The sequence below is a fragment of the Prunus mume genome, linkage group LG4 (assembly GCF_029339155.1).
Source record: "Prunus mume cultivar Tortuosa linkage group LG4, ASM2933915v1, whole genome shotgun sequence".
Classification (NCBI taxonomy): Eukaryota; Viridiplantae; Streptophyta; class Magnoliopsida; order Rosales; family Rosaceae; genus Prunus; species Prunus mume.
The window spans coordinates 7,532,352-7,676,530 of NC_142701.1; the positions used below are offsets into that span (position 1 = coordinate 7,532,352).

General features: G+C 39.0%; 6 protein-coding genes, 2 long non-coding RNA genes and 4 pseudogenes across 9 annotated transcripts in view; 5 read left to right on the forward strand and 7 right to left on the reverse strand.

The window, feature by feature from the left end:
* Positions 1–1,238, forward strand: part of LOC148917821 (F-box/kelch-repeat protein At3g06240-like) — a 1,528-nt gene extending 290 nt beyond the window's left edge. Inside the window, 1 exon segment of the mRNA XM_089050409.1 lies at positions 1–1,238. This exon segment is cut by the window's left edge and continues 290 nt beyond it. Within this exon segment, the coding sequence (XP_088906535.1) occupies positions 1–1,238 (1,238 nt within the window).
* A 13,895-nt stretch (positions 1,239–15,133) lies between these two features.
* LOC103328262 (uncharacterized) lies at positions 15,134–16,337 on the forward strand. Its single transcript, XR_016126399.1, has 2 exons — positions 15,134–15,410; positions 16,047–16,337. It is a non-coding gene; the product is annotated as an uncharacterized LOC103328262 (long non-coding RNA).
* A 986-nt stretch (positions 16,338–17,323) lies between these two features.
* Positions 17,324–18,706, reverse strand: LOC103328263 (F-box/kelch-repeat protein At3g23880-like). The gene has a single exon (XM_008230662.3). It carries the CDS (start codon positions 18,625–18,627, stop codon positions 17,488–17,490), a length of 1,140 nt encoding a protein of 379 aa, XP_008228884.2. The 5' UTR covers positions 18,628–18,706; the 3' UTR covers positions 17,324–17,487.
* A 14,676-nt stretch (positions 18,707–33,382) lies between these two features.
* On the reverse strand, positions 33,383–33,886 carry LOC148917822 (uncharacterized). The gene has a single exon (XM_089050410.1). The coding sequence runs from the start codon at positions 33,884–33,886 to the stop codon at positions 33,383–33,385; it is 504 nt and encodes a 167-aa protein (XP_088906536.1).
* Positions 33,887–52,859: 18,973 nt separating this feature from the next.
* LOC103328302 (antimicrobial ginkbilobin-2-like protein pseudogene) lies at positions 52,860–56,171 on the reverse strand (annotated as a pseudogene).
* An 8,585-nt stretch (positions 56,172–64,756) lies between these two features.
* Positions 64,757–65,128, reverse strand: LOC148917823 (uncharacterized). The gene has a single exon (XM_089050411.1). It carries the CDS (start codon positions 65,126–65,128, stop codon positions 64,757–64,759), a length of 372 nt encoding a protein of 123 aa, XP_088906537.1.
* A 10,582-nt stretch (positions 65,129–75,710) lies between these two features.
* Positions 75,711–76,627, reverse strand: LOC103328260 (antimicrobial ginkbilobin-2-like protein pseudogene; annotated as a pseudogene).
* Positions 76,628–90,381: 13,754 nt separating this feature from the next.
* Positions 90,382–91,393, reverse strand: LOC148917824 (antimicrobial ginkbilobin-2-like protein). Its single transcript, XM_089051306.1, has one exon. The coding sequence runs from the start codon at positions 91,365–91,367 to the stop codon at positions 90,642–90,644; it is 726 nt and encodes a 241-aa protein (XP_088907432.1). The 5' UTR covers positions 91,368–91,393; the 3' UTR covers positions 90,382–90,641.
* Positions 91,394–102,270: 10,877 nt separating this feature from the next.
* LOC103328300 (F-box/kelch-repeat protein At3g06240-like) lies at positions 102,271–104,137 on the forward strand (annotated as a pseudogene). The gene is made up of 2 exons (XR_016126439.1): positions 102,271–103,777; positions 104,001–104,137. The product of XR_016126439.1 is annotated as an F-box/kelch-repeat protein At3g06240-like (transcript).
* Positions 104,138–104,143: 6 nt separating this feature from the next.
* Positions 104,144–105,439, forward strand: LOC148917825 (uncharacterized). Its single transcript, XR_016126440.1, has 2 exons — positions 104,144–104,789; positions 104,931–105,439. It is a non-coding gene; the product is annotated as an uncharacterized LOC148917825 (long non-coding RNA).
* A 1,074-nt stretch (positions 105,440–106,513) lies between these two features.
* On the forward strand, positions 106,514–108,148 carry LOC103328374 (mitogen-activated protein kinase kinase kinase 20-like). The gene has a single exon (XM_089049598.1). It carries the CDS (start codon positions 106,814–106,816, stop codon positions 107,993–107,995), a length of 1,182 nt encoding a protein of 393 aa, XP_088905724.1. The 5' UTR covers positions 106,514–106,813; the 3' UTR covers positions 107,996–108,148.
* A 15,678-nt stretch (positions 108,149–123,826) lies between these two features.
* LOC103328298 (antimicrobial ginkbilobin-2-like protein pseudogene) lies at positions 123,827–124,727 on the reverse strand (annotated as a pseudogene).
* Positions 124,728–144,179: the final 19,452 nt, after the last annotated feature.

The window sequence follows — 144,179 nt, forward strand, 5'->3', positions numbered from 1 at the left end:
AAGAGGAACGGATTCAAGTAATGGGTTCTTGTATATTTGATCTTCCAAAGTCTATTCTTTACATTGTTCTACTAAAGGTACCAACTAGGAGCATTCTCATTTGCAAATGTTTATGCAAAACTTGGCAAGATCTAATTTTGGACCATGAATTTGCTAAGCTGCACTTTGCACAAGCAGAGTCCTACCCTTTGGTCTGGCCCTCTAATCCAACTCGTGTGTCAAGAACCCTTTATCTGGTCACCTGAATATAGCTCGATTTTGATTTCGAGCACAGCAACTGTACGTGTTATTATGCCTCTGACTTTCTTTTTAATGAGTGCAATGGGCATCAGTTCCACATGAATCTTGCCAAATATAAAATCCCATTGCGCAATGCTGAGGAAGTACTCAATACCCACAATGATGCCAATAGGAAATCTGGAACTAAAAAGAAGCTTTGCATCAAGGTATGTCCAGCTGGTCACAAGTATGAGGTGGTGAATTCGTGTAACGGATTGCTTTGCTTTTCTAAACCATTCATCAATGACCCTGTTGTTGTGTGCAACCCAATAACCAGTGAGTTTATACACCTTCCTGAAGTTTTTAAGCTCGAGTATGTAAAGGGATCTATTGATTGTGGATTTGGTTTCAGTCCAAAGACTAACCAGTACAATGTGATAAGAATCTCTGAGCAAGGAACACTGGATCCCTTTAAGGCAGCTGAGGTATACACACTTGGGACAGGCTCATGGGAATGTTTAGGTTTTGCTCCCTTCTTAAAAAATAAAGTAGAATTCACCACCTATCTGAAAGGAGCGCTTTATTGGTTTTGCCATTGGCTTTCATCGCCCTATATAGATTCTTCTGACTTGGACACTGGGAGTTTTCGGTCGGTGCAGCCACCTCCTTTTGAACTGCAAAGAGAGCATCGGGTTAGTATGGGAGTTTTAGGTGACTGCCTTTGTGTACGTGAAGTGGCTTTTATGTATCCTGTGTATGTGCGGGTAATGAAAGATTGTGGTGAAGAAAAATCTTGGACGAAAATATTTTCTATTGATCCAGGTTGTCATGAGGAGTGGCCTTATGGCTTATATCAACCGATGAAAAGCTTTGAAAATGGGGGATTTCTGATGTTTCATTCTAGTAGTAATGCCTTCATTTATAGGATACATGTTAATATTTTGGTAGTTTTTTTCATGTTAATATTTTTTATAGGATACATGATCCTTTTCATGTTAATGATATTTATGCAGCAGTGAAGCAATTGATAGTGCTTTTCTTTTGCGGTTTAAGAATGAAGTATGGCAGAGTTCTGGGTTGGATAGTCATTGTTGATATTTTCCATTTCAAGTGGTGATTATGGAAGGTGTAATTCTTTGGGAGGGATTACTTCTCTGCATCTTTCGATGCAGAAACAATTTAGATAATTTTTCAACTGCCATCATAAGCCGTCGTGCTTATGTACACTACTACGTTTCACCATTTGCGCGACGAAAGATTGCGCGACGAAGACTAATTCGTCGCGCAAAGCGATACTTGTGCGACGAAAGAAACTATTCGTCGCGCAATCCACTGAAAATTTGCGCCACCAAAACTTTTCGTCCCACAAAATGTATATGCGCGACAAAACAGTTTTTCGTCGCGCAAGCGAGTAAAAAAAGCGGGGAATTTTTTTGCGCGAAACATTTCGCGACGAAAACATCGTCGCTAAAGCCAACATTGCGCGACGGAAAATTTCTTCGTCGCGCAAAAATAACGATACCAGTGGGTCCACTTATTTAAGCGCGACGGGAAGATGTTTCGTCGCGTAAGAGAAGGAGGGATATTTTATTTTTGGCGCCAAAATGACCCGGTTGGGATATTTTTTTTTGCGCGACGTAAGTACTCTTCGTCGCGTAAAGTTCCACGTTTGCGTGACGGAATTTTGTTTTTGCGCGACAATTGTTGTGCGACGAAAGGTTGCGCGACGGAAAGTATAAGCGTCGCGCAAAAGTTAGATGTCGGCAGGTGTTTGCGCGACGAAAAAACGGTTTGCGCGACGGACGATTTGGTTTTTTGCGACGGAAGTTTGCGCGACGAATGTATGTGTTCGTCGCGCAAAGTCCTTCTTCTTCATATTAGAATTCTGCCATTGCAGAGGCAGAATGCAAAAACAAAGCATTCTGCCTCTGCCTCTCTCTCAACTTCTCTGCCGCTGCTGGGATTTCAATACATTGATTGGGTAAGTATTTTTCGTCATTAGTTTAGAAGTATTAATTAAAGTTCGTACTAAGGTTTTTTAATTTGTTTTCGTTAGGGATATTTGTAATTAGCGATTGGTGGAGAACGATTGAGAAGGTATTTTATTCGTTTTATATATTAGTAATGTTAATTTGTTATGTTTAAAATGTTCTTGTGAAGTTATATTTATATTATGTTGTTATATTGTGTGTAACGTAGTACAATTTGTTGTGATGTACGAAGTTAATTGAAATTAACTTCGTGCTTTTATTTTTATGTTTAGTAACACTTAGTTTCCCGTTCGAGATTAGTTGGATTTCGTGCATGGATGCGTAATGCATGACTGCGGTCCAATTAATTCTTGAATTGTCCCATTATTTGGACAGTTTGGTAATGCATAGTGTTGTCACGTAATCTATGGCTACATGATTAGGTTTCGAACTTTGGATATTTCGTTGTCATCTCGGTACGTTCTTCGGGTGGTACGTAGGTATTTATACCTATGGCCACCTCAAGCTAACTGGCGAGATCTTGTGGCGAAATCATCCACGTCGAAATCTAATCTCATGTAGTCGTAGGTTACGTGGCTGAAGTATCATTCGAATGGGATAGGACCCTTACCGGAGGCATAAGGTGACATTATAACCGTATGAAGTTGTTGTGATTGTTGTGTTGTGATTCTGGTTTCAGGGAATTATGGGCGAAGGTGGATCTGAGAACCCGAGCAGATGCGACGAATACTTGGATGGAATCGAGGATTTTATTGAATTTGCACGTAGACACAACCCGGGTGCAACTAGAATCCGTTGTCCTTGTAGGAGGTGCAACAACACGTTATGGGAGACAATTGAAAATGTTGGATTTCATTTAGTAAGGAATGGAATGATTGAGACATATCGCATTTGGAACCTTCACGGGGAACAATTAGAGCATGCTTCGTCTTCAAATGCCACAAGAGTGGACAATGTTCAACCTATTGTGGATGCTAATGATCAAGTCATGGATATTATACAGGATGTTTTTCCATTTGCATCGACCAACATGAATCAAGAAGAGCAAGATGATGTGCCTACACCAATAGACAGTGCGGAGTTTGAATAATATGAGAAATTGTTAAAAAATGCCAACCAAGAGTTATACCCGGGGTGCGAGAGCTTTTCCGTTCTCACGGCCATTGTGGAGCTAATGCACGGAAAAATAAAGTATCGTATGTCGAACCTGTGTTTCGATTACTTTTTGGGGGTTTTCAAGAGAATGCTTCCGATGGACAATTGTTTGCCGAAAGACCATAAACAGGCGCAGAAGGTGTTGAATGGTCTTGGATTGGGTTATGAAAAAATCCATGCTTGCAAAAACAATTGCATGTTATTCTACAAAGAGCATGAATCGTTGGATACATGTCCTATATGCAATGAGTCGAGGTTCAAGATGACATCTCAGAATAGGACGACTAAGATCCCACAAAAAGTCATGCGTTATTTGCCCCTGAAACCTAGGTTGCAGCGATTGTATATGTCGACGCATACTGCCACAGACATGAGATGGCATAAGGAAAAACGGGTAGACGATGATGTGATGCGGCATCCTGCAGATGGGGAGGCATGGAAAGAGTTCGATCGAACGTTCCCGAGTTTGCTGCTGATCCCGAAATGTTAGATTGGGACTTGCCACTGACGGATTCAATCCGTATGGGGTTTAAACCAACACCACAGCACTTGGCCGATTTTCGTATTCCCATATAATTTGCCGCCTTGGAAATGCATGAAAAAAGAATACATGATGATGACTGTTTTGATAACGAGGATCCTGGGAGGTCAATCGATGTTTACTTAAGGCCGGGTTAATGACTGAAGGATTTATGGACAAACGGTGTTCACGTCACGATAAATCAAGCTGGGAAGATGTTCACTTTGCGGGCAGCGATTATGTGGACTGTGAATGATTTCCCAGCATATGCAATGGTTTCTGGGTGGAGCACAAAAGGTTATATGGCATGTCCTGTATGCAAGGAAGATGTAACTTCTGGTTGGCATGCTGGAAAAGTTTGTTACCTTGGTCATCGGAGATGGTTGCCATGGGACCATGAGTGGAGGGAAAAAGATAAAGAGTTCGACGGGAACACAGAGCGTCGCCTTAGACCCAGAGAATGGTCCGGTGATGAGATTTTGGACCCGCTTAACGGTTGGATTTTGCTCCCTTCGGGAAAACAGTTAGTCGTATCAGACCTTCTACACATATGAACTGGACGCACAAGCCTATGTTTTTTGAGCTCCCATATTGGTCGAAACTAAAATTGAGGCACAATCTAGATGTGATGCATGTTGAGAAAAATGTATTCGACACATTGGTGGGCACGATTCTAGATATCGAGGGGAAGACAAAGGACACGATCAAAGCTCGTCTTGATTTGGAAAGAATGGGCATACGAAGGGGTTTATGGATGAATAGGGACAATGATAAAGCTAGAAGGGATCTTGCATTCTTTTCTATGAAACCGAATGACAAGAAAGAGTTTCTAAAGTTTGTATCGTCAGTAAAGTTTCCCGATGGGTATGCTTCTAATATCGCACGTTGTGTGAATGTTGTGGGTAAATTTACTGGACTTAAGAGCCATGACTGCCATGTGTTTATGCAACGCCTACTTCTGTTGGTATTCGACACCTATTGCGGAAGATGTAGTGAAGCCAATCATTTTATTGTCCAGATTTTTTTCCCAACTGACGGCAAAAACTTTACAAAAACCAGACATTTTTCAGTTGCGCCATGACATTGTCCAAGTCCTATGCAAGTTTGAGATGATATTTCCTCCAGCTTTCTTCACAAGTATGATGCACGTGATGGTTCACTTGCCAGAAGAGGCATTACTTGCTGGTCCTGTCAACTATCGCTGGATGTATCCAATAGAAAGGTATATAATCCTTATCGTTTGTGTATGCATCATTATCACATGCTTGCTAATTTCAATCATATCGTTTTATTTTGGCAAGCTTCTCGGAGAGCTGAAAAAGTGTATGCATAAGCCCGAAGGATCAATCGTAGAGGCTTGGGTTCAATATGAGTCGCTTACTTTCTGCGGAATGTATTTAAAAGATGTGGAGACGGTTTTCAATCGTCCTCAGCGCAATCATGATGGAGGTATGAGAAATGAAAAACTTTCTGTTTTTGCCCAAAGCGCACGACCCTTTGGAGATCCTGGACACGGAGAGTCGTTTTCTAGAAATGACATGGAGGTAGCGCATTGGTTCGTACTGAACAATTGTGATGAGATCATGGGATACTTATATGAGCATGAAGAGATGATGAAGCGAGAACATCCATCACATTTGGTTGCCCAGAAACACCGTGAATTGTTTCCACAATGGTTTTTGGATTCTGTAAGTTATCAGTGTTTGTTATTTGAGAAATATAAATTGTAGTTTTTAATTTTGTCAGACTAACATATGAATGGTTTTGTATAATATTAGGTGAATAAGTTGAAATCATCGAATTCCCCAACTTACAGTGATGAGTTATATAACTTGGCGTTCGGCCCGATTCGCGCTGAATTGTTCTCGGGTTATAATGTCAACGGCATCAAATTTTTGGCCGAAGCACGAGATGACAAGTTGTGTACGCAAAACAGCGGTGTCCATGTCCCAGGTGGTGGCGAAAGTACTGACATTGATTTCTATGGCAAACTCACAACTGTCGTGCAATTGCTTTACAAAGATCGATACCAAGTGATCATGTTTAAGTGTCGATGGTTTGATACCAACCCAAATAGGCCGGGAAGTGTTAAAATCGATCATGGCTTACTATCTGTGAACATGAACATAACTTGGTATGATGACGACCCTTATATTTTGGCAAACATGGCAACACAAATTGTGTATCTAGATGACCCTAAAGCCGGAAGCGGTTGGAGCGTTGTTCAAAAGATGGATCACAGGAACGTGTATGCTATACCAGAACTAGATCCAACTGACAACGACGTCAACAATGTGGCTGACCAACGTTTGGAATCTTCAATGGAAAATGATGCGAAAACACTTCGAGATACTAATGTTATACAAGAGCCATTTCAAATACAAGGAGTGTTTTCAATCGAAATACCGATTCAGTCAATTACAATTGACCTCGGTGATCTTCCGCGATATGATGTTGCAGTTGGCCCGAGCAACGACGATGATGTAGTTATAGAGGACGCGGAGGAGGAGGAGGAGGAAGAGGATTGGGAGACCGAAAGTGATGATAGCGATAACGAAAGTTATTATAGTTCGGATGATGAATGATTAATTTTTTTTGTAATTTTATTATGTTAGTGGACATATTTTGTGTAATGCAAATGTTTTCATATATGTACTTGTTATATCCAAACATTATATATGTGCAGAAATGAAACATTATTAAAATAAATATAGTTATAAACCATTGGTAAATAAATATATCCAAGTAATTTGTATCATAAAGTTTAAATTTATTTTGACAAAAAACTTTTAACAAATGAAAACCATATAACCGAAAAAATGAATACAAAGAAAATAAGATTATCAACAATCCTTCCATTCTCAAATCAAAAGAAAATAAAATAAATCATACTTTCATACAATTAATTATATGTAATGATGAATAATTCAGATTAATAATATGTGAATGAAAATAACCTTGCGCGACGAATGTGTAATTGTCGCGCAGATTTTGCGTGACGGAAAACGCGTACGTCGCGCATACTCTATTATTCTTGCGACAAATATTTTCGTCGCGCAAGTGCCTTTTGCGACGACCAAGACACCCCGTCGCGCAAACAGATACACATATATATATTTATGATATATACATTGACGATTGAAGTAGTTCACTATATTCACATAGGGTTAAACAGTATAGCTGTAAAAAATCATCAAAATCAGAGTCAAAATAACCGTTAAATCATGACTTTTCGTTTATAACCGTCGAAACGTTTTGTCCCGTTACTTGATCTCTGAATGTTTTTTTTTCTTCTCATTTTCGACGTATACGATCTCGAAGTATAAACAAACATATTTGTGGCTAGATTACTGAAACTGGTTTTCTAGAATGCGTATTCCATAAAAACACAATATTAAAAAAAAATGAATAATTTCTTTATACATTCATTCAGTCTAACATAAGATTATGTGATGTCCTGTACTGTAAATATCTGAAACTGAAGATCGAATTTCATTTCTGTATTCATATAGGGTAAAGAACCGCAGCGGTAAAAAATTTCAAGATCGGAGTTAAAATCACCGTTGAATCGGGAAAATTTATTTAGAACCGTCGAAAAGTTTTGTCCCGTTACTCAATCTCTGAATGTTCATTCATTATGATTTTTGACGTATACGATCTTGAACTATGAAAAAAGAAGATTGCCGGTTGGATCATTGAAACTAGTTCAGGAGTTCGGGTTTAGGGCTTAGGGTACAGGTTTTAGGGTTTAGGGTACAAGGGTATGGTTTTGCGCGACGAAATAACAACTCATTCGTCGCGCAAAAGATCCGCGACGAAACATAAACTTATTCGTCGCGCAAAACCCTGAACAAAATTGGCTCCAACACTTAGTGAAATTTGTTTGGCAAAAGCAGATTGTGCGACGAACATGATTCCCTTCGTCGCGCAAAATCATTTACAAAATTCGCTGCTCTTCTCGGCTCCAACACTTAGTGAAATTTGTTTGGCAAAAGCCAGATTGCGCGACGAACATGAGTCCCTTCGTCGCGCAAAATCATTTACAAAATTCGCTGCTCTTCTCCGCTCCAACATTTGGTGAAATTTGTTTGGCAAAAGCCAGATTGCGCGACGAACATGAGGTCCTTAAATCGTCGCGCAAAATCGTTACAAAATTCGCTGCTCTTCTCGCTCCAACACTTAGTGAAATTTGTTTGGCAAAAGCCAGAGTTGCGCAACGAAGATAAGTCCCTTCGTCGCGCAAACTTAACAATTGCAGCCCTTTTCTATCAACACTTGGCGAAATTTTGTTTGGCAAGCGCTAGAATCGTGACGAAGTAACTCATGTTCGTCGCGCAATATCGGAATTTATCTTCCCCGCCTAAATCAAATCCCAAAATTTGGTGAACAACTTGCGCGACACTATATTTTCGTCGCGCAAAGTTTTATTTTAGAACTTTGCGCGACGAAATCATTTTCCAGTCGCGCAAAGGTCATATTTTTATAATAATGCGCGACAAAATTGCATTTTTCCGTCGCGCAAAAGTTATTTTAATGAATTTTGCACGACGGTTTATATCTTCGTCGCGCAAAGTCGAATAACTTTTAAAATCGCGATCTTCTCCTTCTTCCCCAGTTTGTCAAACGGAACCCTAAACCTCCATTTCGCTCCGCCGTGACCTCAGCCCCTACTCCGCCCCAATTCAGACCACCGCCACCACCGTCGAACCACTGGAGCTTCTCGCCGTCGCCTTCCATCCTGCCGCCGTGATTTCCTCCGTTTAGGCTGAAGCTTCGCCGCTTTTTCTCTCTCCTCCGTGCACCAAATCCAGCAATTGAGGTATGCTTTCTGGGCTATTTTTATGCTCTAGCTGATGGTTGTGTAGGATTTGATTGATTGTGTGCATAGGGTATTGAATTTGAAACCCTAGGTTTCGGCCGGTTTTGAAATTGAAATTCCGGCCACTTGTCCGTTTTTGGGTAGGTCGAGAACAAAAGTGTCTCCAATTGATGTTTTCAACCTAGGGTAGGAACCTTGGCCCTTAATTTTTAGGATTTCCACGTGATTGTTATTGCTTAGGGCACCCACGCGCTGCTGTGGTGGCGCGTGAAATCTTGTGGCATAGGGCATTTGTCCCAATGCAAACATTTCGTTGTCACGCGCGTAGGTGTGCTCGGATTGGAATTTGGTTGTCGTTTGAGTCTCGAACGGTTCGAACCTATTGTGCGATTTTAGGGTTTGATATGTTCGGACCGTTGGATCGAGCTGAAACTCACGTATGTGGTACCATGTATTTATAGGATCGTTTAGGATTCGACGGATCATGGATCGGAGTCCCGGATACTCCGAAATCGCAAACCCTAGGTCAACCTATGATTTTAATTAGTTAGTTCAATTTTTTAATGACATTGTATGTGCTACATTGGATTAATGAAATTGTGCAGATGTCGACTTGATTAGAGGTCGTAGGCGGTGGCGGCTACAGAGTTGAGCCGGCTCGGCCGATCGGTGCCGCTCCGGCGATGGAGCGGGACCACGTGCTAGCTGGTCTGGGGATCCTGCATCATCATCTTCTTCGGTGGTGCAGCCTCTTAGCGCTAGGTGGCGACACCGGCCGCTACCACCACCGACACCACATCGATCTTGGTGCCTCGGGGCACCTACTGAGTAATACCCTTTGCAGCCAAGAGGAACACCCTTTAATTGAGAATTTTATGGTTCAATTTAATTGTATATGTAACAATATTGTCATATCCCTTTGCAGCCAAGAGGAACACCCGAGGGCCGTGTCGGCTTGAAGACGGCGAAGGTCACCGGGTGACGATCGTATCGGATCGGATATAACAGCGCCATCGGGCTGCACCGACGGCGGACTTGCATAGCTCCTTGGCCCACGACATTGGCCACGTCGTTCGGACCCATTGCCCGATGCAATGGAAGTCTTGGAAGGTCATCCCTGACGAGATCAAGATGCAAGTTCGCGGCCAGTTGTCGGTATGTTTCCTATCTTTTGATTATTTTTCTTTCAAACTTTATATATTTCTATTACTTAATGTATGTAATCAATTTATTGCAGACGAACTACGACTTAGAGGACATCGAGGAGACCTTGGCGTCGTCAACACTCTTCGGTGAGAGGTACAAGCGATGGAAGAAGCGGCACCACCATTTTCAGGCGTTTGATGATCCGCAAGTCGCTCTTGGGAGGGTTGCCGAAGGAGCTTGAGGCGGGAGGATAGTTGGGCGTGGCTCTTCTCTCATTTTCAGGCGCCCGATTATGTGGTATTTTTTTTAATAATATTTGTTTAATGTTTATTTTATTTTTTATATCTCATTATTATTTTATTTATTTATAGTTCAATTATTACGTTTTATTTTTTGTATAACAGAATAAAGCCCAAGTGAATAAGGGCAATAGGAAGAAGAAGACTCTTCTTCACCATTCAGGCTCCAGGCCCTTCTCATATAGGATGGATGCACGGCGTCGGGTAAGAATAATATAATTTATATTTAATTTTTAATAGGTCATTATTATTAATTTCTTTTGTTCATACTAATATTTTCCTTCTCTTGTTTAATTAAGGGGGGGTCGAAATTCCCAGAGATCGACGTCTTTGGTGAGCGTTTATGTTCGACCTGGGAATGAGTTGGCCGAGTCCCTTCATGTAAGTATTATGTATTTTTAATTCTTATGTTACACTTTCAATTTATATGCATTTTTGAATTTATATTTTATGTAATGTTAAACAGACGACGATGGTGGAGAGGAGGCGGTTGGTTCTTCAAGTCCGCCTCCCAACTTCCTCCAGAGACTCGATCAGTCATGGATCCTCCGCGTGATCTTGTATTTCAGATTTTGGCGAGCGTTGGATCAGACTCTCGGGAGGAGGCGGGAGCGTATTGTAGGGGATGGGAATGCCCGAGAGGAACCTCGACCGCGGTCATCGTCGCAAACAAGCGAGTTAGGTGGCTGTTTTGACATCGCGTGTTGCGAGCTTGAGGTCGGATGTCCGGTGATTCTGCGATCCCTCGCGCGATCCGGATTCCAATCCGAATTTTGGTGCGTCGACCTCGAGCCCGTCTACCCGAGCATCCCAAGACACCACGGCCCCTGAGGCGCCCATACCTCCGAGCCGCATACCTCCGAGCCGCATGCGGCGATGACCAAGTAGATTTTGGAACATTATTTGATTAGTTTTTTATTTTTATAATTACTTTTACAATTTGTATACATTTCTTTTATTTTATATAATAGATGTTTTCTTTACGATTAATCTTTTTATTGTAATTTCATTTTAATTTAAAAAAACAAACCAAATTAATTTTTTTACAAAATTAAAAATCAAATAATAATACATTTTTTTAAATAATATATATTGCTTTTGCGCGACGAAACGTAAATTGTCGCGCAAAAAATTGAAATAAAACGGCGACAAATATATTTTAATCATGCGCGACGAATAATTTCGTTGCACAAAATGGGTATGCGCGACGAATATGATTCCGCCGCGCAAAGTTCATACTCGCGCGACGGAGTAATCCGTCGCGCGGTTTCTTCTGCAACGACCACTGTTTCGTCGCGCAAATATTTGTGCGACGGACAATGAGTCGTCGAAATGTTTTTAAGCGAAGTTGTTATCGTAAGCGCAAACCGCGCGACGAATTGTCTTTATTCGTCGCGTAAATCCTTTCTTCACGAACTTTGCGCGACGGACTATGCGCGACGAAACCATCGCGCATAATTATGTGCGACTAAAATCATTTTTGCAGCGAAGTCTCCTTCGTCGCGCAAAGACTAAAATGTAGTAGTGGTAAAACCTTTCTGTTGGGGAAATTTTATTAAAATCTTTAATATGTAAATGATAATTGAAATATTTTATTTTGATATTTTATTCAGTTAATGATGTATATTGTATGATACATTCTGAATGAACAGGCACTAAGAGCATCCACAATGGGCTCCCTAAACCACATCCTTAGACAAATTTTAGGGAGGAATGATAAAATGCAACTCCAACTACACTCCCTATCCACCTCCTAAAATAGGGAGTCATCTAGGAGCTCCTAAATCTGAGGAGAGAGAAAGGACTTCTAGTGGCTCCCTATAATTTAATGTTGCTTTATTTAATGAGTATTTCAAACCTTTATTTAATGCTAACCATTTTTTATTTTAGTTTTTTAATAGAGATGGACAAATCAAAAAAGAGTTATAGCATTTATGACTCTCCAAATTAGGGAGTATGGTTGGAGTTGAATTTTTTAGAAAGCTCCTAAAATAGCTTTCTTATATTCTTAACCAAATTTTAGCTAAGAAATAGAGAGCGTCATTGTGGATGCTCTAACTTGTTAATGCACTAAATAGAACTAAACATGGTTACTATTTGTTGATGCTCTTTTTCGGAGAGGGTCAACTTAGAGAAAAAGGGATTTGCCTTTAGCAGGGAAAGGGTCTGGGCCTTCAATAAGGGCTAGCCTGCAGAAGACAAAAATAGGGGAAGCAGTCGTCAAGCTCCGGGCACCGGTGTGGTGCCGGCCGAAGGCTCTCCGATGCTTAAGTCAGCTAAGAAGGGTAACTTTTGCAGAGTAATAGTAAAAGGCAGAAAAGTAGTTACCCCTCTTACTAGGGTACTGTTCCCTTTTTATAGGGAAGTGAAAGTTGGAGGATGGTGTAGATTTCCGATGTGGGACTCTGTGCAAGTCGCCGCGGTGGTGACACGTGTCATGAGAATTAGGTTTAACGGTTTATGAGCTTTGGCAGTCGGGAGTTTCGGCAGGTGCTTGGCACCTCGGAAGAGTGTCTTCCTTCGGCAGGAGAAAAGGCGTGTCTGCCTTGGTGCTAGTTGTTTTGAGACTGGATATGCTCGGTTGATTATGGTGTAAACAGTAGTCCCCCAAGTTCGCGGTCAAGAAGTGACTTCTGGGTTGGGAACTTGTAAGCTTTTGCGTGATCATGACCGAGCATTCCAGGTTCAGTGGGAGCCGTAGGGCAGTCCCTAGTCCCCCAAGTTGTCAAGCTAGAAGTTGCGTTAACACTTGGAAGGTATAATAAAAGCTGTGTTAGCCTCGGTGATTGTTGGTAGCTGGGTACCTTGAAAAGAAAAGTAGACTTGGGTTGTCGAAGCTGCAGTGATTGTTGACTCAGGTCTTGCCGTTGGGTAACCAAGTGATGGTTTTGAGTAGCAAAGGCCTGGGTCCCAAAAGATTGGGCTGAAGCTTGAAGGAGAAAAGAATATGGGCTTCCATTTTTCCATTTTCCTAGCCCCCTAGCCATTCCGGGCCCTTTTTTTTTTTTTTTGTGAATGGCCAAGTGGTATGGGCTTTGGAGGAATTTATGAGCCCCGTACATATGGTGTCCTGGGCCAATCAGTATGCAAGAGCTGGGCCTTGGATTGGCTTTGGCAAGGCCTCATGGGTCTGGGCCCGATGAGTTTTGGCAAGGGCGTTTAAAGGAGGAAAAAGAAAAATATGGCATGGGGCCCGGTTCTATTCGCAGACATTAGAGCAACTCCACCCATTTGCCCTTAGCCAAGGCAAGGGGGAGCTAGAGAACTAGTGTGGCTGGGTGTTAGAGCTGGGCTAGGCCGTAAGTTTAGCTTAAAAATGAGTGGGGCTTCGGCAAGTCTTTCTTGACCAAGTAAGTTGCTAGGGTACTGAGGGGAGTATAAAAACAATCCCACAATGCTTGCCGTTCGGCAAGGTGAAATCAAAAGGGACCAGGTACTTGGCATGAGCTAGGTCTTCGGCAGGGTTTAGTTGAGCCATAGCTGGGCCTGAGGTTTGGCTAGGAAGCTGCGTAAGTGGCTGAGTCACAAAGCTAGGCCATTGAGGCTAAGTCCTTGTGTTGTTGTAGCTAGGACTTTTACTCCTTCGGTAAAGAGTCCAAGGATTGGATATAAAGGCTAGGGTTTTGAGAAAGAGGGGTGTGTCTCAGTTTTTGTTTTTACGGAACCTGCCGTTCGGCAAGTCCCATTTGAACTTTTGCACAAACTAGATTCGGCAAGGCTGGGTCAATAGAAGCTGGGTATCTGAGCTTTGGAGAAAGGTAACCTTGAGCTGGTCCTTCGGCAAGCAGGCATATATATATATATATATATATATATTTGTTTTGGGCATCGTTCCATTCCGCTCAACCCTTGTGCCCTTGCCGAACGGCAAGGGTGGTTTGAAGGATTTTTGGAGCTTCCAAAGTTGGGTGGTCTGAATCTCGTGAGTTGGCCGTGACTTGGAGCTGGGTTCTCCTTGCCATTGGGGCGGTTTGGCTAGGAGTTGGAGCTGGTCCAGAACCGGGTGCCGGAGTTCGGCAAGGTTTGGCTGTCTCAAACCATTTGGCGTAAGCTGTTGATGCTCTTTTCGGAGAGGTCAACTTAGAGAAAAGGATTGCCTTTAGCAGGGAAAGTGCAGGCCTTCAATAAGGGTTAGCTGCGAGAAGACAAAAATAGGGAAAGCGATCGTCAAGCTCAGGGCACCGTGTGGTGCCGGCGAAGGCTCTCCGATGCTTAAGTCATAAGAAGGGTAACTTTGCAGAGTAATAGTAAAAGGCAGAAAAGTAGTTACCCCTCTTACTAGGGTACTGTTCCCTTTTTATAGGGAAGTGAAAGTTGGAGGTTGGTGTAGATTTCCGATGTGGGACTCTGTGCAAGTCGCCGCGGTGGTGACACGTGTCATGAGATTAGGTTTAACGGTTTGTGAGCTTTGGCAGTCGGGAGTTTCGGCAGGTGCTTGGCACCTCGGAAGAGTGTCTTCCTTCGGCAGAGAAGGCGTGTCTGCCTTGGTGCTAGTTGTTTTGAGACTGGATATGCTCGGTTGATTATGGTGTAAACACTATTCAACTAGAAGTTACTTATGTTGCATTAGTGCCTAAAATAAAAAAGAACACTCTTCTTTGAATTCAAATACTAAACCTTTTCTTTTTTTTCATGTTTTGGGTCTGCGTTTGATGTTTCACATTGTCAAATGCTAACAAATTCAATTTAACTGACATGATGAATATGATGGTAGAAAATTTCAGAATAATGAAGCATATTGTTTTGAGACTTTCTGAATAGAAGTTACTGTTTTATTGGTGCCTAAAGTAACAAGAAATACTCTGCTCTGAAATAAAATGTAAACTATTTCTGTTTTTTTGTCTTTTTGGATTTTATCTCTGAATTCGAAAAAAAAAAAGGGTGCCATGACAAAAGACTAAACTGTCTTTAGTCATATGGCACCTTTTTTTTTTTTTTTTTTTTCCTGAAAGCATATTGCATTTGTTGTTTCTGTGACTGTAAGCTCATCATCAGAATTTTTTGTTAAATAATTTAAATTGTGTGGAACAACTGATATATGTTGCCTTTACTTTAAACATCACAATTGTTAATACAGATGTGCAGAATACAAGCTGCTGGGAGAGACTAGAGCTCTGTCTTTGGAGGAAGAACAAATTCTCAGTTGCTTTCCGAAGGAAGTGAAGAAGGAAATAACCTCAGAGGTGGTGTCGATGTCTTATAGAAGGCAATGTGAACTCGAAGAGGTCTGTAGAGTCAAAAAACCATTTTGTTAATGGCTTGTAAGTACCCTTTCCTACTTCCTTCTCCTCTCCAACTGTCACTCATCATCAAATAGCTTGGTGAGAAAGTGTTCGGAAGTGAATAAATAACCTTTCTGGAAATTTGTTCTACCATTTCCCATCTATGGTGATTTAGATTGCTTGCCCTTGTTTTTAGTCTTTACGTATGTCATTGAGGGCTGTATAGACAATATGATCTTACCACTGTATTTTCAAAAAAAATTCACATGTAAGAGATTAAATAAGAAACAAAAGAGGAGGTCATATCTATGAAGGCAATTAAAAGGCCATATCATCTAACCACTCTAATTTTTAGTTAGGCTCCGTATAGAACGTGACACAGTACTTATCATAGAGATAAAGACCACTAAGTGAGATGCTGCAATGACAGAATGTGTTGCACTTTTCTGCCCTGAATTTATGAAACTATATTGCATGCATCACTGTTTGTTTATTTGCTGGTTTGTTCGACTCTGTCGAATCTCAACAAAAGAATTTCTCATTGTGGCGCTTACATCAATTCTCTGAAGAAGTATATGATGGTAAATAGGAAAACAAAAATTGCAGGGAACGTCTGATTTTTTCATGAATTAGGATTATACTTGAAACGTAGTAACTGCATGAATGTCGATACAGGTGACAAGATTGCAAGCTGCTGGGAGAGACAGGAGCTCTTTTCTTTTTTGGTGGCAGGAAATAGGATCTGGTATCAACATCAGATAGGTCCTCAATGCAGTGTCAATTGTCAATCTACAGGTACAGGGATGAGATGTAGGTGATCACTCCCCTTCCCCTAATTAATCGTAATTATGAATTACGCATTAATTAAATGTAAAAGTTAAACCAGTTGCTCCCACAAATTCATGAGAACATGAATATACTCAGTAACTTACTACAATAATAACGAAAACAGAAATAGAAATAATACCCATGACTAATGATCAATCGATCAGTACTAGATCGTGTTAATTATATTGGTATTCATATTCCAATTGGAAAGCTTTACAGTTTCATGTACAGAAGCCAAACAATTAATGCCTGATCACACTTTTTGTTAGACATTTACAAACTCATACATAAAAATATTACATTTAAGAAGATCGTCGGGGCATGTGTTATCTACCTACGTGGCACTCGCATGTGTTTGCCGATGATGTGGACAAAACAATTAGAGGCCTCTTGTTGGCCCGCGCGACTATTCAACCAAGAGTCATTTTATAGTGAGGGCCTTATATATAGCCTTCAGGTGAGATTCTATCTCTTAACTGTTGAATCAGGCTAACCAATTTGATCAAACAGTTAAGAGATTGGGCCTCACCTAAGGGCCATATATAAGACCCTCACTATAGAATTCTTGATTTAACCATAATACCTTGTTTACAAATTTGAGAATAGAAATGGACGCACCTAGGGTTCGATGTGGAAATAAATGTTTTTTTGATGACATCGTGGACTGAAGATAACTTTGGGAGAATTGCATTAGCATATCAGCATTTTTGTAAGTTTGCACATTCTTGACTGGTATCATCCGAAGATATATGAACCCTCCAAGAGTTTGGTACTTGGACTTTTGAAAAGATTGAGGTTAGAGCTTCTTCGAAAGGAAAGTGGAGTTCCCGAGCTTGTCTAGTGATTCATTGGATGGTTGTTATTGTGTTGTTGGGGATGTTGCCCGTGGAAGGAAGGGCAAAGGCTGGATTGAGCAAGAATGTCAAATTAGCACTTGAGTTTTAGGGGTTATGGTGGTGATTTGAGTTATTTTTGTCTCCTATCATTCCAAATTCATTTTATTTATTAGGAAACCCGAGTTAAATGTATTAACAAAGTCGTATTCTTGCTGACCTGACACATATCTCATAAACCGGAAACTTTTGAGTCCAAGATCATCATCTAACATCCAAACTATAACCAAATCCAACAGAAAAAGGAACTTCTTCTATTTTGTTTGTAGAACGCTCTCATCATCAAGAGACAAACACACATAATCCAATAAGCAAGCATGACAGTATTATATCAAGATATAATGAACATGAAAACAAAGCTGCTACATTTTTTGGTTCCTCCTCTTCTTCCTCCTTCATGAAATCTGCACGGATCTGCTCATCTTATCGAGCAAAACTAGGCTTTCCGTGTAATATACAATACATGAATACCCTGGATCTGTGTGAATTCCAAGAAACTCATTTGTGTTCTTCTTGGGATCATGAGAGACTAACTCTGCATTCTTTCTTCCATGGTCATACCTTTCTAACAGAAACTCACCATTATTCTTCCTACACCCCAAAACCTGCAGTACTCTGAAATTGGGAGTGACATGTACATCAACAGAGACTTGCTTTTCCCAAGATTCCACGACCCCATACTCTCTCATAACCCACATGGTATGTCTATTTTGATCAAAGTGCTTTACACAAATGGACTTGCCGGCAGCCGAAATGGCCATGTACTTAGTTGGCAACTCACAAGCTAAGTCTTCTGGCAGCTCAATCTCTTGGAAAGTCTCATTACTCATATCAAGGGACAAAACCACATTGCGAAAATAATTTCCTTTCTTACAAGACGCAACCCAATGGACAGCCCCATTGACAAAAACTTGAGCCCAAAAGTTTTGAGCAATCTGATAACCGGGAGCAGCTGATGTAATGCTTTTCCAAGACCCTGAGTTTAGCGAATAAAGCTCGATTTCCGGGCAAGCTTGGCCTTCATTTTGGCGGAGATACACCAGTCTTACTACCTTGTAATCATTTTTCTTAGAATCAAAGCCAAAGCCATGAACAGAATGATGGGGAGATTTTGGGACATGAGGCTTGGCAAGCGTGATGAACTTTCTAATGGAGGGGTTCCATAGAACAAACATGTTGTAATCTGTGAGGTAATCATCCGAGAGGAGAATCAATCCATTGCACGAACCCACGATTCGGAAACACTCATTGAGGCTCTGAACTGGAAGCTCAGGCTTTGAGTGTTCTTGGAATGAACCATTGTCTAAGTGTAGAGAATAGAGCTCTCTAGTGGGGTCCTTGGGGCAGTGCCTGAGAAGGAGCAAAGGGGAATTGCTTGTTTTGTCTAAATTGAGGTTAAGGTGGTTGTTGATGAATCTAGTGTGTTTAATTAGGGAGTTCCAAGATTTGCAGATAGAGGTGCACTGAAGAAGAGATTTGATGGGTAGCCTCAGAAGAATTTGGGTTATGATTTCTGGAGGAAGGTACTCTGACATCTTTATTCTATCTTTGTGCTTGAGAATCTGAGGTGCCTAAAAATCCTAGAGAAGTAGTATTAAACTGTTCAAAGTCAAGCTTGTGAGAGAAATTAATTCATATAATTGTGAAGAGGTAAGAGGATTGGTAGGGCATCATTTTCGTGCCGGCCAAGATTTGTGGACCAAAATGGTAGCCAGTTCAAACGTGGCTTGCTCATGTTCAAAGTCAAGCTTTTGATGATAGACACAAAGACCAAGATTGTTTAATGACCAATTGGTGCAACTATACGTGAGTAAAAAAGGTTGTCTACTCTGAAGTTGGAAATTTCCTTTGTCCAAACTCATAGCAACCATGATAGAATTAGGGATCTATCGATAGAATTATGGATGGTAACTTGGGATCGAGCCTCAGCATTTAGGGAGTTTTTATAAAAAATAGTCAAAATTTAAACACTTGATTAATTAAGTTTTTCCTTTTGACTTTGGTCAAAATCTGGTTGCATGGGCATAAGGTGCCTGGTAAGCTAACATGATCCTTGACTTGCAGACAAAAGGTCTCAGGTTCAAATCCTCACAACATCATAGTTTTGTGAGTATGTGAGAAATCCCCTTATAGTTTAAACTATTACTTGTACCAGAAAAAGGTACCTAATAAGTGCAAATCAAGTTTTGTTAATAACATAGTCAAATTAGCATGGTGTTCAGACATTGTGCATTGGAGATTTTTTTTTCTCTATTTTCTGTACTCACCTTACCCCATACTAATATGATGTCCATGATATTATGTGCATTATATGAAATCTTGAGGTAATTATAAGTATATATATATATATATATACACACACGATGAATACCCATAAACATATTTGTATTTGAGTTGCAGTATTTAGTTTTCTACTATAGATAATTGTTACATTATTAATGGACCATAAATAGTCAGTTCGCTTAGTCCGGGGAATATAAAGCTCTCATGCAGGTTTATCAAGTATATTATATTGTTTCACATGTGTTCTGAAAATTTGGATATATTTACTCTGTTAATTAAAGGAAAACCTTCATGCACTATCATCAATCAAACCCTTACCGAAAATGTCCATTTGTGAAAAAATATATCTATATGTGCTAATGTTGTTTCATATTTTTTAATTTTATTACATGAGCCCTAGAGAGTCTTTTGCTTTTTATGTTTATATGGGTTTTAGTATTGAGGACATTTGAGTCTATTTAGTATTCATTTTGCATTGCTTATTTGGGGTGATAAGTGATTTTTTAAAAGTTTTAGGAAGTCCAACCTGTTTAGTAACCCATGAGAAAATCACTTATTGTTAAAAATTGCCGTGAGAGAAAGCAATAAAGAGAAGCAATTAATGAGCTGCTTTCAATTTCTGATTATGCTGTAATCATATTTGAGGAGGCGCTGAGTTTAATGAAAATTACAAAATTTCAAAAATACGCAAATATGATTTCACGCTCTCCTCTTGTTGTGCTTCTTCTCCTTCCCACGTCACAGAGCACTCTTCTCCTTCCCATGCCACATAGCACTCTTCTCACTCTTCCATTCTTCATCCATTTTTGTTCTTGTTGGATCAATTGAAGAGCACTCCTAAGAAGCCAAGTAAGAGGCATATTGTGTTTATTTCTTCTCAATTTCATTCTTCCTTTTTTCTCTTTAATTTTTAGGGTTTTAACTATCAATTGTTTTTGTTGTTGTTGGTTTTCTATAGTATGATAGTTGTGTTCTTAGTGATGTGTACGAAAAAAGAAATATAAGCATATTCAAAAAGTATGCTGGTGAGGTTAGGGATATGGTGGGATAAAGTTCGATTATGGAACATGGGATTCAAATTTTTTTAAGTTTTGGGGTGTGCCATGGTTCTTTATATATGCGATTGGAAGATATTCTTCCAGAAATATAAGATCTAAAAGAAGTAATATGTCCAAATTTTCAACTTTATACCTATGCATAAGACTTTAGAAACTAGGGATGGGATAATGAAGAACACCCAAATTTTGGACATTAAAGCTATGAATATGAGTTTTGAAGCTAGAGACTTTCACTAAATACTATGGTTATAGTTTAGATCCAGACACATTGGTTAGTATGATCTGGACACTGTTAGAATACTCAGTATGATCATGGGTTGGCACTGACAGTGAAGTGTTTGGGGCAGCAGAGGTAGGAGTTGGCTCTAGTTGGTTTAGATTCCTAATGAATAAGTTTCTAATTTTCTCTAAATGATGTGACGTTTGTAAAATATTCCCATGTTTTCAGCTCAGAATCCTTACAAATACACCTAATACAGACAACACGAGTAGATGTAGATACCCACAAATGAGAGGCTACTTAGGACCATATAAATGTGAAAAATATCATCTTCCTAATTTTCGTAGGGGTGTTCAACCGATGGGTCATGAAGAGGTATTCAATCATGCACACTCTTCCTTTAAAAGTGTTATTGAACGCACTTTGGAGTATGGAAAAAGAGATGGAGTATTTTACGAGACATACATAGTTATCCTTTTCCAAAACAAGTAAAAATAGTTATTGCAACCATGACACTTCATAACTATATAAGAAGACATGCCATCAATTTGGGGAAGCAAATATTTCCAGATCTTAGGTCAAACAATGAATCCCATCAATTTGGGGGTTATTTGATTAAATTAGGAAAAAATAATTCCTTTCCTTGTGAGGAATTATTCTTTTGAAACCCTAGCTACCAAGGCTCTTATAAATACATAGCCAAGCACAAGGAATGAGGTACGTTTGAAACCCTACAAAAATTCCATCTCACAACCTTGTTGCCACCTAGTTCTCCCTGTGAGAAAAAGACCTCCTACCTTTCAATTATTTCCACATTCTTATCAGAATCATTTAATTGACTTAGGCATCGGAGGGCCTTTGACCAACACCTCTCGAGTGTGGTCTTTTTCACTCCGTGTTATTTTGCAAGGAGAAAGAGGAACGAAGAGGACGAAGGGATCACAAGAAGAATATTCTCTAGGGAAGAAAATCACTCCCACAAATTGATGCTTTTATTGAGAGCACAAGTTATACTTAACGCATGCTCACGAATCAAGGAATCCGTTTCCTCTTATTTTTCCAATCAACCAAAGCCTTCCAAACAACCATGGTTGGAAGCAAACGTACAAGGAGCAAGGCCACTGGAATGACGGATCCGTGCCTTCCCCTTCATGACTGCCTAGCTAAGAGTTAAGTGGCTCACGCAGCTGCACCTCAACATGGCTTCACGGCTAAAACCTCCTCACAGCCGCCAAACCTTGCGACTGGAACCACACAGTTGCCTCTGCCGTACAACATGGCCCTATGGCCTCCACAGCCTTACAGATTGCAAGCACTAGCTGCTGGAGTAGACTTAGTGAGCCATCTCGCCATTGGAACATAGTAGCAGCCATACCAAATGGCTGCTTGAATCAATGCACAGCCCCACGCCCGATGACCTTCACCACTTTGCAGCCACAAGCCCTCGTGGCTTGAGCTACCCTCTACAGCAACGCAATAGTGACTGAGGTTGACATCCACGATGACACCACCACCCCGGTCTTAGAGCAAGTCCATTCACTCCCTCCTTTTCCGTCACATTTTCCATATGTTCCCGTGTAGACCTCCAATGAAACCCTAGCCCATGTGCATTTGGGCTTCACATCATTCTCTCCTCTCGATCCACATCGTCAAGTGGACCTTAACCTGCTAGTTGATCAACTTACGCTGAAGGTAGACGACCAATACAATTTGGTTGGTTAGCTTCTCAAGCAGATACACTTGGTTCGAGGCCTTGACCTTGAATTCCAAGATGAAGAGAGAAGGACAGACGAGCATACCGGCGCAAAGATAGAGAGGTCTCAAGCTAGTTGAACAGGGACAAATGGGCAAGGGAAGAACGAGCGTCTTTGTTGACCTGGGCGAAATGCAGACATCTGCAAGCCATACTTGGAGTCGATCAACGGTTTGTTCGAGGTTATGTCCAATGACAAATGTGGATGAAAGGTTGGGCCCATAATCTGATGTCCACACTCGCTTGGGCCTACAAAGAAGTATCCACTCTAGGCTAGCCCGCAAGGACCTCGAGTTCGTGAATATCTGCATGACTATAGCAACGATCGACGCTCACCAATTCTCTCGAGAAAAACCAACTTAGAGCTACAAGCCGCAGAGGGACCCTCACAAGCTTAATCCACCAACCAGCCTTACGAGCAAGATAGCCAAGGAAATCGACCTTTGGGAGTTGAGGAGGAAGTTAACTAGTGGTTCTCGAATCACGGAAGGTGCCGACGCAAGCCATAAGCCTGCGAGCAGAATATGTCGAGAGGCTTGAGAATGACCGACTTGAATCTCTAGCAAGGGAAGTCAGAGGAAGCCTTGGGTAGGGAAGTTGATCAAGTAAACTTCTGCCCTTCACCGATGAGGTGGAAGCAGGCCAATCCTCCAAAATGATTAACAGCATCCATCCCTGCTTCAAGGGACTTTGACCCTGAGAGACATTTGAAGCACTTCAAAGTGCTATGATCTGTACAAGGCTGATGGCATACGATGTGCAAGGTGTTCTTGATGTCCTTGCGGGCGCCTAGGATTGGTTCCACACTCTGCGGTCCGCATCAATCGACAGCTTTAGGGAGTTTATCCTCATTTTCACAAAGGAGTACACCTCCTATCGGACGGTTAAAACATAGGCTGACCACTTGTTTAATCTGCACAAAAAGCATGACAAGTCTCTCCAAGACTATATTAAGAGATTCAAAGTTGAAAAAGCGAACATCATAGGATGCAATGATCAAATCACATCTTTGGCTTTCAAAAAGGGCTTGCCGATCAAGCACGAGCTGTACCTTGAGCCGATTATCTCCCGAGGCAAAACACAGGCGAATTTTTGTATTGCGAATGCTACCCACTCTGGGATGATGACCAGACTCAAGGACTATCACTGCAAAAAAAGCAAGTAGGCAAGTCAATCAACCGGCTAGGCAAGCAAGCCAAATAATGGCAAGTTCGTCAACTAGAATGGGGTCAAGCGTAAATCGCAAACCTAAGAAAGAGCCCTGGCTGAAAAGATCGCCGTTTTAGAAGAAGGACCCAATAGAGTGATACCAATAAATACTGCGCCTTCCACGATGGGCACGGTCATTAAACTAACGACTTAGCCTTCCGCATCAAATACCAAACACTCAAGATGCTCTGCAAAATACGACGGTGAATCGGGAACCACGCTGGGGTAGATCGCTTGCTAGAAGGCTTTGGCTCGGACTACCTCTCGCCTACCTACGCCAAGACTCCATGGAGTATGTTCAAAGATGTAATTGATGCCAACGCTATAAATCAATACGGCTTACCAACTGAGGTGTACCATCTGTATAATAGCCGATGACCATTAATGCAGTGGGCCATTTACTTGGTAGGACCTATGCCACCTGCACTTGCCAATGAAGACATGATGATCGTTGCCACTGACTACTTCACTGAGTGGATTTAGGTCGAGGCTTTATCTGCCGATTCGGCTGCCCGCAGTTGATAGTCATCGACAATAGCACTTGTCAACTCCAAGATATCCGCAATGCAATGGCCAAGCAGAGGCATCCAACAAGATTGTGTTGGACTACCTGAAGTTTAGACTAGAAGATGCAAGGAAAATGGGCCAACGAACTGCCAGAAGTCCTATGGGCTTATTGCATAACCAAAATAAGATCAATTGGTGAAGCCCCATTTTCCTTAGTCTACGGGACCGAGGCGATCATCCCCCCACACATCACAGTTTCGTCCATGAGCAAGTAGATGAAAGTGAACCTTGATCTGCTTGAAAAAGAACGAGAGAAGGCCATTGTTTGAGTTGCAGCTTACCAGCAGTAGTTGGCATCTTACTACAACAAGAAGGCCAAGATTAGAAAATTTCAACTTGGAGACCTTATGCTTAGAAAATGAAGCCCAATTGGGAAGGCCTCTATATGATCAGCCGGTTTGGGGGCAGAGGGAGTTATACTCTCAACACCTTGGAAGGGAAGGAAGTTTCGAGACAATGGAATGCCCACCACCTTCGGAGGTACTATCCATGAAGCCCATCACTTACCAGCTTGGTTCCAAGCAAGTGATCGAGCCTCCTTCACCTCCGTTGAAGACAAGTTACTTTCGACGTTATGCATGTTGTCAATCTCTTTTATTCAATAAAGTGTTGTAATCACACAAACATCAATATAAGTTTAAGCTTTTTCTTTCAATAGAGTACCCACGAGAGCAATCGACATGTCTCCCTCGAGGCATTCTCATCAAAATGTCTTCCTCGAGACATAGGCCAAATGGGGCACCTACGAGAATGTCTCCCTCGAGACATAGTTCAAATGGGCCACCCACAAGAGCAATCGACATGTCTCCCTTAAGACATAGGCCAAACAGGCTACTCTCATTCACATGTCTTCCTTGAGACATGGGACAAATGGGCCACTCTCATGACATGTCTCCCTCGAGACATAGGCCAAATGGGCCTTTATCCCGAAGACACTCAAGCAATTCACAAGATGTAATGCGAACTGGACTTGAAAAACAACTGACAATTCCATAGCAAAGTGGCTAGTCGGCCAAGTTCAACAACAAAAATGGTGGTTAACTAAATACCACTTATTGAAGCAAAAAAATAATAAAGAAGTCTACGTCTACTAAGGGACTCCAACAGGTGACCCTTAGCCAACTATCTCCTCAGTTGCCTCATGATCAGCTACTTTGACCACGGCCTAGCTCTGCTCAACCACTGCGATTTGCTTAGTAGTTTGCTCCTCCGCATCTGCCTCAACCTCATGAGCAGCCCTACCATCCTTGGAGTCGTTTTCCTCTACTACAGCCTCATCGGTTGTTTGCTCTTCAACTGCTTCTCGTCCACAGGTGTTGATCCTCTTAATTTGAGCAGACGACACATCATAGTGAGCTACTTGGCATCTTCATCTTCGATAAGGCAATAGGGAGAGGTGCCGTTCATGCAGTCCAAGTATCCCAGCTTGTATGCATTGGCGGTAATCTCATGCTTGGACGCCTCCAAGGCTTTGACGCGGAAGTCGAACTTGGCCAATAGCTTGTCATGGCTTTGGGCCAAAACGACATACTTGTGTTCAAGGAGAAAGTAGGCTTCCTTGCGTTTGAGCAGGGTAGCAACAATGGACTTGATCTCACCATCTCTTTGGCCAAGGGAACTTTTCAGCTCAAACCGACTCTCATTCATCTCGGACATCCTGGCATCATGGCGAATTTGCTTGTTCGAGAGCTTGTCGGTCATATCAGCATTCTTTTTTGTTAGCTCATCAAGCTTTGGCAGAAGAGGACAACAGACGAGTTCCATGTGCCCCTAACAACAAAAACTACTCTGTTTTGAAGGTGATACATGGCAAGGTTGCTTATCCAGGGGAAGAATCGAGAATGTGCCAAGGTCGCTAGTTTGATGTATGTGGTCAACCAGCTCAACACAAACAGATGGGCTTGACAGGAAGTTTGTTTTGAGCAGATCATCCCCGGCGATCTATCGCCAACTCTTGGACCAGAGTTCGCTGGCTGAAGGACTATTCGCTCGAGTAAGCGACTCTCGAGCTCTCTTGGTCACAACCTGCGATATTGAATCAGCTCCACGCTTGATTGTTCGTGGCTTGGCAGACAAGTTGTGATTGTTGGACAAGGTTATAGTCATCTCAGTTTGATCCCAGACTGGTGGGGATGACTCAAACTCTGCTTTCGCAATCAGCCTTTCGGGAGCCAACCTCCTTACAACGCAGATCATGGGTTTTGAGCTGCCTAACATGGTGCTTGACCCTGGTAGATGAACAATGAACAATTCTCATGGGGACCTTCTTGGCAATGAGACCTCTCTTGAGGAATACTTGATCGTGGCTAAAGGAGGTCTCAGTTTTTTTCTCTGTGGAGTTGCATCCCTTGACTGTGAGGTTGCGGCTTCATCTTTAATGGACCTAGTACTGGCCTTCCTATTCTTGGGGAGCCCGGTAAAGGACTCTTTCCCTTTAGCTGGCAGATCATCTAGGTTTGAGCTATGCAGCTTCTATCTTTCAACATCTTCTGCAAGGGGCAGATCGCTAGCCTCTTTCTGATGTTTGCTTAGCAACTAGCGTCATTCACGATTGGCAGGGATGTTTAGAGCTTGACAAACTTTGGTCATGTCTAGGCCAAGGTCAAGCTTCTTGCGGATGTCGTTTTCTGCAAGCGAAGGCGAAGTCGATTAGATACGCATTAGAGAATTCAAAAAAAACAATAACGGATCTATGGGGTACGACTTACTGTCATAGTAGGTGAGAGCAATGAGTGGACCATTCCCAACCTCCCATTCTCATCTGTTGCTCACCTCCAGCACGACAGTATGCTACACATAGTCGTCTTGACTCAAATTGTCAAGCAGCTTGGCGTTGGACACGCGAACCTGGGCATACTTCTTGTAGCGCCTCACTTCAAAAAAGTCAAAGAACTCTCGCACCGTCGGATCCGGCGAAGAAATGTCGGCGGTTGATCGCCGGTAGGCGTTCGGTACATTGATTAGGGCACATTCCATGGCGCGAGCACCTCCACGAAAAACTTTGTGCGGGAATGTCAAGCCTAGTGAGAAGTAGTAGGGGTGAAGCATGATAATTCTAGCGTCCCGATTGTGGTTTAGGGGCTCCGCCAACTTGACATGCATGTCCTTCGAAATGGCGAGTCGAAAGTGGCACGCCATGTTCAAAATTAGGCCTCGTGGTGACACGATGCAGAGAAACTTGCGAGCTCGGTGATCGGCGTTTGCCATCGAAAGACATGGTCATTGAGCAGCTGCAAATCCAAGGGGAAAAGTGCAGGTTAATTCCCTTGGTAAAAAAACAAAACAACAAAAGAAAAAAAAAAGGCCAGCCCAAGCCTCAAAAGGCTAGCCCAAGCCAGGAAGTCACCATTAGTGCTACCCTATCGGCCTACGGCTGTCCTAGCCCGGCCATCCGTGCATCTCGGTAGCTCCAACTCACACGGCTGGCCCGCATGTCTTTAATAGTAGGCCCACACCTCCAGCCCTTGCTACTGCTCTAGTCATAGCTGTTCACTCATTTGATTTTAATCCTGTGATGGCAGGGGTAAAGTTCCCCATTGGCTTGACAGCCACTGGTGGTCAACAACTCAACTTTCTTTTGTGTATGAGCGTGCCACGGATAGCAATAAAAAAACCTAGCAGACTTTTTAAAAATAGATAACTTGCTCCCCAAGTTATTGATTTCTAAACAAGCGATTGTGAATTTGGGTGAGGAATATCTCACAAGTAAGTTCTTTTCTTTGTCTCAGACTGGTGATGACTTCATAATTTTTCACAGTACAAAATGGTAGTTCTGGCCAAAATAGACAAAAGAAGACAAATTATTTTATGCAAAATTGCCTATTACAAGACTCGAAAATGAAATGACGACTCCGAAGGCTTGCTGAGCAGGTAGAATTGAGGTGAATGTGTCTATGCTAGGTGGCTCGTCAACACCTTCAGTGATGAGTTTCAGCTAGAAATCAATAACAGCGTTTGAGTCTGTGAGCTTTACTTTATTTCAGGCCATGGAAGGCTTGTTGAGGTGAGGCATCTTGGTCAAAGAGGGCAAAAATGGTGGGTGATGATTCTTGGTGGAGTTGCGTTATGGTGCACATTACCTTGACTAAGGCTTTACTGTAAATTTCTTTGAGGTTTTCATATTTGTGAAAACCTTGGACTCTGCTTGACTTGGCTTTGTGCTAAACCAAATTTGTGAGGAGAAAAGTTTAACCTTAAAACTATTTCCCTGAACTGAACTGGAATAAAAACTTGAATTCTAGCTGACTTGTTTCTTGTGGCTTAATGAGCTTTGGTTGCTTCAGTGTTTGAAGGCTTTTGAGATCAATGGATCTTCTTGAGTTTGTCAATTGGGACTTTGAGAGTTTTTGTCTTGATTTATTTTTTGGCTGTCGTTTGATCTGTTCACCCTCATCTCATATTTATAGAAAAATGTTGGGGTGGGATTTCTAATCTTTTAATAATAGGCAGTAGATTTTCCAAAAGGAAGATCTTTTTATTTTATATGTCAAGAAAAGGGGAATTTATCTATTCTAGCAGAAAAAACTATCAACAGTCAGTTCTTATGGTGATTACTTCCATGCCTTTCTTGAAAGAAAACCTAATCCCTTTGTACTCTTTTAACTGCCTTTTGTAAGAATGCAATCTGCCATGATGGTTAGTTTGCTTTTCCCTGATGAACAACTCCTTGCTCCCTACTTATCTCTTTAGAAAATGTAGTATGCTCATCCCTTGGAAATGACACCTGCAGAATTTCTCTGAATATAGAAAGGGATTTTGATCTTTTGGCTGAAAAAGATTCAGAGAAGTCTTCCTTTTATACCTGCCTTCATTAACTCTCTGTCAACTCCTCTGTGATAGTTGAGATTTTTGACTTTTTTCAAAGTTTAGGAATTCATACGGGGCTTCCTAAAAAAGATCTGCTATTGTTGCTTTTTGGGGTAGAGACCAAGTGATGAGATCTTTTTCAGATGCTGGGTTTTTTATCCAAAACTGTGTGTATCATTTCTTTAGTTACGAATAATAGGATTTTACTTTTCTTAGATCATGGCTGTACTTGTAAAAAGGGTATGGGCTTTTCAGTGTCTTGGTTTTCCCTTCTTGATCCCTGTAGATAAAAGCCCAAATGTTTTGGTTCATGGGTTTTATAAATTACAGGGCCGGGCTTGCAGAATTTGAGAAATTAGTCTGGCCTCTCTATTTTGGGCTGCTCTTGATTTCTTTTAAATATCACGCTTGGCTGTGCCCATGTTTTGTGGGCTGCATAAATGGGTAGGTTTGCGAATTGAAGCCCAAACAATGCCCCTATAAGTCGAATCGTTTTAAAAGCGGTTCGGACTTAATGATTAACCAATCAATGATCGCCCCATTTCTGCCATTGCACTAATGCACGTCTGCTGTTTAATTACGCTTCGTGGGAAATGGGTTCTAACGACTAATTAAATATGAGCGAAAACTCCTTTCTTCCCACTCTTCCCACGATCTTCTTCTTTAGTTTATAAGAAGTTTTGGACTCTATTCTGTTCATTCGCAAACTAATTACCCTCGATTTTCATTTCTTCTTGGCTATCATCCTTTGGCTCATTCTTCAATTCTTCCTGTTTTCTTCTTTGGAATTGAAGACTTCTTCCCAAAAACTCGTGCCAAGGATTCTTCTTCCTCTCGGTCTCCTGCTTATCTTCTGGAGATGGTGTTGACCAACATGCGATTGAGGTTCATAGCAAGCTCCACCCTTTTACCAAGAAGAATTTGGATGAAAGCGTTCTTCACCTTTTTGACAACACACTCGTTCTGGGTCCTCACTGGTTTGTACAGTGCGAAGAAATGGTGAATCTATTCAAGGAGGATCTTGAGGCTCCCTTTTGCCTCAAAGCTCTTTTTCACACTGGCTTCTCATTCACAGGTTCGTTAGAACTTGAGCTGCTCCTATCCCTCCAGTGAAGTGAGGAATAATGTAGTGAAGTGGTCAGACTGGATTGATAGACTCCTCCCGAGGTATGGAGATCATGGGAAAAGGGATGGTCTCTACAACTCCATCCTTATGTCCAAGCAATCTGTGAATAGGGATAAGAACTTACTGCTGCAGCTCTGCCTACGGAATTTTGCGATGTAATGCGTTCGATTTTCGTGTGGGCCCTATGCTCCAACCTTGCTAGATATGGCTCAGATTTTTGGGTTCAGACCTCATAGAAGGCCTATGGATGCAGTTGGTGATTACCACAGGAGGAAGAACCAAGAAAAATTGGCAAAGCCCTTCACTATCTCTCCAACCATGATCAACCATAATTGCTCCTTCTCTAATTTCTTAAAGAAATTCAACATAGAGAAGGACAAGGATCAATAACATATGTTGTTTCTTTTGTACTGGTTGAACAGGTTCGTTTTCCCCAATCGTTCCTCAGCAGTTCTACTCGAATACAAACACTTAGCGCGAAGCCTTTGTACAACCACTGCGGCGTGGGGCTTGGTCCAACAATCCTGGCCTATTTATACAAGAATCTTCACAGCGCTACCTTTGAGAATCCAACATTTCTAGTTCTGGCACATTCTGGAAGATCCAAATCTGGCTGTAGGTCTATTTCCCAGAATGAGGTTCCCAAACATCGTAATGGCTTGAAGACCAAGTCATGGCACTCTCCCTAATGTCTGCGGAAGTGCCCAAGTGCTCTATTAAAGAGTACATGATGTTTTTTAGGCATTGTATTAAGAGGTCTACTGCTCAGTGGCGGTGGTACTTAGAAGAGCGTATCCTTGGTTCGGCTGGATCTGATTGTTTGAAGGAACACGAGTGTAATCTTTGCTCCGGAACTTTGCCTTTTGGAGGTGGTAAGCCCTAAGCATCATCTAGGCGAGAGGTCTATCACCCCAACCATGTGCGGCGGCTTGGTGTCCCGACTTATTCTATTGAAGTCCTATAGAAGCTGCAATCGAGGCACCTTATGGGAGAGGTAGATGATGCAGGCTGCACAAGGATTGCGGCGTGTAATAAATAAGATAAACAATAGTCAGGATGCTTTCTATCCATCACCGGGAGCCCAATTCTGCATTCTTTATCAGTATAATGCACGGTGGAAGGCTAGGTTCACTGATCGCTAGATTCAGATTACATGCCACGAAGGTGCTCTTTGATGGCTGGGACTCCTAGGCTGTCCATACAAGGGCGAGGCGAAGAAATATATGGTGCATACGATCAAAGACATCAACGCCTAAGTAATTGAAGGTAAACTTTCAATTCTGCCCATGTTTTTCCATTTTGTCAATGATTATTGCATTCTATTACAGTCTGATGTTTTAATCTGTTCTATCTGTTTGTATCAAATCCTTCTATGACAAGGAACCTTGGGGACAAGTTGTTCGAGGCTAGAGAAGTTTTGGTAAGTTTAATTCTTTCATTCGCATTTTCCTGCTTTGGATTGTCTTCTAATTCTTCCTTCTTACGTAGTTACTTACATCATTGCTCTTTGGAGACTTAGAGCTCCCTTTTAGGGACGAAGAAGATCGCGAAACTACTGGCAATAGCCATTGTTGCCGAGGCAACTCCTTTGCGGAAGGAACAAGAGAGAGGAGATCGCGCCAGTGCTGGGCAGTCTTTATCCCGACTGAAATTTTAGGTAATATTTAACAATGAGACCTTCCTTAGCTCTGTTCTTTTCAGCCCATTTGTTCTAATCTTTTATCTTTGTTCTTTGTAGCCGAAAGTCCCCCTACCCCTCTTACTAGGTCAAAAAGACTTAGGAAAAAAGCCGTGGCATAATCGAGGAGATAAAAGAACACCTGCAGCAGTTCTGCTGAAACCTCGGAACTATATTGCGGGAGAAGGAAGTAGATGTCTCAACAGGAGATGAGAAAAAAGGCAAAGAAGTTGAAGAAGAGGTAAGATCCTGTCTTCAATTCCCGGACATGATCCATTTTGTTTATGTTTTCTGACTTGTCTATTTATAGGAAGATTCTGCTGAAAGTAATAGCAGAGTCTTATCTTTGGCGAACAATGAAGCTCAAAGGATAGAACCTACTAGCTCAGGCCCCTATTTGATGATGTGGCGGAGAACATTACATTCTTGTTCCAAAGCTTGAAGCGGAGCGAACATTCCGTTGTTGTCCTTGTTCCTGAGGTAACTTCTGTCCTTTCTTCACTTTGTTTAGTTTTTGCAATGCTGTCTATTTTATCCTTCTAATTGGTGTTCTTGTTTTTTCTAGGTAGAAGAAGACAGAACTGTTGGGACCTTGTTGTAGTGACCAGCGCTTTCAAGCCCCTATTGTGGCCATAAGTATCTTGGTGCCTTCAGACCCTTCTCTTATTCTAATTCAGCATAGAACTAATTGAAATTATTTCTTTGTAGATGCCTATCCATTCTATCCCTGGCTCCTCAACCACAGCCTCCTTTGTTGATCCAGAATTGGTATAGTTTGAAGCTATGGATCTGGATCTTTGGCCCGGACAAGCCGAGAAACTTCGGTTCCCACTCGACAATGCTAAGTCCAAAGCAGTAGAGAGGCGGTGGACAAAGTGAAAATCTGGCAGTCAACCAAGATGGACTTGGATGAGGACAACGAAGCCGTTGATTAGTTGATGAAAGACCTAGACACTGCTGCATAGGGAGAACATGGCTCCCAGGCCTATTCTTGAGATCGGTTTGGGTGCCGCAAAAGATGCGCTCAACTTCCATAACCACTATGAAGATCTCAAGCCCTCCTTTAATGCCTCAATTCTGCAAGGCTACCCATGAAGCCAACTTGGTTGATTATAAAAAACAGAAGGCATAATTGGATGTTTTGGTGTTGACTACAAGGGGACCAAATCCACTGTTGATAAGCTAGAAAAACATATTGAGGAACTCCAGAAGCAACTAGCTTGGGCTAAGGGAATGGCGAGGAAGAAGCTTGGGGTGGGCACCAAGACTAAGGCAACCTTCCTTGTGCAGAACATGGTTTGACTTCTAGGCGACATTGGAGATTGCAGAAGCTTCCATTCACCTGTGCTTTTGTAGAAGGAGATCTCCACTAAAAAGACCGGATTGCAAAAGACCCTTAGAAAGTTAGGACTTTGAAATTAAAAAATGTAATAAAACTTTAGTCATAGCTAATGACTATATTTAAACAAAGATCCTAATTATTTTTGCAGAACTTTGCATTTCCATTTTCTTCTATCTTTGATGAAACAAAAAAGGGCAGAAATGAAATATATACTAAAGGTAAAATTTTGTACAAATCTGAATGGAAAATCAAACAACAATTCTATCCTTCTCTCCCTTAATTCCAGGATCAGTTTGTACTGCCTGTGAATGCCACATAGTTGGATAGAACTTTTTCAAACATTTGCCATTGATTGGCGAAGCATGGATGTCTCCATCTTGATCCTGTAATCTGTATGCCCCCAATCCAAGGACTTGCTTAATTATGAAAGGCCCTTCCCATGTAGGTGACCACTTTCCATAACCAGTTACGTGTGTTTCAAGGGGTAGAACTTCTTTCCAGACTATTTCTCCTTCTTCAAAACTCTTGTTTTTAACTCTTTTGTTATAGGACCTTACTACAGCCTGTTTCCCTGCTAAGAGTTTGTTGAGGGTATCAATTCTGCTTGTGTCTAAACCCTCTTGTTCTAGCAGCATTGTTTGAGAGTAGTCTTCTCCAACCAAATTGTGTTGCTGAGCAATTCTAAGAGATTGGACCGCTATTTCCATAGGCAGAATTGCATCATGGCCATAGGTTAGAGCATATAGGGTCATGCCAGTTGCATCTCTCTTTGAAGTTCTATAGGCCCAGAGAGTTTCTGATAATTTCTCAAGTCATTGCTTTGGATTTTTCTCAAGCATTTTCCTGATAATGTTGATGATCACCTTGTTACTTGATTCTGCCTGTCCATTAGCTTGAGCACAATAAGGAGTGGATTGAAGTAGTTTGAACTTGAATGCTTCTGCCATATCTAGCATTTCTCCAGACATGAAAGAAGATCCCCTGTCAATTGTGATTGACTCTGGAATGCCAAACCTTTGCACAATCTGTTCTTCTACGAAGATAATGATCTCTTGAAATATGGTGGATTTGACTAGCTTGGCTTCCACTCATTTGGTGAAATAATCAGTAGCCATTATGATAAAACAGTGTTGCTTGCTATCGGCTGGATAGATTTTGCCAATGAGGTCTATTGCCCATCCTCTGAATGGCCATGGCTTGATGAGTGGATTCTTGGGAACTGAAGGAGCCTGCTGGATTAGACCATGCCTCTGACAAGCTTCACATCCCTTGGAATATTCTATGCAGTCTTTCATCATGGTAGGCCAGAAGTAACCATACCTTCTGATCAACCAACACATTTTCTCCCACCTTGATGTGCTCCACAGATTCCTTCATGGACTTCTCCCATGACTTTCATGTATTCTTCTTTTCCTAAGCATCTCAAAAGTAGCTTATCTTTGCTTTTTTGGACCAACTCTTCATTCCACATGAGATAATTTAAAGCCATGATTCTTAATCTTTTCTTGGCTGGGAGGGCTGGATATTGCAGATAATTAATCAGGGGTAGTCTCCAGTCCTCCTCACTTATCATGGCAGAATTTATATCTATCTCCATCTCTCTGGTCAAAACTGATGGCAGACTTTTCTTTCCTACCTTGATGATTCTCTGTACACAGTCTTCAGGCATCTGTACTCTTGTTGCTATTTGAGCCATCTCATTGGTTGCAAGGTTTTCCTCTCTTGGAACATGTTCCTAAGTGGCGTCCCTGAGATTCTGCCAGGAGATTTCTGGCTGGCACCAAATAGATAGCCAAAAAGGGACTCAAACACTTGTATTCTCCAGCAATTTGTTTTAATACGAGCATGGAATCTCCCAGAATTTCCACAGATTGAACTCCTAGTTCTACTAGCATTTCAAGGCCTATGATCAAGGCCTCATATTCTGCTTTGTTGTTGGTGCACTGGAAGTCTAGCTGGAATGAATAACAGTGTTAGATTCCTAGTGGATCTTCTAAAACAATCCCTTGAGAGCTAAGTGTTTTAGATCCATCAAAGTATAGTTTCGGGGGTGAGATGGGTGAGTAAATGGGATTATTGAGACAGGTGTGAGCTCTGGTTAGCAAGTCTGCATTGGCTATATTCATGGAATCCATATTCTCAATTTCTTCTTTTGGATGATCTGCCAAGAAATCTACAACAGCCGCCCTCTGATGGATTTCTGAGGAACATATCTGAAGGCAAATTCTGACAGGGCTAGAGTCCATTTGCCAATTCTCCCCCTCAACATTGGTCTTGTTAGCATGTATTTTATTAAATCTGTTTTGGCAATGATGTAGGTAGTGAAAGGTAGCATGTAATGTCTGAGTTTTATACCAGTAAAGTACAAAGCCAAACAAAGTCGTTCAATTGCAGAATATTTCATTTCTATTCTGTCAGTTTTGCTCAGGTAATAGACTGCTTGTTTCTTCCCTTCCGTGTTATATTGAACTAACGACTTCCAATGGATACTTCTGATCTGAAACATATAACTTGAGTGGTGCCTCTCTTTGATGGGGACAGAATTGGTGGATTTGAGAGGTAATGTTTGATTTCCTCAAAAGCCTGCTGGTGTTGTTCTTCCCATTTGAATGTCTGTTTCTGGTTTAATCTTAACAAGGAGGAGAATGGCTGGATTTTTCCTGCAGAATTGGATATGAATCTTCTTAGAAAGTTAATCTTTCCTAGGAGACTCTGCAATTCTTTCTGGCTCAGCCACCTCCTTTTGAACTACAAAGAGAGCATCGGGTTAGTATGAGAGTATTAGGTAACTGCCTTTGTGTATGTGAAGTTGCTTTTATGTATCGTGTGTATATGTGGGTAATGAAAGATTGTGGTGAAGAAAAATGTTGGACGAAAATATTTTCTATTGATCTAGGTTGACGAGGTCCTTTTTGAAGATGTGCTCTTCGGATCTCATCTCGATAATTAGGACTATAATCCGTCATTTGAGTTCTTAGTCCAGGGTCTGCCTAAAGATTAGCCAATATTTCATCTAATTCAATAGGTCTTGCTCTTGGACTTGAACTACCCGGATTAGACTCACCATCTAGGTACTTTTCTCTTAAAGTATCGTTCCATGATAATTTTTTTCTATACATAAATTAATTCAATCAATCAATTATAAAGACTACCCTAATCTAATCCAAGTAATAATATCAATCAATATAAACTCTAATACAATTATCCAAATAACAAAATAATTTAATATCAAAATACAAAAAATTCTAATTCATAAAGAAAATCAATCTATTAATATAAATTCTAATCCAAATAAGAAAATCAATCAATTTCACCATACCAATAAATTATAATTTCATGAAAGATATATCAATTTCATTAAAATTATCCAAAGCCCAAAAGAATATATGTAAAATTATCACTTACTTGACTTTATGAGAAGTGATGGTAGCGGAGGCAAGAGGTCGTCGGTGATGGCGGCGGCTTGTATTGGTTGGTGGTGGTGTGGTGGAGGTTGGGGATTAGTTAGGGTTTTGAGAGGAGATGGAATTTTGAAAAAAAAAATTGGGTCTTTAAGGGCTGCTGGAATCGGGAGGGAAAGATAAGTTTTTGGCCAAACACAGCTTCAAAATGGCGTCGTTGAAGCGAGTTTTAAACAAAATTAACACGCTGGACCAAGGAGTCGTTTTGTGCGGTTTAAAAAAAAAAAAAGTAAATCGCGGCTTTGCCTGGCGCACATGTTTTTTTCACTAATATCCTTCTTTGAAACCTAATTAAAAATGCCCTCTATAAAACCTCCCTAATGCTTGTGTATTGCCCTTGTATCACTTTTTTTTGTGGTTCTGAGCTCAGAGCTCTCACTCTCACTCACTCACTCACTCACCTCTTCTCTCGTATGTTTTCTCTCTCCCTTTCATCCACATCGGCGACGGCAACTGTCACCTCCTCAGAACCCACATCGGCGACGACGACCTCACTCTCTCTCTCTTTATGCCATTGTTCTCCACCTCCATCTCTCACTCTCTGTCACCTATTTCAACCGCCATTCTTCCCCTCCGGTTCAACAAATTTCTCAATTTACTTCAGCATTCCTGAAATCCATTTAGGTTTTCTTCTGCTTGTTTCAATTTCATATAGTGGTCTAGAAAGTTGCTCAAAATCCAAATTCTTGGTACATCGTTTTATTTATCATGCTTATTTGCTTGTTCTGAATATATGGTTCTATTTGCCTGGTTAGGCTGAGTTGATGAGTGCATGAGAAAATGGCCTGTAGGTGTTCGATGAATCACCTTAATCAGGCGCACTACGGTTTTCTTTGAGATACAAACCAATTGGGACAATTCTCATGGTATATACTTAAAGGTGAACTTCTAGGAGGACCCAATGAACCCATCTAAATGGATGGAAAAACATGTGAGTTTTATTATAATTTGTTTACGAAGATGTCTTTACAGTGCATAATGGTTTTGTTAGATCGCCATTGACATTAGTTTAATTACCTTTTAACAATGCATGAGAAATGTCCCTGTTTTCATAAGAAGACTTACACAAGTGCCATATTATGTCAGTTTATAGCGAATGGATACTTGGTTGTGTCATTTGATATTTGGAATTCTATTAGATTTATTTACTTATTTTTCAACTTTTGTGTCATGCCTTGAGTTTCTTTCGTTTCAACATCTCCATTTAACTTGCACTGTGAACAAGTTAATACGTTTTGTGTCATTTGAAATTGAGAAATAAAGTTCATGTTATTATTTTGCAGGAATTCTAAAGGCTATGATATGGCAAAAAAGTATGTGAACAAACAAAAGAAACATAGAAAGGGTCTGATGCTGATGCTTCCATGGCCAGGTTTTGCTGCTACTTCGTCTTCCTCATTTACCTAAAAGAAAGGGTCTATATCTCTAGCATTTGCATCCAAATGTCCCTTGCCATGCCCTGCCCTACCTTGCCCTGCAGTACTAGCTAGCACTACAGCCCCTGTTGTACGTGGTCCCCTGATTTGGTTTCTTTGAGCCATGTGATGCTTTCAGCTTCCTAGATCCAACTCCAATGACTATTTTTTATTAAGTCATAATTTACTGCCTATAATTAGGACCTGCGGTTTGAAGTTTTTAATTTGGAACAATTCATGTACTGTTAAAACATAAATGGTGCAAAGCCAATGCCGAGAATATAAAAAATAAGCAATATGATCTTACGGGGGTTAACGCCCATGTAGATATGCACTGATCAAGCTTGAGCAGTAAGGCCTTTCGTCTTGTGCTTGGTAGGTTTGCTTTTCCTCGTCCATTAGATGTTTTCCAATTCTGAGGTGATATGATACTCTTCCTCTTGGCATTATTCTCATGGCTGTGAAATTTCAGTTTGCAATGAATGACTATATCAATCTAAAAGATTATTTTTGTGTAGAAATTGAATGAAAGTAAATTGTACTGCATACCTCTGTGGTGTCTATGTTCTGGAGTTAATGTTGTTGATCAATGATTAGCCTCTTTCATAATTCTTTCATTGATTAATATTGTTGTTCTCTTATTGTTCCGGAGTTAACTTGATTGAGTTTTGATGCATTGCTTGAAATTTTCGATACCATGTGAGTTATAAGTTACGAATGAAGCACAGACGAAAAGCAATGAACTCTATTTTTATAAGAAACTTAGTCTGCTTTGAGTCTTTTCTTGATACGTATGTAGGAGATTCTAAATTGGGCTTGTTTGTGCTTTTGCGCATCTGCATATATAGCAATAAAAGGAAAGTGATGGTTCCAATAGAGCATATCAAAGATCTACCTCATTAGTACCAATTTGTCTTTTGTATTACTTAGTATATACATATTTATATATGTACATATTGATATTGCTTTATTTTTTTTTCTGTTGTAGAGGAAGATGATGGATGAATTTGAGAAGGTGAAGCAACAATTGGTAGAGTACGAGATCATGTCACGGCCCATATCCCACAAGCTTGGTCTGTAGTTGAGATAATTGACAATTTTTTTTCATAACAGTTGGACCAAGATTATTGTTGGCTTCTAGAAGATTGTTGTCATTGAGAACCTTCATCAATTTGGGGTGGGACAACATTCCATTCAGTTGCAAGAAGTGTACTGTAGTTATTAGGAAAAAAAACATGTAATTAAGGAACTATTTGTGTGTCAGACATACCGTGTAATTATTTAGTCCTCATGGAATGAAATTGAGTTCAATTTACTTGAGAAATTTCAGTCTTGAATATGTTGTTTTTACATATTTGCAAGGGTATGCAATGGGAAAATTCTTTTATTTATATTATACATTAAAGAGAGCACATTATATACATTATGTGTATATATAGCTCATTCTTCTTGCCTTTGTATTGGGATGGCAATGGGTCAAATCGGAGGTGGGTATGCCATTCCCATCCCCATCCCCGTGAAGCTTTTTTCCCCCATCCTCACATTCATACCCACAATATAGACTTCAAAAAAAAAAGGATATACGAGGGCAATACAATAGCAATACACAAGCAATAAAGGGCTATACAATGACAATACACAAGCAATAAAGGGCTATACAATGACAATACACAAACTCCATACCCCCTATAAATTTATTCCAACACAGACTTGAAAAAAATATATATACGGGGGCAATACACAAACTCCATACTCCCCCTATAAATTTATTCCAACACAGACTTGAAAAAAATATATATACGGGGGCAATACAGTAGCAATACACAAGCAATAAAACTCTATACAATGGCAATACACAAACTTCATACTCCCCCTATAAATTTATTCCAAGACTTTAAAAAAAAGATATACGGGGGCAATGCACAAGCAATAAAAGGCTGTACAATGGCAATACAGTAGCAATAACAAGCAATAAAAGGCTATACAATGGCAATACACAAACTTCATACTCCCCCTATAAATTTATTTCAACATACTTTAAAAAAAAGATATACGGGGCAATACACAAGCAACAAATGGCTATACATGTGCAATACATATCAGTCATGGCATTTGCCAATTAAATCATTGATTTGGTTACATTTGTATTTTTTTCTTCTTTGTAAGGGGAACAATAAAACCATGGAAACTAGAGATTGACAAATTTCCTTCTAACTTGACTTTCATAAATTGATGAACTAACAATGTTATCTCATTACATCTTAAGATATACATAAGAAAGTGGCAAAAAAACAAAAAATTTACATCTCCTCTTGGTCTGGAATTTTAACACAATTTATATCTATAAGAAAAATTCCAAGACATGTCCTGTTAGACTCGAATTTAAGCTGAAAGTTAGCAATTTCTTCCCCAAAAGAGCGTAGCCACTTGAAACAAGACAATCTTCCATCTGTATAAAATGGATCAAAAATGCAAAAGGCAGAGAATGGTGAAACATTCAAAATACCAGAAAATGCCATTGGTTGCAAACATTAAGAATTGAAATTATTAATTAAATGAGTATAATATGCTAAATTCACACTTTTTCATATTAAAAAAAATTAAAATTAAAAGAAAATCAAATAATGGATCCTATTTTTTTTAGAACACAACTACCCATTATCTTTTTTAATTCTAAAATAAATTTAATGTTTTTTTTGAAAAAAGCCTCTCTCAAGTTCGAAAGCTCATGCAGAGAGGCTAGTATATATATATATATATATATATATATGTCATCATTTTGCTGGATTTTAATTTTGTCTCATACATTAATCTCAAGGGTTGTTTACTCAAATGGTCCTCAAATTTATAGCCGAGTTGCATTTTGGTCCCTCAACTAAATTATTCATTCAAACGGTTCACCAACTCTATATTCATCGACGAATTGGTTTTGCCGTTACATTATGTCAATGTTGCTATTAAATGTAGGGGTAAAACAGTCCAGTTAAATAAAATACTAAATACATTAAAAACTAAAAATCAAATAATAATAAAAACCTCCCACCTGCCAGCCCCTAGCCCAGTAACCATCACTAAAGTGCCCCATCTTCCCTCCCCAAGCCCCATCTCTCTCTTCCCCCTTTCTCTCTTCAAACAAACCCAGACCCTTGTAAGAGCATCTGTAGCCCCTTTCTATCTTTGATTTGACACAAACAAGCTAACTTTTTTATTTCTTCTCTTATTCATTCTGTTGAGGCCCAAAAAATTAACGGTTGGGCTCGAATAAATTCCCGGCCCAATATAACACATTATTGAGAAAAGACCCAATTTGGAGCACGCAAAAGTCCGCCATGCATGAGTCACACTCTATGTAACAACCCAAACCTAAAATTAATATTTAATTATTAATTTATTGGAGGAAAAGACTAAAATGCCCTTAGAATTTTTATTAGGTCAAAGGTTGACTTTTTGACCAAGAGGGAATTTGAGAATTTCAGTTATACCGTTGCGTAGAGCGTAGCGAGATGAATTCGTAGACACGTAGTGGGCCCAAATCCGAGTTGTATTGAAGGACTTATAGTCAAAATAAGTTGGAGGGCAAAATAGTAATTTGGAGGGTCAGTGTTTTTTTTAAAAACCTTCATCTTCTCTCTCTCCTGGCCCCGAGCTCTCCCCCTTTTTTTTCTCCACCGGTGGCTTCCAAGAGCCACTCGCCACCACGGCGGGCCATGGGACCGGACCCAAGCGGACGGGCAGCTCCCCCTTCCCTTTCGGTCAAACCCCACCGTCGAAACCGGCAGAATCGCGGAATTAGCCCAGAAAAGCCGATTTTTAGCAGAATTTTCGAGCTTCCGTTCTCCCTCCTCCGGCCACGAAACCAGTCGAGTAAGGTATGGATTTCTAGCTATTTTTCATGCTCTAGCTGATGGTTGAGTAGGATTTGAGGAATTTCTAGCGTGAAAGGGTTAATTTCGAACTTAGGGTTCGGCCGGTTTTGAGACCACGGTTTCAGCCACTTCCGGCCACTTTTTGGGGTATGTCCAAGAACAAAAGTGGTTCCAAATAGGGTGTTTTACCTAGGATAGGAGTCTTGAGCCGAGTTGTTGAGTTTTTCCGGCGAGCCGTTATTGCTTTAAGCACCACGCGCCCGCGTGTGGCGGCGCGTGGGCAGCAGGGTGGGGACCACAGTCAGTTCTAGAGTGATCTCCTAGTCCTCACGAGCGCATAGGATTTTGCGGATCTTAATTCGGATACCGTTTGAACCCCGAACGGATCTCGCCTAGTGTGTGATTTCCGGGTTCACTAGTTTTGCACCGTTGGATCGTAACAATTTTCAGGTATGTTGATCTAGGTAATTCCAGGATCGTATAGTATTTGACGGATCGTAAAACGAGTCCCGGAAACTCCGAAAACGTCAACCCTAGAGTATGTTTTACGGATAATTGAACCAATTACAAGTCGAGGCGGGAGAAAGAACTACGTGTGGCAGATCCTCGAGAAAGTGCGTAGGCAGCCTCGATTACGAGCGCAGCCATGAGATAGGGCCCGAGTTTGTGTTATCGCTTTGTGGCATTTTGGTCATTTACGACCCATGGCACTAGGTGTCGATTTTGCAGTTTCGGCCGGATTCAAAGTGGAATTTGGGTCAGTCGTTCAATTGGTATCGAGCCTTAGGTTAACTTCAGACACACATTACATTTGCATCCGTATTTTCAGACTTGCTGGACAATTATTAGGTTGTTTTATTCCATTTGTTATTTTATTATGTTATTCTATTTGATTGCATGGGTGTCACTGAGAAAACAGATATCCAGAAAGACTTGAAAAATTTGTGGAGGTTTTCATAGGAAAAATATATATTATACAGGTTTTTGTATATATATATATATATATATGCATATGGATATATTTTAAGTTCAGTTGAGAATCGATTTATCGAAAGTTTGTGTAAAAAGCAGATTATGGTTTTTAAACCCACCGTGAGTACCCCGATTGCCTTGAGGCGATCGATTATTTTGCTCCACGAGTTCGGGGCGCTGAACCGTGTGATACCGATGTCTGATCGATTATTTTGCCCCACGAGTTCGGGGCGCTTTGACCGTGTGGTGCGAGTGCGGCTCGGATTGAGAGGTTGTCTCGAGACACGCCATTTGCGGATCGTGACTACGGTCCCCGAGTCACGCGATTCTGGCTCGGGTTGACTTTGTGTCACGAGACCTGCGGAATTGACGGATATCGATTGCGGCTCGGGTTGATTTTGTATCCTCGAGACCTGCAGGAATTGTGATTATCGAATTGATGGATATCGAGGAATTGTGGATCGATTATGGGGGTATGCCTAGGTGGAAAGAATTTCAGTTTTGAGATGCTTTTAAACTAAATTAAGGATTTTATACAGTTACCACTATTTGCTTCAGTATCACAATTGTTTTACAAATATATATATATATATATATACACATATATGTTTATTTATAAATCTTAAGTGAGGTCGATATAAAGATATTCAGAGTTTGCCTATTTTCTCTTAATCCAGTTTGTTTTAATTTATCTATGATTTTAATTGTTATTATTGGATATGGTATTAAATATGTTGCCCCACGAATCTTACAGATTATCCAGACCGTGGGAGTCAGAATTGCGGATCAGGTTGACGGATGTCTCCTGAGTCGGCCAGAATTCAGAACATGATGAGTTATACATTCAGTATTTTTTCAGTAGAATTATTATTTGATAAGTCATGCATGAATAAGAATGCACAAGTTAGCATGTTGAATTGCCAGAGTATCTTTGTTGATCAAGAAGTTGAGATGAATTTTATTAGCAGATTGATTTATTTGAATTGTTGGGGCCTGAGGCCAAAATGTTATGATGCTTGATTATTTGGATATGATTTAATGCATGCTGGCAGATGAGTTATATAAATATATATATTCTTGTTTTTACAGGCCGAATATTTTTGGGAATGCTCAGTTTCTGGGAGACTACGAATTTTGGTAGAAGTCGCACTTGCATTCGATTAATTACAATTAAGAAGGGCAAATTAGTCTTTTGTGCCCAACATTAGCCAAGTGTCAGATACTCAGAGGGAAAAAGGGTTTTAGCTGATTATCGAGTTAAGGGCAGCGAGTTTTAAGTCTATCGAAATTCAAGAGTAAATTAACAGATCTTTTGAGTTTTATATTTCCTTAAGCGGCTCAGTACTCGATACAAATGTGTGGCCCTCAGATTTTATTGATTACCCTATAGATACAGTTATTGAGATGCAAGTAGTGAGTACAGTACTAGAAGAACAGACTTGAGAACCCCGGGTAATAGATGTAGGCTTAATACCCATCACTCGAAAAGGTGAGGGTATACAAATATAAATAGGTTGCTCCCAGATTTTATTATTCGAATTATAGATGCAGATTACTCAGACTTATAGTTGTAAACGAGTAGCATTGTGGGTCCAGTACCCTCACCCCCTCTGATAGAGGGAAAGTAAATTTCGAGGACGAAATTTTATAAGGGGGGAAGATTGTAACAACCCAAACCTAAAATTAATATTTAATTATTAATTTATTGGAGGAAAAGACTAAAATGCCCTTAGAATTTTTATTAGGTCAAAGGTTGACTTTTTGACCAAGAGGGAATTTGAGAATTTCAGTTATACCGTTGCGTAGAGCGTAGCGAGATGAATTCGTAGACACGTAGTGGGCCCAAATCCGAGTTGTATTGAAGGACTTATAGTCAAAATAAGTTGGAGGGCAAAATAGTAATTTGGAGGGTCAGTGTTTTTTAAAACCTTCATCTTCTCTCTCTCCTGGCCGAGCTCTCCCCCTTTTTTTCTCCGGCGGTGGCTTCCAAGAGCCACCGTCGCCACCACAGCCACGGCGGGCCATGGGGCCGGACCCAAGCGGACCAGGCGGCTCCCCTTCCCTTTCCGGTCAAACCCCACCGTCGAAACCGGCAGAATCGCGAATTAGCCCAGAAAAGCCGATTTTTAGCAGAATTTTCGAGCTTCCGTTCTCCCTCCTCCGGCCACGAAACCAGTCGAGTAAGGTATGGATTTCTAGCTATTTTTCATGCTCTAGCTGATGGTTGAGTAGGATTTGAGGAATTTCTAGCGTGAAAGGGTTAATTTCGAACTTAGGGTTCGGCCGGTTTTGAGACCACGGTTTCAGCCACTTCCGGCCACTTTTTGGGGTATGTCCAAGAACAAAAGTGGTTCCAAATAGGGTGTTTTACCTAGGATAGGAGTCTTGAGCCGAGTTGTTGAGTTTTTCCGGCGAGCCGTTATTGCTTTAAGCACCACGCGCCAGCGTGTGGCGGCGCGTGGGCAGCAGGGTGGGGACCACAGTCAGTTCTAGAGTGATCTCCTAGTCCTCACGAGCGCATAGGATTTTGCGGATCTTAATTCGGATACCGTTTGAACCCCGAACGGATCTCGCCTAGTGTGTGATTTCCGGGTTCACTAGTTTTGCACCGTTGGATCGTAACAATTTTCAGGTATGTTGATCTAGGTAATTCCAGGATCGTATAGTATTTGACGGATCGTAAAACGGAGTCGGAAACTCCAAAACGTCAACCCTAGAGTATGTTTTACGGATAATTGAACCAATTACAAGTCGCGGGAGAAAGAACTACGTGTGGCTTGATCCCTCGAAAGTGCGTAGGCGGCCTCGATTACGAGCGAGCCATGAGATAGAGCCCGAGTTTGTGTTATCGCTTTAGGGCATTTTGGTCATTTACGACCCACGGCACTAGGTGTCGATTTTGCACAGGTTTCGACCGGATTCCAAAGTGGAATTTGGGTCAGGTCGTTTCAATTGGTATCAGAGCCTTAGGTTAACTTCCTGTAGACACAGCATTACATTTGCATCCGTATTTTCAGACTTGCTGGACAATTATTAGGTTGTTTTATTCCATTTGTTATTTTATTATGTTATTCTATTTGATTGCATGGGTGTCACTGAGAAAACAGATATCCAGAAAGACTTGAAAAATTTGTGGAGGTTTTCATAGGAAAAATATATATTATACAGGTTTTTGTATATATATATATATATATATATATGCATATGGATATATTTTAAGTTCAGTTGAGAATCGATTTATCGAAAGTTTGTGTAAAAAGCAGATTATGGTTTTTAAACCCACCGTGAGTACCCCGATTGCCTTGAGGCGATCGATTATTTTGCTCCACGAGTTCGGGGCGCTGGCTGTGATGCTGATGTCTGATCGATTATTTTGCCCCACGAGTTCGGGGGCGCTGACCGTGTGGTGCGAGCTCGGATTGAGAGGTTGTCTCAGAGACACTTGCGGATCGGTGACTACGGTCCCCGAGTCACGCGATTGCTGGCTCGGGTTGACTTTGTGTCACCGAGACCCGCCAGAAGTGTGGATATCGATTGCGGCTCGGGTTGATTTTGTATCCTCGAGACCGAGAATTGGGTTATCGAATTGATGGATATCGAGGAATGTGGATCGATTATGGGGGTATGCCTAGGTGGAAAGAATTTCAGTTTTGAGATGCTTTTAAACTAAATTAAGGATTTTATACAGTTACCACTATTTGCTTCAGTATCACAATTGTTTTACAAATATATATATATATATATACACATATATGTTTATTTATAAATCTTAAGTGAGGTCGATATAAAGATATTCAGAGTTTGCCTATTTTCTCTTAATCCAGTTTGTTTTAATTTATCTATGATTTTAATTGTTATTATTGGATATGGTATTAAATATGTTGCCCCACGAATCTTACAGTTATCCAGACCGTGGGAGTCGGCGGATCAGGTTGACGGATGTCTCCGAGTCGGCGAATTCTGAACATGATGAGTTATACATTCAGTATTTTTCAGTAGAATTATTATTTGATAAGTCATGCATGAATAAGAATGCACAAGTTAGCATGTTGAATTGCCAGAGTATCTTTGTTGATCAAGAAGTTGAGATGAATTTTATTAGCAGATTGATTTATTTGAATTGTTGGGGCCTGAGGCCAAAATGTTATGATGCTTGATTATTTGGATATGATTTAATGCATGCTGGCAGATGAGTTATATAAATATATATATTCTTGTTTTTACAGGCCGAATATTTTTGGGAATGCTCGTTCTGAGGAGACTACGAATTTTCGGTAGAAGTCGCACTTGCATTCGATTAATTACAATTAAGAAGGGCAAATTAGTCTTTTGTGCCCAACATTAGCCAAGTGTCAGATACTCAGAGGGAAAAAGGGGTTTTTAGCTGATTATCAGATTAAGGGCAGCAGAGTTTTAAGTCTATCAAATTGATAAATTAACAGATCTTTTGAGTTTTATATTTCCTTAAGCCAGTACTCGATACAAATGTGTGGCCCTCAGATTTTATTGATTACCCTATAGATACAGTTATTGAGATGCAAGTAGTGAGTACAGTACTAGAAGAACAGACTTGAGAACCCCGGGTAATAGATGTAGGCTTAATACCCATCACTCGAAAAGGTGAGGGTATACAAATATAAATAGGTTGCTCCCAGATTTTATTATTCGAATTATAGATGCAGTTACTCAGACTTATAGTTGTAAACGAGTAGCGCTTGTGGGTCCAGTACCCTCACCCCCTCTGATAGAGGGAAAGTAAATTTCGAGGACGAAATTTTATAAGGGGGGAAGATTGTAACAACCCAAACCTAAAATTAATATTTAATTATTAATTTATTGGAGGAAAAGACTAAAATGCCCTTAGAATTTTTATTAGGTCAAAGGTTAACTTTTTGACCAAGAGGGAATTTGAGAATTTCAGTTATACCGTTGCGTAGAGCGTAGCGAGATGAATTCGTAGACACGTAGTGGGCCCAAATCCGAGTTGTATTGAAGGACTTATAGTCAAAATAAGTTGGAGGGCAAAATAGTAATTTGGAGGGTCAGTGTTTTTTTTAAAAACCTTCATCTTCTCTCTCTCGGCCCCGAGCTCTCCCCCTTTTTTTTCTCCGGCGGTGGCTTCCAAGAGCCACCGTCGCCACCACAGCGGCCATGGGGCCGGACCCAAGCGGACGGGCAGCTCCCCCTTCCCTTTCGGTCAAACCCCACCGTCGAAACCGGGAATCGCGGAATTAGCCCAGAAAAGCCGATTTTTAGCAGAATTTTCGAGCTTCCGTTCTCCCTCCTCCGGCCACGAAACCAGTCGAGTAAGGTATGGATTTCTAGCTATTTTTCATGCTCTAGCTGATGGTTGAGTAGGATTTGAGGAATTTCTAGCGTGAAAGGGTTAATTTCGAACTTAGGGTTCGGCCGGTTTTGAGACCACGGTTTCAGCCACTTCCGGCCACTTTTTGGGGTATGTCCAAGAACAAAAGTGGTTCCAAATAGGGTGTTTTACCTAGGATAGGAGTCTTGAGCCGAGTTGTTGAGTTTTTCCGGCGAGCCGTTATTGCTTTAAGCACCACGCGCTGCCAGCGCGTGTGGCGGCGCGTGGGCAGCAGGGTGGGGACCACAGTCAGTTCTAGAGTGATCTCCTAGTCCTCACGAGCGCATAGGATTTTGCGGATCTTAATTCGGATACCGTTTGAACCCCGAACGGATCTCGCCTAGTGTGTGATTTCCGGGTTCACTAGTTTTGCACCGTTGGATCGTAACAATTTTCAGGTATGTTGATCTAGGTAATTCCAGGATCGTATAGTATTTGACGGATCGTAAAACGGAGTCCCGGATACTCAAAACGTCAACCCTAGAGTATGTTTTACGGATAATTGAACCAATTACAAGTCAGGCGGGAGAAAGAACTACGTGTGGCTTGATCCCTCGAAAGGGTGCGTAGGCAGCCTACGATTACGACGCAGCCATGAGATAGGGCCCCGAGTTTGTGTTATCGCTGGGCATTTTGGTCATTTACGACCCACAGGCACTAGGTGTCGATTTGCAGTGTTTCCCGGTTCCAAAGTGGAATTTGGGTCAGGTCATTTCACTCTACGTGCCATGCCAAATAAATAATCCGTCGTGCTAGGAATTGAGATAAAGATTATAAAATGCACTAACTCTACAAATCCATGCTAATTACCCCGTCAAGCATCATAATAAAAAACATGCCATGCCGAGTGAGAGATCATTATTTCTAACCATGCTACAAGCTTAAGTGAGCCCAAGCCACTCAAATGCCCGGGACTTGCTTGAGTGGGTTGTGGTATGGATGGTAACAAGTTGTCATGAGGCCCATTAATAGGTTGAGAAATGGAAGTCTCGGGTTGCTTGGGAGCCTTGAAACGCAAGCCCATTTCTTGAGCCCAAACATGTGTGTGAGCATAAAAGAGAGAGAGAGAGAGAGAAAGTAGCCCAATATCCTAGAGAAATTAGCCCATCACCTCAACAAAATAGCCCAACACTTGGGTGAAGTTAGCCCATTTATTTGATAAACCAACTTATTGTCCTAGAAAGCTCATGCAACTAAAATAAGGATTTGCAAAAGCCCCAGCACTTGGCTGAAAAACAAAGGCCACGAAGGGAGCCATGGCATCCACGTCGCAGAGCTTCTAGGAGGCTCCGGCACATAGGAGGAGCAATTTCAAGCAAAGGCATTCAAAAGACCAGGGGATATTAGCGCGCAGGCTGTAAGGAGGGGAGGCACCCTTCGAACTAGCACGTGTACCCATTTCTTTCCTTCATCAGATCTAGCCATAGAAGAAGGAATGACATAAAAAGGGAGATGTCTAAGAATGGGAGTCCCCACTAAAATAGCTGTAGGAAAAAGCCTAGAGATCCTTAAAATCCCTGTTTTTGTACGATTGGGCAAAGAGAATTTCACCAAATAGGATGAGTTAAAGGAAAAGATAGAAAGGAGAGGGAAGACTTGGCCAAATTGGATAGAAACTATTAGGGTTTCTTGGGAAGGAGGAGCTTCTAAAGGTTATAAATGAAGCACCTCCTGCCCTACAACCATCAACCACATCCAGAGAGCAAGCTTTCTCTCTTACGTCAAAAACCCGGCAATTTTGTGCTCAATTCATCCTTCTCCCCCTTATTTTTCCCTCTTGGCGGTATTACGATGTTGTGAACCTCTGTTGAGCTGCCGAAAAATCACTTAAGCCACCCATTGCCCTCTTCTAGTCTTTCCCCTTTTCTTAACCAAACCCTCTGATAATCTTTGCCCCCCTTTCCTTAGAATCCCGGTTTTCCATAGAAACTCACAGCTCTCTCCCTTTAAGGCTAAAATCTTGACAACTTTGCTCTCATGCCACAAGTCTCTCATCCCAAGCTAAGAATTTATCTATAAGCTGCCATTGTTTTTGTTGGTGAAGGTGACCAGGGTATTTCCTAAGGATTCACTATCCTTTCGAAACATTTTGGGGTCTGATCTTTGAACTCAGACACAGGGGGTAATCTCATTCATTTTGCTCTTTATGGTAGCCCAGCCCACTTGTAGCTGCCGGAAGAAAAAAAGCCCCTACACATTCAACACCCATTCAAGAAAGTCCCCATTATAACATAAATTCACTTAATTTGGGTGAACTTGATTATGTGCCTTCTTGGTGGTATGGTGATGAAGTTACATACCTGAAACTACCCACTCAAAGACCTACAAAGAGGATAGAGAGGTTGTTGCAAACCTACGATTTCAAGATTTCGTCGGGTCGACTGGCCATGGTGGTTTTCTCGGCAATGGTTTTGATAGAGACGGTGACAAAAAATTCTCTATTTAGGAAACTGAAGGCGGAGGGACATAGAGAGAAAGAGGTTGGGAGAGAGGTTTGGTGGGATGGTTTTTTTTTTTGGGTTACTTTTTGTTGTTGTTTTTTTATTTATTCTTTTATAGTTTTTAATTAATTTTAAAAAATAAAGAAAATTTTGTATTAATTTTTAACCGTATAGGGTTTTTTTTTTAATTATTATTTTTTATAATAGTTTTCAAAAGTTTTATTTACCCCCAAAACTATAGCATGTGCTGCTCACATGTAGGCCTCATCATTTGGCCCGCGGGCTCATGGACCTATGGGGGCCCGCCCGGCCCATCGAAAAAAAAGCCCGGCCCGGCCCGTTATGGGCTTTGAGATGGCTCGGCCCATCTTGGGCCGGGCTAGGCTTGGGCTTGGGTGTCTAAAGCCCGGCCCGGCCTGATTAAGCCCAAGAAAGCCCGACCCTCCCACAAAAGCCCGGCCCGTTAGGCCGCATACATATATAATTATGTATAAATAAGAGTTTAGGTTTAGGATTTTATCACCTAAATCACATATATAATTTGTTTCATTTCATTTACTTTTCTTTACTCATTCCTAGTTTATAATTGGATGATTAGCACATTAATTTGTGTAAATTATTAATTCAACAATTATATATATATAAATAAGACGAACAACATATCACATCACCAAATGTAATCATATCACGAAAGATAATTGTACCACCAAATATAATCATGTTTTTCTTGAACACATCACCAAATATTTGCATATTTATTCATACCATCCTTTAAAAAAAATATTTGTTTGATACTTACTATTTTTTAAAATTATTTCTTTAAACGTATTACGATCTAATTATGTAATAACCTCAAAAATAATATTTGGTTTTATAATTTTTGTAGAAAATCTTATTAAGTTGTGTGACTTTATTGGGTGTTTTATGAATATGGTTTGATGTGAAAATATTGGAATTAAGTGAGTTTAATCTCAAATTTGGACTAAAATGCCCTTATGATTAAGTTTATGATTTTTTTTTAATGAAGTAGGCCCGTTTAGTCCCGGCCCGCCCTGATGGGGTTTTTCAAGCCCCGCTCATGGGTCGGGCTTGGGCTTTGAATTTTCTAAAAAATTGGCCCAGCCCAATATTTTCTCTCTCCTCTTTAAAGCCCGCCGGCCCGGTCCAAGCCCATTGAATTTGGGCCGGGCTAGCCCAGCCCGGCCCATTGACCTACTCACATGACTAAATTTAACAGAAAATATAATGGTAGGATCAATTCGTTGATTAATAAAGAGTTGGTGGACTATTTGAATGAATAATTTAGTTGAGGGACCAAAATACAACTCGGGTATAAGTTTGAGTTTTTTTTTTTTTTGGGTTACTTTTTTAGTAATTTTCATATTATTGCGCCCCATCGAGTCTCCCTAGAATGCAAACTAGGGCAAGATCAGCCCCATTTTTCAGCTCTTCCAAATTTCTCTGTTTCCCATTGGATGCTGGTGATTGTGACCGATGGTTAAGGGTCACGATTTCTCCTGGCTGCACCATTTCTGGTGTGGTGGGTGCTGATGACATTGTCTTCTTGAATGAGGAAGACATTTATCAGGAGAGATCTAGAAAGAGAGGGAGTTCTTTATGCAGAGAATAGAGGCATCAAGAACACAAAGGAGATGAGGAATTGCACACAATTGTAAGGTTGAAGATTGTATTGAAATAGTTATTGTAATTTTTGTTTCTGATTGTATCAATGTATTGAGGCATTGGTTATGAAAAGTGAATAAAGAAGCCTGATCCCCTTCCTTCTCTTTTCTTAACATTTTTATTTACCCGTGCCATTAATTTTTTTCAAAATGCCTAACAAGATAGTAGTGCCAAATCTTTTTTAATTTGAAGAATTCAATATCCACTAAAGTTCAAAAAAGAAAGATAAAAATAAATAAAAAAACCAGCAAAGAGAGGCCGATGACTTCAAATAATTAACCATAATTAATTTATTCAATCCATTTTACCATTAGAATGATCCTTATCAATTCAAGTAATCCTTGTTGGCGTTTTGCTCATTTTTTTAAACTCTAGAGTTTCAGAATAATAAATTTCTGGTATACGTGCATGGTCAAATATATATCAGAATGAAGAGGGTTGAGGCTGATAAATTAGGCAACAGAAGTCCCGTGCATATCACTTCATTTATTTGTAAGCATAATATGTAATAAACATTTCAGATTTATAACAATTAACATGTTTTCTAAACATGTTCTGAACTTATTGAATTAATATTGCTGCATGGTCATAACCGACTGAGAGCTATATAATCTAGTTAAGGATGAACAATAGGGTAAAGTTCATATCGAAAGTTACAACTCCCACCCACAACACGCCCACCTTGTTTCGCATCACAACAATTTGGTAATTTGCTTATTGCACCATCAAGACACTTCTTACAATCGGAACTAGAGAGGTCCCTCGTGCATTGAGTCAAACCATATAGCGTTTGCGATGAGCTGAGCTCTAGCTCACCAGTAGGATAGAACTTTGGATTAGAAGAAGCTTTAGTAGATAACCCGCTTAACAATTCCTTAACTTTTGCATTGAATGGCGTGGGATCATCTACTTCTTGGACATTCCACATATAAAACCTGTTGTTGTTATCAACTTTCCCAGCAAAATTCACATTTGAGTACTTGAACAGGCAGTTGTCGTACCATATTATGGCTCCTTTTCTACTAGGGCAGCGCTCACCAAGCTCTTTGCTTGCTTCAACGACACAAGTCTTGCAATCTTGGCTTGAGACATCCCCACGACATAGGGCTAGCCCATTCGCTTGGTTTTGGCCTTCACCAGTTGATCCAAGGCCAAATCCAGTAGGAGGAGCTTTTGTGTACAGAAGATTGAACAACTGAATCAAGTTAGCACCATATGGGCTATTGGCAGTGTAGTTTTCTTTGCTAAAACAAATATGGAAAAGTGGTGAAGCACCAGCATGGTGTAAAAGACAGAAGAGTAAGAAACAGAGAGGGATTGATTTGGAAAAGAACACATTGGCTGAAACTCAAAGTTGGTAATTTGTTCCGTTTATTTATGCTTCTGTCCAGAACACACTATAAATACACATTTAGGAAGTTTCTAAAAGTACCGGTTATGTATGGCCTAGTTGAAATTGCTGACTTTTTAAAGTGGAACCTAGTAAAAAACAAATTGTAAGCCGCGAATGAAAAGTCAAATCTGGAAAACAATCAAATTTTCAAAGCATTCTATTATAATGACAGTTATTCTCAAGACGCAACCTCACGTGTGGTATCACTCAAGTGTAATACATAGACAACATATATTGGGTGATATGAGAGCAAGAGTGGAACTACTCCAAGAGAGGTTTTGGGGATAACATGAAAAATCAAACATATATATCTAACTTGTTTTATAAATAGCCCACCCTATTAAAGTCCAAAAAAGTCTTAAGTCTTTATGAATTTAATTGCACGGCATCAATAAACATACACATTAAAAATTAAAATAGGTACACTTTTAAGTATGTTGTTGAACATATTTTCATTTTGATAATATGTGCTTTTTAGTTTCATTTAATATGTATTGTTTATGTTAAAGGTTATTGGAAATTAACATTTACCTCTGCACTTGAAGTCTCCTCGATTTCCCCTTCACCAAATATTGCTTATTAAAAAAGAAAAAAACTTATTGGAAATTAGTCAATGGAATTATAAACTAGCGTGTTTAAAATTTTTATTTTTATTTTAAAAACAAGCAATAATCTAACCTACAAGAAGGAGGAGGGTTTAAACCCAGACCACCGGTCTGCAAGTTAAGGCATTTTTCCACTTGCCTAGACCCCATTGATGAACTAGTCTAGTTTCTATGATTTAAATTTTAAGTTAATAACTTTAGCTAACCCACCTGTTGAAAAATTTATAGTTCCGTCCTTACGTGCGAGCGTATATGGTTGTTTAATCCGACACATGGATACCCAATTCTAATACCATAAAGGAAGTTGCAATTTTACCCGAAACCAAGCAGGTGCTGCGCATTAACAATAAAACTAATTGCGCTGAAGTTGATCTCGGCCTCTCCTACGTGTGCTTTTTCGCTAATTGCTATAAGCCAAAGTGGAAGCTTACACATTGCCGACGTAGAAAAGTAAAAATGGCTAATGCGATGCCAAAATATTCATAGAATGAAGCTCATCAGCAGCCCGACAAAAGACAAAAACTAAGGGCTCACCTCCACTAAATATCATCGTTAGCAATGAAAAAAATTATATTCTAGGAAATGGATTGTAGGGGTTTCTTGTGCGGTGTTGACCTCAAATTTATATAGGCAATCTTCTAGATGGAAGTTGAAAAAGGTTGCTCTGGAGGTTGTCTTTTTGCAAAGGAAAGGTGTTTATGTTCATAAAATTCAAATTTTTGGAAAGTGATTGATGTCATATTGGCCAATTCTAGTTGGATGAGGTATAATGTATTGAACCAACACATGCATGTTGTTGGAAATTTAACCGATCTCACCCACTCAGACCAAAAAAACCAATCTCACACCCAACTGTTAGGTTTACTGTCTTATCAATCCACCACCAGTTTAAAATTCTAGAAATTTCTATTCATCTTTTGTACACTTCAGTTCTTTCCTATTGTTTAGGTTTGATTGTTGTCTTTTGGGTTTTCTAGGCAAGTGGAGTGCCGTCCAACACGGAAATTTTCAATGAAACCAAGGAAGAGAGGCAGCGGCGGATCCAGGAATTTTTCAGCAGAGGTGCAATTTTCAAAAGCTAAGAGCTCCCAAAAACAAAAAAAATCTAAACATCCTTATAATTTAAACAATACTAATGTTATTCATAATACATTAAAAAAATATCATTACAATTACCCTACAATTGTTGCCGACAAGATTTCATATCTTGAAAACGTCGCATTATATTTATATTACTAATACAAGAAAAAACATCTTTCTCAATGTAAACAACCAAGCTATCACTCAACCATTGATTCCCTATTTTGTTACGCAATGGTGTTTTCACAATATTCATAGCTGAAAAAGCTCTCTCAACTGAAGCTGTTGCAACGGGTAAAACTAAAGCCAATGTAAGAAGTAAATATACATAGTTGTAATTCCTTTCGATGATGAAAACTCAGTGCTGCTCTGCATATCAACAATATAAAGCCCAAGTTGATCTTCAAGCTTCATGAGGTCTCGGTCATTAAATTCTTGAGGGTAAAATTGAGCAAAACGAAGTATTTTTTGTTTGTCAAAAGCTACAAAATTATAAGCCGGACTCAAACATGCCATACAAAGAAGCAATTCAGTATTTACCTCAGTGAAGCGATTATTCAATTCCACTAGTTGCTTATCAATGATAGTAAGAAATAGGTCCACACGATAATAATGGCGGTTTGTGATTTTCTGAGCTTTACGACGTGATCTCCCTTGTGGTACAAATAAATCATCCATGTTAGGAACATCAATATCATTGTTGCCACAAAATATTGATACTTTGCCAAGCAGATCATCAAAGTCATCATCCCTCATGGATTGTAGCTTTTGCTTACATCTGTAGGGGCTTTTTTTCTTCCGGCAGCTACTACGGGCCTGACTACCGTAAAGGGCAAAATGGAAGAAATTGCCCCTTGGGCCTGAGTTCCAAAATTAAGCCCCAAAATACCTCGAAAAGGCAGTAGAGCCTTAGGAAGTATTTTGGTTATCTTCACCAACCAAAATAATGGCAGCTTACAGGTAATTTCTTCATGCTTACAGATAAACTTTTGAGTTTGGCATGAGGGGCTTGTGGCATGGGAGCAAAATTAGCATGAGTTGAGCACCAAAAAGGAAATATGGCTTCCTAGGGAGAAAAGGGAGTGTTTAAGGTGAGGAAGAAGAGGTTTTCAAGCATATGTGGCTAGGAAGAGAAAAGGGAAGAACTATGTTCTTCTGGCAGCTTGTCAGAAGAAGAAAATGGAGGAAGATGAACAGTGCACGAAATTGCTGGTTTTTGCAAGTATGAGAGGAAGCTTGCTCTCTAGTTGTGGATGATTTTTGTTGGGTAGAAGAGGCCCTAATTTATAGCCGCTGGAAGCTGATATTTTCCAAGAAAACCTAATGGCTTCTACCCATTTTGGCTAAGCTTTTCCTTCCTTTCTCCCTTCATCTCTTCAATCATCCCTTTTTGGTGAAATCCACTCTACCCATTTGCATAAAATCAGGGATTTTTGGGAGCTCAAAGCCCCTTTCAAGGTGTTTCAGACTTCTATTTTCAGCCATCTTTCTTCCTTCTTTTCTCTCCTTTTCCAAGGCTAGGTCTGATGAGGGAAGGAATGGGTATGCATGCTGGTTCAAATGGTGATCTGCTCTCCAATATCCCTTGGTCATTTGGAAGTTTTTGCTTGAAACTTGTTTCTCCCATGTGCTGGAGCTTTCCAGCAGCTTTCACACATGGATATTTTGGCTTTCAACGTGGCTTTTGTTTTCAGCTAGGTGCTGAAGATTTGCAGATATATTTTTTTGGGTTGCTTGGGCCTTCTATGACAATAAGTTGGTTTATCAAGTACATGGGCTAACTTCATCAAGTATTGGGCTAGTTTGGTTGAAGTGATGGGCTATTTTGGTTGGAGTAATGGGCTATTTTGGTTGGGCTACTTTCTCTTTTGTGCTCACCCACATGTTTGGGCCTAAGAAATGGGCTTGGGTTCCGAGGCTCCCAAGTAACCCGGAACCTCCACTTCTTGGTCCATCAATGGGCCTCATGACAATTTATTACCATCCATACCACAACCCACTCAAGCAAGCCCCGGGTATTTGAGTGGCTTGGGGCCCACTTAAGCTTGTGGCGTGATTGGGTGCGGAATGATAATTCCTTGCTTAGCATGGCGTGTCGTTTGGCGTGGCATGTGTGCAAGCGCATATGACGAACTTTCGTATGCCCAAATCGGGTTTCTTCTTAGTAAAGCATCGCATTGGGCCGAGAATTTATTTGGGCTGAACCGTGAATATTTTGGGCCTCAACAACATCTTTGGACCAACATCATTGCATTCACAATATCTTGGTCTTTCTTTTGTAATGCCTTTGACAAATCATTTGTGATTCCCAATATAAATCTCATCAAATATAGGTGAAATACAAAGTCAAAAGTTTGTATTTCTTTCAATAACCTATTTGCTTCACCTAAATTATCTTGGTTTATTGTGAAGGCTTCCAACTTGTCCAACATGGTCCCTAAAATTCTCAGGTCCCTTCCTCCAATTTTTAAACCCTTTCTCAGTGAAGACATTGCTTCCAGCCTTTCCTTGTTTATCAAAGTCGCATTTAAAAAGATAACAATGAAGACAAAATGCAGCATCTTTCTGTTTACTATACTCTAACCAAACAAATGAATCAAACCATTTCACAATAAAACGTCGATTACTCTCCCCCATAAGTGTTTGAGGCATATCGTCTTGGCTTTTAGGCTGACAAGGACCCCTTTGCACATAGGCTCTTCGGATTTGTTCTCGAAAATTGGGATTATAATAAGTCATTGGAGATCTAAGGCCAGGGTTTGCAGGAAGATTAGCTAATATTTCATCCAACTCAGTAGGCGGATTATTTGAACTAGCCGGATTATTTGAAGGAGGGTTGGAACTAGCCGGATTATTTAAAGGAGGGTTGGAACTAGACAGATGATTCGAAGGAGGATTTGAACTACCCAGATTATTTGAAGGAAGATTTAAACTCTTTCTCTGAAAGTACCGTTCCATAACTGTACAATTGAAACAAAATAAGGGTTTTATATCTATTATTATGACTAATTGACTATAATTTATCAAATAAATAAATAAATAATTATCAAATTATCAATTAAATAAGTAAATAAAAATTAATTATACCTCAAATAACGTGTCACGTAGCCTCTTTCTCCTCGCGTTTGCTACTGATCTTACTAATATAGAGAGAGCTAAATAAGAAAAAAAAAATTATTAAAAAAAGAATAAACAAAATTGGTGTTGGCTCAAGGAAAAAAAAAAGCATTCGACTTACTTTGGATTGGCGTACTCAAGAAGAAAAAAAAATGCAGGATTCTTGTGATGCACACACACTTTGATGAAATTGGGTGATGTTATTGGTCTTTTATAAAGAGAATTCCCAATTCTACTTAATTAAGGAATTCCCAACTCTATTTAATTAAGGAATTCTCAAAACCCAATTGTATAAAGAGAACTTTTAATTAAAACCCAATTAAGTAAGGAAATAGAAGCCCTTTTTCAAAAGCCCACAAAAAGCCCACGTCAGTTTCTTTGTTTTTTTAATTTCAAAACCACGGTCCAAAGCAGCGTCCTTTTTGGCCAGGTTTTCAAAAAAAAAAAAAAGCGCGCATATTAAACCTGGTCCAAAGACGTCGTCGTTTGGCCTCGTTAAAAAAAAACCTCACGCTGCAGCAGCACCAGCAACTCCCGCGTGGTTTGCGCATTTCATTGAGCACGTTATGCGATCGCTGGTCTGAAGCGAGATGCAACTCCATCGTCTGTAATGGCTATTTCCGGCGATCGAGGTGCAGCGCACCTCCTTGCACCTGCATAGATTCGCCACTGAAGAGAGGCCTCTATGTACCCTATGGTTGTTTGTCAAATCTTCCTTTTTCCCGTCAATTGTTACTAATGCATCTGTACTTGACAATTGGACATTTTGAGTAATGATACAGCAAATCGTAAGTAATATAAGAAATTCAACAATTCTCTTATTTTGTTTAGATTTTAACGATAAAAGTTACAAGTACTTTATAACCTTAGAAATTCGGATTAACTAGAGTAAACCTGTTCACCCGTTCTATGTTTGCTCCTGTGATGGAAGGGTAAAATTCCCCATTGCCTTGAAAACCATTGACTGGTCAACAAGTCAACTTTCTTTAGTATGCGAGCGTGTCATTACTAGTAATAAAAATTCTAGACTTCTTAAAAATAGATAACTTGGGCCTCAAATTACTAATTTCTAAACAAGTGATTGCGAATTTGGGTGAGGAATATATCCCAAGTAAGTTCTTTTCTTGCCTCAGACTAGTGAGGACTTCACAATTTTTCACAGTACAAAACAGGTAGTTTTGGCCAGAACAAATGATAAGATAGTGAACTGTTTTGGGCAGAAGTGCCTTTTACAAAACTCAAGAAGGAAAAACCAACTCTGGATAGACAAAAAGAAGCCTGGACTTCCATTTCTGCCTGGATATAAGCTTCTGATCCGGGTTGGAGTGGGTATGCCTGTGCTGGATCTGGACTTTCAACAACTTCAACTATTGAGTTTCAGCTGTAAATCGATACCAATGTTCGAGTTTGGCAAAGCTTTAATCTATTTCAAGCCCTAGAAGGCTTCTTAAACAGCACAACCGGCCTCTTTAGTCCGAAAGGGTGAAGTGGCTGGATTTGAGGATTCTGAGGGAACTGCCTTGTGGTACTTGTTACGCTTGATCAAGGCTCTCCATAAATTTGTTGAGGTTTTCATATTTGTAAAAACCTGAGCTGTGCTTGATTCGCCCTTTGCTAAACCAAATTTGTAACGAGAGAAATCTCGTTTTGAATGACTTTTCTCTAAGTCTGAAACTGGAAGTTTTGATTTGTAGATGGCTTCTTTCTTGTGGCTCAATGAGCTTTTGGTTGCTTCAGTTCGTTTGAAGGCTTTTTGAGATCAAGTGATCATTTTGACTTTTTGTCTTTGATTGATTTTTTGGTTGTCCTCTGTTCTGTTCACCCTCTATTATATTTATAAGAAATGTCTTGGAGTGGGGTTTCTAATTCTTTAATAATGGGCGGCAAAAATTCTCAAAAGATCTTTCATTTTTAAATGCAAGGGAAAAGGGGTTTTTATCAATTTTGGCAGATAAGCCCTCAATAGTCAGTTCTAAGGCAGTCACTTCCCTGTATTTCTTGAAAGGAAACCTAACCCTTCTTTAAAATTTAACTTGCTTTTGTGAGAGCTCAAACTATGATGGTTAGTTTGATTTTCCATTTGAACAACTCCCTGCTATGCTTATCTCTTGAAAATGGTGCCTTTCTTTAGAGTAGAATTTTCTCTGAGTACATAAAAGGGATTTTGATCTTCTGGTGGCAGAGATTTCAAAGATGTCTTTTTCATACCTGCTTTTATTTAATTCTCTTATCAACCCAGTTGAAAATGCTGACTTTTCAAAGTTTTTTCCCGGAAGTCACGTGGAGTCTGCCTCTAATTTTTGGGCTTTTCTTCTATTTTAATCATGCCAAGCCCAGGTTGAGTTTTCGGACCTATGGGCTGATTTCTTTCTCTCTGTTTTCCAAGCCCAAGTTTATTGTCATGTTTTGACAGATTCTGGGCTTTCTTGGATTTTGGTCCCTTGATCCCTGTTTAATTGCAAAGTCCAGATTTGCTTGGGTCATGTGGTTTGTTTTTCGTTATTCTGGGCCTCCAATGTTGAACTGAGTGTGTATTTTTGGCCCATTATTTAGGGAACACTGGTGGCTACCAAAAATTGATATGGGCTTTTGATCTTTTCGAACTGGGTGTGCCAAATTAGGCCCAAACAATGTCCCCTAAGTCTGAATCATTTTTGGAACGCAGTTCGGACTTAATGACTTGGCCATTAATTTGTGTGCGCTTTTTTCCGTTAGCCCACGTCTGCCACATCGCCTACCACGAACTAGACTTGTGGGAAAGTGGTCGAGTTACCACTAGTTATTATCAGGTGGCGTCTTGTCTTCTTCTTCCCACGATTTCGAGCCTTTTTAAGAAATTGAAACTCCACTCTCGTTTACTTCAAAACGTAGTCTCTTCGGACCTTGATTCTCTTTGGATTTCTCAGACACTTTCCCCTTTTTCTTTGATCAGACCTTAGTCCTTGTTACTTCCTTTGTTTCAGCTCGAAACCCCTGAAAATGTCTTCTCCAAAAACTCATGCCTAAGGTTCTTTTTCTTCAGTTCCTCTTGATTACATCAGTGGGATTGGGGTTGACAACCACATGATAAAGATCAGAAGCAAGCTCCACCCTTTTTGCCAAGAAAAACCTGGACAAGAATGTCCTTCACCTGTTTGAGAATACCCTAGTTTTGGGTCCTCACTTGGTTTGGTTCTGTTCTTGATGAAATGGCAGAACTGTTTAAGGAGGATGCAAAGGTTCCTCTATGCTTCGAGAGCTCTTCTGCCTTGGCATCCCATTCTTGGGTCAGCAAGAATTTGAGTCGTTCATTCCCATCCAATGAGGTCAGGAATAGTTCTGTGAAATGGGCAGACTGGTTTGAAAGACTTCTTCCATGATATGGAGCTCACTGGAGGAGGCGGGATTTATGACCAATTCTGTTATTATCCAAGCAATCCATCAACAGAGATGAGAATCGCTTGCCGCTGCTCTGTGTTTCGGTTCTGCCAAGAACACTTTTGAATTTCGTGTGGGCCCAATGACACAAACCCTGCTGGATATGGCTAAGATCTTTGGGTTTAGGCCCCATAGAAGGCCTGTTGACGCTGTTAGTAACTATCATCGAAGGAAGAACCAAGAGAAATTGGTTAAGCCATTCACTATCTCTCCTGCAACAATCAACTTAACCTCCTTCTCCAACTATTTGAGAAAGTTCAGATACGAGAAGGACAAGGATCAGCAGCACATGCTATTTCTCTCTGTACATAGCTGAAAATGTGTTTCCGAATCGCTCTTGTAGTTCGCTCGAATACTGAGCACCGTATAAGCACTACACAACCAAATTGACGTTGGGCTTGGGCCTCTGCTGCCCATCTTTTCAAGAATCGCATACTACCACCACTGGAGAATCCTCTGAACTTGTCTCGCTCCATGAGCATTCGGATGATCCAAATCGATTCTGAGGTTTATTTTCTAGAGTTGAGATTTCCGGATATAGTCCTACCTGAAGACCAAATTCTGGCTCTCCCTTTGATGTTGGGCAGAAGTGCCTAAGCATTCGATTGAGGAGTACCTGATGTTCTTTAGGCACTATATTGAGAGGTTTGCAGCTTAGTGACAGGTGGTGATTAGAAGAACATATCCTTGGTTCCAGCCTGGATTCAAATTATTTGAGAAATAATCAGGGGAAGAAGCAGCTAGAATTGATTTCAGGAAGAAGTTCTTGAGCGTAACCCTGCGAGACACTGCCCATGGAGGTGGAAAGCCTCCAAATTATCATTTGGGAGCAGAAGTATATCACCCCAATTTCTACGCAAGACAACTAGGCTGTCCTCTGCTTATCCCGCTCAAATCATACAGAAGTTGTAATCTGGCCACTTCCTGGAGGGATTCAGATGATTTAGAAGTGCATAAGGATGCTAGATGTCCTGTGAATAAGATGAACAATAGTGCAGATGCTCTCTATTTTCTTGAATATGTCCGGTTTTGTCCATTCTTCTAACCTTCATTTTGTTATGTGCAGCTGAAAGTCCTCCTCCTCCTCCGACTAGATCAAAAAGACTTAGAAAGAGGACTATAGTTGAATATGATAAGATAGAAGAGCCCGCAGCTATTCCAACTGCGACTTCCAAAACTTATGATGAGCTACGAGAGGCTTTCGAAGTGTAAGGGAGAAGGCACAAGAAAAAGAAGAAGATGATCCCGAAAAAGAAAAAGAGAAAACAAAAGAATTTGAAGAAGATGTGAGACTTCATTCTGGCTGCATGATTATTTTGTATACGCTCTTCTTCTAACTGTCTAACTTCTTACTTCTGTTTATATGTAGGAGGAGATTCCTACTGAGGTAATAGCAGAAAGCATTGCCTTGGCCAAACAACAAGAAGAAGCTCAGGGGCAGAACCCACAAGCTCAGAATGGCCCCTTTTGATGATGTGGAGGAAGAGCATTCTGTCTGCCGCCTGCCCGAGCTTGAAGTGGAAGCAGTGCAATACTCTGCTGCTTGCCCTGTCCCCTAAGGTATTTTCAGTCTTTTCTGTCTTGCCTTCCGAATTCTGTTTGTCTTGACATTCTCTAATGTGTTATTTTGTCTTTTCAAGTATTAGAGAACAAGACTGTTGGGGTTCTAGCTATGGTGACCAGCCCTTTCAAGCCTCTCATTGTGGCTGTGAGTATTTTTTGTGTTCTCCTTTCTTTTTCTATTTTGATTTCATCTGAAGACTGACTTGAGTTTGTTTTGCAAATGCCCATCCATTCTCTCCCAGGTTCATCTACCACTGCTTCCTTTGCTGATCCGAATTGGCAGAGTTTAAAGCCATGGACTTAGATGCTCAGCTGGACAAACTGGATAGAATGAAGATCTGGCAATCCACTAAGCTGGATTTGGATGAAAACCAAGAAGTTGTTGACCAACTAATGAAGGACCTGGATATGCTGCATAGGGAAACCATGGCTCCTACGCCCATTCTTAAAATCAGCCTAGGCTTATCAAGAGATGTGCTCAATCTACACAACCGCTATGGGGATCTCAGGCCCTCCTTTAAAGCCTCTAAGTTCTGCAAGGCTACTCATGAAGTCAACTTGGCTGATTATGCAAAGTAAAAACAGAATTGGACCAGACAGGTTGCAGGCTATAAGGAAGCCAAGATGCTCTGACAAACTGGAGAAACAAATTGAAGAACTTCATAAACAGCTAGCTGGGCTGAGTGAAAGGCAAAACAAACTTGGGGCTGGATTGGGTACCAAGACCAAGGCCACTATGGTAGCAGCTTCTAGGCTAGCATTGGAGATTGTAGAAGCCTCTCTCCATCAAGGGATGCTTCTCCAACATGAAATTTCTACCAAGAAGACCGGATTGCAAGAAACCCTAAAGAAACTAGGACTTTGAATTTAAATTATGAAAATGTAATAAACTTTAGTCATTTAAAAAAATTTATTTTTCGTGGAACTCTTTTTGCATTTGCAATTTCTTTTGTTAAAATAAAAGAAAGCAAAAAAAAAAAAAAAACCTTAACAAATTGCAATAAAAGACAAACTCTAAATAGAAATTTAAATAACAGTTTCATTTTGTTCGCTCTTTATTCCAGGATCTGTTTGTATAGCCTGTGAATCTCACATAGTTGGATAGAATTTCTTCAACCATTTGCCATTGATTAGTGCAGCATGAACATCTCCATCTCGATCCTATAATCTATATGCCCTCATTCCAAGGATTTGTTTAATCATGAAAGGACCTTCCCATGTAGGTGACCACGTTCCATAACTAGCTATGTGTGTTTCAAGGGGCGAACTGCTTTCCAGACTATTTCTCCTTCTTCAAAACTCTTGTTTTTGACTCTTTTGTTGTAGGCCTTTGACACAGCCTGTTTCCCTGCTAAGAGTTTGTTGAGGATGTCAATTCTACTTGCATCCAATCCTTCCAGTTCTAGCAGCATAGCTTGAGAATAGTTTTCTCCGGTCAAATTGTGTTGATGAGCAATTCTGAGAGATTGGACTGCTATCTCCATAGGCAGAATTGCATCATGGCCATAAGTTAGAGCATATGGGGTCATGCCAGTTGCCTCTCTCTTTGAAGTCCTATATGCCCACAGAGTTTCTGATAACTTCTTGTGCCATTGCTTTGGATTTTTCTCAAGCATTTTTCTGATAATGTTGATGATCACCTTGTTACTTGATTCTGCCTGTCCATTAGCTTGAGCATAATAAGGAGTGGATTGAAGTAACTTAAATTTGAATTAACTTCTTGTGCCATTGCTTTGGATTTTTCTCAAGCATTTTTCTGATAATGTTGATGATCACCTTGTTACTTGATTCTGCCTGCCCATTAGCTTGAGCATAATAAGGAGTGGATTGAAGTAACTTAAATTTGAATGCTTCTGCCATATCTAGCATCTCTCCAGATATGAAAGAAGATCCCCTGTCTATTGTGATTGATTCTGGAATGCCAAACTTTGTATAATCTGCTCTTCTATAAAGGTGATGATCTGTTGAGATGTAGTGGATTTAACAGGCTTGTAGCTACAATGATAAAACAATGCTGCTTGCCACTGGCTGGATAGATCTTGCCCATGAGATCCATTGCCCATCCTCTAAATGGCCATGGCATGACTACTGGATTCATGGGAACTGAAGGAGCTTGCTGGATTGGACCATGCCTTTGATAAGCCTCACATCCTCTGGAATAGTCAATGCAATCCTTCATCATAGTCGGCCAGAAGTAGCCATATCTTCTAATTATCCAACATATTTTTCTTCCACCTTGATGAGCTCCACAGATTCCTTCATGGGTTTCTCCCATAACCTTCATGTATTCTTTCTTTCCCAGACACCTCAAAAGTATCTCATCTTTGCTTTTTCGGACCAAATCTCCATTCCACATGAGGTAGTTTAAAGCCATGATTGTAACTCTTTTCTCATAAGGCAGGGTCGGATACTGTAAGTAATTTATGATGGGTGTTCTCCAGTCATCTTAAGTGATTATGACAGAATTGACATCTATCTCCATCCCTCTGGCCAATGTGATGGTAGACTCTTCTTTCCTACCTTGATGATCCTTTGCACACGCCTTCGTGCATTTGTACTGCTATCTCGAGCCATTTCATTGGTTGCGAAGTTCTCCTCTCTGGAAGATGTTTCAAGTAGCTTCCCTGAATTCACAAAAGATTTCTGCTACCACTAGATAGACAAACTTAGAGAAGGATTTAAACACTTGTATTCTCCAGCAATTTGCTTCAACACAAGCATAGAATCTCCCAAGATTTCCATAGATTGAATTCCTAATTCCACCAACATTTCAAGGCCAATGATTAAAGCTTCATATTCAACTCTGTTGTTGGTGCATTGGAAGTCCAAATTAAAAGAATAACAGATTCGATCCCAGTGGTTCCTCCAAAACAATCCCTGCTTGAGAGGCTACATAAGTTTTGATCCATCAAAGTACAGTTTCCAAGGTGTGAGGTGAACTGAGTAGATGGGATTGTTAAGACAAGTATGCGCTCTAGTCAAAATCTGCATTTTCTATATCCAAAGAATCCATATTTTCAATCTCTTCCCCTAGATGATCTACTAGGAAATCTGCTACAGCTTGTCCTTGGACAGCTTTCTGAGGAACATATCTAAAAGCAAATTCTGTCAAAGCCAGAGTCCATTTTCCAATTTTGCCTCTCAACATTGGCCTTGTTGGCATGTATTTGATTAGGTCTGTCTTGGCAATGATGTAGATGGTGAATGGCAGCATATAGTGTATGAGTTTCACAAGTAGTGAAGTATAAGGCTAGACAGAGTCTTTCAATTGCAGAATATTTTTTCTACTTCTGTTAGAGTTCGCTCAGATAGTAGACTGCTTGCTCCTTCCCTTGTTATCTTGAACTAACAGACTCCCAATGGACACTTCTGATGCAGAAACATAGAGTTTGAGTGGTCTGCCTCTCTTTGGTGAGGACAGAACTGGTGGATTTGAGAGGCATTGCTTGATTTCCTCAAAAGCCTGCTAGTACCGTTCTTCCCACTTGAATGTTTGTTCCGGTTTCAACCTTAGCAAGGAAAAGAAAGGCTGGATTTTTCCTGCAGAATTGGATATGAATCTCCTTAGAAAGTTAATTTTTCCTAGGAGACTCTACAGCTCCTTCTTGTTTCGGGGTGGTAGAGCTTCCATGACGGATTTTGCTTTATTATTATCGATATCTATGCCCCTTTGGTGGACCAAGAAACCTAAGAAATTCCCTGCCTGAACTCAAAAAACACATTTCTTTGGATTCATTTTCAACTTATGTTGTCTCATTCTTAGGAATGCCTTTATCAGATTTGATACATGATCTCCCTCTTCTGGGGATTTAATCACCACATCATCTATGTACACCTCTAGAGAATGCCCTATCATGTCCTGGAAAACAGAATTCATTGCTCTTTGATAAGTGGCTCCTGCATTTATTAAGCCAAAGGGCATTACAATGTATTCAAAAGCACCTCTATGTCCTAAGCACATGAAGGCTGTTTTATGGATGTCTTCTTCTACTTCCATAATCTGATTATATCCTGCATTGCCATCCATGAAAGATAGCATTTGGTTATGAGCAGCACCATCTACTAGCATATCCGCCATTGGTATAGGATATTCATCATTGGGAGATGCTTCATACAGATTCCTGTAATCCATATAGATCCTAATTGCCCCTGTTTTATTTTCAAAACGGGACAATATTGGCTAACCAATTAGCATAAATGGCTGGTCTGATGAATCTTGCCTTGACCAGTCTTTCTATTACTTTCTTGACTTTTAGTTCTGTTTCCATAGACATTCTTCTTCTGGCATGTTTGAGTGGAAGATAGCCTTCTTTGATTGACAACTTGTGTTCTACCAGTTTTCTGCTAATCCAGGCATCTCATGATAATGCCAAGCAAAACAGTCTCTAAAATTGTGCAAAAGTGCAATGATCTCACTCTTGAGTGGTTCTTTCAACAGCGCACTAATGAAGGTGGGTCTTGGATCCTCTTATGTTCCTAAGTTTATCTCCTGTAATGGATCTTCCGCTTCTAGTAAAGAGTCATCCAGTGCTGTTGGTGCAAAATCTAATACTTCCTCCGGTAAACTCTCTTCTTGTTCATCCGTGCTCTCATGGGTGAATTCTGCCAGTATTGATGGCTGGATTGTGCATAAAGAGCTTTCTTTCTTCCCAATATATCAACAATCTTTTTGTAATAGATCGGATTGTTGCAGCTCGATCATTTTCTTGTTGATTGAGACTAAACATCAGAGTTCTAGAGGTTTAGAACAAAAGGTCTATTCCAATCCTCTAGAGAACGGGCTAGACCATCTTCAATGAGTCTCTGCGTCGTGACACCATGGGGGCGGCCGTTCTGGTTAACTCCAAGGAATGTGAAATGACCAAGGTCATCATGATAATACCTTGCCTCAAAACACATGGCAGAGGGCAGAAATGGCTGTGGATCGACCTCTACTATCTCCATGAAACCTTCTTCATTCCAAAGGGCTAATTGCTGATGCAGAGTGGAAGGAACACATAAGCTTTGGTGCATACAGTCCCTGCCAAGCAATGATTATAAGTGGTAGAAATGGTGTGTACCACAAAAAACGCAATCTTTAGCTCCTTGGTTCCAACTATGACGTCCACATCTAGGATTCCATGAGTCTTAGTGATGCCCCCAGCAAAGTTGGTGACAGTCAAACGTGTTGGAATTAAATCTTTCTCTGTTCTACCCATCTTGATCAACACCATGCAGGCGTATGTTAATGGTTGCACCTCCATCTACCATCACTTCGGGAATAGGAATACCCCAAAGTGTGCTGTTATGGACATGTTATGAACAGGGTCTAAGGTGATTGGCCATTTCTTTGGTTGGTTTGGAAAAAAAGTCATTTCTATTAGTTTCATGGTAGTTCTGTTTGGCAGGAGGTGTTTGTTGTTCTTGAGAACACGCCCCCTCGTGGTGTTTCCTTGGCATTCTATCACGCCTCAATTTTTCTCGCAAGATAAATACCATATTAATGCCTAGATCTCCTTGTAACAAAGGCTTTCTAATTCTGCACTAAAAGCCTCAGCTTTCATCCAGCTTCATCATACTCCATTTGCTCTTCCCATATTCTTCTCGTCCAGCCTTCCACCTCCTATTTCGAGGAGTCCAACTGTCATCTGTAGATGGTTCATAGTCCAACTACTCCTCTTCATACTCTTCACCAGCTTCTTATCCTCTATCGAATAGGTTCAATTCACCTTGTGTTTGTGAAGGTACAAGTTGATTGACCGAGGGTGAGGCAAGATGGATGGAAGGTTTGCTCGAGATTTTGTCTTCACACTCTTGTGGTTGATGTGTTGTTTGTTCCGCCTGAGGAACTACTTACGGATTCTTCCTATTCAGCGTAACTTGTTTCGGAAGTACGTGTCATTCCCTGTTCCTCGAGGAAGGTGCGATTGTCTTTGAACTCTCCTCTTCTTCCGAAGTTCTAGTTAACCCAGCAGTTGGTCTCTCGCTCTTTCCAATAGAACACCATCCGCCTTCTATGATAGTTGCTATGACTTTCCATTTCCTGCATCTTAATTGGTATCTCTTTCTTTGGCTGCTCACATTCTTCTCTGCGTGAGCAGTGCTTTAGATAGTCCTTCCGTCTGGCTCTGCCTTCTTGAGATGGAGGGCCGAATCGGGCCTTGTTGGGATGATGTTCCAACTCACTGTCAAAAACTCTAGGTGTGGGCTGACTCGCTTGTCCAGAGTCATTTTAACTCACTTTAACACTTGCACTTGCTGCATAGCACTACCCAATGGCCGAGATAGTTGCCTTTGGCCTTTGACTAGTCTCCCTTGTGACTCTTTCTGCCTCACTGGAGCTAGCTTCTATTTTTGGTTTGCCTATCTTCTATTCTCGGCAGTTTAAGTTGACCATGTTGACTTGAGGTTGGGAAAGGGATCTGTTAATCGAGGGAGGTGTCTCCTCGCTTTAGTCTTCCTCTTATTATTTCTTCCTGTATGTCATCGCAATATTGTCGCCCTTGAGTTCCTGCTGGCTTGGGCAACCTGTGGGATGTATCTATTACCTACAGAGCAGCATCTCATCAAACAAAGCATCAACCTTAGTTAGATCAAAGGAATAGACCTTGTTCTGTGTTGGTTTGTTTTGAACAAACCCTTCTGTGAATGATGGCGGCTTCGGTCCTTTGGTAGCTTTGTAAGAGCCTTTGTATCGATGGGATGTTTCGACTTTGCCATTTCTGCCACTGCAATTTCTCTTTCCTCCGAGCCCTCCGTGTCTTCTTCTGATTCTACCTCAACCAGATGGACTGAAGAGGAATGGGTTTTGTAGTATGTGCCTTTGGAGGAGTTTCTCTTTTGTTGTTCTTTCCTGTGCAGCTCTCATACTTAGATGCTTTGTCTGCCAGTTCTACCAGATCTCCAAACAACATCCCATCAAATCTTTTTCTCAGAGAGATTTTAAGGGCGATTTGAGCCATCTTGATGAAGTGCCTTTCTTCCATAGGGATTCGGTTATGAAGTCCTGAGCAGGCTCATCTTCACTGCTGTTTGAGGGTAGCAAGATCACTGATGGTGACTTATGGCTGGATCCTGAAATAGTAGTCATGGAAAACATTTTCCATCTGCTCCCAAGTTTGAACAGAGTTGGCTGGTAGGCTAGTATACCAGGTGAAGGCTTGTCTAGAGAGAGAATTCTCAAAAAGCCTCAGTTTTAACAAAGGGTTATTTTCTATGGTTATGCAAAGTGGACAGAGAATCGCCTATATGCTTAACTGATGAAGCATGGTGGCCTTCTTCGTTGAACAAGGTAAAGTTTGGTACCTTGAAACCTAGGGATAGAGGTATTTGATTAATGTAAGTGGATATGGCTTTCCATAGGTGGGTCTTTCTCCTCTTCCCGCTTTAGGTTCCTTCATCTCTCTGATCTAGGTGTGCCTCCCTGTCATTTAAAGCATTGACAGGGTGTGGATTTCATCCCTATTCGGCTGGATGTGGTCTATCTTGTGCTCCATTATGTACGGCGGGGCGTAACTTCTTCCTGTGTTCTTCCTCTTCTTCAAAACTGATAATTCCTCCAGCTTTGTCCTCGATCTGCTCATGTCACCATGTTGGCAAGGGTTAATTTCCCTTCGCCTCCTCTGCCTCTTCTGGTGGAGGGAATGGATTGGGATCCATTCTCCGGGTCTCAGCAATAGGGCAACATACGGTGATGCCTCGCATAAGGGCCAGTCTTGATCACGTGGGGCCATAGGTTGTGGAATAAGTGGAGGTTCGGGCCGATTAGGGGGCCGGGAGCCCGAATCGTGTAGGCCTTCGCTGAACTGACCCTCCTACTCTTGGATGGGAAAGGCTCTTCCTCTGTCCGCCCTGCTTGGATTTCTAAGTCCCGTATCCCACTATCTGCGGCATGAGAGGGTTTTCTTGATATGACTATGCCAATCCTAGTGAAGGGCAAGTAAGGAGGTCTAGCTTTGGACCACAACATCTGGTTTGGAATTCCGCCATAGCATGTCCTCACGGTCTTTCCGAATCGCGCTGCTTGACTTGCCATTATATCATGGTGCCATATGTTATTAAGAGTATCCTAGCTCTTTGTGTTGTGGCCTTATACAGCCGAATACACTTCACATTCGATTCAACCTCCCGAGCGACCACGAAACTTACTACTCCGAGCATCGCATGGGTTGACTGCCGACATCACTTTCTTCTCAATCCTCCTCGAGAGCTACTTGATCTCTTCCACTGTGCGCGTGGGTTCGCTAGAACTTCCAATATTCATATACTTTAGAAGTTTTTCCTAGGAATACGTATATTGAGACGTCCCACTGGGCGTGCCAAATTGTTCACCCATTTTATGTTTGCTCCTGTGATGGAATAGTAAAGTTCCCCATTGCCTTGAAATCCATTGACTGGTCAACAAATCAACTTTCTTTAGTGTGCGAGAGTGCCACTGCTAGTAATAAAAATTATAGCAGACTTCTTAAAAATAGATAACTTACACCCCAAGTTACTAATTTCTATACAAGCGATTGTGAATTTGGGTGAGGAATATCTCCCAAGTAAGTTCTTTTCTGGCCTCAGACTAGTGAGGACTTCACAATTTGTCACAGTACAAATCAGGTAGTTTTGGCCAGAACAAATGATAAGATAGTGAACTGCTTTTAGGCGTATGCCTTTTACAAAACTCAAGGAAAAAACGAACTCTAGAAGACAAAAGAAGGGACTTCCATTTTGCTGGATATAAGCTGACCGATCTTTGGCTGGACTGTATGCCTGTGCTAGATGGACTTTCAAAGCAACTTCAACTATTGAGTTTCAGCTGTAAATTGATACCAATGTTCAAGTTTGGCAAATCTTTAATCTATTTCAAGCCTTGGACGGCTCCTTAAACGGGCAGAGTGCGGTCTCTTCAATTTGAAATGGGCGTAAATGGCGGACTTGAGGATTACCGAGCCGAGCATTTGTAGTACTGTGCCGCTTGATCAAGGCTCTCCATAAATTTGTTGAGGTTTTCATATTTGTAAAAACCTGAGCTATGCTTGATTCAGCCTTTGCTGAACCAAATTTGTAATGTGAGAAATCTCGTTTTGAATGACTTTTCTCTAAGTCTGAAACTGGAAGTTTTGATTTGTAGCTAGCTTCTTTCTTGTGGCTCAATGAGCTTTTGGTTGCTTTAGTTCGTTTGAAGGCTTTTCGAGATCAAGTGATCATTTTGAGTTTTTGTCTTTGATTGATTATTTGGTTGTCCTCTGTTCTGTTCACCCTCTCTTATATTTATAAGAAATGTCTTAGAGTGGGGTTTCTAATTCTTTAATAATAGGAGGCAAAAATTCTCAAAAGATCTTTCATTTTTAAATGCAAAGGAAAAGGAATTTTTATCAATTCTAGCAGACAAGCCCTCAATAGTCAGTTCTAAGGCAGTCATTTGCCTGTATTTCTTGAAAGGAAACCTAACCCTTCTTCCACTTTAACTTGCTTTTGTGAGAGCTCAAACTGTGATGGGTAGTTTGATTTTCCGTTTGAACAACTCCCTGCTTCCTACTTATCTCCAAAATGTAGTCTGCTTATCTCTTGAAAATGGTGCCTTTCTTTGGAGCAGAATTTTCTTTGAGTACATAAAAGGGATTTTGATTTTCTGGTGGTAGAGATTTCAGAGATGTCTTTTTCATATCTGCCTTTATTTAACTCTCTTATCAACCCAGTTGAAAATGCTGAGTTTTCAAAGTTTTTCCCTGGCAGTCTCGTGGGTCTGCCTCTAAATTTTGGGCTTTTCTTCTTTTAACTCATGTCAAGCCCAGGTTGAGTTTTCGGAGCTATGGGTGATTTCTTTCTCTCTGTTCAAGCCCAAGTTTATTGTCATGTTTTGACAGATTCTAGGCTGGGCTTTCTTGGATTTTGAGCCCTTGATCCCTGTTTAATCGCAAAGTCCAGATTTTCTTGGGTCCTGTGGTTTGTTTTCACTATTATGGACCTCCAATGTTGGACTGAGTGTGTATTTTTGGCCCATTATTTAGGGAACACTCGTGGCTGCCAAAAATTGATATGGGCTTTTGATCTTTTCAGATGGGTGTGCCAAATTAGGCCCAAACAACACCCCCCATATTATGGGGGCAATTACAAACTCATACCAATTTTTATTGACTTGTTTGACCAGTACCCAAACTTTACAACACCTTTCAAAAGACACCCTCTGTTACCCAATTTGTTAGTAAATCCGTTAAATGTTGATGTGACAATTGTAAATTCTATTTTTTAAGCTAACATGGCACCCAAAAAAAAAAAAAATTCCTTTAAAAAGTATAAAATAAAAAAATAAAAAAATAAAAAAAATAACCCACAAGCCCCATAAAACCACCAATCACTCCCACCAACGCACCCCCCGCGATGAGGTCTCTATCCCCATCCGGAACATCCATGACAAATGCTACCCTCATCCTAGCCACCACACGACCGTACCTACCAACCTCCCCCGCCCTCATGCCCAGCGACCCATTGTAATTCTCAGTCTCAATCTCAGTCTCTCTTTCTCTCTCTAGTACCAAGAGAGACAAAACCCATATTTAAATGAGTGAGACAAAAATTTCAAAACCGAAAGTCATCCCTTTCTTCTTTGCGACTCCTTGCAATTTAGAGAGTTGTTAGAAATGTGCCCTAAAAGTCAATACATTTGATGTAATCTCCTTAGAGTACATTTCGTATATGATAAATAAAGGCCAAGTTTATTTGGTTATCTTTTGTACCGTGTAAAGAAACAAATGTCCAGGGTATGCTAAATAAGAGATAAAGTAATTTAAAGAAGATTAGATTGGGGAGACTTTAATCTCTAACTGTAGTATATCAAGTGTTCATAATCATAGGATTATCAAATGGGCACTGATAAACCGTCAAGATTAGCACATATCATGTATGCTCAATTAGGAGGATGGTTAGTCTCAAAACATTTGTGGAGATGACATTAATACAAGTATGTGGGTGCTCATTGGTGAATGAGTACACTAAACACGATCAACCGAAGTTCTCATATGGAGTTTTACATGTCAAACGAGAACTCATAGTTGCAATAATTTAAATTAGTCCTTAGACCTGAGGCATCATGGTTGTGTTGTGATGCGTTATTGATCTTTGATAGCTTGCAAAGGAAAGTCGTAAAAGACTTTCCTTATATGTTATTGGGATCTCTTAATTCATTATGGAGGCATGTGAATATACAATAAGGAATCTCTATATATCTTTGATAAAGGAGAATGTTTGAAGATATGATTCAGTTTTCACGTTGCATACCAAACAAGTTTTTGAATTTTTAAAAATGGATTTGAGAACTCATTGTTTTTAAGAAAAATCAAAGTTTTTGAGTTCCATACGTGAATAGGATACCAAACGCCCCCTAAATTTTCCCCCAAGGAAATGCTTTCTTCTAACCCCAATAAAATGACACATCAATATCAAACCACAACGTGGGAGCAAACAGCGTTATTGTCCGACTGCTGTACTTGTGGATAATGCAAGGGCTACCTTTTTCTTCTTTTTTTAAGGGTATGAAATTATGGGTTCACTATATCTATTGGTTTAGGTATTTAAAAAAGTTTCAAATTTTGGTTTGGACTATAGCCCTATTTAGTCATGCCCAAATATAAATGATATGATATAAATCCATCTGGTCCTTTTAAATCTTATAAAATCTTATGAAATAATATTTAAAATTCAAAAGTTAAAAATCTTGATTATACAAATCCATCAATAAAGCCCTATAAATCATTACATTCTGATTAAATCCATTGGAATTTTTTTTAATCCTTAAATAGTCTTAAATATCTCCTTTTGTTTTTAATTGTATCAATGTATTGATTATACCCGCTCCTTTTTTCTCTACATTTTTATTTACCATGCCATTAATTTTGATATCCCAGTTTTGCGCCTTTTTTTTTTTGGGTAAACAAAAGTTTAGGGAAGGGGAGACTACTCCATCCCTGGATTAGGGCATACCAAGGCCTCTTTGAGAACTTACAGAGGGTCTTAGCCCCTTTTTTAGTTTTTGCAAATTACCTACCAAGAGGGATTATCAGCAACGAGACTCAAACATAGTCCTTGATAGTGAAAGGAACAATCCTTACCAACTCAACTAACCCATGTTCGCTTTGCACATTTTTTTAAACTCTAGAGTTTCGGAAAAATAAATTTCTGGTATACGTGCATGGTCAAATATATATCAGAATGAAGAGGGTTGAGGCTGATAAATTAGACAATAGAAGTCCCATGCATATCACTTCATTTATTTGTAAGCATAATATGTAATAAACATTTCAGATTTATAACAATTAACATGTTTTCTAAACATGTTCTGACCTTATTGAATTATTATTGCTGCATGGTCATAACCGACTGAGAGCTATATAATCTAGTTAAGGATGAACAATAGGGTAAAGTTCATATCGAAAGTTACAACTCCCACCCACAACACGCCCACCTTGTTTCGCATCACAACAATTTGGTAATTCGCTTATCGCATCATCAAGACACTTCTTACAATCGGAACTAGAGAGGTCCCTCGTGCATTGAATCAAACCATATAGCGTTTCCGATGAGCTGAGCTCTAGCTCACCAGTAGCATAAAACTTTGGATTAGAAGAAGCTTTAGTAGATAACCCGCTTAACAATTCCTTAACTTTCGCATTGAATGGCGTGGGATCATCTACTTCTTGGACATTCCACATATAAAACTTGTTGTTGTTATCAATTTTCCCAGCAAAATTCACATTTGAGTACTTGAACAGGCAGTTGTCGTACCATATTATGGCTCCTTTTCTACTAGGGCAGCGCTCACCAAGCTTTTTGCTTGCTTCAACGAGACAAGTCTTGCAATCTTGGCTTGAGACATCCCCACGACATAGGGCTAGCCCATTCGCTTGGTTTTGGCCTTCACCAGTTGATCCAAGGCCAAATCCAGTAGGAGGAACTTCTGTATACAGAAGATTGAACAGCTGAATCAAGTTAGCACCATATGGGCTATTGGCAGTGTAGTTTTCTTTGCTGAAACAAAAATGGACAAGTGGTGAAACACCAAGGGCTGCATGGTGTAAAAGACAGAAGAGTAAGAAAAAGAGAGGGATTGATTTGGAGAACATATTGGCAGAAACTCAAAGTGGTTAATTTGTTCCGTCTTCTGTCCAGAACACACTCTATAAATACACATTTAGGAAGTTTCTAAAAGTACTGGTTATGTATGGCCTAGTTGAAATTGCTGACTTTTTAAAGTGGAACCCAGTCAAAAACATGAGCTGCTGAATTTATCTTTGAAATTAAATAATGCTCTTGTGCAATTGGATGGGGATACAAATGATGCTCAAAGACAAATTAAAGTCAGCCGCGAATGATAAGTCAAATGTGGAAAACAATCAAATTTTCAAAGCAGTCTATTATAATGACGGTTACTCTTAACATGCACCCCCACCTGTGGTATCACTCAAGTGTAATACATGAACAACACATATTGGGTGACTTAGGAGCAAGAGCGGAATTACAGGTTCTGGGGATAGCATTAAAAATCAAACATATATATCTAACTAAATAGCCCAATATATACTAGCCTATTAATTAAAGTCCAAAAAAGTCTTAAGTCTTTGTGAATTTAGTTGCACGGCATCAATAAACATACACATTAAAAATTAAAATAGGTACACTCTAAGTATGTTGTTGAACATATTTTCATTTTGATAATATATGCTTTTTGGTTTCATTTAATATGTATTTGTTTATGTTAAAGCTTATTGGAAATTAACATTTACCCTTGCACTTGAAGTCTCCAAGTTCGATTTCCCCTTCATCCAATATCGCTTATTAAAAAAGGAAAAAAATTATTGGAAATTAGTCAATAAAATTATGAACTAGTGTATTTTTAAAATTTATAAATTATAAAAAAAAAAAAAAAAATAGGAGCAATAACCTAAACTACAAGGAGGAGGAGGGTTTAAACTTGAGACCACTGCGGTTTGCAATTTAAGGCATTTTTCCACTTAGCTAGACCTCATTGGCGAACTAGCATGGTTTATATGATTTAAATTTTAAGCTAATAACTTTAGCTAACCCGTTGAAAAATTTATAGTTCCATCCTTACGTGAGAGCATGTATGGTTGTTTAATTTGACACGTGGATCGCTAACTCTAATACTATAAAGAAAGTTGTGATTTTATCCGAAACCAAGCAGTTGCTGTGCATTAACAATAAAACTAAGTGCGCTGAAGTTGATCTCAGCCTGTCCTACGTTTGCTTTTTCGCTAATTGCTAGTGGAAGCTTGAATCTCATTGCCGACGTAGAAAGGTGAAAATGACCAATGCAATGCCCGACAAAAGACAACAACTAAGGGCTCACCTCCACTAAATATCTTCTTTAGGAATGAAAAATAAATATATATTCTAGGAAATGGATTGTTGGGTTTCTTGTGCGGTGTTGACCTCAAAGTTATTTAGGCAATCTTCTAGATGGAAGTTGAAAAAAGTTGCTCTGGAGGTTGTCTTTTTGCAAAGGAAAGGTGTTTATAAAATTCAAATTTTTGGAAAGTGATTGATGTCATATTGACGGCCGGAGAATCGTGTGAGTGAACCAATTGGCCAAGTCTAGTTGGATAAACTGTGGGTATAATGCATTGAACCAACATATGCATGTTGTTGGAAATTTTAATAAGGAATTTTTGTTACCTAAATTTATACCTCACTTTTAATTTGTTATCTTAAAGAAAAATTTGAGAGAAATGTCACCTTAATTTTTCAAAATCCATGATTTGTCATTTGACTTTAATATCATCCAATTTTTCATCCATTGTTAAGGGTATTTTAGTCTTTACATTTTCAAAGAAAAAAAAAGAGGAAAAAAGAGACCTCTCTCTTACTTTCTCCCCTAACCCAACCCCACCCGGCCCCCCAAAACACATCGCATAGGACCGCCTCCCCCTTCCCCACTTTTTTCTTTTCTACTTTTCCACTGTGTTTATGTTGAAGGATCTAAAGTTTGATTGGTCACCCTCTATTACGTAGGCTACTGAATTGTTGGTTTGGGTGGGTTAAGGAAATTTGTGTGTGGCGGGTAGATGTTCCTGTTGTGCAAAAACACTTCAAGACCTTGTCGTTGGTGGACTATGCAACGGCACACACACACTCCTTGAGAATAAAGCACACACACCACGAAGAGAGTAAAACAAACACACAAGGAGACAAAGATTTATGGAGGTTCAGCCTCCTGCCTACGTCTTGTTGGTGATGCACCCAAGAAATTCACTAGTATGTAAGAACAACTTTTGTTACAATTGAACCCCCTTAGCTCTCACAAGAACCCTAGATCTCTTTTCTCTAACCCCTTCTCAAACCATTTGATGCCCTTGTAAACACTCAAGAATTCATCTTTGAATTCTGTCATGTGACTCAAAATAATTAGGGTTTAAAACTGATATGTTTATTCTTCTCTCAAGGAGAAATGTATCTACTACATATAGAGTGGTTACAAATAGGAAATATGTACAAAATCTCTTAATTCTACTCAAATTAGATAATTACAAAATCTCTTAATTCTACATATATTCCTAATAGGAACGTTGACTCATGCCAACACTCCCCCTCAAGTTTGTGCATAGATGTCGGTAATGCCCAACTTGTCAAGTGAGTGTTCAAATCGGCGCTTTGACACAACATGGGTCAACATATCTGCAAGCTGCTCTGAAGAAGGCACAAAAGGTATAGAAATTAACTTATGCTCCAGCTTCTCCTTAATGAAATGCCGATCAACTTCTACATGCTTAGTTCAATCATGTTGCACCGGATTGTTAGCAATTTCAAATGCAGACTAATTATCACAGCGGAGCTTTGTAGCAGCATTCGGTCTAAACCCAATTTCAGCAAGTAACCACCTCAACCATAGTATTTCACAAACCTTTTGGGCAATCCCTCTATGCTCAGACTCTGCGGAGGACCGAGACACAACGTTTTGCTACTTGCTACGCCACGTAACAAGGTGACCACCAACAAAGGTGAAGTAACCTTATGTAGAACGTCTATCTGTAATATTCCCGGCATAATCTGCGTCAGTGACCATTTTTCTTAAATAATAAACCTCTCTCAGAAGTAGACTTTAAATAACTCAGAATACGCATTACAGCAGCCATATGATCCTCACTAGGTGAATGCATAAATTGGCTAGCAACGCTTACAGCATAGGCAATATCAGGGCGTATCAATGATAAATAAATCAATCTCCCGACTAACCTTTTGTATCTTTCTCTGTTAGTTGGGACCTGATCCACATAAACACCAAGTTTATGATTCTCAACAATAGGTGTATCTGCTGGTTTACAGTCAAGTATTCCAGTATATGCTAGCAGGTCCATGACATACTTCTTTTGTGAAAAAAATAAGCCATGTTTAGATCGAGTGACTTCCACTCCAAGAAAATATTTCAGACTGCCCAAATCTTTCATCTCAAATTCAGATGTTAAATGTTTATGCAGTTCCTCGATTTCTACAGTATCATCACCAGTCACAATCATATCATCAACATAAATAATCAACAAAGTCACATTACCAACCCTGTGTTTAATGAATAGAGTATGATCAGTATTGACCTGTCGGTAACCAAACTTCTTCATAGCTGTGGTAAATCTGCCAAACCATGCCCGAGGAGACTGCTTTAACCCGTTCCTCGTTTCACCGGTAACCCTATAACCTGGTGGAAGACTCATGTACACTTTTTATTCTAGTTCACCATGTAAGAATGCATTTTTTACGTCAAATTGCCTCATGGTCCAATCCAAGTTTACTGCTAAGGACAACAAAACTCTGACAGTATTCATCTTAGCTACAGGTGCAAAAATATCATGATAATCAACTCCATATGTCTGAGTAAACCCTTTAGCTACTAATCTTTTCTTGTACCTCTCCATAGTACCATCTGCATTATATTTAACTGTGAACACCCATCTGCATCCTACAGGCTTCATTCCCTTTGGTAGATCAACAATGTCCCATGTATTATTTTTGTGCAACGCCTCCATTTCAATATTCATGGCTTCAGCCCACTTTGGATCATTAAATGCCTCCTCAATACGGGTTGGAATTTTAATATTATCCATTTTGGTCACAAACGCTTTGCATTCAGGAGATAACCTGTGATCAGACACATAATGGGCAATAACATATCTCTCTTTGCCTTTTAGTGAGTAACGATCGGTGGAACTCCATGGTTCCGTCTAAGCGGTAAAACATAATAATTATCAGAAGTATGAATAGAAGCACTTACCTCAGGAATATCCAGGGGAGCTTGATCGGGTACTATTAGAGAAGCTTCATGGGGGCAATTTATTCAATGACAGTAGTGACATCAGTTAAAATATCAGGTTCAGCTAGTGTAGCGAGTTCTGCGGTGTAGCGAGTTCTGGTCGGTTCTTCCTTTTGTATCAAACTATCCAATACTACTCCCCCTTGTAAATCTAGCCAGCTGTCTTTTACTACTAGTCTCCCCCTGAAGGACATGCTCAGGTGTATCAGAGAAGAACATTTCATCCTCAACAAAGGTAACATCCATAGAGACATATAGACGTCGGGTTGCAGGATGATAGCATCGGTAACCTTTACTGATGAGGAGAGAAACCGAAAGACACAACAGAGAGCACATGGGTCCAGCTTACTCCTCTGATTCTGATGGAGGTGAACATAGACGACACAACCAAACACCTTTGTAGACATAGTCAACATAGAAGAGGTAGAGACATGATAGGTCAGTACCTGCATAGGAGTTTGGAAATCCAAAACTCGTGAAGGTAGGCGATTCAAGAGATAGACTGCATAGGTAACAGCATCCATCGAACCGCTTTGGGCTGGCGCACCAAGCAACAGAGCACGGGCAGCAGGCAAGGATTTGCCCATTTTTACGTTCAGCAACCCCATTCTATTGTGGTGTTTGAGGGCAAATAGTCTCATGGAGTACACCCTTAGTGTGAAAAAAAAATTGGATAACGCCGAATTAACAAATTCTCCACCTTTATCATATCGAAAAACCTTGATCAGGAGCATCAATTGAGTCTGAATCATCTGATAGAAACGCTGAAAAAGTTTGACCACATCGCTTTTATTTTTCATCTCATATAACCACATCATACGAGTGCAATTATCCACAAATAACACAAACCAACGAACTCCCAAGGCTGTAGAAACCGTGGAAGGTCCCCAAACATCATAATGAACTAAATCAAATGGCATAAGCCGTTTATTACAACTTGGAAGGTAGGATACCCTATGACTCTTAGCTAAAATACAAGTCTGACATTGGAAATCAGACTCGTTGACACCATTAAATAATGCAGGAAACAAATGCCATAAATATCCAAATGAGGCATGACCAAATCGGTAATGTAGCAACCAAATCCGGCGATGCTGAGAAGTTTCGGCGCTACCAGCACGAAGAACCCGACTAGTTGCCACATCATCCACATAATAAAGCACCTTCTTTTTAGTAACACGACCAAAGATCTCCCGAGTTTGGATATCCTGTAGTAAGACAAAAGACGGATACATCGTACAACGCAGCTGCTCGGTAACTTGCGGTACAGATAATAAATTACTAAACAAAGATGGAACCAGTAACACTTTGTCCAACGGTAAAGCAAGTGTCAAGAGTATAGAACCAGCCCCCGTGATGTAAGCGGATTATTAGCGGTCAATGAACATGATTATGATGAGGCGGAAGAGTAGTAGAGAATAAAGCAGAATTATACGTCATATGGTCAGTAGCTCCTGAATCAATAATCCAACCTATATCTCGGGTATCATGTGCATGGAAAGCCTTGCCAAAGTTACCTAAAGGCGGAGGTGTTAGAGTGCTTGAGACGGCAGTCAAAGTCGGAGGAGGAGTAGCAGTAAGGTGGTTGTGCCTAGTGGTGATGTCACCACGAAGTGGGGGCAGCAGCCACATGAGCTTTGTTGTCCAATTGTTCCTTTTTGAAACACCTCTGCTCCTTCTCCCAATCTGGTACCCCATGTAATGCCCAGCAGGTGTCGATAGTATGTCTCTTCTCACCACAGTGATCACACTTCAATTTATCTTTTTCTGCAGAAGTCGGCAATGAGACGGAACAGCAGAAGAGCGGACCTTATCTGTTGAGAAACCAAAGCGGTGTTTTGGAAGCAAACACAACAGAGTTCCCCAATCTTGGTGCCGGATCCAAGCATAGTAATCTGGCGTTGAGCCTCTCGACGAACCATAAAATTACATTTTCGATACTTGGAACTTTATCACTTCGTAGAATATCACTTCGGACCTTGTCATAAGTATTGTCAAGGCCTGCCAAAAAATCATACACACGATCCGCCATAACAGAGCCTGAAAAGTCTTCATATCATCAGCACACTTCATTTGAAAAGGACGTCTCTTGTCCATTTCAAGCTAGATTGCCTTAAGTTCAGCAAAATAGGTAGAGACAGGGCTGACTCTCTTGCTTGAGACTAGTAGCCTGGCACCGCAGTTCATAGAGTGGGATATGTCAGAGCCATCATAAAACATCTAATTAATAGCATCCCAAATTTCCTTAGCAGTAATTAGAGTATGAAATATATTCAACAAACTGGGTTCCATAGTTCGCGCATCCGACTTTTCACAACAGACATCAGCAATTTTCCACTTCCCAAATTTCGGGTCTTTAGAATCAGGGCATCGATATCGCCAGTCAGGTAACCCAATTTACCTTGTGTAGTAGCATAGAGTTCGATCATCGAAGCTCATATCTCATAGTTGGATCCATTCAATTTGAATCCCATAGGTAGGTTGGTGGACGATTTGGTATGAACCGTCACAATAGGAGTAGAAGAAGAAGAGTCAGTGACATCTGACATGGTGATAGATAGTAGCGGCAGCAAAAGATTAGGTGACGACGACGACGTGAGAGATATAAGACAGCACAGGCTTAGGTGTATAGGCTAGGTGCAGCCGAAATAGGTATTTTTAGGATTAGGGTTTTGATGTTGTAGAGACGGATCGAAACCCGCTCTGATATCAACTCAAAATAATTAGGGTTTAAAACTGATATGTTTATTCTTCTCTCAAGGAGGAATATATGTACTACATACAGAGTGGTTACAAATAGGAAATATGTACAAAATCTCCTAATTCTACTCAAATTAGATAATTACAATAACATGGAAATTCTATTCCTAATAGGAACGTTGACTCACGCCAACAATGTGTTCCATCTTCTCTTCTCTCCTTTGTTAACCTAATCCTAATAGTCCTATTTATAACGCATAGGACTTTAGTTACAAGTTAACTAGAATAGGAAACATAAAAGACCACAAAACTAGGAGAAAATCTGTCCAAATCTCATCAGGAAATTGCAAAGCACGCACAATCCTCTCGAGCGCCTACAAAATCATCCCTCTGCATCTCGAGCGCCTGCAGCGTCCACTCAAGTGCCAGTGATTCTTCTTCTCCAGCTCCTACATCTTCTAGCAGCCCTTTTGGTTCCTTCTTTCCTCCCGCGTCATGGTAAGCCAAAACTTCAACAGTTCCATGGTAGAGAGCGAAGGAGGAAGGGGGAATGGATTTCAAGGTGGGCTAGGTTGGTTGGAGCCACCGGTGGTGCTCATGGATGGGGGGAAGGGGATATATATATATATATATATTTCAATTTTAATTGTTTAAAAGAGATACAATTTTTTTTTAAAATGATTTTTCCATTTTAAAAATACCATTGAAAATGGAAAGATTAAAATGCCCTTAAAAATGGATGGAAAATTGGATGGTATTAAAGTCAGATGACAAATCATGGATTTTGAAAAATTTAGGTGATATTTCTCTTAAATTTTTCTTTAAAGTGACAAATTGAAACTAAGGTATAAGTTCAGGTGACATTTTTACAAAAATCCCTTTTAACAATCAATTTGGATTAGGAAGAGCAATCCGTCTTTATGGTTAACACATTAAACCACTCAGAATTATGATATCTTTATTCTTACGTGGTGGAATGAGATGAAAGCACATGTCAATTAATTTTTTTTTTTATAAAGACAAAGTTCACTTTACAAAGATCCTCTAGGATATTATAACCATACAAATTAAATTTAAAGCCAAGTAAAATATCCATAGGAAAGTTACTAAACCAAATACAAGTATAGAATAATGTCCTATAGATATTTTACTTAGCTTTAAATATGACAACTGGCAAGACTGTCAACTGTCGCATTAGCCTCATGAAAAATGTGCTTAATATAAACTCAGGTAAAAGATCTTAATAAATTCTATTTATATTCAACAATCACTTCTACAAAAAAGGCCAAAGACGACGGGAATTTACTGTCGTGTATTCGGTTTTCAAACCGTCATAAAATCGACTGCCGTCTATTTGGGTTTCAAACTACGACGGCTTTTCACCGTCGTTGCTTATCTGTAAAGACGACGGCTTTTAAAGAAAATCGTCGTTGTTTAGAGGTAAAGATCGTTAATTATAGGAGGAAAGACGATGTTTTTAATAAAACCGTCGTGTATTGTATGTAAAGATGATGATTTTTATGAAAACCGTCGTGGATTGTTTATAAAGACATCATCTTTATATACAATAGACAACCTTTTTTTATAAAAAGCGTCATCTTTACCTACAATAGACGACCTTTTTATAAAAAGTGTCATCTTTACGTATAATAGACGGTTTTTTTATAAAAAGCGTCATCTTTACCTACAATAGACGACGGTTTTTATAAAAAGCGTCATCTTTAAGCACAACAGACGACGGTTTTTATAAAAAGCGTCATCTTTACGTACAATAGACGCAGCGGTTTTAATAAAAAGCGTCATCTTTACGTACAATAGACGACGGTTTTATAAAAGCGTCATCTCTACATACAATAGATGACGATTTTTATAAAAAAGCGTCATCTTTACGTACAATAATGCTTTTTGATTTCCTATGATGCTATACAACGATTTTAATTAGAAAACCAACCATAATGCTTTATCAAAAATAGTTTCTTTCATAAAACTTGAAGATTCAATAGTTATTACATAGTTAACCAATCTTTATTCTACAATAAACATAATTCCTAACAAGACCTACGTACTCCTAATCCAAGCATTCCTCATCCAAACATACAAATGATGTACAACTGAAGTCTCCTCCATCATCCCTGTAAATAAATCAAAATGACAAAGAGAGAAAAAAAGAAGCTAAGATTATAAACATAAAAAATTAGGTGGAAGAGAAATTTTACCATTGGTCCATATTTCCATAGAAAACTTGTAAATGAGCATAACAAAGACCATCGAGAACCTGCAAATTTTCAACAACAAAAAAACATACGACTCACATAGAAAACTTGCAAAAGAAAAAGTTATAAATCTGCAAGCTTCCTCCTCATCTCCTGATAACCAAATCAGAAAATCTAAAAAGAAACCAGAAAAAAAAAATATGTAAACAAATCAGACAAATCAATGGAGACAAAATATGAAATTATGGAGACAAAAAACATAACAAAAACGCAAAGAGACTAATCCAGAATTTACTAGCAAGATATACAAGGGTATTAAGAGATTAGGTGACTTTCAAATCAAACCTTTCAACCAGCTTTGATTCTCAAATACAGAACATCCCTCTACATCTTATGGATTTGCTAAGACCTTAATCTCTCAACTCCTTTATTGATATCGATTTTTTGATGATTTTGTAGAGAGTTTCATGATGGTGTTTTAGAGAGTGCAGGAGGGTTTCAAGGAGGGAGAGATAAGGTTTTGAGACGGGGGAAAATCTGAAAATTTGTCTAGCGCGAATTCACTTAAGTAGACTTTTTTTAGCATATTTTAAAGACAACGCTTGTTAATGAGAGATAAGATTTTCAAAGACGGGTGAAAATTTGAAATTTGTTGAGCGCGAATTCACTTAAGCGGCCATTTTTAGCTTGTTTTAAAAGACGACGCTTTTTAAAAAAATTTGTCATCTTTACATATAATAGACGACGGTTTTTATAAAGCATCATCTTTACATATAATAGAGCAGCGGTTTTTATAAAAGCGTCATCTTTACATACAATAGACGATGGTTTTTATAAAGACATCATTTTTACATACAATAAAAGACGGTTTTTTATAAAAAACGGCATCTTTACATACAATAGACGAGCGGTTTTATAAAAAGCATCATCTTTACATACAATAGACAATTTTTTACCGCTACACTCCTTGACCCTATATGAATACAATGACTGAATTTGATCTTCAATTTAAAATATTTACACTAGTGGATACCACAAAATCTTATGTTATATTTAACGAAAGTATAAATAAACTCTTAATTGTTAGTGAATATTTTTTTTTATGGCATACGCATTTTAAGAAACTAGTTTCAACGATCCAACGGTCAAAATTGTTTGTTTATACTTCGAGATTATATCGCCAAAAATTGGAAAAAATAAACATTCAGAGATCAAGTAACGGGACAAAAAATTTCTACTGAGTTTATAAATGAAAAATCATGATTTACAGTTATTTTAACTCCGATTTTGATGATTTTTACCGCTACACTCCTTGACCCTATATGAATACAATGATTGAATTTGATCTTCAATTTAAAATATTTACACTAGTGGATACCACAAAATCTTATGTCATATTTAATGAAAGTATAAATAAACTCTTAATTGTTAGTGAATATATTGTTTTGATGGCATACGCATTCTAAGAAACTAGTTTCAATGATCCAACCGTCAAGCGTGTTTGTTTATACTTAGAGATTATATACGCCAAAAATCGGAAAAAATAAACATTCAGAGATCAAGTAACGGGACAAAAATTTCGACGGTTGTAAATGAAAAATCATCATTTAACGGTTATTTTAACTCCGATTTTGATGATTTTTTACCGCTACACTCCTTGACCCTATATGAATACAATGACTGAATTTGATCTTCAATTTAAAATATTTACACTAGTGGATACCACAAAATCTTATGTTATATTTAACGAATGTATAAATAAACTCTTAATTGTTAATGATTTTTTTTTTAATGGCATACGCATTTTAAGAAACTAGTTTCAACGATCCAATCATCAAACTTGTTTGTTTATACTTCGAGATCATATCGCCAAAAATTGGAAAAATACACATTGAGATCAAGTATACGAGACAAAAATTTCGACAGTCATAAATGAAAAATCATGATTTAACGGTTATTTTAACTCCGATTTTGATGATTTTTTACCGTTACACTCTTTGACCCTATATGAATATAATGACTGAATTTGATCTTCAATTTCAAATATTTACACTAGTGGATACCACAAAATCTTATGTTATATTTAACGAAAGTATAAATAAACTATTCATTGTTAGTGAATATATTGTTTTGATGGCATACGCATTCTAAGAAACTAGTTTCAATGATCCAACCGTCAAACGTGTTTGTTTATATTTAGAGATTATATACGCCAAAAATCGGAAAAAATAAACATTCAGAGATCAAGTAACGGGACAAAAAATTTCGACGGTTATAAATGAAAAATCATCATTTAACGGTTATTTTAACTCCGATTTTGATGATTTTTTACCTCTACACTCCTTGACCCTATATGAATACAATGACTGAATTTGATCTTCAATTTAAAATATTTACACTAGTGGATACCACAAAATCTTATGTTATATTTAACGAATGTATAAATAAACTCTTAATTGTTAATGATTTTTTTTTAATGGCATACACATTTTAAGAAACTAGTTTCAACGATCCAACCATCAAACTTGTTTGTTTATACTTCGACATCATATACGCCAAAAATCGGAGAAAATAAACATTCAGAGATCAAGTAACGAGACAAAAAATTTCGACAGTCATAAATGAAAAATCATGATTTAACGGTTATTTTAACTCCGATTTTGATGATTTTTTACCGTTACACTCTTTGACCCTATATGAATACAATGACTGAATTTGATCTTCAATTTAAAATATTTACACTAGTGGATACCACAAAATCTTATGTTATATTTAACGAAAGTATAAATAAACTCTTAATTGTTAGTGAATATATTGTTTTGATGGCATACGCATTCTAAGAAACTAGTTTCAACGATCCAACCATCAAACTTGTTTGTTTATACTTCGAGATTATATACGCCAAAAATCGGAAAAAATAAACATTTAAAGATCAAGTAATGAGACAAAAATTTCAATCTTTATAAATGAAAAATCATAAATTAAAGGTTATTTTAACTCTGATTTTGATGATTTTTTACAGCTACACTCCTTGACCCTATATGAATACAATGACTGAATTTTTTCTTCAATTTAAAATATTTACACTAGTGGATACCACAAAATCTTGTGTTATATTTAACGAAAGTATAGATAAACTCTTAATTGTTAGACGACGGTTTTTATAAAAGCGTCATCTTTACATATAATAGAGCGGTTTTTATAAAAACGCATCTTTACCTACAATAGACGGCGATTTTTATAAGCGTCATCTTTACATACAATAGGACGTTTTTATAAAAAGCGTCCTCTTTACATACAATAGGCAACGGTTTTTATAAAGCGTCATCTTTACATACAATAGACGACGACTTATAAAAAGAGTCATCTTTACATACAATAGGCACGGTTTTTATAAAAAGCATCATCTTTACATACTATAGACGACGAGTTTTATAAAAAGCGTCATCTTTACATATAATAGACGACGGTTTGTATAAAAATCGTCATCTTTACATATAATAGACGACGATTTTTATCAAAACAACCACGTCTTTACCAAAAAAATGACACTTGATTTTTAAAAGAAGACGCTTGTCATACCTGCGTCGTTGTTTTTTGGTCGATTTTAACTTTGAAGAAAACCTTTTTAATAAGACGACGCTTTTTATTTGTGTGCGTCGTTATAAAAAAAATATTCAACAGTACCTCCGGTTTTTAGTTGTTTAAGTCACTTATCCATGACGGTTTTTTGTTACCATCGTCTTTTTAAATACAAGGACGGTTTTTTCTTCTATCGTCGTCTTTTTCTGGTCGTCTTTTTCACTTTTTATAGTAGTGAAATTCAATGGAGTCGGACTTTCCTTTTTAAGTATTTAGGATTATTTATTGATATGCCTCTTATGGTTTATCGAAAATTTCAATTTACCTCAGGTAAGGTCCTGGGTTCGAGTCCTAGCATTCGTGTAGTGTGTGTGAGTTTAGTATGTGTCGCCCCTCTCAATAGGAAAGGTCCTTAAAAAAAAAAAACTCAGTTTACCTCTTGAGTTTACAACTGGGTCAATATGGGTGTGCTAATATTGTGTGTCTCGCATTGCCCCATTCCATCGAATTTCTCAATAAAACCGTTATCTTGTTGACATGGCATGAATATTTTAGTATTTTAGCTATTAAAATATTTTAAAATATAAAATAAATATAAAAAACAGTTATAAATATTATAATTTCTTTTTAAAATTCAAACAATTTTCAGTTTTATAAATTAGTTAAAAAAACAAAAGAAAAGAAAATAACTTTCTCAAAACTGTTTAGAAAAAAAAACACCAACAACTCAAACCCAATAACTTTGATCTTCACCTCTCTCTCTCTCTCTCTCTCTCTCTCTCTCTCTCTCCCCACTCAAAGGTCGGTAAAAACCCTACGCCTATAATGCGTGAGAAAATAAAAAATAAAATAAAATAAAAAAGCCAAAACATGGATTTAAAATAAACTTCTCTTACAAAATAGCTCCAAAATCTTACAACTTTACAATAAATCAATAAAGCTTTATCACTCTCATCTAATTCAGCCTAAACTGATTTAGTTATTGTCTTGCCTACTAATTCATCTGAAAAATTAAACAGGGTGAGGGATGAGCAACCACCGCTTAGTAGGGACATGAGACCTAATCACAGGAAATTGATATAACCAAATTAAGTAACATACAATCATACTGCCAAATATCACATTAATAATAATAATGCATGAATGCTCTTCATCTACTCCCATTAATTCATAGCGGACTGCACGTTCCATACCATGCTTATACCACATGGTCCAGAATGCCCATTTATTCGTAAGCATAATATGTAATAAACATTTCAGATTTATAAATTAACATGTTTTCTAAACATGTTCTGAACTTATTGAATTAATATTGCTGCATGGTCTTAACCGACTGAGAGCTATATAATCTAGTTAAGGATGAACAATGGGATAAAGTTCATATCGAAAGTTACAACTCCCACCCACAACACGCCCACCTCGCTTCGCATCACAACAATTTGGTAATTCGCTTATTGCATCATCAAGACACTTATTACAATCGGAACTAGAGAGGTCCCTTGTGCATTGAGTCAAACCATATAGCGTTTCTGATGAGCTGAGCTCTAGCTCACCAGTAGCATAAAACTTTGGATTAGAAGAAGCTTTAGTAGATAACCCGCTTAACAATTCCTTAACTTTCGCATTGAATGGCGTGGGATCATCTACTTCTTGGACATTCCACATATAAAACCTGTTGTTTTTATCAATTTTCCCAGCAAAATTCACATTTGAGTACTTGAACAGGCAGTTGTCGTACCATATTATGGCTCCTTTTCTACTAGGGCAGCGCTCACCAAGCTCTTTGCTTGCCTCAACGACACAAGTCTTGCAATCTTGGCTTGAGACATCCCCACGACATAGGGCTAGCCCATTCGCTTGGTTTTGGCCTTCACCAGTTGATCCAAGGCCAAATCCAGTAGGAGGAACTTTTGTATACAGAAGATTGAACAGCTGAATCAAGTTAGCACCATATGGGCTATTGGCAGTGTAGTTTTCTTTGCTGAAACAAAAATGGAAAAGTGGTGAAGCACCAAGCGCTGCATGGTGTAAAAGACAGAAGAGTAAGAAAAAGAGAGGGATTGATTTGGAGAAGAACATATTGGCAGAAACTCAAAGTGGTTAATTTGTTCCGTTCTGTCCAGAACACACGCTCTATAAATACACATTTAGGAAGTTTCTAAAAGTACTGTTTATGTATTGTCTAGTTGAAATTGCTGACTTTTTAAAGTGGGGACCTAGTCAAACATGAGCTGCCGAATTTATCTTTGAAATTAAATAATGCTCTTGTACAATTGGATGGGGACAAATTAAAGTCAGCCGCGAATGATAAGTCAAATGTGGAAAACAATCAAATTTTCAAAGCAGTCTATTATAATGACGGTTACTCTCAAAACGCACCTTCATATGTGGTATCATTTAAGTGTAATACATGGACAATATATATTGGGTGATCTGGGAGCAAGAGTGGAATTACTTCAAGAGAGGTTTGGGGGATAAGAATAAAAATAAAACATATATATCTAACTAAAATAGCCCAATATGTACTAGCCTATTAATTAAAGTCCAAAAAAGGCTCTAAGTCTTTTTGAATTTAGTTGCACGGCATCAATAAACATACACATTAAAAATTAAAATAAGTATGTTATTGAATATATTTTCATTTTGATGATATGTATTTGTTAATGTTAAAGCTGATTGAAAATTAACATTTATCCTTGCACTTGAAGTCTCCAAGTTCGATTTCCCCTTCACACCCAATTTCGCTTATAAAAAAAGAAAAAAACTTATTGAAAATTAGTCAATGGAATTATGAACTATGAACTAGAGTGTCTTTAAAAAAAAATTAAAAAAAAAACAAGCAATAATCTAAACTACAAGGAGAAGGAGGGTTTAAACCCAAGACCACCGGTCTGCAAGATAAAAGGTATTTTTTCACTTGGCTAGACCCCGTTGGCAGACTAACGTGGTTTATATTATTTAAATTTTAAGCTAATAACTTTTGCTAACCCATCCATTGAAAAATTTATAATTTCGTCTTTACGTGAGAGCATGTATGGTTGTTTAATTCGACACGTGGATAACCAACTCTAATACCATAAAGGAAGTTGCAATTTTACCTGAAACCAAGCAGGTGCTGCGCATTAACAATAAAACTAAAGTAAATTTAGGTTTTATCAACAAAAAAAATTTCACTTTTGGAAAAAGCCAAAGCTTTTTCAAAAAAGACAGAAAAACCTCTCAACTTTCAAATAAAAGACATGCAAATGTAAAAGATTTCTTAGGAAATCCAAAAATAAATAAGGGCAATTTTGTTCATTTTGGCTTCTTTTACAAATTTTTTCTCTCCTTTATGTTTTTCTAAAGTCTCCCTAAAACTAACTGCGCTGAAGTTGATCTCAGCCTGTCCTACGTTTGCTTTTTCGCTAATTGCTATAAGCCAAAGTGGAAGCTTGAATCTCACTGCCGACGTAGAAAAGTAAAAATGGCTAATGCAATGCCAAAATATTCATAGGATGAAGTTCATCAGCGGTCCGACAAAAGACAAAAACTAAGTGCTCACCTCCACTGAATATCTTCGTTACGAATGAAAAAATATATATTATAGGAAATGGATTGTAGGGATTTCTTGTGCGGTGTTGACCTCAAATTTATATAGGCAATCTTCTAGATGGAAGTTGAAAAAAGTTGCTCTGGAGGTTGTCCTTTTGCAAAGGGAAGGTGCTCATAAAATTCAAATTTTTGGAAAGTGATTGATGTCATATTGACGGCCGCAGAATCGTGTGAGTGAACCAATTGGCCAAGTCTAGTTGGATGAACTGCGTGTATAATGTATTGAACCAACACATGCATGTTGTTGGAAATTTTAATAATCAAATTGGATTAAGAAGCGCAATCCGTCTTTATGGTTAACACATGGTGGAATGAGATGAAAGCACATGTCAATTATTCATTTTTATTTTTTTTAAAGACAAAGTTCACTTTACAAAGAAGATCCTCTAGGGATATTATAACTACACAAATCAAATTTAAAGCAAAGGAGAATATGCATAGGAAAGTTACTAAACGAAATACAAGTATAGAACAATGTCCTATAGATATTCTACTTGGCTTTAAATATGCCAACTGAAGTCTTGGCAAGAAACTGTCTTAATAAAAATGCTATTTATATTCAACAATTGAATGAACATTCCATTCTATGGAGTATGACTTTCCTTTTAAGTATTTAGGCTTACTTATTGATATGCTTCTTGTGCTTTATTAAAAATCTCAGTTTACCTCCTGACTCTGGTCAATATAGGTGTGCTATTATTGTGTGTCTCGCATTGCCCCATTCCATCAAATTTCTCAATAAAACCGTTATCTTGCTGACATGGCATGAGTATTTTAGTATTTTAGATATTAAAACATTTTAAAATCTAAAATAAATATAAAAAAGCAGTTATAAATATTTTAATTTCTTTTTAAAATTCAAACAATTCTCAGTTTTATAGATTAGTTCAAAAACAACAAATGAAAAGAAAATAACTTTATCAAAACTGTTTAGGAAAAACAAACCACCAACAACTGAAACCTTTTCCCAATAGCTTCAACCGTCACCCTCCCCTACCCAGACACCAACACCACCACCCACCATCCTCTCTCTCTCTCTCTCAACCTTCTTTGCCAACAAAACCCAACACCTTCACCCCAAAATGTTTTTGTATTCGTTCATATTTCTTGTGCAATGTGTAGTACAATATATATACAGCTTTAGTGACAAAATAATAAGAGGTAATAATGATCCTATACTAATATACAAAGATCTAATTGTCTACTTGAGATATGAAGTGAATTTCGGTGGAGGTGTATTAGTGGTGAGTAATTAGCGTTGTTTGGAGATATGATACTATATGTTTAGTGGATGATGAGTGGGCATGTTTGGTGGAAGCTATGATAACTCTTTAATGTGCCCCCGCAAGATGGTGGCCCCATCAGAGATACCAATCTTGGATTTGAGTAGATGAAAACGTTGACAAGACAAAGGCTTGGTCAAAGCATCAGCTAATTGATCAATAGTAGAAACATAAGAAACTTGAAGAAGGCCACGAGTCACATGATCACAAACAGATTGAAAATCTATGTTGATGTGTTTCATGCGGGAGTGAATAACAGGATTAGTACAGTAGAAAGTAGCTCCAACATTATCATAGGAAATAGTGGGACTAGTAGGAAGTGAGACACCAAGCTCACGAAGTGGGACTAGCAGTGCAAGCGATGGCATAATAGTCAGCCTCAGTAGAGAAGCGAGGAACAAATCACTGTTTGTGGGAACTGCATGAGATTAAATTGCCACCAATATAAATAAGATAACTAGTGGTGGAGCTGCGATTATCACGATTACTGGCCCAGTCCGCATCAAAATAGGCTTGTAAGGAGAGTAGACGAACGACGAAGAAATAACCAATGATAAAAAGTGCACTTTAGATAATGAAGAAGTCTCTTGAGGATCTGCCAGTGAAGTTGAGAGGGTTGACGTATGAATTGAGAAAGCTTGCTAACGGCAAATGCAATGTCAGGACGAGTAAGTTTGAGGCATTGGAGACGACCAACGAGTTGTCAAAACATGGTAGCATCAGTTGGAGGAGAACCATCATGAAGGGTCAGGGGATCAGAGGTGGACATTGGGGTGCTGATCTCCTTAGCGCCATCCATACTAGCTATAGCTAAAAGGTCCCTAATGTATTTGTGTTGGGAAAGAAATAATCCACTAGCAGTAGGCACGATCTCAACACCAAGAAAGTAGGGAAGAGGACCCAAATCTTTGAGCAAGAATCGTTGGGCAAGGTCATGAAGAAATTGAGACAGAGTAGATGAATTATTTCCTATAATAATAAGATCATTGTTGAGGCCCAAAAAATTCACGGTTGGGCCCGAATAAATTCTTGACACAATATGACACATTATTGAGAAAAAACCCAATTGGAGCACGCAAAAGTCTGTCATGCACAAATCACACTCCACGTGCCACGCCAAATAAATAATCCGTCATGCTAAGAATCGAGATTAAGATTATAAAATGCATTAGCTCTACATATCCATGCTAATTATCCCCTTAAGCATAATAATTAAAAGCATGCCAACCGACATGTCATGCCAAGCAGGAAATCATTATTGCACACACAACCACACTACAAGCCTAAGTGGGCCTAAGCCACTCGAATGCCAGGGGGCTTGCTTGAGTGGATTGTGGTATGGATGGTAATAAGTTGTCATGAGGTCCATTGATGGGCCAAGAAATGGAGGTTCCGAATTGTTTGGGAGCCTCGGAACTCAAGCCAATTTCTTAGGCCCAAACATGTGGGTAAGCACAAAGAAGAAAGTAGTCCATTATCTCAGCCAAAATAGCCTGTTAGATTAACCAAAATAGCCCAATACTTGATAAGGTTAGCCCATTTGTTTGATGAATTGACTTGCTGTCTTAGAAGGCCCATACAATTAGAAAAAGAAGCAGCAAAAGCCTTAGCACTTGGCTGGAGAACAAAGCCACGAAGGGAGCTTGGAGGTCCACGTGCACAGAGTTGTTGGGAGGCTCCAGCATATGGGGAAGAACAAGTTTCAAGCAAAAAACATCCAAAGGACCAAAGGATTTTAGTGCGCAGGCTGCCAGGAGGAGAGGCACTCTTCGAACCAGCATATATACCCATTTTCTTTCATTCATCAGATCTAGCCATGGAAGGAGGAAGGAAAGAAAAAAGGGAAATAGCTAAGAATGGGAGTCTCCCATTGAAACAGCTGCGGGAAAGGGCCTTGAGCACCCAAAAGTCCCTGATTTTGTGCAAATGGGCAGAGAGAATGTCACCAAGATGGGGAAAGTCAAGGAAGGGAGAAGAAAGAAAGGGAAAAGCTTGGCCAAATTGGATAGAAACCATTAGGATTTCTTGGAAAAGAATAGCTTCCTACAGCTATAAATAAGGTCTCTTCTTCCCAATAAGGGACAACCACATCCAGAGAGCAAGCTTTCTCTCTTACCTCAAAAATCCAGCAATTTCATGCTCAGTTCATCTTTCTCCCCCTTGTTTTTCCTCTTTGTAGATCGTTATGATATTTGACAGAACCTATGTCGAGCTGCTAGAAAAAGCACTTAAGCCACCCATTGCCTAGCCTCTCTCCTCTTCTCAGCCAAAACCTCTGACAATCCTTTCCTCCTTTTCCTGAGAACACTTTTTTTTCATAGAAACTCACAACTCTTTCCCTTTAAGGCTAAACTCATAACAACTTTGCTCCCATGCCATAAGCCTCTCATACCAAGTTAAGATTCTACCTGTAAGCACTAAGAATTCATCTGTAAGCTGTTGTTATTTTTGTTGGTGAAGGTAATCAAAGTGTTTCCTAAGGCCCTACTATCCTTTCGAAGCATTCTTGGGGCTTGATTTCTGAACTCAAGCACAGGGGATAATTTCATCAGTTCGCTCATTACAGCAGCCCAGCCCATTTGTAGTTGCCAAAAGAAAAAGGCCCCTACAATCACCAACATAAAGAAGGAAGTAAATAATAGCAAAACCGTGATGAAAAAGAAATAAGGAGGAATCTGAAAGGGCTTCGGTGAATCCATGAGAGAGCAAGAAGGAGCTCAATTCTTTATACCATACGTGCAGTGCGTGCTTGAGACCATATAGTGCTTTGCAAAGTTTGCATACATGGGATGGAAAATTTGAGTCCACAAAACCAGGGGGTTGTGACATATAGACATCTTCAGAAACCATAGAGAAATGCATTATTGATGTCAAGTTGGTGGATAGGCCATCCAGAAGAGAGAGCAAGATGTAGAACAATTCGAATGGAAGTAGGTTTTACAACAGGACTGAAGGTGTCAAAGAAATCAATGTTAGGGCGCTGATGAAAACCTTTAACAACCAAACGTGCCTTGTATCTGTCAATACTACCGTCCGGGTGACGTTTGATGCAAAATACCCACTTGCAACCAATGAGGTTATGATGAAACGTGCCTAAAACAAGTTCCCAGGTTCCATTTCAGATTAAGGCATTAAATTCATCGCACACGGCAGCACGCCAAAGAGGATAGTGGCCTGAGAGACACATGTTGGTTTTAGAGACGAAGGGAGAGGGTGTTTGGTAGTGACATTAATGTGTTTCGGGTAATCATGGAGTGATGATTGGTAGGAGGAGGTGGAGGTGGTAGTGGGTGTTTGTTAGTGACATAAATGTGTTTCAGGTAATCATGGAGTGATGATTGGTAGGAGGAGGTGAAGGCGGCAGTGGTGGAGAAGGTGGACTACTAGGAGATGCTGGTGAGGGATTAGGCATGAGAGGACAAGGCTCATTCGAGGGAGAACAAGATGACGGAGATGAGGCACTAGCAATTGGTGCAGGAGGAGCTACCGATTGTGAAGTCTAGGGGTATTGTAGCATGCATGATAGGCACATGTAGGATGGGGGGGATGAGAGAGGACCAGAGCTCAAGGCTGGAAGCGGAGACATGAGGAGCAGATGGATTATGTGAAGTGAATGGGAAGACAGACTCATCAAATACAACATGTCGAGAGACAAAAAGATGTTGAGAAGAAAGATCAAGGCATTTGTAGGCACTTAGGAAAAGGGAATAGCCAAGAAAAAGACATGGGCGAGAACACGGAACAAGTTTATGAGAGTTATAGGGAAGTAACCACGGAAAACATAAACAGCTGAAGACACGAAGTTTATGATAGTGAGGAGGTGACCAAAAAGAGCAGTGTAGGGTGATATGTTTCCAAGAGTGGAGATGGGCATACGATTAATAAGGTATACTGCAGCTTGAAACGCATGAGTCCAATAGGAGAGAAGCATGGAGGCTTGATGAAGGAGGATAAGACCAGTTTCAACAACGTGACGATGACAATGCTCAGTTGACCCATTATGTTCAGGAGTGTAAGGAGGGGAAGTTAGGTGATAAATACCACTGGAAGTAAGAAAATCTTTGAGTTTGACATACTCACCACCCCCATCAGAGTAAAGAGTATAAATTTGGTAAAAATATGAAGCACTTTATATTTGAGTTTAATGGGGTAAAGCCAAATGTATTTGGTGTAATGGTCGACAAAGATAACATAATATGTAAAACCATCAATCGAGGAAATAGGAGCAGGGCCCGAAACATCACCATAGAGGAGATCAAGAGGACATCTACTCATAAGAGAATAAACATCAAAGGGGAGCCGATGGCTCTTATTACAACAACATGAGACACATGAAGACATACTAGAGGATTTAGATGACACAGGGAGGGAGGAGGAATGGATAATTTCATGGAGTGCGGTTATTTGGGTGACCAAGGCGTTAATGCCAGGCATGCATAGGGGTTGCTTCACTAACCATAGAAAAAGGCTGAAGGAAGGAACTAGTGGAAGATTGAGGCCACTCATACACGTCATTCTTATTTGGACCTTGACGTAGTGTCATCCCTGTGCGCAGATCCTTCACACAAAAGTAAAAGTGGAAAAATTCAATTGAGGTATTGTTATGTTTACATAATTTAGCAACAGATATTAAATTTTTTTGTATGGAAGGAACGCAAAGCATATTAGATAAGGAAAAAGTAGTAAGGGAGGAAGAAGAAAGGTGGGTATATCCAACATGTGTGATTTCCAAACCTGATCCATTACCAATGACAATTTCATCAGAACCTTTATATGGAGAATGGACAGAGAGATTTTTCATATTAGCAATGACTTGGTGGGAGGCAATAGAGTCGAGCATGGTTTGCAACTAGTGGCTACTGCTGGACAAAACGAGGTGGGAACAACGCATGGCGCTATAACCTTGTTGAGTAGTACTGGAAGAACTACGATTAAGGGAAGTAGTGCCAGAGGATTCGCGATGGGAATCGGTATGTGAGCCAACAACAAGTTTGTCGTGAAGCTCTTTAAAGGAAATGGAGCTTTCACGAGCACAAACAGCAGCGGCGAGTTCCTTGAATTCAGGACCAACACCTTTAAGAATATGGATGACAAGATCGTCATCAGCAACCGAAGCATTAATAAGGGCTAACTCGTCAGCAATGGCTTTGACGGTTTGCAGGTATGCAGTGACAGGTTTGGAGTTACGACATGTGAGGGTGAGTCTTTCTTTGAGACTCATGACACGAGATCGAGCTCGGTTGGCAAAGAGCTGTGAGAGTTTGTCCCAAGCAGCCTTGGAGGTTTTTACAGAAGCGATGAGGGAGATAAGATGGCATGATTGCATGATGGCATGATGGCATGAAGCAACAGTTGATCTTGACGTGTCCACAGAGCGTGGGGATAAGATGGAGAACCAGTGGTTGATGGTGGTGGGGAAGTATATGTCCCGTCTACATACCCCATGAGATCATATCCTAAGAGAAGAGCATTGAACTGCGCTTGCCAGGAGGGATAGTTTAAGGGCATTAGTTTGATTGGGACTTAAGTAGCAGCATTGATAGTGATTAAGGAAGTAGTGGTGTCCGTGGAGCTGGGAGAGGACACAGTAAGACTGGGGGATTGGGAGGTTTCGGTGGCCATGTTTAAAGGCAGGAATGAATATAGGAAGAAAAAAAAATAATGAATAGAAAAAGATGCTCGGTGGAGCTGTTAAAGCTCTGATAACATGAAGAATCTAAAGCTACAAAATATTTTTGTATTCATTCATATTTCTTGTGCAGTGTGCAGTACAATATGTATACAGCTTTAGTAACAAAATAATAAGAGGTAATAATGAGCCTACACTAAGATACAAAGATCTAGTTGTCTACTTGAGATATAAAGTGGATTTCTGTGGAAGTGTATTAGTGGTGAGTAATTTAGCTTTATCTGGAGATATGATAGTATATATGTTTAGTGGATGATGAGTAGGCATGTTTGGTGGAAGCTATAATAACTCTTTAATTTCATTTGCCTCCAAATGTTTGGGATATGGATGATGATGATGATGGTGACGTGGACAAGGGAAGGTATGGCAAATATGAAGAGTACTGGTGCATGCGGATTCGAATTAATGACCTCCAATACCCAATAATGGGTCCTTACCACTAGAGCAAGTTGTGTTCTTTTGTAATCTAGGTACAAGATAGTATTTATTATACTCTTATAAGAATTTCATTATTTTAAAAAAAAATGTTATATTATTCCTTCTCCCGCAGCCTACTTTCCATTTTTCTTTTTCTTTTTCTTTTCTTTTCTGCTTCTTCTTCATTTTCTTTTCCCTGATTTCAACTTTTTCTTTTCTTCTTCTTATCTTGAAAGCCAAATTTGGGGAAGAGGGGTGGGGGATAGTTGGGTTTGTGTAATATGGGGTGGGGTATCAATTGGGGTGGCTGGGTAAGGATGGATTTGTTGGAGGTGGTTAGGTGCAGGTTGGTGTTTTGGAGTTGTGCGATTTGGAGTTGTGTGGTTTGGGGTTGGTGGATGAATGTGCTGGAGGTGATTGGGTGGAAGTGGCTGGTGGTTGTGTGGTGGTGGGGTCTGTCCGAGAAGAGCGGTTGTGGGATGAGGTTTTTACGGGGTTAGAAATAGAGTTGGTGACGACATGGGGTAAAGTGAAACGCCATATGAATCAAATGGTGGATATGGGTCACTTTCAGTTTCACGGTGCAAAGTAAGATTTGACCAAAATTTCAAAGGGATTTTAGCTAATAAGCCTTATTAAAATGGCCACGCCATGTAAGCGAATTAACGGTGTTATTGTTTAAATTGATGGAATGGGGCAATGTGAGACACAAAATAATAGCACCTGAGGCATATTGACCCAATTACAAAGTCAGGAGGTAAATTGAGATTTTGGGTAAAGCACATGGGGCATATCAACTATGTTGCACGGACACGAACATGGGGACATAGAAACGCTACACGGCAACATGTCGAGAAGGAAAATCTCAAAAAATTAAGACACGAACACGACAATTAAAATAATAATAAATCCTAATAAAATTATAATAATATATACTTATATATATTTATAAAAAAATTCGTACTCAATACTTCAATGTCATAATAGCATAAAACAAATTCATACTCATTTGAGTTAACTTAGCATTACTCATCTTTTAATAAACAAAATAAAGAATGACGCATATTTATTCAAACATGTTCATGATTCATCATAAAACAAAATTTCACACATTTTTCGTATATGATCTATCATCTTCAAAATAAGAAAAATGATTTCCCACTCCATAAAATAAGAATCAAGTTTGCATAAATAAATAAATTAAAAATTAAAAAAAAAACAAAGTGAATGAATTACCCACTCAAAAAGATGCTTCTCTCACGACTAAATTGACATCAATATCCTAATCAACCAAAAATATCAGCCCTACTATGAAGGAACCAACAAAAAATTAAAAATATTGTTTACATTGTTAGCCCACTTTTTAAGCATATTTCAAATATGTCCACATAGTTTTCAATAATTGTGTTTTGACCCCAATTTTAGTTTTATACTTTTCGAAATAGTCCTTGCTGTGTCTTGACTTCAGTTGACCGTGTCCAAAAGTGTCTTGACCATTAGCCTCTGTCCAAGTCATGTCCGCATGTCTGACACTCCCACATTTCGGCCTAATGAAGTGTCCGTGCTACATAGCATATCAATAAATAAGCCAAGTACTTATATGAGGGCTTTGAAGTCACCTTCAATTTCTAGAGACAATAAACAAAACTTGGATGCCCATATAATTGCTTGCTTTAAAGCCAAAGCTTCTGTCTGCAAGTAGAGGTTTAGCATTTTCATCACGGATTACAAAACCTGCAAAAGAACTTCCATTATGTAAAACAAAGCCATTGAAATTAAGACTTATCCGGAGGACTCTACTCATAAGACTTATCATTTTATTTCTAAAACAAAGATGACATTTGTTTTTCAGCCCATTGGGCCACATCAGAAAGAAAATCAAGATCCTCAATAGACATGACCCAATAATTGTTTACTTTCAGACCAAAAAGAAAGAATTGTCCTACTTTTTTTAGTGGAGAATTGTCCTACTTTTACAGTTTTTATGTCTTCTCAACTACCTTGCCACCTTGCCAATACCAGATCTCTTCTTAAACGTCAATGGCAAATTAAACCAACATTTTTTTTTTCTTACTTAAAAGAGAACAACACCTCAGGATGCTACACAGTCCAAACTTATATCATAGAGCATCTCAAATGGGTTCCACCCACAGCTTCCTTGAGCCCTCCTGAAAAGATTTGCTTCTTCTTCAGAGAGCTTGCCGCTACAAGCGTATATTGATTTCAAAACATGTCTGTTTCTTTCCCTTCTTGGCTCTTCAATTTCTTCTAGCGTCTCAGCCAATTTTTATTTTCTTTACACCAACATTTTCAAAACCCCTTTGCAAGAAGACCATCGTTTTCATCGTTTTCATATGGCCTTTCCTGAGTATCTGACGGCTGACATTCTCTCAAGACTACCCGCCAAATCTCTGGTTCGGTTCAGCTCAGTACGCAAAGAATGGAAAGTTCTGATCAGAGACCCCATTTCATTTCTCAGCACCTCAATCTCAATATTGCAAAAGAAGACCAAAGTGGACGCCTTCTGGTAAAGTACCGTTGCAGTGTTACTCGTAAGAACGTCATTTCTCTGCTTTTACATGGCACAAATGGTTACATGTTATCAAAATTGGAGATACCATCATCTGTAATCGATTCTCATCACTCGAAACTTGTGGGGTCTTCTAATGGCTTACTTTGTTTCGCTCATGATAAATCTGCTCATCTTTGGTCACCTATGATTTTGTTGTGGAACCCTGCTATAAGGGAATTTAGTGTCCTACGAGACTCAGTTATTGATTCTGTCAATGATGATGATAATGTTCAGGTCCGTGGTGTTGCCCACGGATTTGGGCACCACCCTCTTATTGATGACTATAAGGTTGTGAGGATTGTGTCTTTGTCTTGCTTTGGTAATGCTTGGATACGGGCGGAGGTGTATTCTCAAAAAATGGATTGTTGGCAGGAGGTTAATACTTTTCACTTTGAAATATATGAACATTCGTGCACCGCTCTGAACGGTTTGCTTTATTGGATTGCATATGGCAGGGGGGGTCGTGAATTCATCGTATCGTTTGACATGTGTGATGATGTGTTTGGGGAATTGCAGTTGCCAGATTTAAGCTTTCTAGAAACCCCGATGTGCACAAAACTGGCGGAATTAAAGCAATCTCTTTATTTGATAGTGTATAATTTTAGTGGGAGGCAAAGAGAGATTTATGTATGGAAAATGATTGAGCATGATGCTGAGGTTTTTTGGAAAAGGGAATGGACAATTGGACCCCTGCTTGGAATTGAGAGGCCACTGGGATGCGGTTTATATGGTGAAATTTATATGGAAAGTAGAAAAGGGGAGCTGGTTTTGTACAATCCAAGTAGTGAAGAAGCTAAACACATTCCAATTTGTGGCCTTCGCTGTTCCTTAGAAGTTCATTTTTATGTGGAGAGCCTAGTTTCAACTAAAGGACAACATGAAGTCTTACAAGAGACTAACAAGAGGATCATGTAGTTCTGGTTCTGCTCTCTGTATGGTAAAATGTTGTATACGAGGCTATGAAATGAAAATGATCATGTAGTTTTAGTCCTTGTATGCCTTGTATTATGAAGGTGTACAAGTAGTCCTTGTGTTATTTGTTAGTATTTCTAACTACTGTGATGAGTTTGATTTATGGTGCACTTTCTTTAGATGTTAAATCAATGACAACTCTATACCTCATTTTGCTCTTTCCTATGTAACTTGATTGTTCACTTCAGGAGAAATATCAACAGAAGGGCAGCCTAGAAGATTTCAAGTCTCAAATTCCACATTGTCTTCATGTTCTATGTTCTGTTAGGGTCATGACAACTTCTGTTACAAAAATCTTCTGGCTATTATGTTCGACCAAGCTCAGGTGAGTCTGTTTCCTTTTAGTTGTAATATGGTACTCGCCCCTAATGCTGTTGCTTTTATTATATCATAGAACGGAATGGTAAAATTAGTGATTGCCTTTTTCTGTTCCACTAGAAATTCACAGTTGTAGTAATAATTTGCAATTACAGCATTGGGTTGTTCGTTCTGTCAACTAAATATTTTTTGACAGATTTCTTGTTTACCATGATAACATACATGCACTAGTTTGTAGAATTTGGATCACATGGTTTATGAAGACTTTTCATTTTATAGTTGCAGTCAAAATAAGCAGGGACTTCCCATTAGTGCTTTTCAACTTGTTGCACATGGTTCCAGTGTTTCAGCAAGTTCTCTCTTGTGGACTTTTCATTCATTCGTGCTGCCTGGTAACTAGGAAATTGAGCAGTAAAATAAGTTTTGAGATTTGGACTGTTGTACGGGAAATGTACAAATCAATACACATTTATATTGTAACATTATACAGATAAAATGGGGTATCTTTCCATTGTTGCTTACAACTGATGGAAGGTTATATACAAAATTTTATCTTCCTTTTTTTGGCTACATTGGTGGTGTGGTACAATATTTCACCTTGCTGGAGACGACGAGCACGTTTCATGCAAAATGAATTCGTTTCAGAGGATCAAATCATAGTAAGGACTTGGAATTTGACATGTCCTGGATAAGTATGTTATATAGATCATGTGACTGAGACTGTGTTACACTAGTTGGAACATTAACTATGAAAATTTATTGTCCCAAGTCACTTGTTAATTAGTTTGTTTGTTGTGCAGACTTTGGTGCCTCCTACTGTTTCCTGGTTTTGCAGGACAGTGAGGATAAAGTTCATGAAAGAGTGAATTTTGTATGTCTATCAGAAGAAGATTGAGAGGAAAAAGGAGGTAGAGAGAAGAACAATAGAAGGTGATGATTTCACTATTGCAACTATTTTAAGTCTGCAAAAAAGCTACTGGGTTTGAGATTGCCGTGGATGATTCAAAGCTACTGTTTCAAGGCAGAGCATGGACAACATATGAGAACAAAAGCCTTCTGTACTCCCTTGTATTTTGGGGCTTTTTTAAGTTTTTTTAATGTAGAAAAATAAAACATAACAGAGTTAACCTTGTTATAAATTGAAGGACGCGTATCAAGCAAATATGGAGGAACATAGAGGGACTGAATTTTGGGCACAGCAGATCCGATCTTTGTTAGTTTGCTGGTTGGTGAACCACGTGGATTTTTGTGTGTGGATATTTTTCGCTTTCAATTCGATGAAAGGGTATGCAAATATGTTTTTCATTGATAGATTGATTTGAACGAACTCTTAATAATAAATACGATATTAATTGCATTTCCATATGCGAAAAACTTGGTTGCTATTTTCGGTTAATAACGTTTTGCCGCATAGAAAAATTATTAGCGTGTCAAAGCGTTATTCGTTAGAGATTACAAAACAATGTAAGCCAGTTCATGCAACTGTTTCTCTTTCCATATAGGTATTATGTCATGTGAATGTCAGAGTGCAACCATTTCTCATGTTACTGAAGTACTGATAATGTTATACATTGGCTACTTTTCTGGTTAGTGAACCATGTGATTATTTTTTATTTTTGGCTTAATTACTGATTTGCCTCCTAAAAACTCAATTCTAGTCTTAATTTATCATCTGAAATTCAGTTTGTCTCACTTTACCCTCCAAATATCAAATTCATGTCTCACTTTGCCGCATTTCATTAACTCTATTAAAACAATTGTTAAGTCATCTAACATAGCATGAATAGAGCCTACTTACAAAACTTAATTAAAAAATATTTAGGGGGTGTATCCAATTCAAACTTTTAATGACTTTTATGGAGATAAAAAGTTTAGAGGTATTCAATTTAGATTTTTAAAGAGTTTATAAAAGTTCAGTGGTATTCAATTCTGACTTTTAAAAAGTAGTTAAAAGTATTTAAAAGTTTGGTGGTATACAGTTGTGACTTTTAAAAAGTCCTTAAAAGTTTGGTGATATAAAAAAAGTTAAATTGTTTTCTTAAATAGGGAAATTCAGGATACTAAATTGAAATTGACCAAATTTATTTATTTATAAACGAATTAGAAACAATTTTTAGATAAAATGGATAATGTTTAGGTTTGAAGTTCATAAATACACTAGCGACAAAATCTAAAAAATTTAAATTACAAATAAGTTCAGAGCTGTAATATTGGACTCTCAGATTTACGAAGCTATTTCAAATTTGACTTCAAAAAAGAGAAAAATAATATATTTTAATCGATTATTAATTAGACCGCAATAAACGGCCGCGGCGAAAATTAAAAAATGACCGTTGGAAAGTTATATATACCCAATTTCCCAACGCAACTAGGAAAGGGAAACTTGGATTTCGAAAAACCCCAACAGCGTCAAGAATACGCAGATCTTTCGTAAAGCCTAAAGGGTTTCTTTCAGTTCCAACTCTCTTCTTCATATCATCATCATCATCGACATGTTCGTTCATCAATCGATCTGCAATCTGCTTCCCCTGCTTCTTCTACAACCCACAAGTTCTGCTCTTGTTCTCCGTCGTCTCTTTTGTTTTTGTTAGCCCCCAAGTTCTTCTCTTCGTCTACAACCCAGAATCTTTGTATCTTCGGAAAAAGCTTTGTTCTTCACTTTTGAACAAAGTGTACAAAAGCAATGGCGGGTCTCAAGAGAAAAAGAGCAACCCATGATGAGGTAATAGTTGTAGACGATTATGCAGATGATGCAGATCATTACTTGACAGTTTCACTAAGTGGCTGCGAGTGGGTTCGAGGGCCGATGCTCGGCCAAGGCGGATTCGGGTCGGTTTATTTGGGTTTCGTGAAAAAACCCAGGTTGTGTTTGAAGGGTGTGCCGAGGATTGTGGCCGTGAAATCGACATTGGCCTCTCAGGCGCAGGATCTGATGGGGGAAGATATTCTTCTTTACATTTTTCGTCACTGCCCTTTTGTTATCAACTGCTATGGAGAGGATGAGACGATTGGCGCTGATGGCCGTCATTTATTCAATGTGTTCTTGGAGTACGCGGATGGAGGAACAATGGCGGATTTGATTGAGAAATCAAGGGGTTTTGGGTTGCGTGAATTCCAAGTCAGAAAGTATACAGAGTCGATTTTGAAAGGGATTAAGTACATCCACGAAAGGGGTTTTGTGCATTGTGATCTCAAGCCTGAGAATATTCTGCTTGTGTCTAATGCCGCTGGTTCCTCTGGTGGTGCTCGTTTTGTGCCGAAAATCGGAGACTTGGGGCTCACAAAGAAGGCAAATCAGAAGTGGGAGAAGCCTTCCTTTGGAGGCACACCAATGTATTTGTCTCCAGAAGCTGTGGTTTATGGAATTCAACAGCAGCCTTCTGATATTTGGGCGTTAGGTTGTGTTGTGCTGCAAATGTTAACTGGGAGGCATCCATGGGATTTCACACCTGGCTCCGTATTTGACGTTCGGGACCTGTTAACTGCCCTGCTTGTTTCAAGAATTCCTGCCATTCCTGGTTGGTTATCAAAAGAGGCTAAAGATTTCTTGCAATGTTGCTTTATTTGGAACACTTCAGAGAGGTTTACTGCTGCTATGCTCTTGAATCACCCATTTGTGACTAAACTGGATAATGGGGTTGGAGAGGTTAAACCAATTAAGCAAGTGTCTTCTGCAGTGGCTTCCTCTGTTCCGGATTGTCCTAGTTTCATACCCCTTGGAAGTTGGAAGTCTGAAGATGCAGAGGAGATGGCTCAAGAAAATGTTGGTTTTTCTGAGCAGGAGATTCTTCCTCTGAAGCTCATGTCAAGGCATGTGGTTCCAAGCCCAAAACCATCAACTTTTGCTATAATGGGTGCAGCTTAGCTTAGCTTTATTGTTTACATATGAAACTCAATTGTATTTTATGAAAGCCTTTTTCATGAACCATTAATTGTAATACATTATTCTATTGATTTTTTGTACCTAATATAGAGCCAGTAATACAAACATGCCACTTTGATCTTTATTTCCTTTTCAGTTCGGTCTTGCTGTTTCATTGATGTACATTTTCTGACTATATTGGCAAGTTTGGTCTCCCTCTCTCTCTCTCTCTCTCTCTCTCTCTCTCTCTCTGTGAAAGTTGAAGTAGGGCTACATTTCTGCAGGTAATTCTCTCACTTCCAAGTCCTCTTTCACTGTTTTATGCTGTTAGGCTTTAATCTCTGTATCTTCTTTGCAATTGTTGTTTTAGTTCTCCGTTTTGATAATTTGGTACACTGGAATTCTCATTTTTTGTTGGGTCTTTATCATAGTTTCTTTAGACTAGGGCATGAATGAATATATCTGTTCCTTTCACAGATCCATAGAATAGCTGTTTGAACAGAAGTGAAAAAAGAGTGACTTCCAACATTTTAACTGTTTGAAGTTTTCTATTATTGCTTAAGTTGCTGTCATGAGACTACGGCATGGCATTCGTCCAAACAATGAGAAAATTGAAACGGGAAACAAAAAACATCTATACAATTGGAGTGACTTCCAACATTTTAACTGTTTGAAGTTTTCTATTATTGCTTAAGTTGCTGTCAAACAATGAGAAAATTGAAACGGGAAACAAAAAACATCTAAACAATTGTGTCCACTCAGACAAATTTTTTATTTATAAATTGTGTCCACATAAGATATAACTCTGAGTTCATTCATATGTTGTGGTGGAAGTTCCTGTAATGGAATGGATTTTAAATTATAGTTATGGATAAATGCCAGAACTATGTATAACTTTTTTCTCAAATCCCCTGCTCTTAACAAGGATTGAAATATCGGCGATACACGATATATCGGCCGATATATCGATATTTTGAACTGTCGACACCGATATTGGGGGGTAAGGTCATATCTTCCCCGATATCGACGATATATCCCCGATAAGTGCGATATCCCCGATATTTTGCGATATTCCGATATTTTCCGATACCCATAACAAAACCCAAAAAAATTCAAAAGTTTTGAAGCAAATTGAAACTGAAAAGATTTTTTGGAGGTATATGTGCAGTGATTAGATATATGTGTAAAGGCTTTTGGCAATATTCAATTCAAAAGATGTTTTAGAGTATGCATGTTTTAGAGTATGCATCAAAAGAATCTAGACCTAATACTAACTCAAATGAATCTTATGATGGCTATGGTTATGTCATGTCTGATTATAGTGGAACTAGATATGAAACTCAAGATGATGAAACAGATTATGGACCTACTAGTTGGGTTAATCCTAACTATCCCATATATGGGATGACAGTAGAGGAGCTCAAGAGAGACATATGTGCACCATGTTCAAACATGGCTTACAAACTACTCAGGGTTACATGACTTTGTATGATTATTGTATGAATCTAGATGGTTGTTCCACATTGTTTGAACCTCATAGGAGCTCTTCATTTATGTAGTTGGACACTCATCTAAATTGTAATCCAATGTTCAAATAAACTATGGATTTATCGTGGTTTATTCATTCTAATCAACTTTTTATTTTCAAACTTTTCATTAACGCGTATTACATACCACTTATATTTCATCATATATATATATATATATCTTATTATTAGTAAATTTTGAGTTTTATTTGTTCAATACATTCATTGACAATGTACATAACATCTATGAAAGTTTTACACCAAAATTATGTATTTCAATGCCTATATCTGTCATTTTTGTTGATTTTTTCCCGATACCCAAAACGATAACGATATATCCCTCGAAATATCCGTAAATTGGAGGCCCGATATTATCTGCACGGCCGATATTTTAATCCTTGCTCTTAACAATTAGGTTGCGCTTCTTCCCTTATTAGAACGGAGGTTTTAGTTTCACTTAATTGCAGGGCGAGGTTTCATGCATCACATCATCTACAATTTAGGCTCATCGCCATGATTATGTTGTAAATGGAGCTGCTGCAACCACCAGATTTAAACATTTTTGTGCAATGTTTATGTAGAAATAGTTTGCAGGCATAATTTATTGTTCCATGATCCGTTTCTTATTTGTATACTAGTTCTTTTTTTGTAGAGTCACTGCTACAGGGGACTAATTCTTATTTGTATACTAGTTCTCTTTTTATAGAGTCTCTGCATAATTTGTTTGCACCTGTTATCAGTCAGATGCAGGAATCTCTCTACTAGACACAGATGTGCACACAGACATATGTTGATGCTTCTCATAATGTATTAGGCTCCATATTCATTAGTTTATGATGAGAAACCAGAATTGTTGCAGAGAGAGAATTGCACCACAGAATATTTGTTGGTTTGACTTTATTAGGACTCGGAGTACACATACTATTCTTAGGAAAAGAAAAAATAAGTTATTCCAAACCATTCATCAATGACCCTGTTGTTGTGTGCAATCCAATAACCGGTGAGTTTATACACCTTCCTGAAGTTTTTAAGCTTTGAGTATCTTAGTGAAAAGTTAAATAAGCATCAACGTGAATTTTTTTATATATGGATAATCATGTAGGCTTGGATGCTGTCTGGAACAAATATGAATTTATGTAGGATACATGTTCTTTTTCATGTTTTTGTTGATTCCTGTGTTTGATATGCTGGTTTCAAATAATGTCTGTAACTGAAACTGAGATATGTGGTCTGCTTTTTGATCTTTAAACAAATTGTATGTCTTGGTTCATTTATATCAACTTCTTTTGATTTCCATGTTAAGATGCAATTTTTCATGTTTTGTTCAATTGGGTTTCTATCTCATTTGTGACATGTACCAATTGTGGGTCATGATCATTTATGGAACCTCTTTTTATTTTTCCATTTTAAAAAATAAGAATGAAAATACCAGAAGAGGAATAATAACATTCTGAGTAACACTGAACAAGGTGAGTTGAGAAATGGAATTGGTAACAGGCTTTTTGAAGTTTGTTTTGATCTGGCATAGTATGTTTCTGAGAGTAGGGAATTTGATCAAATCGACGACATCTTAAATTTAAATTTTCACATGGTTTTTGTGGTCAAGACTCAAGAGCAGCACATTTATGATTTGATTGTGAGGTTGCCTTTCAAGGGTCACCCTATTTCTTCGCTTGTGTTTATGAGGATGTAACTGTTGAATTGATGGATGATTCCTGTCATGTTCGATTTTGAACGAACAAGTTGTCATTTTGTAAAATGAAGACTGTAATCTTGAATACTTTATGGATCCTCCCCTTACCCTGAATGTAATGCAAATATGTAATTTGCAGAAAAAAGTTTTAATTGGCCCTGGACATTGAGTCAATTGGTGTAGAACTAGCTTTTTGTCCTTTCACTTAGCTGTCTGAACATATGTGAAAGAAGAATGACTTCCAACATTTTAACTGTTTGAAGTTTTTTGTTATTTCTTACAATGAGAAAATTGAAACGGGAAGGTTTCATACATCACATCCCCTACAATTTAGGCTCATCCCCTTGATTATGGGGTCAATGGAGCTGCTGCAACCACATGATTTTGAAAATTTTTGTTCTATCTTTTTTGTAAAGTAGTTTGTAGGCATAATTTGTTGTTCCATGTTGTTCCATGATCTGTTTCTTACATGTGTATACAGTTCTTTTATCATATTTTCACTGTTATAGCGGACTAGTTCTTTTATCATCTTCTTTTCTTTGCCCACCGCATGAACCTGAAATTATAAATCAGGTGTTAGGTTTCTCTCTCTCTCTCTCTGTCTCCCTCTCTGTCTCTCTCTCTCTCTGCAAGTTGATAGTGCTTTGCTATTGTGGTTTCAGAACTAAGTATCGCAGAGTTTCTGGTTGGATGGTCATTGTTGATATCTTCCATTCAAGTTGCAATTAGGGAAAGGGTAATTCATTGGGAGGGATTACTTGTCTGCATCTTTCGATGCGGAAACAATTTAGTTAATTTTTCTTACTTGTCTGCATCTTTCGATGCGGAAACAATTTAGTTAATTTTTCAACTGCCATCATAAGCCGTCTTGCTTATGTAAAACTGGTGCCACCTCCATTCTATTGGGGAAATTTTATTAAAATCTTTAATATGTAAATGATAATTGAAATATTTTATTTCGATATTTTATTCAGTTAATGATGTATATTGTTTGATACATTCTGAATGAACAGGCACTAACTTGTTAATGCACTAAATAGGACTAAACATGGTTGCTACATTGATACGAATAGAAGTTACTTATGTTGCATTAGTGCCTAAAATAAAAAGAAACACTTTTCTTTGAATTCAAATGCTAAACCTTTTCTTCTGTTTCATGTTTCGGGTCTGCGTTTGATGTTTCACGTTGTCAAACGCTAACAAATTCAATTTGTCTGACATGATGAATATGATGGAGGTACATACAAAATACACATATATATATATATATATGCCTGATCTTTTTCATGTTCATGATATATATGCAGTAGTGAAGCAACTGTAATGCTTTGTTATTGTTCTTTAAGACTAAGGCTGAGTTTCGGTTGGATGGCGTTTTTAATCTTTTGAATTCCAAGTGGTGACTAGGGAAAGGAAATTTCACAGGAAGGATGACTTCTTTGAAACTTCCAATACAGAAACAATTTAGTCGGCACTTCAACTCTCATCATAAGCCTTCTTGCTTGTGTAAAGTGGTGCGAGCTCCATGAAACTGGGGAGGTTTTATTTAAATCTCTCATATATAAATGATGGTAGAAAATTTCAGAATAATGAAGCATATTGTTTTGAGACTTTCTGAATAGAAGTTACTGTTTTATTGGTGCCTAAAGTAACAAGAAATACTCTGCTCTGAAACCAAATCAACAACATTGGATCCATAGTACCTTGTTTGCAAATTTGAGAATGGAAATGGACGCACCCGGGGTTCGATGTGGAAATAAATGGTTTTTTGATGACTTTGTGGACTGAAGATAACTTGGGAGAAGATTTTGGGTGCTGTGCATAAGTGTATCAAGCTTTTTTGTTTACTCAAGTTTTTTTTTGGAGGTAATTTCTCCACTCTCTTTTTCCCCACGTACGCTCTTTTTTGTTTTTTTTAATAAATATTTTTAATCAATATTGTTCTTTTTTGTTATTTCTCTTTCCTATTCTACCCTTACCCTACATTAAGGTTTTGATAACTAAAATTAAGAAAAGTTAACAGAAAATAAAACAAAAAATATATGTAAATCTGGAAAATTAATAGAAATGTATTTGTATGCCAAATTCTTAGTTTTTTTTTTTACCAAGTATGTGAGTACTATTTATCTTCGTTACAATTAATAGATAATAAATTTTTTGGGCTAACATATAAATATGGTAGAAGAACCAAAGAATGCTACTAACGAAACTGTCATTGGGAGCTTAGATATGCAGAGAGCAAGGAATGCATAATAGTCTCATATTTTCATTCTTTCATAATTTTAGTAAGTGATACATGTTTATTAAAGAGAATTGTAGGGTAAGGGTAGAATAGGAAAGAGAAAGAATAAAAAAGAACAAAATTAATTAAAAAGTATTAAAAAGCAAAAGGAAGTGTAAGTGAAGAAAATGGGAGTGAGAAAATCAGCTCCTTTTTTTTTTCTTTTTCTTCTTCTTATTTTAGTTTTCGCCGTGTAGAAAAGAGAAAGTTGGACATTGATTGACCGCTTGCAAAACCCAAGGGGAGGTGTCATATAGCAGTGTAGCTCAGAAGTCTGAATGTCGTATCCATAGAGAACGATGTAAAGAAAATAACATAGCTGAAAAAGAACAATTATGATTGAGAAGTAGATTTAAACGGGATTTGATTTAAAGAAAATTCAATTGATTGAAACACTAAGGCATTGGGGTTCCACATTTAACATAAGCAGGCAACTCTTATTAATTTGATCCACAAAATATTTTCCATTGTAGTTGTTCCAAATAATTAAAGCTCTTTTTAATTTCCTTTAGAAGTATTCTAAGCATAACTTGTACCATTGGCAACAAACTATCAAAAAATAATCTTCATCAAAATTTTATTAATTTTTAGTAATTCTCTTCTCTTTTAAAAGCATGAAAGTTTTAAATACACAATGGAAAAACCATGATTGAACCCATGAAATAGATTATCAAACATTCATCAATTAATTAAAAAGAAAACTATCCATTTGAACAAAAACTACAAATTAACATTAAAGCTTAAGTTTGGATCAAACTAAAAAAAATTACACACTCATATTAAAAGCTTTCTCCCTAGCCTTAGCTAGAGAGTTAGTTCCCCATAAAACTAAAACAGAAAATTTATAACTAGAACTAGGAGAATTGGAGGAAGGAAAAAAGAGCTCAAGAGAAATGTAAGGCTCGGTGTGTTTTTGGACAAAGGCTACATCTCTTTTTATAGGAGGTCTGTTGCAACCGACTGCAACATGACTTGAATAAACAATTTCTCCTCTTTGTTGCATAGCCCACCATTAGTTTATTAGGAGCTTCACTAATGTACCCAAAATAGGGGCTGAATTTATATTTAAAAAATCCCACATGGAATGCACTTTAGAAACACACCCAAAATCCATTTATATATAAGAAATTGGTGTTGAAGTTCCTATAAATTATAGGACTGCCACTGATCAAGCCCAACAGAAAAAAAAACTCAAAAAGAACCCAAAACAACCCCAACCCAATTTTGTAAAAAAGCCCAAACAATTTACCAAAATTAACTTCAAGCACTCGGCTTCATTAAACCATCTCTGCAAAACGTCTTTTCATTTCACCGTCTTCATCAACGCATCTTCATCTATGCAAACCGAAACTCCAAAACCACCACCAAGCTTGATTTACTTTCAAAAACAAACACCACACACTAACCTCCACCTACAAAACCAAGAAAAAATTTCAAAGAACAATTTCAACAAGAAAACTCTTGAAAGGTAAGACATTTACAAACCAAACCTTTACTGTAATGTTGATTAATTGCTGTAAAGTTTCAGTCTAAGGTAATAACAATATTTTAGATTCGAATCAAGGAAAAAATCTTGAAACTATATTGGATTTCACTATTGGACTGACTGCATAAGACTATAAAATAGTTAGTTTTCAGCAACTCAAAAAGGAAAGAGATATTTAGTCATATACTCATTCTTAACACTGCTAGTTACTGTCATGTTGATTAATGACTGTAAAGTTCTAGTATAGGGTAATAACACTGGTTGTTTTCTATGAAATCCTATTTCTAATGCATGGCTACCACTGCAAAGTTCCAGTCTATGGTAATAATAGTATTTTGGATTCGAATCCAAGACAAAATCTTGAAACTATATTGGATTTTCACTATTGGACTGACTGCATATGACTATAAAATAGTCGATTTTCTGCAACTCAAAAAGGAAAGAGATATGTAGTTATATACTCATTCTTAACACTGCTAGTTTACTGTCATGTTGATTAATGGTTGTAAAGTTCCAGTATGGGGTAATAATGCTGCTTGTTTCCTATGAAATTCTATTTCTAATGCATGTCTACCATTGTAAAGTTCTAGTATAGGGTAATAACACTACTTGTTTCGTGTGAAATCCTATTTCTAATGCATGCCTACCACTATCAAGTTCTATTTTATGGTAATAACACTGCTAGATTCCTCTAAAAACATATTTCTAATGCATGTCTACCCCCTGTAAAGTTCCAGTATAGGGTCATAACACTACTAGTTTCCTATGAAATCCTATTTCTAATGCATGTCTACCCCCTATAAAGTTCTAGTATAGGGTCATAACACTGCTAGTTTCTTATGAAATCCTATTTCTAATGCATGTCTACCCCCTGTAAAGTTCCAGTATAGGGTAATAACACTGCTGCTTTACTGTCATATTGATTAATGGCAGTCATGTTGCTATTTCTAATGCAGGTATACCAAAGAAAGGATGAAGAAAGAACAAACTAGACCAACCTCAAAATCAAAAGGTAAACAGTCATCATCCAAAATGAAAACAAACAAGAAGCCAAACAGATGGGATGACCCAAACTATGTGTAGATCAAGAGTAACATGCTTACTTTTGCAACAACAATTGACAACATCAAAGACAAACCTGAACAACGGAACTATGTCTTGACACTACTACCGAAGACACCTCTTTGGATACTCATAGAAGCATATATCCAAAAAAAGTTAATAAAGGTAGAGTGCATGAAGTCTAATTATGACATTGTGAGACTCATACAAGACTATGAAGATGAAACAGAAGAGGGTCTTATGGATGTAACAAGATTGATAATCCTACAACTCTTCATGACCAATCTCTTATGCAACTCTGGTTGTACACTTGCTTGGACATATACAATAGACACCTTAGAAGAGATGAGGAAATATAATTGGGCTAAAGGAGTTTTGGACTACCTGTATTTTGGATTAGAACAAGCAAAGAAGAACAAGAAGGACAAAAGAAAAAAAGCAACCAAGCGTGAGTGGCTGCCAAATCCTAATACCGATAAGAACACAAATCTCCAAACTGCAAATTCATAGCATTATTTGGATTGTGTGTTCTAAATTTGTGCATGCTGAACGCTTGTGAATATATGAATTGTAATTTTGTAAAGGTGTAAATTTTGGGACATGAGCAATTTACAGGGGAGATTGCCGAATTTTCGGCATAAGTCAAACCTTAGAAGAATTTTTTAGTTTTAGTTAGAAGGGTAATTTAGTCAAGTATGCCCAGCACCTACTAGGTGTTGGGCACGCATAGGGTTCGTAGATTCCAAAGTGGAATTTGGGTCAGTCATCATTGACACATAATATTGCAAAAAAAACAAAAATAATCAATTGTGCAGTATTGGCTGTGTCAAAGATCTAACTGCTTACTCCAATTTCTGGAAGAGAACAAATGACACCAGGGGATATCAAATGGAGTCTTCCACAACTGAGTGCAAAGCTTCACCGTCTAAAGAACAACCAGATAAAGGTAGTCTTTGCTTTCAAATATTCTGCATCTGATATGACAACATTGTTAATAACATGTCATAGACGTATATTCTTAATACCATGTCATAGAAGTAAACTATTAATACCATTTCATAGAAGTACACTCTTAATACCATGTTATAGAAGTATACTCTTAATACTAACTCTACTTAACAAATAGATAAAAAGCACTAAGGTTCAAGAGGAGAATGATGTTGCTAAAGAAGTGATTGAAGAGCATGATGATGCTGTTGAAGAAGAAAATGAAGAGGAGGATGATGTCTTCGTTATCACACTTAAAAATTGGGTAAGATAACCTATAATGATCCAATATTTATATGTGAAGGCTAAATCAAGGGTGTACAAACACACACACACACATATAGTATATATATATATACATGTATATAAATTTGCTAATCTTATTATTTTTTATTCTTTTATAATATTTCATTTCTAATATTGTGGAAAACATAAGACTATTATTATCCAGAAAAAGAGGCTCAACGTCACTGATAAAGGAGAGAGTGATGACCTTGTTGCACATCAAAAGGAGCAAGAGCACCAAGAGAACCAAAAACATAAAGCCTAGCAACACCACCAGCTACAAGATGGCCTCCAAACTGAAATCCCATAATACAAGAATACAACGTTGTTTGAGAAAATTGTTAGATCAATCCGAGAATACAAGGAGGATGAAATACAATTTATAAAATAGTATATGATGGAGATTAATAATGTTGCTGAATATTGGACAAAGAAATGAGAGCATCAAAAGATCCATGATGCAATAGCATCTTGCATAAAAAAGAATAAATTGATTCAGGTACTATACAATGAAAAAGAAGTATTAAGGAAGCAACAACAGCATCTGCAGAAGATGGTTAAGGAAAAAGCATATCAAAAGAATTCCATACAACTTGATGTTTATGAGGAAAAATCCAACAAGACAAAGCTGCAGCTAGAAAATGATCAACTTCTTGCAAAGAAGATTTCCAACTTGGAGATTATAAGTGAAAAAGAAGTTGTCATTGCCTTGTTGAGATATAAAAAATTAACATAAGAACTGCAGAGTGAAAAGGATAAAGGTGAAAAGCAAGAAGGCAGAGAGATAAAATCAAGAATTGCATTTGAGGGCCAACAAAATCAAAGAAATAACATATCAAAAGATCGCAACCAAACCAGATTTCCCATTCCCTAAAGCAGAGATGAGAGCACAAAAGAGAAAGGCACAAAAAAAAGGTCAAGAGCCAACCAAATCAAAGAAGAGGGCCAAAGGTTCATTCCTGCAATGGAATACATATAAGGTCTACAACATACTGGATGAACTCTCAAAAGAAAATCTGAAAAATTACTGGAAATATTCAGTTGATAGGTAAGGCAATGTGTTTCGTTCATTTTCAATGGAAGACACTATTATTGAACTTTCACTTTTATTGATATTTTTTCTAACTACAAATACTGTTGTAGCACTGCTTTTTGGTAAAGGGAAAACATTTTGTTCAAAGATGACATACAAGGCTTATTAAGAGATACTGACCATGGTGGTATTCCTGGTGACAATTTTGATGGAGATGATGACTGAAAATTCTTTGTTTAGGAAATTGAAGGAGGAGGGGAGGGATAGAGAGAGAAATAGGAGAGAGAGGCAGAGACAGGGACGGAGTGGGTTAGCCTGGATGGGGTGCTAGGTTCAAGTCTGGGGTTTGTTGAGGTGGATGTGGCTAGGGGATTGGGGTTGGGATTGGAGTGTCAAAAGTCTTTTAACTCCATAAAATGTAGCATGTGCTGCTCACATGACTAAATTTAACAGAAAATGTAATGGTAGGACCAATACAACAAGTAATAAAGAGTTGGTGGATCATTTGAACGAATAATTTAGTTGAGGGACCAAAATACAACTCGGATATAATTTTGAGGACCATTAGAGTAAATAACCCAAAACATAAAAGATCGATCCCAAGACAAAGATTGTTTAACGACCAATAGGTGCAACTTTATGTGAGTGAAAAAGGTAGTCTACTCTGTCTGAAGTTGGAAATTTCCTTTGTCCAGGAGTTTAACAATACATTTGGAAGGATGGGGCGAAAGCTGGAGAGCAAAGGCAACTTGAACTCATATGGACAAGGATAGAATTGGGGATAGACAATTTTTATCTGTTGATAGAATTGAGGATGGTAACTCAGATTTAGAACGTCTGCATTTAGAGGTTCTTCATTTATCCTTATTTCATAAATCTGATCATTTAAATGATCTAACAATTTACACTAAGCCACATTAGATAAAGGATAAGTTTGTAAATTTCTTTCAAAATTGACGGTACGTAACGTGTTCATCCTCTCTACGTCTCTCTACATGAACTCATACCCTCCAGCCACTGATGCATCGATCGATTTGTTAGTTTTGTTTTCTATAGTCCTCGGTCCATTTGTTGATTGCAGAAAGGTGGTAAAGAATTGTGAATGGGACTTGCGACGTGAAAAGACAGAAATACATGGCTTTTATATATAGTTATTTACACTCGCACTTTATGAGGTCTTTGGTCTTTCATAAAACCCCTTCAAGTTTCAGAACTTATTACACTAAAAATTATTTTTGTAAAATCCCTTTCTTTAATTTCCCGTCCAAAAATTGATGATTTCATTAAAAAAAAATAATTTTTCAAATTTAAATGACAAAATTAACTTCAACAATTAGAGCCTTTCCATCGCAGCAGCCCAGCCCGAGGCTAGGGGAAAAAAATTGCGTCAAATGAGCAGCCAGTGCAGGGGGTGTGGACCCACCAACTCGGGGCCAAGGCGCCTGCCCGGGTCCAAAACGAGGGCGCCGTACGCTGCGCTTCTGATCGCTACAAGACCCCCGATTTGATTTTTTTCCCTCCCGTGGCGTCGTCTGGCTCTCCGATCCGATTTTCCTCCAATCCAACGGCAGGTAATTTTTGCAATAAAATACGGAAAAATTCGAAATTTTTAAAAATACCCAAAAATTAAAGAATTTTTTTCTATAAATACCAGCCAATTTTTTTTAAATTTTATCTGAAATTTGAAATTGAAAATTTTATCCGATTATGAGATATGAATAGTATTAACACTTAGGAACCCGAAAATATTATCCAAATTAATTATTGAGGTAAAAAAAGTTGTGAATAAAACAAAAAATGAATAGTAACTTGCCCTTAGCAAGGGCAACGGGTGAAACACAAAATTGACTTTGCAAGGGCAACCACTATTCACTTGAATAGTGGCTGCCCTAGCTCCCCCCCTTGCCATGGCTAAGGGCAAATGAGTGGAGTTGCTCTTGGACCTCGGGTTATGCGCAATCTAAGATTTTAGATTAAAATTGTCATTTGGAGATTTTTGTGTGATAGCATCAACGATTTTTAGGTGGAAAATCAATGGGAGGGGATGTGAAAACAATTTGAAACATCTGTGAGGTTAGTGGAATTTCCAATACCTCAAGAGATTTTGTGAAAAACACAAAAAACCTAAGGGGGACACCAAAGTGATGATGTGTCATATGCGACATCATTTGGGATCCGAATTCGGTGAAAAAATTTGGTGTCCCTAGCATTATTACTTTTATATTTATGTTTCCTTTTTTTTCTCGAACTTAGGATTGCACAAATCTTATCAAATTAATCTATATAAATTTGGGACATTTTGGAAAAAGCAAAAGGAGAGAGAAAAATTTTAAAAGAAGCAAAAATAGACAAAAATGCCCTTATTTATTTTTAGATTTCCTGAGGAATCCAATACATTTGCATGTCTTTGATTTGAAAGTTGAGTGGTTTTTTTGTCTTTTTGAAAAAACTTTGGCTTTTTCCAAAAGTGAAATTTTTTTGGGAGTTTCACTAAAACACCCAAAATGGATGTTGAAATTATAAAAAAACCCAACACCCAAAACACTTTATAAACACACCCAAAACCCATCATTACACACACTCAAAACCCATTTATAAACACACCCAAAAAGTTGATTTTGGGGTTGATTTTGGGTGTGTTTCTATGTTTAAATAGTGCTTGAGTTTTTTTATAAATACATGTCTAGGATTGGGTTTATTTATAAATTTGTAAATTTTTTTTATGTCTAAAACCTAAAAAACCTTATAAATTTCATCATTTTGAATTTTAAGTTTTGTCTCATAAATTAATCTTAATCTTTAATAATCACAATAAGTTCGAGTTTTATTTGACTTTTTTAGTAACCTTAATCTCCATCGTTTTGACTAATTTTCATATTACTGCCCCCCATCAAGTCTCATAAAACAAGTTGGAAGGAGAGCTTCTAGAATACAAACTAAGGCTAGATCAGCCTCATTTTTCAGCTCTTGCCAATTTCTCTGGTCACCATCGGATGCGGGGGTGATTGTGATGGTTAAGGGACGCGATTTCTCCTGACTGCACCATTTCTGGTGTGGTGGGTGCTGATGGCATCATTTTCTTAAATGAGGAAGACATTTTATCAGGAGAGATCTAGAAAGAGAGAGAGTTCTTTATGCAGAGAATAGAGGCATCAAGACCACAAAGGAGACGAGAGAAATTTTACACAATTGTAAGGTTGAAGGTTGTAATGAAATAGTTATTGTCGGAATTGTATCAAAATGAGAGGAAACTATTACTTTTTGTACTTTTTGTTTGGGAGATTCACTATATATCCAATATAGGAGCCTAAATTATAAAATTAAAAAAAACCTACATGAAATGGACTTTAGAAACACACCCAAAGACCATTTACAATATAACAAAGAAGTTTCGAACTTCTTATAAATTACAAAACTGTCATCGATTTCCTAAAATAAGCACAACTCAAAACCTCATAAAAAAACCCAAAACACTCGATAGGGAATCAAAGTAATTTAATAATCAAAATTAAATTCAATAGGACCAACCGTCATTTTTTGGGTTTCTTTATAGAAATTAGATGGTGTAGCATAAATAGAAGAGCACTGGGCTTTCCAGATACTCCAGCACACAAAGGTAGCATGAGTTAAAATCCACTGTTTCTCCATGCTCGAGAAAGCAGAGCAGTAAGAAATAGCCAAAATCCATTTATCCAACGAACAGAAAGCTTGGTCATCAAGTCTATAAGATAGATTACTAGCATACCATAATTTTCGAGCCCATGGGGATAAGAAGATAACATGCTCCACAGATTCAGGAAAATCATGGCAAAGAGGGCAGATGGGAGAAGGACTCAACTTCCTCTTGAACAAGCTAGCAAAGGTAGGAAGAATCCCATGGACAATACGCCACATGAATAATTTGGGAGAGTTTTGCAAGCCCAAATACAATTCCAGACTTGCTTATCCACCTGGTGAGAAGATTCAATCCTATTTTACTGAGCTCGCTTGTTTTCCCCCATGATCCAGTGGTATCCTGACTTGACTGTATAAGAGCCATTCTTCGTGTAAGGCCAAATCAGACAATCAGGAATATCTTTACCTCCAATTGGAAGGGTAAAGATCGCATTGACCTCATCCACAGAAATCAGGTTCTCAATGTCCGCCAACTCCCAGCACTTATGCTCCCATTCAATTATATCCGTAACCATCATGGGCCCAATGGAGGGGACATGTGCAGTTGGGCGGAGGTACCCATGGTTAGATTGGAGGAGCCATGAGTCTTCCCACAGCCTTACAGAATTGCCTCCCATAATTTGCCATCTAGCACCATTTAGAATAACATATCATACTTCTAGTAAGCTATTCCACGCCCAAGAGGCTCTGCCACCCTTATCAGCCTCCAGAAAACCATAACTTGGAAAATACGAACTTTTGAGAATCCTGACCCATAGAGCCTAAGGGTTGTTAATGATTCTCCAACATGGTTTCGCCAATAAAGCCTTGTTAAAAGATACCAAATCTAGAAACACAAGTCCACCACAACTTTTAGCCTCTCCCAACTCTGCCCACTTCTTCCAGTGAACCTTTCTCCCAGAATCATTATCACACTACCAAAAGGAACCCATGACCATATACTGATCTCATTGCAAAGAGTAATTGGCAACTTGAAGTAGGTCATCGAGTAAGCCAGGGCCACTGCCTTTATTAAAACTTCCTTCCCAGCAGGAGAGAACTCCTTGTTGTTCCACCCGTGAATAAACTTTAGAATTCGTTCTTTTATATAACCAAGGGCCTCTTTTTTTTAGCGACCCCAAACCGACGCCAAACCCAAATACTTCCCCAGATTGTCTGCCTCCTTAATATTCAGAACTGAACACACACTTCTTTTGATATTACTCGGGGTATTTGGACTGAAGAACATATTAGACTTGTCCAAATTAACAAGTTGGCCAGAAGCTGCACAGTAGGAGTCCAAAATGTGGGTCATTCTGCTGGGCTTTTATGAAAAGAAGGGTATCATCAGCGAAAAACAAATGTGGAAGAGTGGGGCTGCCGTTGCATAATCTAATGCCATTTAGTCTTCCACTAGTACACTCAGCTGATATGAGGTGAGAGAGAGCATCATTAACTAAAATAAACAAGTACTCAGATCCATTAATTTTGATATCCCAGTTTTGCTCAATTTTTTTTTTTTTTGGGTAAACAAAAGTTTAGGGGGAGGGGAGGCTACCCCATCCCAGGACTAGGGCATACCAAGCCTCTTTGAGGACTTACAGAGGGAGTCTTAGCCCTTTTTTTTTTTTTTTTTACAGATTACCCACCAAGAGAGATTGTCAACAGCGAGACTCAAACCTAGACCTTGATAGTAAAGAGAACGATCCTTACCAACTCAACCAACCCTTGTTGGCATTTTGCACATTTTTTTTAAACTTTAGAGTTTCGGAATAATAAATTTTTGGTATACGTGCATGGTCAAATATATATCATAACGAAGAGGGTAGGCATTAGAAGTCCCATGCATATCACTTCATTTATTTGTAAGCATAATATGTAATAAACATTTCAGATTTATAACAATTAACATGCTTTCTAAACATGTTCTGAACTTATTGAACTAATATTGCTGCATGGTCATAACAGACTGAAAGCTATATAATCTAGTTAAGGATCAACAATGGGGAAAAGCTCATATCGAAAGTTACAACTCCCACCCACAACACGCCCACCTCGTTGTCCATCACAACAATTTGGCAATTCGCTTATTGCATCATCAAGACACTTCTTACAATCGGAGCTATAGAGGTCTCTAGTGCATTGAGTCAAACCATATAGCGTTTCCGATGAGCTGAGCTCTAGCTCACCAGTAGCATAAAACTTTGGATTAGAAGAAGCTTTAGTAGATAACCCGCTTAACAATTCCTTAACTTTCGCATTGAATGGCATGGGATCATCTACTTTGTAGCCATTCCACAAAGAAAACTTGTTTTTGTAATCAACTTTCCCAGCAAATTTCACATTGGAGTACTTGAACAGGCAGTTGTCGTGCCATATTATGGCTCCTTTCCCACTAGGGCAGCGCTCACCGAGCTCTTTGCTTGCTTCAACTACACAAGTCTTGCAATCTTGGCTTGAGACATCCCCGCGACATAGGGCTAGCCCATTCGCTTGGTTTTGGCCTTTACCAGTTGATCCAAGGCCAAATCCAGTCGGAGGAACTTTTTTGTACAGAAGATTGAACAACTGAATCAAGTTAGCATCATATGGGCTACGGGCAGTGTAGTTTTCCTTGCTGAAACAAAAATGGAAAAGTGAAGCACCAAGCGCTGTATGGTGTAAAAGACAGAAGAGTAAGAAACAGAGAGGGATTGATTTGGAGAAGAACATTTTGGCTGAAACTCAAAGTGGGTAATTTGTTCCGTTTATTTATGCTTCTGTCCAGAACACACTCCATAAATACACATTTAGGAAGTTTCTAAAATTACTGGTCATGTATGGGCTAGTTGAAATTGCTGACGTTTTAAAGTGGGAACCAAGTCAAAAACATTAGCACCCAAATTTATCTTTGAAATTAAATAATGCTCTTGTATAATTGGATGGGGATACAAATGATGCTCAAAGAGAAATTATAGTCAGCCGCTAACGAAAAGTCAAGTGGAAAACAACCAAATTTTCAAAGCATTCTATTATAATGACAGTTTATTCTCAACACGCACCCTCACCTACAATATAACTCAAGTGTAATACATGGACAACATATATTGGGTGAAGTGGGAGCAAGAGCGGAACTACTCCAAGGGCTACAATGTGTTGTAGTCAAGGGAGGTTTTGGGGATAACAACAAAAATCAAACATATATTGTTATGTTTTCCTATTTAGATCGGTGCACTAGATACTAAGTTATATCAGGTTTTGATAAGAGTTTAAATTGAGGTGTACCTTGAGGCCCAAAATCTAGTGAAATAAGGAAGGGTTTTGAGGCCTATTAAGGGGTCCTATTTATTTCCATTTATGTGTGAACTAATCTAGTGGGCTTGGAAGATTAGTCAAGTTGGCCCTCGGTGATGAGTAGAGACGACTTGACCTAGCCCTATATAAGCTTAAGGCCCTGCTCTCATCAGACACGTTCTCTAAATATATTCTCATCATAAAGAGAGAGAGCTAAAACAGATTCTGAGAGAGAACAAAAGTCTTGAGTAGTTCTTGTTCTTACTAGGATTGCTGCTGCTACGGATTGGATGAGTTCAGAAGCTGTGTGCTCAAGGAAGATGGCTCCAGGTATGTCTTTATACGTATTACAATTTTTGTGTGAAAGATCTTGTTTGTGCATAAAGAAATCTAACATATATATATCTAAAATGTGTTTACACCATAATCGACTGAGCACATTTGGCACCAAGTAAACAGGCACATGCACCAATTGCCAAAGGAAATACACTTGGGTGATCCTTAAAATACTAATGACATCATCATCTTCTTGACTTGCCGAAGGGATACCTCCCTCCGGAGTAATAGTTGCCTACCGAAACGGCTGCCGATGCTCTTAAACTACAGAACCTAGAACCACGGACACATGTCGCCACAACAACAATTTGCACAAAATCCCACATTGAAACTTTGTGCAAACTCTCACTTTCACGTCCCTATAAAAGAGGAATAATGCTCAGGTAAAAAGGGTAACTACTTTTCACCTTTATTGTTACTCTGCCAAAATTATAACGCATCCCACACTTGCTGACTTAAATATCAGAGAGCCTTGCAGCATACATAAAGTATCCGAAGCTTGACGATTGCTTCTTCCCTATTTCTTCTGCAGGATCTCTCCTTACCGAAGGTCTACAACTCTCTTGTCCTGCTGAAGACCCAACACTTCTTCCACCTAAGTTGATCTCTAATTTTGGGCATCAACAACATGTTTTATAAATAACCTAGTATGTACTAACCTATTAAAGTCCAAAAAAGTCTTAAGTCTTTATGAATTTAGTTGCAGGGGATCAATAAACATACACATTAAAAATTAAAATAGGTACACTTTCAAGTATGTTGTTGAACATATTTTCATTTTGATAACATGTGTTTTTTTTATTGCATTTAATACGTATTTGTTTATGTTAAAGCTTATTGGAAATTAACATTTACCCATGCGCTCAAAGTCTCCAAGTTTGATTTCCCCTTCATCAAATATCACTTATAAAAAAAAGAAAAAAACTTATTGGAAATTAGTCAATGGAATTATGAACTAGCATGTTTCTAAATTTTTTATAAAAAAAAAACAAACAATAGTCTAAATTGCAAGAAGGTGGAGGGTTGAAACCAAAGACCACCGATTTGCAAGTCAAGACCCTGTCCACTTGGCTAGACCTCGTTGGCGAACTAGTGTAGTTTATATGATTTAAATTTTTTAATAACTTTAGCTAGCCCACTCATTAAATTTTTTTTGATTCCGTCCTTGCGTGGGAGCATGTATGGTTGTTTGATCCGACACGTGAATAGTCAACTCTGCTACCATAAAATAAATTGCAATTTCACCTGAAACCAAGTAGGTGTTGCGCATTAACATTGAACTAAGGCATATTTATTGATATACCCCCTGAATGTGTATTTGAGTCTCACTTTTTCCCCTTAAATTCATTTTGTCTCACTTTATCCCATTTTTCATAAAATATTAATTAAAAATTAAAAATTCAATTTTAAAACTTAAAATCCATACAATCCAATGTCCTAGAATATTATTTTGAGGTCAACACCGCACAAAAAACCCCTACAATCCAATGTACTAGAATATTTTTTTTTAAATTCCTAACGAAGATATTTAGTGGAGGTGAGCCCTTAGTTTTTGTCTTTTGTCGGGCTGCTGATGAGCTTCATTCTATGAATATTTTGGCATTGCATTAGCCATTTTTACTTTTGTACGTCGGCAATGTGTAAGCTTCCACTTCGGCTTATAGCAATTAGCGAAAAAGCAAACGCAAGAGAGGCTGAGATCAACTTCAGCGCAATTAGTTTTATTGTTAATGTGTAGCACCTGCTTGGTTTCTGGGAAAATTGCAACTTCCCTTATGTTATTAGAATTGGCTATCCAGATGTCGGATTAAACAACCATATACGCTCTCACATAAGGGCGGAATTATAAATTTTTCAACAGGTGGATTAGCTAAAGTTATTAAATTTTTCAACAGGTGGACTATAAGCCAAAGTGGAAGCTTGAATCACATTGCCGACGTACAAAAGTAAAAATGGCTAATGCAATGCCAAAATATTCATTGAATGAAGCTGATCAGCAGCCCGACAAAAGAAAAAAACTAAGGGCTCACCTCCACTAAATATCTTCGTTAGGAATTAAAAAAAAAAAAATATTATAGTACATTGGACTGTAGGGGTTTTTGCAAAGGAAAGGTGTTTATGGTTTATATTCAAATTTTGGGAAAGTGATTGATGTCATATTGACGGCCGGAATCGTGTGAGTGAACCAATTGGCCAAGTCTAGTTGGATGAACTGTGGGTATAATGTATTGAACATGCATGTTGTTGGAAATTAAACCAATCTCTCCCACTCAGACCGAAAAAACCAATCTCACCCAACTGTTAGGTTTACTGTCTTATCCACCGCATGTTTAAAATTCTAGAAATTTCTATTTATCTTTTGTACACTTTAGCTCTTTTCCAGTCTTGAGGTTTGATTGTTGTCTTTTGGGTTTTCTAGTCAAGTGGATTGATAGAAAAGCTGTGTATTTTGCTTTAGTGGTGATTAAGGTCTTAAATATTAAGAATTTAAGAAATATCGACGAAATATCAAGAGTTTAGGAAATATCAACGAAATATTCATGGAAATATCAAATAGAAATATCGATATTGGTAAAAAATTATATAAATTGTAATAAAAACATGGAAATTTTAACGAAACCAAGGAAGAGAGTGCTTGTTTGTCACATCTTCCTTTTTTCCGTCAATTGTTACTATTGCATCTGTACTTGAGAATTGAACATTTTGAGTTAAGATACTACAAATCGTAAGTAATATAAGAAATTCAACAATTCTTATTTTGTTTAGATTTTAATAATAAATGTTAGAAGTACTTTATAACCTTTGAAATTTTAATAATCAATTTGGATTAAGAAGCAATCCGTCTTTTTGTTTAACACATTAAACCGTTCTGAATTATGACGTGGTGGAATGAGATGAAAGCACATCTCAATTATAATTTTTTTTTTTTTTTTAAACAAGTCCACTTCACAAAGAAGATCCTCTAGGGATATTATAACCAAGGTCTTAAATATCGATACTTTCGGAAATATCGGTGGTTCAAAAACACAGAAATATCGATGGAAATATCGGGAAAATATCGATGGAAATATCGGGAAAATATCGATATCAATAAAAATTGGATAAAAACCACGGAAATTGTGATAAATACATGAAATTTTTTAATGAAACTTTAGAAGAAGTTTATTTAGTCAATCATCTATTATTTTGACATAAAAAATTGGAAGGAAATGCATTGCATAGTGGGTTTGATTGATTTAAGTTGATTATACTGCGAGCTGACAAACTCTGTGACTTAGAAAATTTGGAGTAATTAATGAAAGAGAATTAAACATCCCTTAGTAATTTATTTATCATTTTTTAGTAAAATATTTTACACTTTATAAATTGCATGACAAGATACATGAGTAACCTTATTTCACTGGACATGGTACACATTGTTATATTTATTATTTTATGAAAAATTGAAAAATAATTAAAGACGTAAACCAACTTGATTTGTCGTCAAAATTAGGCACTCTACCATGCTTAAAAAATAATAGTGAAGATTGAAAATGAACTAAGAACATAAATAAATTTATCTAAGGAAGAATTAAATAGAAAATAAAGAAAATGATTATAGAGATTTAAGTGATTAAGAAACAATTTATTTCACGTTATTTACTGGACATGGTACGCGTTCTTATATTTATTGTTTAATCAAAAATTGAAAAATAATTAAAGATGTAAACCAATTTGATTTTTCATGAAATTAGGCACTTTACCATGCTTAAAAAATAATAGTGAAGATTGAAAATTAACTAAGAACATAAATAAATTTGTCCAGGGAAGAATTAAATAGTAAATAATGAAAATGATTATAGAGATTTAAGTAATTAAGCAACAATTTGAAGGAGAATTTAGTAATGTAAGTACTTATAATGAATAATAAAATAATCAATAACATTAAATGGATTAAATAGAAAAGAAACAAATTATATTAAGTAATTAAGTAACTGATCAACAATATAAAACAATAAGTAATTATGTTAATTTATATTTTGAAAAACAGCTCGCAAGTATTATATATACTAGATTCCATAGTTTATAATCACAAAATTATGAGCAGCGTGGTGGTGAAGTAGCTGTAAATTCCGGAGTGGAGAGGGGTTCGAACCCCATTATGTGCAAGAGCGTGAGTGAGTTTAAATTGTTTAATTTTTGAAAGTCTCGCAAGTATTATATATACTAGATTCCATAGTTTATAATCACAAAGTCATGAGCAGCGTGGTGGTTAAGTGACTTGCAAAAATTCGGAGTGGAGAGGGGTTCGAACCCCACTGTGTGTGCTGAGTTTAAGAAGTCGCGATATTATGACCATTTAAAGCTGCGAATTGAACGAAAATATCTTACCCGAAATATCGGCCAAAATTATCGAGGAAACCTTAGCCTCATGCCTCATGAAAAATGTAAAAAATGTAATAGAAACTCGGGTAAAAGATCTTAATAAATGCTATATATATTCAACAATTGAATGAACATTCCATTCCATTCCATTCCATGGAGTCTTGCAAATTGAGCCAAGGTATGTGCCACCTTATTGCCCCATCTTGGGGACTATTGACATAAAGCTAGTCTAAATTTGCTTAATAGGCATTTTGCTTCTTCAAGTGAAAGATCATCTGTTTCATTGCATTCTTCCGCTGAAAGTGTCACATCCTGGATCGGCTCCGCCGTAGCATGATATTGTCCACTTTGGGCCCCCCATGCCCACACGATTTTGTTTCTGAGAACTCACAAGTAACTTCTTAGTGGGTCACCCATCTTAGAATTGCTCTAGCCCAAACTCGCTTAACTTTGGTCTTCCCCTACACCGAAGCCAGTGAGCTCTCAAAAGCCTCGTGCTAGATGGAAGTGGGCATGTACATATAAGGCACATCATCCCCTCTCCATTGGTCGATGTGGGATGTTACAATCCACCCCCCTTAGGGGCCCGACATCCTCGCTTGCACACTCGCAGACACGGTAGAGTGGCTCGGATACCATTCTACCAACCCGAATTGACTCTGCCAGAGCACGGTATTGTTCGCTTTGGGCCCCTTGCCCTCACGGTTTTGTTTCTGGAAACTCATGAGCAACTTCCCAGGTGAGTCACCCATCCTGAGATTGCTCTAGCCCAAACTTGCTTAACTTCATAGTACCATGACTTCGAATCCAGTGAGCTCCCAAAGGGTCTCATGCTAGATGGAGGTAGGCATATACGTATAAGGCACATCACCTCCTCCCTGTTAGTCGATGTGGGATGTTACAGAAAGAATACCAGTTATGTATTCTTTTGCATCCATCTCTAGAATGGAACAAGTATATCCCATGTCAAGAGCAAAACGTAGTCCTTCAATTGTGATCTTGGTGTTCATCCATTTTTTGTTTGTTCCTGTGATGGTAGGGTAAAATTTCTCATTGCCTTGAAAACCATTGACCGGTCAACAAGTCAACTTTCTTTAGTGTGCGAGCGTGGCACTGCTTAGCAATGAAAAATTTAGCAGACTTCTTAAAAATAGATAACTTGCGCCCCAAATTACTGATTTCTAAACAAGAGATTGTGAATTTGTGTGAGGAATATCTCCCAAGTAAGTTCTTTTCTTGCCTCAGACTGGTGAGGACTTCACAATTTTTCACAAGATAAGGTTGGTAGTTCTGCTGTAATAAATGATAAAAAAGTGAACTCAAAGTGAATCGCTGCCTTTTACAAAACTCGGAAGGAAAAATCAACTCTAGAAAGACAAAGAAAAGGTCTGACTTCCATTTCGCTGGATAGAATGCTTCATCCGGCCGGGCGGATTGGGTATGCTCGCTGGATCGGATCTGTAAAAACCTCAATCGCTGAATTTTAGCCAGAAATCGATACCAACGCCGAAGTTTCGCAGAGATTTAATCTATTTCGCCATGGAAGGCTTTCAGCGAGATAATTGCGCCTCTTCACTGAAGGCGAAGTGGCTGGACTTGAGGATTACTGAGCCGAATGCATCGTGGTACCTGTTCTGTAACACCCCGACCCTAAATTTATCCCATGTTTTAATTTATTTAAGTGGAATTGAGAAATTACCCATAGGATAGGGGTATTTTAGTCATTTTCTTATCCAGAAGGAATTTAGAAATTTAGTTGTACTTACGTAGAGCACGTGAGATGAGTCCGTAGACACGTAGTGGGCTCGAATCGGAGTTGTAACGAGAGAGCTATGATCAAATGAAGCTCAGTGGCATAATCGTAAATATTTTGAAATGGGTTTTTGGTTAAAAAGACGGAATGCGCCCTATCTCACTCTCTCTCTCTCTCCCGTGTCTCTCTCTCCCCGACAGCAGCTCCTCCCTCTCTCAAACTCGCCACCGCCCATGGCACGGACAGACCGGGTGTACCAAAAGGACGCCACTCGCCAAGACCTGCCCTTCCTCGACATCGGCCGCCGCCCACCGCGGAAAATGAAGGTTTTGGCCGGTTTACGCTCGAAACTTCGCCGGCTCGATCTCCCTCCTCCGCCACCGTTTCGTGATTGAGGTATGGATTCCAACCAATTTTTCATGATCTAGCTGATGGTTGGGTAGGAATTGATCAATTTGTAGCGTAGGCAACCCGATTTACGAATGGGTTTCGGCCGATTCGAGGAGATTCCAGCCACTTCCGGTCAGTTTTGGGGTATACCCAAGAACAAAGTGACTCCAAATTAGGTGTATTACCTAGGGTAGGAGTCTTGGCTCTCGATTTGGAAGTTTTCCGCGATGGGTATCTCCTGACACCTACGCCTCGGTGGGCACCGTGGAGGGGCATTTTTGTCCCACTGTGATCCTCTCGATGTCACGAGCGCGTAGGTGTGCTCGGATCTCATTTTGGATACCGTTAGAGTTCTGAACGGATATCGCATATCACGTATTTTTCGGGTTCGCTAAGTTTGGACCGTTGGATGGTCCTAAAGTTATAATATGTTGATCTAGGTATTACCAGGATCATGTAGGATTTGACGGATCGTAAAACGGAGTCCCAGATACTCCGGAAATGCCAACCCTAGGGGTAAGGTTTAGTAACCGTCCGATCGTGCGATCGTGAGCGATCCAACCGTCCGATCTGGACCAAACTTGCAGGACATGTGTCCTAGAGCCTGTAGAACCTATAAGAACTTTCGGATCAGAATTTTTAGGTTGTGGGCCCCGCAGGCCCGTTTGACCCTAGGTTGACCGTGAGACTTCCGAGATAGTCTTACCTTTCTTTGAGGGTTAGAATGACCTTAGTGACAGTTCTTGAGCGTTGTTGAGTTAAATGGTTTATATGCGAATTTAGAATATTATTATATGATTTAAATTGCGAAATTATCGATGCTATACCGGGCTGAGGTTTATTTAGGAGTAGAAATTATATTTTTATATTTAATTGTGTGGATATATAAAGGTAAATAAAGCGATCGAATGTTAGTTTAGTGCTATACGCACTACCCCACGCACTTCCTATATTGTGATCATGTTGAGGCCTTTAAACCCGTGTGGTCGTGAGAATGTACCTAGGCCAAAGTGAATAGGTGAGGGCTGGTGAGAATGTAGCTGTGAGCAGGTCGCACGCGCCTTGGATTAGCCGGTTGATTGACCCCATACGTGGCCGCCGGCGATGAGGGAGATATGATTGTGTGAGGGCCGGTGAGAATGTAGCCGTGCCCCAGAGCGCACGCCGCTTTGGATTAGCCGGCGAAAGGATGCACTCCCATACGGGCTGCGCCCCGACGATGAGGAGAGATATGATTGTGTGAGGGCTGGTGAGAATGTAGCTGTGCCCAGAGGTCGCACGCCGCCTTTGGATTAGCCGCGCAGTTGATTGCACCCACGTGGCCGCGCGCGATGAGAGATATGATTGTGTGAGGGGTGAGAATGTAGCGTGCCTGGGCAGGGTCGCACACGCCTTGGATTAGCCGGCGAGTTGGCAGACTTATACGTGGCGGGTGCGCCCCGACGTGATGAGGGGAGATATGATTGTGTGAGGGCTAGTGAGAATGTAGCTGTGCCCAGGAGGTCGCACGCGCCTTTGGATTAGCCGCGTGTTGCCGACCATACGTGGGACGTGCGCCCGGACGATGAGGGAGATATGATTGTGTGAGGGCCGTGAGAATATAGCTGCCCAGGTGAGGTCGCACGCGCTCTGGATTAGCCGGCAGTTGACGCATTCTACGAGGCCGGTGCGCCGTCGATGAGGGGATTATGTGATATGTGGATGAGTTCTCATGTGTCGTAGGTTTATCCGGCGTACGGATAGGTCCCATACGTAATTTTGGATGTTCCGGCGTATGGGGAGATATTGTGATTGTATTTGGTGAGTTGTGATGAATACATCCGAGAATGTATGAATTTGTATGGCTGTAATGGTTTATTTGATATTAGGAGCCAGGATAGATACGAAAGAACTACGTGTGGCTTGATCCTTTAGTAGGGTACGTAGACAGCCTGAAATTACTAGGTGCAGCCACAGATTAGACCCCACTTAGGTAGTCTTATTGAGATTGGTTCGGACCTTGTTGTTGGTCCCAAACTTGGTTGAATTGAGGCTTGTCCTGTGGACTGAGTGAGTGAAGGGGTGCATAATTAGATTTTGAATTTGTTATATGCATGTTTGATGCATTAAGTTATTTTAAAAACATTGTGGGCAGTCCTGCTAGAATCATTTGAAGGCCGGAGGCCATTTATGTAAATTGCATGAGATTATATTGTGCGTCTGCCGGTTGGGTTATAAAATGTGTTTTATGCGGTGGAAATTTTGGGGGAATGTTCAATTTGGAGACTCACGAAACAGCAGAAAGTCTCGTGCCCTTAATCCTCGTAAACGAGGACATAGATTTAAGGAGTGAACCCGCGTAGGTGTGATGCCGGGTCTCCGCAGGTTCTGCCTCGGTTCGGGGAAATTCGGGACGGGTCCCGCCATTTTCTCTTGATCGCTGTTTCCATAAATTTGTTGAGGTTTTCATATTTGTAAAACCCACTGCTTCATTTGGCTTTTGTTGAACCAAATTTGTAATGAGAGAAATCTCGTTTTGAATGGCTTATTTCTCTAAGTCTGAAACTAGAAGTTTTGATTGGTAGATGGCTTTTTCTTGTGGCTCAATGTGCTTCTGGTTGCTTCAGTTCATTTGAAGTTTTTTGAGATCAAGTGATCGCTTTTGAGTTTTTGTCTTTGATTGATTTTTTGGTTGTCCCCGCTCTGTTCACCCTCTCTTTATTTATAAGAAATGTTTTGGAGTGGGGTTTCTTTCTTTTAGTAATGGGCGGCAAAACTTCTCAAAAGATCTTTCATTTTAAATGCAAAGAAAAAGGGTTTTATCAATTCTGCAGATAAACCCTCAATGGTCAATTCTAAGGCAATCACTTCCGTATTTCTTGAAAGGAAACCTAACCCTTCTTCAAATTTTCACTACTCTTTGTAATGAGCTCAAACTGTGATGGTCATTTGATTTTCCGCTTTGAACAACTCGCTTCTTCTTATCTCCAAAACGTAGTCCGCTTATCTCTTGAAAATGGTGCCTTTCTTTGGAGCCGAATTTTCTCGAGTATATAAAGGGATTTTGATCTTATGTAGATTTCAGATGTCTTTTTCATTGCCTTTATTAACTCTCTTATCAACCCTTGAAAATGCCGACTTTTCAAAGTTTTTTCCAGCAACCACGTGTCCGCCTCAATTTTTGGGCTTTTATTCTCTTTAATCATGTCAAGCCCAAGTTGAGTTTTCGGAGCTATGGGCTGATTTCTTTCTTTCCGCTTTCCGTCCAAGTTTATTGTCATGTTTTGATAGATTCTGAGCTGGTCTTTCTTGGATTTTAGGCCTTTGATCCCTATTTAATTGCAAAGTCCAGATTGCTTGGGTCCTGTGGTTTTTTCCCGCTATTCGACCACCAATGCTGAATGTGTAATCTTGACCCATTTATTTAGGGAATGCTGGTGGCTGTCCAAAATTGATATAGGCATTTGATTTTTCGGACTAGGTGTGTCAAATTATACCCAAACAATGCCCCCTAAGTCCAATCGCTTTTTGAAGCTTTGCACTTAACGATTTTGGCCATTAATTTGTGCGCGCTTTCCATTAGCCCACGTCGCCATGTCGCCTTCCATGAACTAGACTTTGTGGGGAAATGGTCAGTTACTAGCTAGTCATTATCAGTGGCATCTTGCCTTCTTCTTCCCACGATTTCGAGCCCTTTTTAAGAAATTCAAAACTCCAGCTACTGTTCACTTTAAAACCTAGTTTCCTTAAACCTTGGTTTCTCTCAATTTTCCTCAAAATTTTCAATCTTCTCTTCGACCAGACCATGCCTTCCTTATTACTTCCTTTGTTCCATTAAAAACTTCCGAAAATGTCTTCTCCAAAACTCATGCAAGGTTCTTCTTCTTCGGTTCCTCCTGATTACATCCGAGGTTGACAACCACACGATAAATGAGAAGCAAGCTCCACCCTTTTACCAAGAAAAACCCGGACGAGCATGTCCTTCACCTGCTTGAGAATACCCTAGTTTTGGGTCCTCACTGGTTTGGTTCTATCCTGATGAAATGGCAGAATTGTTTAAGGAGGATGCAGAGGCTCCTATGCTTCGAGAGCTCTTCCGCCTTGGCATCCCACACTTTGTTAGCAAGAACTCGAGCTGTTTCCTTCGAGTGAAGTAAGAACACCTAGTGAAGTGGGCGGACTGGATTGATGTGCTCTTTCCACGGTATGGTGCTTACGGAAGAAGGTTGGCATCTATGATGCTATTCTTTTGTCCAAGCAACCCATCAATAGAGATGAAAATCTTCCTGCCGCCTTATGCTTTTGAAATTTGCCAGTAACACGCTTTAACTTCCGTAGGCCTATGGCTCCAACCCACGGACTGCCCAGATTTTTGGGTTTAGACCCTATGGAAGGGTTGTGGATGCGAGGTGATTACCACAGGAGAAAGAACCAAGAGAAATTGGCCAAGTCATTCCCCATCTCTCCAAATAATCAACCAAAGCTCTTTTTCTAACTACTTGAGAAAGTTCAAGGTCGAGAATGACAAGGCATATGGCGAAGCATTGCACAATCATACCGACGCCGGGCTTGGGCCTATGGCCCATCTATTCAAGAATCTGCATCGCCACCCTAGAGAATCCTCGAACTGCCCGCCTGCATTCTCGATGATCCAAATTTTACTACAAGTTTATTTCCCAGAATCAGGTTTCGAACATAGTTCTCGCCAAGACCAAGTTCGCTCTCCCTGATGTAGTGCCCAACCGCTCAATTGAGGAGTATCTGGCACCTTCTTCAGCATCGTACTAAGAGGTCTGCGGCTTAGTGGTAGGTGGTGATTAGAAGAACATATCCCGGTTCCACTGATTCGATTGTTTGAGAAGGAACCAGAGGAAGAAGTGGCCAAAATTGACTTGTGAAGAAGTTCCTGAGTGTAACCCTTCGAGAGACTGCCTCATGGAGGTGGAAAGCCTCAAATTATCATTAGAGGCCAGTTTATCACCCCAACTTCAAGACACTTGGTCATCCTTAGCTCATTCCACTTAAATCCTACAGAAGCTACAATTGGGCATCTTCTGGAGGGATTCAAATGACTTGGAGGTGCGTAAGGACGCTAGATGTGGAGCAAACAAGATAAACAATAATGCAGATGCTCTTTATCCATCTTGGGAGCCTAATTCCTGCAGTTCTGCCGATATTGATGCTTGGTGGAAAGCTAGGTTTCAAGGTCCGTCCTTTAGCGCACTCAAAGTGCATTTTGATGGTTGGGATGCCTGGACTGTTCAAGCAGGAGAGGAGACTCATAAATTCATGGTGCAGATCATTAAGGATATCAATGCTCAGTTTATAGAAGGTAGATTCTTAATTTTGTCTGGTGGCTTTGCTTATGCGCCTTTTGTGATGATTTCTAACGTTTTGTTCTGCAGCAATGATCCTTCTCTGACAAAGGACATAGGTGGGCAATCTGTCCAGGCTGGAGAAATGATTGGTAAGCTTTCCAAGATTACGACTTGTTTGTTTCTTGTGCAGTCACTTATGTCATCGCTGCTGGAGACTTAGAGCTTCCCTCTGGAGATGAGGAGGATGAAACTTTAGAACAACCACTGTTGAGACCACTACTCGCTAGAAGGAAAAGAAAAGAAATTCCCGCCGTGAGGTCTTTGCTTATCCTGAAGTTTTGGTAAGATTCGACATTTCAATTATTTTCTTGAATTTGTTACTGTACGCCCATTCTTCTAACCTTCATTTTGTTATGTGCAGCTGAAAGTCCTCCTCCTCCTCCTAGTAGGTCAAAAAGACTTAGAAAGAAGACTGGAGTTGAATCGATGAGATAGAATAGCTCGCAATGTTCCAATCTGAGACTTCGGATGACGAGCTACAAGAGGCTTTCGCTGTTGAGCAGGAGAAGGCACAAGAAAAAGAAGAAGATGTTCCCATAAGAGAAAAAGAAAAAATAAAAGAGTTTGAAGAAAATGTGGGAATTCATTACTGGCCGCATGATTATTTCGGATCTGCTTTTCTAACTTTCTAACCGACTGTTTATCTATAGGAGGAGATTCCTGCTGAGGTAATAGCAGAAAGCATTGCTTTGGCCAAACAACAAGAAGAAGCTCAGAGGGAAGAACCCACAAGCTCAGAATTGGCCCTTTTTGATGATGTGGAGGCAAAACATTCTGTTGCTGCCCTAGAACTTGAAGTGGAAGCAAAATACTATGCCGCTGCTCCTATCCCTGAGGTATTTTCAATCTTTTATGTCCTGTCTTCTTAGTTCTGTTTGTCTTGACATTCTCTAATTTGTTATTTTGTCTTTTCAGGTAACAGAGAACCTCTGGGGTCTTAGCTGTGGTGACCAGCCCTTTCAAGTCTCCCATTATGGCTGTGAGTATTTTTGTGCCTTCCTTTCTTTTCCTATTCTAACTTCATCTGAAAACTGACTTGAGTTTGTTTTGCATATGCCCATCCATTCTCTCCCAAGTTCTTCTACCACTGCTTCCTTTGTTGATCTAGAGTTAGCATAATTTGAAGCTATGGATTTGGATGCTCAGCTGGATAAGCTTAAGAAGCTCATCCCTCCTTTCAACAAAGCTAAGTCCAAGGGTGGATGAGGCAGCGATGAGTGAAAATTTGGCGCCCACCGAGCTGGGACTTGGATGAAAATAAGGAAGCCATAGATCAACTGATGAAGGATCTAGACCTACTGCACAGGCAGAATGTGGCTCCTAGGCCCATTCTTGAGATTAGTCTTGGCTTGGCAAGAGATGTGCTTAATCTTCACAATCGCTATGAAGATCTCAAGCCCTCATTCAAAGCTTCTGAATTCGCAAAGCCACTCATGAAGCCAACCTAGTTGACTACCAGAAATAGAAGGCACTTGGACATGATGGTTGCTGATTACAAGGAAACCAAGACTGCACGATAAATTAGAAAAGCATATTGAAGAACTTCACAGCTAGCTAGCTTGAGGGGTAAGGCAAGCTTAGGGCTGGATTGGGCAAGAAGACCAAGATGACCTTCCTTGTGTAATATTGTGTTAGCTTCTAGGCCTGCCTGGAAATTGCAAAAGCCTCTACTCATCACGGAATGCTCCTTCAGAAAGAGATCTCCACCAAGAAAACCGGATTACAAGAGACTCTAAAGAAACTAGGACTTTGAATTCAAATTCTGAAAATGTAATAAACTTAGTCATGAAAAATGACTATATTTAATAAAAGTTATCTTTTGGTGGAACTTTTGTATTTGCAATTTCTTTTGTCAAAATAAAGGAAAGCATAATAAAAGAAAATAAACTTAACAAATTAAACAACAGTTTCATTATGTTCCCTCTCTATTCCAGGATCTGTTTGTACAGCCTGTGAATCCCACATAGTTGGATAGAATTTCTTTAACCATTTGCCATTGATTGGTGCTAAATGGACATCTCCACTTCGATCCTGTAATCTGTATGCCCCCAGTCTAAGGATTTGCTTAATTATGAAAGGACCTTCCCATGTAGGTGACCATTTCCCATAACCAGCTATGTGTGTTCCAAGGGGCAGAACTTCTTTCCAGACTATTTCTCCCTCTTCAAAACTCTTGTTTTTAACTCTTTTGTTGTAGGCCCTTAACACAGCCTGTTTCCTTGCTAAGAGTTTGTTGAGGGTGTCAATTCTACTTGTATCCAGTCCTTCCAATTCTAGCAACATGGCTTGAGAGTAGTCTTCTCCAGTCAGATTATGTTGCTGACTAATTCTGAGAGATTGGAATGCTATTTCCATAGGCAGAATTGCATTATGACCATAAGTTAGAGCATATGGGATCATGCCAGTTGCTTCTCTCTTTGAAGTCTTATATGCCCACAGAGTTTCTGATTAACTTCTCATGCCATTGTTTTGGATTTTTCTCAAGCATTTTTCTGATAATGTTGATGATTACCTTGTTACTTGATTCTGCCTATCCATTAGCTTGAGCATAATAAGGAGTGGATTGAAGTAGCTTGAATTTGAATGCTTATACCATATCTAGCATATCTCCAGATATGAAAGAAGATCCCCTATCAGTTGTGATTGATTTTGGGATTCCAAACCTTTGGATGATTTGTTCTTCTATGAAGGTGATGATCTCTTGAGATGTAGTGGATTTAACATGCTTAGCTTCCACCCATTTGGTGAAATAGTCCATGGCTATAATGATGAAGTAGTGTTGTTTGCTACTGGCTGGATAAATCTTGCCAATGAGGTCTATTGCCCATCCTCTGAATGGTCATGGCTTGACTACCGGATTCATAGGAACCGAAGGAGCCTGTTGGATTGGACCATGTCTTTGACAAGCCTCACTTCTCTTGAAATACTCAATGCAATCCTTCATCATGGTTGGCCAGAAGTAGCCATACCTTCTAATTAACCAGCACATTTTTCTTCCACATTGATGAGCTCCACAGATTCCTTCATGGGTTTCTCCCATGATCTTCATGCATTCTTTCTTTCTCATGCACCTCAAAAGTACCTCATCTTTGCTTTTTCGGACCAAATCTCCAATCCACATGAGGTAGTTTAAAGTCATGATTCTGACTCTTTCTCGGATAAGGTGGTCGACATCTGCATGTAATTTATGATGGGAGTTCTCCAGTCATCTTCAGTGATTATGGCAAAATTGACATCTATCTTCATCCCTCGGGCCAGAACAGATGGTAGACTCTTCTTTCCTACCTTGATGATCCTTTGCACACAATCTTCAGGCATTTGTAACCCTGTTGCTATCTGAGCCATTTCATTGTCATGGTTCTCCTCTCTTGGAATATGTTCCCAAATAGCTTCCCTGAATTCTGTAAGAAGATTTATGGCTGGCACTAGATAGACAACTAGAGAAGGATTTAGGCACTTGTATTCTCTAGCAATCTGCTTCAACACAAGCATAGAATCTCCTAAGATTTCCACAAATTGGATTCCTAATTTCACCAACATTTCAAGGCCAATGATTAAAGCTTCATATTCAGCCCTATTATTGGTGCATTGGAAATCTAACTGAAAAGAATAACAGTGTCTAACGATGGCTCCTCCAAAACAATCCCTACCCCAGAGGCTACATCAGTTTTTGATCCGTCAAAGTACAATTTCCAAGGTGTGAGGTGAACTAAATAAATGAGATTGTTTAGAAAAGTATGAGCTCTAGTCAACAGATCTGCATTTGTTATATCCAAAGAATCCATGTTTTCAATCTCTTCCCCTGGATGATCTGCTAGGAAATCTGCTACACTTGTCCTTTGACTTTCTGAGGAACATATCTGAAAACAAATTCTGTCAAAGACAGAATCCATTTGCCAATTTTGCCTCTCAACATTGGCCTTGTTAACATGTATTTGATTAGGTCTGTTTTGGCAATGATGTAGATGGTGAATGGCAACGTATAGTGTCCGAGTTTCATAGCAGTGAAGTATAAGGCTAGACAAAGTCTTTCAATTGCAGAATATTTCCTTTCTACTTCAGTCAAAGTTCTGCTCAAATAATAGACTGTCTATTCCTTCCCTTCCTTGTTATCTTGAACTAGCATACTCCTAACGGACACTTCTAATGCAGAAACAAAGAGTTTGAGTGGTCTGCCTCTCTTTGGTGGGGACAGAACTGGCGGATTTGAGAGGTAGTATTTGATTTCCTCAAAATCCTGCTGGTGCTATTCCTCCCACTTGAATGTCTATTCCTGCTTCAACCTTAACAAGGAGGAGAAAGGCTGGATTTTTCCTGCAAAATTGGATATGAATCTCCTTAGAAAGTTGATTTTTCCTACAAGACTCTGCAACTCTTTCTTGTTCCGAGGTGGTAGAGCCTCTATGATCGATTTTGCTTTATTTTTATCAATCTCTATGCCCCTATGGTGGACCAAGAAACTTAAGAAATTTCCTGCTTGAACTCCAAAAACACATTTCTTGGGATTCATCTTTAACTTATGTTGTCTCATTCTTAGGAATGCCCCTTTTAGATTTGACACATGATCTCCTTCTTCTAGGGACTTAATCACCACATCATCTATGTACACCTCTGGAGAATGACCTATCATGTCATGGAAGACAAAATTCATTGCTCTTTGATAAGTGGCTTCTGCATTTCTTAAGCCAAAAGGCATTACAGTGTATTCAAAAGCACCTATATTTCCTGAGCACATGAAAGCTGTTTTATGGATGTTTTCTTCTGCTACCATAATCTGATTATATCCTGCATTGCCATCCATAAAGGATAGCATTTGATTATGAGCAGCTCCATCTACTAGCATATCTGCCATTGGCATAGGATATTCATCCTTGGGAGATGCTTTATTCAGATTCTTGTAGTCCACATAGATCCTAACTGCCCTTGTTTTTCTCTTCAGAACTAACACAATATTGGCTAGTCAATCAGCATAAATGGTTGGTCTAATGAATCCTGCCTTGACCAACCTTTCTATTTCTTCTTTGACTTTTAGTTCTGTTTCCATATACATCCTTCTTCTAGCTTGTTTGAGTAGAAGGTAGCCTTCTTTGATTGGCAACTTGTGTTCTACCAGTTTTTTGTCTAATCCAGGCATCTCATGATAATGCCAAGCAAAATTGTCTCTAAAATCATGCAAAAGTGCAATAATCTCACTCTTGAGTGGTTCTTTCAACAGCGCACTAATGAAAGTGGGTCTTGGATCCTCTTCTGTCCCTAAGTTTATCTCTTGCAATAGATCTTCTACTTCTGGTAAAAAGTCATCCAGTGCTACTAACGTAAAATCTAGTACTTCCTCCTGCAAACTCTCTTCCTGTTCTTCAGTGCTCTCATGGGTGAATTCTGCCATGTTGATGGTTGAATTTTGCATAAAGAGCTTCTTTTCTTCTCAATATATCAAAAATATTTTTGTAATGGATCGGATTATTGCAGCTCAATCCTTTTCTTGTTGATTGAGACTAAACATCAGAGTTCTTGAGGTTTAAAACAAAAGGTCTACTCCAGTCCTCTAGAGAACTAGCTAGACCATCTTCAATGAGTCTCCGGGCCATGACACCAAGGGGGCGGCCGTTCTGGTTGACTCTAAATAATGTGAAAGGACCAAGGTCATCATGATAATACCTTACCTCAAAACACATGGCAGAGGGCAAAAATGGCCGTGAATGGGCCTATGCTATCTCCATGAAACCTTCTTCATTCCAAAGGGCTAATTGATGATGCAGAGTGGAAAGAACACATAAGCTTTGGTGGATCTAGTCCCTGCCAAGTAATGCATTATAAGTGGTAGAAGTGGTGTCTACCACAAAAAATGCAATCTTCAGCTCCTTGGTTCCAACTATGACATCCACATCTAGGATTCCATGAGTCTTAGTGATGCCCCCAGCAAAGTTGGTGACAGTCAAACGCGTTGGAATTAGATCCTTCTCTGTTCTGCCCATCTTGGTCAGTAATCTGTAAGGCAGAAGATTAATGGCTACACCTCCATCTATTATCACTTTGGGAATAGGAATACCCTCAAAGTTTACTGGTATGAACAGAGGTCTGAGGTGATTGGCCATCTCCTTAGTTGGTTTGGAGAAACAAAGCTGTCATGCAACCAACTTTATGGCGATTCTGCTGTCTCTTAGCAGTGCTTGCGCGCGCGCCTCTACCTCTGCCAATCTGCATTCAAAACTTTCCTAGGAGAACATGTCTCCCTCCAAAGTGTTTTCTTGCCCTTCTGCTGCTCTGAATTTTTCTGGCAAGATAAACACCATACTCCATCTGTTCTTCCCTATATTCTTACATCCTCTTCTTGCTCTCCTCGAGGAGCCGAATCTGGTCGTCTGCAAATGGTTCATAGTCCAACCACTCCTCTTCATATTCTTCAATCCAATCTTCTTATCCTACTACTGGAATGGGTTTGGATTCACCTTGTGATTGTAAAGGTTCGTGTTGATTGACTGAGGATGAGGCAAGATGGATGGATGGTCTACCTGGAGAATCTGTCTTTGTCGCTCTTGTGGCTGATATGTTATCGCTTCGAGGGGCTACTTCGGACTCTTCCCTCTTCCGGCAAAACTGGTCTCTAGAAATACTTGTGTGTCATCCCTGTTCTAAAGGAAGGTGCAGTATTGCCTTTGAACTCTCCTCTTTTGAGTTTTGGTTAACTCCAGAGTTGGTCTACAGT

Bases quoted from the DNA above. Each gene is read 5' to 3' on its own strand.
- LOC103328263 (XM_008230662.3), bottom strand. From the start codon at position 18,627: ATGTCAGAGTACCTTCCTCCAGAAATCATAACCCAAATTCTTCTGAGG.
- LOC148917822 (XM_089050410.1), bottom strand. From the start codon at position 33,886: ATGACCCTATATGCTCTAACCTATGGCCATGATGCAATTCTGCCTATG.
- LOC148917823 (XM_089050411.1), bottom strand. From the start codon at position 65,128: ATGCTTGAGAAAAATCCAAAGCAATGGCACAAGAAGTTATCAGAAACT.
- LOC148917824 (XM_089051306.1), bottom strand. From the start codon at position 91,367: ATGTTCTTCTCCAAATCAATCCCTCTCTTTTTCTTACTCTTCTGTCTT.
- LOC103328374 (XM_089049598.1), top strand. From the start codon at position 106,814: ATGGCGGGTCTCAAGAGAAAAAGAGCAACCCATGATGAGGTAATAGTT.